The sequence below is a fragment of the Sebastes fasciatus genome, chromosome 16, assembly GCF_043250625.1.
Source record: "Sebastes fasciatus isolate fSebFas1 chromosome 16, fSebFas1.pri, whole genome shotgun sequence".
NCBI classification, from domain to species: Eukaryota; Metazoa; Chordata; class Actinopteri; order Perciformes; family Sebastidae; genus Sebastes; species Sebastes fasciatus.
The window spans coordinates 5,864,489-6,007,215 of NC_133810.1; the positions used below are offsets into that span (position 1 = coordinate 5,864,489).

Genomic DNA, 142,727 nt, shown 5'->3' on the forward strand with positions numbered 1-142,727 from the left:
ATCACTTTGGGATGAATTGTAAAACTGGTTGGTTTGCAAGTTTTAAACAATTATTGAACAAAGAAAACTGAGAAATTCCTGCTCTTACTCATATGTATTTAATTATCTCGGCCATGAGAAAAGACTCATACACCATAAATAATATGAATCTCTTGATGAAGACATTTCTAAAGAAGAATTGAGAATTAACAAAGAACCCATCACAGCAATTTTCTCAGCCTAAATATTACATTCCCATACAACAAAACTGCATTGTCAATTAAGTTTCAAGGGAAAGCATTTTCTCCCAAAACGTTTACTAAACCTAACCAAGTACAATTGTTACCAAACTTAAACCTAATTGGAAATGCCATTTCGAAACGGCAAAAGCACCGCAAGTGGTAAAAACACTAATGTTGATATACATGTATGAATAAATGTTGATATGAAACGTATTTCTGGTTCAAAAATGTCAAGATTCAGCGTATCTGTGGTTTGCGGAAACGTACAATGCAAACATATTATTCTGCCGACTGAGTTAAATTTGTCTACCACAATACCTTACATTTTTTAATGTCTAAAATTAAGTTATTCCATGCATGAAATAGTGTAAAATTGTTTTTGTTTGTTTTGTTTTTGATAGATTACCAGCTCTTATCTCTCATATAATGGTCTCAACAATGTGTCACAACAAACTGTAGAAGAGTAAAATTAAACAACTGTATATTCACATCCCCTACAAGATTTATTTTAATCTAAATATTTCACTAATACACGGTGTTATATGTCAGTCAATGAAAACTGGTGTATAACGTCTTCTGTGTTTGGAGAGGAGCTTTGTATTGAATCTAAGAAAATAACCCTGATAATATACAGACTGTTTTTTTATAGGGTGTGAATTCTGCAGCAACAACAAAAAAAGAAAACAATTTTATGCTTGACCTGTTTTTGAATAAATAACACAGATAACATTAGTGAGACTCAGGAGTCAAACACAGTTTTGAACCAGCAGATTTTTAAGAAGGACCTGTTGTGATTTAAACGGGGCCAGTGAACTGTCAACTACTGCAGTGTGAGCACCTGCAGCCTGATGAGTGTCTGTTTTACCCCCGCTACCTCTCCCCATCTCCTGCAGGTATGGGGGCCTTTTAAACTAGATTGCGATCCATCGGTCTCCATGCAAAGATAGTGCGATAATTGGCTCGAGAGCAAAGGCTTTTTAACCCGAGCAGCTGAAATGACTTGTGACACCGGTTGCTCATTTGTAGCACTGAGCCTCCATCTGTGAGCAGGTGGTGGTGCTGAATTATTTCCCCTTTAATGCACGCTGATATAGAGAAAACCCCGTCTCCACTGCAGGTTCGCTCTTTATCTATCTAACTAGCTGCTTCCATCACCCCAGTTAAAACCAGCAGCCTTTCACACAGGCACCATGTCATTTCAAGGACCTGAACCATTCAAGGTCTCAATGCAACGCTTTAATTAAATCCCTTTTGAGTCATAACTTCAGGTCAGCCCCGCTTCATTGTGATTTATTGACATCTCTGCCTACAAGTAACTGATTGCATTGTAATTCAATTGATCACTTCTTCTTCTTTTTGCTTTTTGTGCCAACAATCCACTTAGTAAATACCAAGCAGAGTGTTTTAAATAATCAAGGTGTCCCCAGTCAGAACACCTTGACCTTCATAGTGGATGGGATGTGATGAAGTAGCTGAATAGACATGTACAATATCACATAATGTATTTTTATTGGAACTTGCATTAAAAACAACATCTTTGTGCTACACTACACTAGGGCTGCCAAAGTTAACGCGATAATAATGCATTAACGCTAAGTACGATTTTTAGGTTTTAGCAAGCTCAGTTTTAAAGCTAGAGTGACGATACTGGTATCATATGAAACTAAAATAATAATCCATTGGTACCAACAATGCTATCATGCATGCATGCTACCTTGTCGAGGTTAAATAACGCTCCAAACTTGCGCTAAATTTTGGCGAGGAAAGACTGGCGTGGCCATTTTCAAAGGGGTCCCTTGACCTCTGACCTAAAGATATGTGAATGTAAATGGGTTCTATGGGTACCCACGAGTCTCATGATAATGATAATCACATGCAGTTTAGGGGCAAGTCATAGTTAAGTCAGCACACTGACACACTGACAGCTGTTGTTGACACTGACACTGACAGCTGGAAGAACTTGTAATTCAGACAGTGTAGAGGGGTATGACCATAGACTGTATATAAGAAGTGGACATAGTCACCGTGACGTCACCCGTTGGTTTTTGGACTATAGTTGTGAATGTTGATGCTTTTTCAAAAACGTCCTGAGTCTGTTAGAGGAGTGCAATCCTAAGAAAAAGTAACCCAATCTGAGACTAAAACAACCACATTTATCACATAACAGCAATTTGTGAGGCCTTTGGGTAAAGTGTTGGTAAAATATACATCCAGTTAGAGTCTCTAGATTATCAAGAATTGCGTCAATAGATATCCAAGTTGACTGTTACAAAGCGTTTCCACTGACTTAGTATGTCGGAGCTGCATCAGTTGCAATCAATCGAGGTGATAAAAATGACTGTGACAAGCGACACGGCTTTATTGGTGTAACGTTGTGCGGGGAAATCCTCCGAGGCCGCCGCTGAATGCCTGACAAAGTGAGGATGATGATGATGATACTGTGTTGTGAGTCATGGGTGAGGACATGTTATTCTGGGGAGTTTAATCAATTAGCTGGTGTGATTATTTGCAAGTCTGATGGCAGGGAGCCACGTAATAAGGCTCTCGCTGATTGTTTCTCCCTCAATCAGTGGTTGATTCCCGTAGGAAGGGTGTTGAACACACACACAAACACACACACACTCAGAGCATTCAAAATGATGTTTACCAGGCTGACCACATTTTGTATAAAAATGCAAATAACATTGGAGCGCCTTTGTTGAAGAGTGGTTATAGAGCATGATTGAATGGGCATTATCAGCCTTTATCGGCCTATAGATATGGGTCAGAAGGGGCCTGCTACACCTATTAGTAGGTTCAGAAGGCCATTGTCATCTTTTCACATGGTTGATCATCGTTATGAATACAAGAAGAGTTGACTGTGTTTTTGTATTAGAGCTTTAACCCTTTCAAAGTGTGTTTTCAGTTCATGAAAGTTAATTGTAATATTTCAACACAGTCTCATGGTAGCTCGTGAAATAGTCAAGAAATTTAATCTATTTGATTCGTGTACATAGACACGAATTTCCCTTTTTTCAAGATGCTTTCCTACAAGTGTCCAGCCTTTTCAAAATAAAACTACTTAGTTAGGTTTAGGAATAGATTGACTTGGTTAGGTTTAGGCAACAAAACTACTAAAATAGCTTTACGAAAAGATTGTGGTTTGGGTTAAAATAACTCAGGAAGTGCCGTAACTTAAGTACGGAAGTTACGTGACAAATAAATCAACTTTGACTTGTGGTTTCACATGGGATACCAACAGCGGTTTCTGTGAGCGGAAGTCACAGGCAACCAAAATTTTGTATTTTAGAATTAGAACAGGCTGTATTTGAACTTCTCTTATTGATAAATATTACTTATTTTGTATTTCATATTTTTATTATTCCATTTTTTGTACTTCTTAGCTTTCTATTCGCCTTCCATTTAATTCTATACATCTTAAGGTATGTCGCTTGTCTAATTGAATGTATGCATCATCAATTATCAATGACAAAAGGTATTAATTGTCTCAGCTGTGTGTTGTTAGGTGTTGTTCCTGGACAGTATTGTTGCCGCCTGTGGCTCAAGTACAAAGATGTGTTTTTCAAATTGTGAGTTTGATGCCTGATTAAAGGTCTATGACTGGAACATTGTAGTGCTGACAGAAACAGTAAGAGGCTGCGGATTAGCTGAGCCGTCGTAACTTATCTTTTACCTCCAGTGTATTCAACATCATTCACTTCCTGCATTGCTTTGATTACGCCCGTCACTTCATTTAAATGCAGTCTGCTGTTTATTCTTCATTCCCGACAGTGTTCAATATGCAGCGGTGAGCTCGTGTCTGAATGCGTGCCACCAGACGTCAATGCATTGACACATTTTCACCAGGGCGGAGAGGCTTTTTGTACATTTTCAGGGATGTTTATATAATTCTGGCAGCATTTCGATGAAACCTGACACCTGAGGGATGAGCTCTCTGGAGCCCAGCAGTTAATCAATAATGATGTTCAATCCTGTTAAATGACCAACGTCTTCCGTTTGTCTTTCAGGCCAACAAACTTAGAACCAAGACCCTGCACAACACACTCAACCCTGTCTGGAGCGAGACCCTGACCTACTACGGCATCACCGACGAGGATATGGTCCGCAAAACACTCAGGTACTCCCAACTTAACGTCCTGTGTCTGCAGAGACAAAGAGACAAAGAGACAGAGACATGGACAGCAGAAAGGAAAGAATGATGGGGAAGTTTGGAACGAAAGAAAGAAAAAGTAGGAATGAAAGGTGAATGTAAGGAAGGAGTGACAAGATGACAAGATAAAAGGAAAGGAGTGGAAGAAAAGAAGTGCCTGAAAAGGATAGAAAAAAAGGAAGGTAATGGAAGAGAGATGGAAGAAAGGAAGAACATGAGAGGGATGGAATGGAGAGAGGACATGAAAGGAACGAAAGGGGAGGAAAGGGAAGAAGGAAGAACGTGAGAAAATGTTGAGGAATGGAAGGGTCGAGGAATGGGAGGAAGAAAGAAAGGGAGGAAATGAGAATGGAAGAGGAGGAAAGGAAGGAAGGAAGAAAGGAAGGAAATGAGAGGAATGGAAAGGGAGGAAGGTAGAAAGGAAGGAAATGAGAGGAATGGAAAGGGAGGAAGGTAGAAAGGAAGGAAATGAGAGGAATGGAAAGGGAGGAAGGTAGAAAGAAAGGAAATGAGAGGATTGGAAGGAAAGGGAGGAAATGAGAGAAATGGAAGAGGAGGACAGGAAGGAATGAAGGGAAATAAAGGACCATTCATTTAATTCCCTTCCTTCCTTCCTTCCTTCCTTCCTTCCTTCCTTCCTTTGGGGAATGGAAGGGAAGGAAAGGGAGGAAGAAAGAATGAAAGGATATGAGAGAATCGGAAGTGGAGGAAAGGAAGAAAGGAATGAAATGAAAGGAACAAAAGGGGAGGAAAAGAAGAAAGGAAATGAGAGGAATGGAAGGGGAGGAAAGGGAGGAAAGAAGAAAGGAGAGAAAATTAGAGGAATGGAGGGGAATGAAAGAATGAAAGGGAAAGACATGGAAGAAATGACAGAAAAGAAAAAAGAAGGAAGCAAACAAACGAGAGGAAGTGACACAAAGGGAAAAAGATGGAAGGAAATAAAAAGAAAGAAATGAAAGGAATGGAAGAGAAAGACTGGTATATTTTAGCGTGAGCTGCTATAGATCTGTTTGGAAAGGCTTTAGAAAATAATTTTCAGAGGGCAGTGATGTTTGACAGCTCCTCTTCTTCATGGCTCTTGGAGGTAAATCACTGTATTACAGCCTGGAGTTGACAACAGAAATGTCTGGTGTCATTATTTATCCTGTGGATTCTTTTTTCACTACAATTCATGATGCGTGTCTCGATGCCAGGGCGAACCCGAACATGTGATACCCCCCCGATCAGGTTAACAGCAGGGAAACCCTTTGTGTATGTAATCTCCAAACGGCACGTTGTTTGGCTGAGATAACTTCCTGTTGTTGGTGGTTATTTGTATTTCACTACAACACCTGAGAATAGACTAAAGCCTGGAACAGAAACGTCTGCCTCCCAGGATGAATATGACACTGTTATGCAAGGGAAGTGTCACTTCACTGTTCTTTGCTCCTTTATTTTTACCAAAGTGTTAACACTGTAGTAGAAGTAGGTTGTGTAATCATATGCGTAATCATTTTGGTACAGAATATATCCCAATGATAGGTGGGCCGCATTGCAGTGGAGGTTTTTATTTTGCTTTAGTTTTCTGTTTCCCCTCCAATAATCTAAGTAACTACTGTGAATGTGGTCTTCTATCTCCTACCTGTAGTTGTGACTTCCTATTAGTGCCGGGGGCTCATTATATCACCCCACTGTCTCGTATGTTTGTTGTACTCTGAGAAAAACTAATTGGTGTAGTGGCCATGTAATGTCAGGAAGCAAAAATTGATAGTCCTGCAGCACCTCTCAGTAATGATGCTCACTAGTGTACAGTAAGCCACTCCGTGTCTTTACAGCATCAAGGAGCTGGTTGCGTTGCTGTTTCCAAAATTGGATGTTTATCCATTTATGCATGATAAGATTTATTGGATTAATGAATGAGGAATGCACAAGTACTCATCAGATCACCGTAATATGTTGTGATCATCGTGTAATTAAAATTTGATTGCATTATTTCGAATCAGTTCAAATGTAATTATTAATTCTTCAAACCACAAGTCAAGTCATTCTGAAGTCGTTGTCAAATTACTATTATTAAAATGTTCTTTTCCGGGGGGGGTTTCAAATGGAAACGCCCACTCAGCTGTTAGCAAAAAGCAGTGATGTAGGTTACCAAAAAAGGATAATCAATAAGGTTATGAATAATGTCAACGTCAAAGTTAGCTGTGCTACGTTTGGAAATAACTGAAAGGGTTAGTTCGGATTTTTTGAAGTGGGGTTGTGTGTATAAAATGACTGTTTTTGTGAATGTAGTCTGGTGGCTTTGAAGAAAGTAATATAACAGCTTTAGTTCCCCGTCAGAAAGAGTCTGATGGCGAGGTAAAGCAGCAGAGAAACATATTTTATCCACCTAAAAAAACATCAGACAGCCCTTTCTGACGGGGAACTAAACCGATTATATCGTTCTCTTCAAAGCCACCAGACTCCATTCACAAAAACAGTAATTTTCCCTCTCAGAACACAGGAGTTGCTGGTCTACCGCTGCATCGATCGGTTAGTTTGTTTGCGTTATTGTGTGACTTTCGGATCTGAACTAACGTGGCGCCCACAGCAGTACATTGCTGCCGGTACTTCTGTCTACTTCTCCAAACTGGGAGCACGCTGACCGCCATCTAAGTTACTGTATGTAACGTTAATACACTGGCTATAAGGATGTATACATACTGTACATGTAGCAGCGACATCATGCAGAAACCTACGTCAGGTCACGTGGGGAAACGTTTTTAGAGGGGTTTGGGAAAACAACATTTTGACGCTAAAACATACATACTGTTGATACCGATGATATAAAACCCGCCCTTTAACTGACAACCTTATCAACGCTTTGCAAATATATCATGGTTATTTTGTGTTGCAGAGCAGGAAAAATATGACTTGTATTGTTCCTGCAGAGTACCACAACAACAGTAATATCGGACAACTTCTCAGATGTGATCTGCTGGACTCCTGTACACAAGTCCAACAATCTATTCACATAACAGCGCCGTGATTAACCATTTTCCAGGAACAATACTGTGAGAAAAGCCTCCACATTCCCAAACAACACTGTTCATTTCTTTTTGTAAATTGAAATTTGAATTCAGCACCACCTGTCCATGTACTGCAGCAGATAAAGTACTTTTTATCCGTAGAATTTCATTGTGATTCCGATTGCGCCGCATCCCCAACAAGCTACAGTGCTAATACATATTACTCATTCCATTGGGTGCACAAAGGCTGCATGTTTTCCTCCACATGGCGGCTGATTATGCAGAGAAAAACACTTGAAACAAACAGTATTCCACAACGTGAGCGTGATGTAGTCATGAGAGTGAATCATGTCATGTCAAGGCTTATACAGGGACTCACCCTCTGCATTTATTAAAGACATAGATCTGCCAAGAGCAGCGTTGTCCCACACCAATAATTGACATTCATTATTTATGTAATGAAATGGTGGAGAGGCATATAGATCTCCAGACTGGAAAGTAAAAGTGTACTGCATACGTGTGCTTCTGTCCTCAGGTGTCTCAATTCACCATCAGTCATTGTCTTTTCTACGCATCCTGTAAGATAATGAATCTTCTTCCTTTAGTGATTGCAAACATACACTAATGTTTTCAAAAGGATGTTGTCATGCATTGAAAAGTGTATTGTGTTTATGTGTTTCGGTGGCAACGGATAGAAAATTGGCACATTATACAAAGAAGTAAACAGACTTGACTTGAATGCACCGTGCACCATGGCACAATTCAATTCAAGCTGCACTAATTGAGTAAATAAGATCCGCACACTGAGATACATTCAAGTTAAAGTCGTGATTTGGTTTTAAATGATTTTGACATGAAGAGAACAATGTCATATTTCTATGCAGTGTACTATACTATACTATACTATACTATACTATACTATACTATACTATACTATACTATACTATATTATACTTATACTCCAGGGTAAAGTATACTATACCCCAGTGGATACTATACTATACTCCAGTGGATACTATACTCTACTCTACTCTACTCTACTCTACTCTACTCTACTCTACTCTACTCTACTCTACTCTACTCTACTCTACTCCAGTGTACTGCATACTTTACTCCAGTGTATACTAAACTTTACTATACTCCAGTGTATACCATACCATACTATGCTTGTGCATTGTATTGTATACTATACTAAACTCCAACTATACTTTACTACACTCCAGTGTATACTATACTACACTATATGCATACTATACTCCAGTGTATAGTATAGTATAGTATAGTATACTATACTATAGTCCAGTTTACTATACTATACTCCAATGTACTGTATACAATACTATACTCCAGTGTATACTATAATCTACTATACCCCAGTGTACTGTATACTATACTTTACTATACTCCAATATATACCATACTATACTCCAGTGTATACTATACTACACTATACTCCAGTGTATACTATAATATACTATATTTCAGTGTATACTATACTATACTAAACTATACTACACTATACTCCAGTGTATACTATACTATACTAAACTATATATACTATAGTCCAGTGTATACTATACTATACTCCAGTGTATACTATACTATACTAAACTATATATACTATAGTCCAGTGTATACTATACTATACTCCAGTGTATACTATACTATACTAAACTATATATACTATAGTCCAGTGTATACTATACTATACTCCAGTGTATACTATACTATACTAAACTATATATACTATACTCCAGTGTATACTATACCATACTATACTATACTCCAGTGTATACTATACTATACTGTACCCAGTAATACTAAATTGAGATAGTTATATGTGCAGTTATATCTTGTATTGCAGCAGCACGATACATTCAGGTTAAAGTGGTGATTTGGTTTTGAATGATTCTGACATTAACAGAACAGAACAGTCATTTTTATCTATCATCTGAAATATCTGTCGACTTCTTCTCCCTCTCACTTCAGTATATTTGAGTCTTTTGATCCATACATGGCCGAATGCTTCCTAAAGCATAATTATCCCATCATCGTCTGTCATGCTGATCGAGTCTGACAAAAGTCTTATGAACTCCTTCACCGCAGAGCTACCAGGGTTTTGCTTCAGTGCTGTGGAGGCCTAGTGAGTCAGCGGGAGCAGCTTTATAGTGAAGTGAAGGTTTTTGGAGAGAATTGAATCCCTGTGATGGAGGATGATGGACTCCAGGTGGAAAATGACTGGTTTTATTGTTTAAAGCCTCCTCTCTGCAGCTTAACGTTAACCTGAGCCTCACTTCATTCTCATCTTCTGTTTTTCTCCTCTCAGGATTTCAGTGTGTGATGAGGACAAATTTCGCCACAACGAGTTCATCGGGGAAACGCGAATCCCCCTCAAGAAGCTGAAGCCCAACCAAATCAAAAACTTCAACAACTGCCTGGAGAAACAGTTACCTGTAAGTCCAACGTGCCACACGGATACGGATAGTACTGTGAACGTGATTTTGTGGTTGTTTTTAAAACAAAATCATTTAAAACGCTAAAGCTCAGGAACGGTGATCAGACAAAGTTGGATAATTATACAGTAATTCACTTTGCAACAGTTGTTACATTAAATCAAGTTTATATTGTCTTTGCTAAATATTCTGTACTCTCAACTCTTCTCTACACTTTTATTCATTAATATACATTGCAAAACAATACTATACTGTACAAATACTATACTATACTTTACTATACTCCAGTGTATACTATACTCCATTGTACTGTATATTATACTCCAGTGTACTGTATATTATACTCCAGTGTACTGTATACTATACTCCAGTGTATACTATACTTTACTCCAGTGTATACTATACTCCAGTGTATTGTATACTATACTATAGTGTATACTATACTTTACTATACTCCAGTGTATACTATACTCCAGTGTACTGTATACTATACTTTAGTGTATACTACACTTTACTATACTCCAGTGTATACTATACTATACTCAAGTGTACTGTATACTATACTATACTTCAGTGTACTGTATGCTATACTATACTATAGTGTATACTATACTTCACTACACTCCAGTGTATACTATAGTCCAGTGTACTGTATACTATACTCCAGTGTATACTAAACTTTACTGTACTCCAGTGTATATTATACTCCAGTGTATAGTACACTTTACTATACTCCAGTATATACTATACTTTATGATACGCCAGTGTACACTATACTATACTCCAAAGTACTGTATACTATATTATACTATACTACACTCCAGTGTATACTATACTATAATATACTATGTTATGCTATACTATACTGTTCTCCAGTGTATACTATACTATACTATACTACACTATACTATACTCCAGTGTATACTATATTATATCATACCCAGTGACTAAATCGAGATAATATGTGCAGTTATCTCTTGTATTGCAATAGTTTGGTTCCAACAAGAGCCCCAAAAAGACTGACTGCTCAGCACATGAAGCAGATTAAATCTTAAATCTGGCCTACGATGATGTACATCTCAACAACTACACGCTGGTAATTGCACGAAGAACATCAGTACAAACAACGGCATCCATAAGGATTCAGTTATGATATATTAGAGCATTGGGTTTTGAGCCCATGAGTGGAGTGCAGGAGTGGATTATGTGTTATGCGAGCATGGGAGTGGAGTGTCATTGAACTGTGATTGAATATCCTTTTCAAATGGCCTACACAGTTTATGGTTTAAAAAAAGGGATGCAGTCTGCATCCTCCATATTTGGAGTACAGAGCACTGCCTTGTGTTTGTAGAGACCAATTCCTGTTGCTTCTCTCATATGCTTTGTTGTCTATGTGGGAGTGTGAAATAGCATCCAAAAATACAAAATATGCTTGTATGAAACAGCCACGGTGCATTCACCCTTCTACGCCCTGATGATTTTAAATGTATATGGTGGTTATAATTTGTCGTATTACAGAGGAATAGTGCCAGCAGACGCAGTGTTGGTGTTCTTGTGTGTGAAATCACAAGCAGTGTTTACAATTTGCAACATTAGCTTTTTTACGCTTTTGTGGTATAAATAAGAATATCTGTAATGTGATGTGTGTAATGTGTATTTTCATAGCCTCCATCACAAAAAGCACATCCTGACATGTTGTTTCCGGCTGAATCCATACCTTCACCGTGACTAAATGTGAAAATTAACAAGAAAATTGGAGGTAGACCTGCTTGAAACCGTAGCTTTTCCACAGCTATCTACAGCAAAGAGTGGATGGATTTCTAATACAGTATGCACTTCCTTTCACTGACTATAACCTGGAGGAGGTTTCAGTAGACCAGCACAACATGCAGTGGCTTTTAGAGGAGCTGTAGAGCAGATGTTTGTGTCACACCGCATAACTGTTTTTTTTTGTCTGCTTTGCTATTTTGTACGACCTTGTCATATGTCTCACCCCAGCAACGGAGAGTATAAAGCACAGTTTGGCCATTTTCACACAGAAATGCTTCAAGGCAAAGTGACCGCTGCTGGTTACAGAGCTCAGGGAAAGAAGCTTTCTGCTCCGCTTGCTCTTGAAGTAGCAGATAAGGAGTTCTGTCTCAACAGTGGTAGATGCTGTGCTGCGGAGAATAGAGCACCGACCATTTAATCATCTCATCCAGCAGCTAGCAAAGTCTGTCCTATTGGTGTTTTTGGCCTGACAGTGGAGCATTTTGACTGTCCAGCTCATAAACAAGTCAGTCCTGTAAACTTGTGGATTGTACCTGTCACAAGTTGAATATATAGTTAAAGAAACGCAGAAAACAATGATTAGATGTAGGCTAAAAGTCTAAAAACCTTCCTACCAAATTTATAGCCCACCACTTTTATTAATTTATCTTCTCTGTGAACACTGGGACTTGCAGCCCGGTCTCCTAAAAAGTACGTTCCCGTATAACGAAACTGCATTGTGAATTACTTTGTTTTTGACATGTAAATACGTTTGCGATGAAACGACGGACGGATGGGTCCAAAAACACAGGATTTCCACCCAGGAGACCATTGTTTGTGTCCCGCGTGAAACTAAAAGTCAACGTCAATTACGTTTCGAGGGAAACTTATTTTCTCCCGGATTACAGCTGCAATTTTAAACACGTGGTTAACATTGTAAATTAAAACAACAAAAACAGAGACTGCTCTTTGTGTCCTATGTGAAACTAAAAGTCGACGTTCACTTATTTTAATTCACATCTGTAGCATAGACTGTATATAAGAAGTGGACATAGTCACCGTGATGTGACCGTGGTTTGTGGACTGCCATTTTAAAGCATCAAGGTCAGCATTTTGGCCATTGCCATCTTGTTTTTTTGCAACCAGAAATGACACAAGACGGTGGAGCTAAGTAAAACCGAGCACTGAACATTTCCATGCGACCAAAAAGGTTCAAATTAACTTTCATGAACTGAAAACACACTGTAAAAGGGTTAAAGCTCTAAGACGAAAAGACGGACAACGCCGTGGTAGCGACCTGTCAATCACAAGGTAGCCACGCCCTAAAGCATCCCCTGCTTTATGGTCTATTTGACTCTAAATGGGACCATAATTTACAAAATGAACATCATGCTGTATTGAAGAAGACTTGAAACTAGCGATTGAGACCATAAACTCATGTTTACCATGTTTACTGAGGTAATAAATCAAGTGAGAAGTAGGCTCATTTTCTCATAGACTTCTATACAATCTGACTTCTTTTTGCAACCAGAGGAGTCGCCCCCTGCTGGCTGTTAGAAAGAATGCAAGTTTAAGGTACTTCAGCATTGGCTTCACTTCTCAGACCCGGAGGTTGCCCACTGGTCCGTAGCTTAATAACGTAACAACCGTAGTCATTTTAAACCAAACCATGAGGTTTTACTAAACCTAACCAAGTACTTTTGTCGCGTTTGTTGGTTTGGTTTGGTTTAAAACGGTGACCGTAATGCGGGAGAAAATATGTTTCCCTCGAAACGTAATTGAAGGAGGAGAAAGGGTTGGAGAATTTATAGTGCTGCCAAAGTTTTTACATTAAAAGTTAAAGCACGAATGAGTAATGAATGAGCAACGAACATGTACCTGAGGGAACCAAACTATGCAAATGTACACTGAAGCAGGCTCAGACACATTCAGGATAGCGCCTCCACTGTCACCACCATAAAAAGAGGAAAAGCCTACACATGCTCACATTAAGGTCTTTGGGAGACAGAAGGGCTGTGTGTATGTTTTGGTAATCTCAAGGTAGCTGGGCAGCTGTGTCCTTGCAAACATTGTGACCATTCAGCCATTTCTATCTAATGAATGTGTCTGCCAGCCTCAACTCTGGATCTGCCCTTAGCATTGGCACCAGCAGACAACACGGAACAGTGTAAGAGCCAGCAGCCTAATCTGGCAATGAATCTTGGATCAGTGTCTCTGTGCAATACATTTTTCTATTCTCTGAGCTCAGCTGGACAATGAAAGGCTTAACTAAGAGATGGCCACACATTTGTAGCTCACCCTGTTGCCATTTTCCGATGAAGAAATGGCAGGTTTATTTGCTGTTTTTCGAAAAACAAAGCACTTTGTGTCATTACAGTGCATGTAAACCAGTGTTGTTGGAAGCTCAGCACCAGCAATAATGTTGCTACTGTGCTGAACTGTTGGAGAGGGCAGACTAATTATTATGGCCAATTAGTGTTGGGGTCCGAGAGTGAACTATGAAAGTACAACCCCGTCTCACGGGAAGGCGGATAGCTCGACATTACAAGGACATATTGCGTGTCATGATAACGCATTTTAGCCTTTTTGTGTTTTGTGTGTCAATTGTTACACCATTGTTAGACCATGCAACAAATCTAGCTTTAGAAAAATGGTCATGGTTGGGCTTAAAATAAGTAAAATATCTACAAAAACAACATAACAGAAGTGCGGAAAACACGTCACAAAGGTCACTAACGTAACTTAAAAATAACTCAACAACACTTTGGCACTCGAACAGCGGTCTCCTGGTTGTCCTGTGTTTGTTGGACCCATCTACCTCCCCTCCCTCTCACCATTAGTAGTCTTTCTTACTGAGCGTAGCATATTTACACAGATGTGTTTACATTGCAGTCAATACAGACTACATGGCATAACCCAAAAGCAAAAACAGCATTCTTATTGCATGCAACTTATCGTGTCATTCATACGCCATTTGTGCAACCGGGCTGGAAAGTAAGGACATTCTAACACCCCCATCAGGTCAAAATCTTCTCTTAACGTGGGTTCAGTCCCTGCAACCTGGTCGCCAGAATAAAATGTTGGCATTGAATGTTTCTGCAAACAACCGATACGTTGAATTTTGATGTTTCTGAACAATACGTTTCATATCAACATTTCTACATACGTGCATATCGACTATTACGTGTTTTAACCGCTCAAGGCGCTTCTGCGGTTTGGGATCATGGCTTGGGTTAAAATAAAGTACGTTACTTTGGGTTTCACATGGGACACAAACACCTGGGCAAAAGTCTTGTGTTTGACCGTCCATCCACCTCGCCACCCTCCCAAAACGGAGTTGCGTGGACTTTGATTATTTCAGATACGTCCAATACAATCATAATCCAAACACCCAATGACCCGATGAAGCAGACAGCTGAGTTAAACTCTTGATATATATAATGATTTAGAACGTTTTTGCAGAAATTTAAAATTTGATTTTTGCTTTTTTTTCAAAAATACCAAATACAAATACCCCATATTTGCATTTCATATTGCAGCAGCCATGTTTTAGTCTCGTTTCATTTCTCTTTAAAAGACAAGAAACTAGAGCTACATTCTTTCAGGGAGTCAATAATTCCCAGTTAAGCCTCTGAGCATCAGGTTCTCTTATCGGCTTTTACCTCCTCTGTTATCAGCGCTGCTTTCTCTGTCCTCTCTGTGTGGGATATGTTTGTCAGTGTGCAGACTGAATGCCAGTGACCTGTTAGCCAATGGTCTCTTCTCCTGCATCAGCATAATAGTCAGCGCGCCCCGCTGCTCTCTGAAAGGTGTTGATCTGAGGGATCCCACCAGGACATTGGCAGGAGACGCCTTTTGGCCCAGCTTCCTGCTACACACTTTCTTACCACCTCACATCCTGAACTACCCACGCATTGTTTCAGAGAGGTTTGCTAATGACATGTGGCACAGAAAACAGACCTGTGCTCCTCTGAGCATGTCAAGAGAAACGCAAAGAGGGAGAAACAAGTGGCAGTTAATTACAGGTTTTCCACTTCAACTGTATGTTAAGAAATTGGAATTGATTACTGGCTCAGTGAAAGGAAAACTCCCCTTTATCCTGGGATATCACCTGGCCTTTTTCCTGGTAATATCGCTGTTTCCCTGGTAACCCCTAAGGGGCCGAGTAATACCTGGAACACTTGGAATATTAGTGTGCTGTGCTGCTGCAGCCTGTGGAGCTCAGAATACAAAGAAGCAGAGTGATGTATATCTCACTCGATCATTTAGCTCTGCAGCTACGTTCATTTAGAACAATGTTCAGACAGTCACGTCGGAGGTGTCCGGTTATACTGTGCATTAAATTAAATTAATGGACATCCTCCAGCCAATCTTAATTGAGTTTTCCCCCAGGCAATGGAACAATTAGCTGGGAAATGTTAAGCAAACACTACTGCACAGCAGCGTGTTTGTTTATCTAAGTAGATGTTATGTTTGAGTAGATTGATGGGAAGAGGAAATCACAGAAGAAGGGAAAGAGAGCAGACGAAGTCCATGAAGAGCAGAGGCCCATGTAGATGCAGACAGTTGGTGTGCAGTGTTGCCAGATTGGGCTACTTTTGATCCTACACACTGGACCTTTAAGTTGGCTTGGTAGATGAAATTTGGGCTACTTTTGTGAACAATTGGCAGGGTTTGGTGTGAAAACAATATCACCAAACATGCCGTCAAAAACAAAGATACAAAATTCAGTAAACTTTGTTGTGTCCACTCACTCATATGATTGACTCATGAGTTGTATTAATCATCGTTAGGAATAAGGGAGGACCTACTTACCTTGACGTTATCATCGTAGAGTGCTGCAGGGAAGACGTCTTTTTGTAGGCCGACCGGGAAGTTAGCATCGCCCTGATTCCCTCATCAAAAAGCCAATGGGAGTTATCCATTGGGTTTTGGATTATTGCAAAAAAAAGGTCTGTGGAAAACACACACGTATGATACTTAGCAAGATAATCTCTCCACAAATGAACACCACTTTTATTATTCTTCGAGTGTGAATGCCATCGCCAGAAGTAAAAATCTTAGGCTATAAACGAACTTCACCACGGTTGCATGAGCGAGAGTATAAACAGGCGTGATGACGTTTCGTAGTCTCATTTAGCCACTTCTTAGCAACCACCTTTTTTAAGACACATAAAGGCTTTAAAATTCACTAGTGGGTATTTATTGATGTATTTTAGATCGTAGAATAAAGAGTTCTCTTCAGCTTGTGTTTACCAAAGACCTTATTTCAGGCAGCTAACTAAAAACCCATTCAAAAAACCCATTGACATCCAGATGAAGGGACAGGAAGTGCTAAAATGCTAACTCATTTCCGGGTTTTAGGACTCATTTCTGTAGCACTCTATTGACATGGGACGTTGTTTATTTGGTTGTCTGACTGCACTCTGTGTGGGTTGTGATATAATCTATTCATCTAACTTTATCTTTGTCATTTAATGCAGATATGAAGCTTTGTATGATGCGTTTTCTATTGTGCATGTAATGGTTTTACATGGGTTTCTGGCAAGGTTATGAATAGGGCTGGTTTTAAGTTGTGATTGGGCTGGAAACTGGCAATCTGTTGGTGTGTTTTGTTTCTTTGTGATTAATGATGTTGCAGGGTAATCTATTGAGTCTGTCAGTTTTAAATGTGTCCATTTGTTAGCAGTTGTTTATATATATCATCTTAAAAAAAATGTGCTAGAAGGAAGGCTATAGGCTAAATGGATGATCTGTGAGTGTGAACTAGAAAAGACGACACTGAGTGCTGTAAAGACGTCTGCACTTGTCAGGTTTGCCGACCTTGATACCATCCAGGGAGCCTGAGGTTTGCACTTCCTCCCTCGCTTTCTGTCTGATACTCTTGTATTCCTGTCAGCCTCTCAGTTTGTCACAGACTTCCCAAAGCACATCTTGTTAAAAGGAGACTGAGAGGCAGAGACAACAGTGGGTTGTCCTGAACGTGGATAAACAACAGAGGAAGAGACAGGGCTAAATGGATTTGACAGTAAACCGAGGCGGCGAACGAAACATGTCGGCATTGCCAGATGAAATGGACGAGTCCACAAGTCCGTGGAGATGTCTTGTAAAAGTCGTGTGTGATTCACATAGAGCGAGTTCTCTGGAGATATCTGATTAGTATCCTGCTGTGGACACTGCTGCACAGATTGTCTCTGTAAAAGACTGTGGCGGAGACAGAAGCCTGCGTCTGCAGAGACTTCTGGCCTGTTTTTCTTCCTCATTTTATTATTCTTATACTGTTCCTGAATGTTGAGGGTTGAAAGTGTTCAGCAGTGAATGTGTGAGCTCACAACGGTTCTAACAAAGACCGATGCTTGGAGCGTGTGAGGGTATGATTATTTAAAACAGCTGCTTTCAGTCAGTTAAATCATACAGTAGCTGTCCATTCAGACCTTTTGGCAGAATTATTCTACAGCTAGTAAAACCTATTATTGGCTTTTAAAAAAAGGATATATATTATTTTCATCTGGGCAGTACAAGCTGTTACAAGGTTGTAAAAGTTGCTACAATACCTTTTATTAACCTGCAATAACTTTTAACTAGAGCTGTCAAAGTTAATGCGTTAACACAAATTTGTTTTAACGCAACTCATTTCTTTAATGCATTAACACAACTTCCAATTTTTAGTATTTAACCATGTCATACTAGCTTGTCGTGAAGGAGGTTAAATAACGCTCCAAACATAAACTAAATTTTAATGAGAAAAAACTGTCATGGCCATTTTTAAAGGCAATTCTTTAGATGGCAGATGCCTGCTGTGTCTGTATTGACACTGACAGTGAACCAAAAAAGAAAATTAGTCGCCGGACGGCTAATGAGCGGAAAGTCTCAGATCGTCACTTCATACATCGATGTGACGACCCGGCTGCCATGTTGAGAGCTAAAACTGTCTTCCAGCTGGAGCAAACTTTCTCATTTCACAGCTAAACATTACACTACGAGATGTTTCTGAAAACATTTGAGGAGAGAAATAGGCATTAACGTAACATATTGATTCATGTTTGATCAGCGCTGCCTAGTTTGACCATTTCATCGGAGTTCACAAACTTCGCGAGCAATGACTGACAGCTACTGTTGTGAAATCTTGCAAATGCCATTATGAGCATTTCAGTTTACCTGTCTCGTTTTATAAAAATAACTTTTTTTATCATATTTGCTCAAAGTTACCAACTTTAGCTTTAAGCTTTAGCTTTAAGTTTAACTTTATAGCTTAGCTCCGGTGTGAAGTAATTTGCCATAAAGTCAATTTTATTCACAAATCATAAAGTCGCCTCAGGGGGTTTCATAATCTGGACATCATACGACACCGTCGGTCCTTAGACCTTCACTTCGGAGACAGCTGAAGGAGACGGAGCGGCAGAATGAGACAGAGAAAACTAATGAATATCAATTTGAAATGGCACAAACCAAATTGAAAGAACTCACAGTCCCATTTCCCACATTTCCACGAGTCCATGCACTTTCAAGTAGCTATTGATAAGCTTAAAGTTGTTAAGCCTCTGTGCATTTGCTCTGCTGATATAAATGGTCTTATACTGTATATGTAAAAACTAAATGCTGATGTACAGAAAAGCCCAGTGCATATTCACACAATCAGCAGCGGGAGTTTTGCTGGTAAATTGCATTTCTAAGTCATTGCGCATATCGGGGGAAAAAAACAAAGCTTAAATAGCTCTTTAGGGGCCAGGACTGTAAGAAGTCATACGCTCAAGTCAAGTATGTATTTTTCTCTCTGGGGAGCTTGAAGTGCTCCGTGGAGCAGTGGAAGAACGGGAAAAAAAGACTAAGTACTAACTATTAAGTAAGAACTTCCACTTGACTGACTGGTGGTTGAACAGATGGTAGAACTGCAAGCTTGAATATCTTGATAAATATCACTGAATGAGCAGCTATTCAATCGTTCAACCAACCAATCAGTTAGTTTTCAGTAGGCTACACTTTTGCATTAACTTGCAATTCACTAGTGTATAGAAACCACTATTAGTGTATATAAGAAGTGGACGTAGTCACCGTGACGTCAGCCATTGGTTTGTGGACTACTGTTTCGAAGCCTTGAGTTCGGCATTTTGGCAGTCGCATCTTGATTTTTTGCAACCAGAAGTGACACGAGAGGGTGGAGCTAAGTACAACCGAACCCTGAATAAGACATGTTTAGGTGACCAAAATGTTACAAGTTGTAAGACGAAAACACGGACAACTCCCAGACCTGTCAATCACAAGGTAGCCACGCCCTAAAGCATCCCCTGCTTTATGGTCTATTTGACTCTAAATGGGACCATAATTTACTAAATGAACATCATGCTGTATTGAAGACGACTTGAAACCAGTGATTGAGACAATAAACTCATGTTTACAATGTTTACTGAGGTGATAAATAAAGTAGGGTCATTTTCTCATTGACTTCTATACAATCAGACTTCTTTTAGCAACCAAAATATTGAACATGTTTAATAATTACGATTTGAAATCGGTGCAGCCAGGATGGACTTGGGAGCAGATCGGGGGATGTAAAAAAACACTGTTAACAAACCTCACACTACGGGAATATCTGGAAAGATAATCTTTAGAAACATCTAGGCTTTGCTGACGATTGTCGGGAGAAATCAGGCCCCGAATCAGCTTGATTCTCGTGTAGTTTGTACCCACCATTAAGATATTGGCGTAACGCCGTTTGGTGAGTCCAGGCTGCTCGGCCACATCACCTTTAATGTCAAATGGTCCAAACAATCCAAAAGTGTTTGAATTTATACGGCAGGAGGTGAAAGTTTGTCCTCTGGTTGAACTGTGTGCTCACCGGTGAGAAGGTGAGGTGAGGTGTTTGGAATGAAAGCAGACGTACAGTCGTCACTCCAGATGTTTGTCTTGTCTCTAAATAACATGGCAGATTAATTTTGATGAAGCTATTAACTCAACGGAGGTGACATCAATCAGCCAATCAGTCTTTAGCTGATTTTCAGGACACACAACTCGTCAAGAAGCTGCTGAAGACTTTTTTTTTAATATCGACTTACTTTCACAAAATGCTTAACATGGAAAAAAAATAACCTACTGGGATCTAAAAAATGAATTAAATCCACGAGTGAGTACATTTCCAGGTAATGATGTTGTTGTCTACATGGATTAATAGCATTTTGGAAATTAAAGCTTTGGCTTAATCAAATGATGACGACGCCAGAAATGAGACCCATCAGTTGCAAATTACACCGGGCATGAGGGGGACTCTGACTGACAGCCGCTCGGTAGTATAAATACCTGCATGTGTAACAAAAACTGGTTATTATTTCTAAATATTGTAATATATTTTTTACCACCGCAGGTCAACAAGACGGAAGACAAGTCCCTGGAGGAACGAGGACGCATCATGATTTCTCTAAAGTACAACACCCAGAAGTCCTGCCTGGTGGTGGGCATCATACGCTGCGCTCACCTCGCCGCCATGGACGCCAACGGCTTCTCCGACCCCTACGTCAAATTGTCAGTATGCCAAACACACCCAAAGCTGAAACTGGAGCGGTTACATCATAAGATATAAGAGCTTAAGCTCCATATGCTCCACAATTTCATCTGGTGTGCTTTCATACCACATTGTGGTATAACCGTAAAGGATAAATCCAGTTTATTTACAACTTGTTTACAATAACACTCTACTCTCCAAATGATGTTGCTTTGCAAAATCAATTTCATAGACTCATTGTCAATAAAGGGCAGGTCAATCTGAGGTCTGATCCATTTTTTTCAAATGGAAACGTCCACTCAGCCGTTGCAAAAAGCAGTGGTGTATAAGTTACCACAGTAAGCAAATCAATAAGGTTATGAATAATGTGAACGCTAGCACTAGCTGAGTCAACGCTAGCTGTGCTAAGTTTGGAAATAACTGAGAGGCTTAGTTCGGAGTGGGGTTGTATGTATACTCCTGTGTTCTGCAAGGTTAAATTACTGTTTTTGTGAATGGAGTCTGGTGGCTTTGAAGAGAGCGTCATAACGGCTTCAGTTCCCCGTCAGAAAGGGCTGTCTGGTGGCGAGGTAAGGCATACAAAAATCAACATCAGTTTTAGTGTACACTATATTAGAATATTTTCACAGCGTTACCTCTCCATCAGACAGCCCTTTCTTTACGTTGCTGTCTTCAAAGCCACCAGACTCCATTCACAAAAACAGTATTTTTACCTCTCAGAACACGGGAGTTGCTGGTCTACCGCTGCATCGATCGGTTAGTGTGTTTGTGGTATTGTGTGACTTTCTGATCCGAACTAAGCTAAGTGATCTAAGTTACTGTATGTAACGTTAATACACTGACTATAAGGATGTATATATACTGTACATGTAGCAGCGTCATCATGCAGAAACCTACGTCAGGTCACGTGGGGAAAAGTTTTTAGAAGAGCTTGAAGGGAAAATAGTACCAAAATGTTAATGTTTGATTCTGAATACAGGAACACCACTGGGAAAAAAACAAAACAAAATTAATACAATAATGGACCCACCCTTTAACCAAAAGTGTTGGTCACGGACCTTTTGTTTGCACCAGAGGAAAAAGTCAGGAGGTCACAAATACAATTAAGAATCGGCCTCCGGGCTTCATGAATATTGATTCTAATTTCATGGCAAATTGGCTTTCAGTTGTCAAGAGAAGTGTCAGAGTGTCAGACAAACTGCAATCACCATATTTGAGCCCTGAAATATTAATGTATAGACTATGAAACAAGGATTTGTGCATTTAAAAAAGCACTTTTTAGAGCATACATGATGGCTGCCTTCACATAAAGCCACCTGTCAGTGTCCATCGATTTCTTCGGTCGCTCCTCATAATACTGCTATTCTTAGCGGATGTGCAACGCACGGTAGAAGTGCTGAAATGGATTAGCAGAAAGAGAGGTAGACTACCTGTGATTATCAGCTGCATGAAAGACGTGCAGCACAAGAGGCCATCCGCAGGGCTGCAATTTGAAGGAGAGTCCTATTTATCACACCTGAACATTTCCCAAGTCTTTCATCTGGCTGAGCAATGAAAGTGCAATTAATTTCCGACTCTGCCGTGCACATCTCGGGAACAAAAGCGCGACTCGTATCGAAGGAGAGGAGGCTGGCAACAATTTTCCGACAGTTTTGAGGTTGAGAAAATCTCCCTGAAGCTTGAAGGACACGCGGGCAGATAATAGATTTACCGACGAGCTCATGTGAGAGGGAATAAAGGTACACTTGCAAGAGTCTATCTGATGCGTCGAGTCACAGCTGTCACCTGAACAGTAAATGTTTGCTCTGTTGTGTCGATATTCTCAGTATGAATGTTTACACACATACATGGTAGAAATCCTCCCTAATGGCTCTTCAGTTGACGACTTTCATCGAGCTTAAAGATGTATTTTACCAATAAGTGTTGCAACAGCTGCTGAACAAAAGCATACTAATGGCATTACTGCAAAATTGCGGCAATTTACAAAGAGAAAAAGCATTTAAAAAACATTATATGCTGCAACAGCATTGTTTGCATCCTAACTTTCCCTCTTAGCTTGTTTCGCCTGGGGGTCAGTAGTCCCATTACATGACAACAATTAGGTTCCCTGCGATATTCTCATCAACAACAGTTTCCGCGCCCGCTCCCCCTGGGGTAAGTTTGTGAGCAATAACCCACTTACCCTCCCTTTAAGTCTCGCTGTTACCTCGGGAAATTGAAAGTCTGTATGGGTCCAGTGAGCACGTAACAGAAAAGAGAGATGTGACGAGCTGCTGTAATTGCTCGCCGGATTGAAATATACCACCATGAGAATGAGCATTATATAGCACAAAAACTGCCAAATGGACACACAACATCCACCACGCAGGGTTTCATATAAGCTGCCTTTTGCATCATTTATGAAGGCAGAACAGGAGCAAAAGGTCCACACATTTATAAACACATATGGCTGCACCCAGACCCGCCGCAGCGCTAACGATCTGTTCTCACCACTGACTCATCGACTGCAAACTGAAACTGATAAATAACCGTTACATCTTTTGGGAACACCAGCAACACCTCAACAAATCAAGTCAACTTTTATTTATATTGCATATTTCACAACATGCACTCGGTTTATTGGGTTCCTTTAAATAAAGCACAGCCCTGCTTTATATGCTACCTTCATGGAGGTTATAATATTCAGGTTTAATTTGCTGTTGAATTGCATTTTCATTGGTCCTCGACCAAAGGAATTCTCGACAAATCGATAAGTTGATTTAATCAGCAGATCTGTAAAACTGAGTTTTTCCACAAAGAATCACACAAAAGCACCACTTTAAATCTGGTGTTTACCAGAGATGTGCTCAGAAGTTTCTTAGAAATAAGCAATTCAGCATGAAAAAATCATAAAAAATGACTAATCGACTAAAGAAATCTTAGTCGACTACGACCAAAACGACTGATTAATCAACTAATCGACTAAGAGGAGGCAGTATTATACTGGGAAATCTTTCTTATATTGTGTCCATCCTATTTATATGAATCAGTGTATAGACTAAATATCGGAAACCTCTCTCAGTATAACACAATATAATTCAACACCACCACAAACTGCAGCCTCCAAAATGACTAAAAATGAAACCAAAACCTCTCTGAAACAATTGAAATTGAAATTGAACATTATAAATTTGGTGAAAATAGGAAGGTTGCATTATTTTTAGCTAGTTGTACTTAATAAACTGGGGTGTCTTTCAGAGGCTGTAGCAGGCTCTGTACCCGTTTGGTACCAACCATGTCATACTAGTTGTCATTAAGAACGCTAAATAGCGCTCCAAACTTACGCTAAATTTTAGCGAGAAAAAACTGTCATGGCCATTTTTAAAGGGGTCCCTTGACCTCTGACCTCCAGATATGTGAATGTAAATGGGTTCTATGGGTACCCACGAGTCTCCCCTTTACAGACATGCCCACTTTATGATAATCACATGCAGTTTTTTTCATGCAGTATAAATGTTTAATTTTCTCCTATTCTAAAATGGTATATATGAATATTTCTGCATACTGGGGTCCCTAAACAGTCTTGAATTACATAAACTGGGTATCACTGTAAAGCTGAGACTCTTGTGGATCCAATGAGCCCAACTGTATTCATGTGTGATGATGTTAGTCCCTATAGTAGACATTTCATTGTAGTGAGACCATTTTTTTTTTCCTTTTTAAACGTGACCTCACTGTATAAAATGACCTGTGGTGACCTCTAGGATAATCACAGCCTCATGAAACCTTACAGCCACGAACTAGAGACCTAGATCATTCAGAGGATGGATGGCTTTCCTAGCTAGATTGACAATAAGGAGGTTTTTTGAGCAGTTTACACAACAGAAGTGCTCGCCATCCAATCACCGAAAAATACAATTCTTGCAGAAATCTCCAAATGTCAAAAGCTTTTGATCCCAAATCACAGCATGGCTTTTTTTTATGGTGTTCCTCAAGGTCTTGGTGTCTTAATGTGGTATTTTGGAGGGATTATTGATGATTTTTATCAATTCTTGAGTGGTAAAAAATGGTTAAAGTTAGCACTAAATCGCTGTAACAAATGGTATCAACGCAAAAATTGCTGCAACAACTTATGAGACATAATAGAGCATGGGAATGGACATCACATACTTATATCATTATGTTCTAAACCCTTATACACTCTCACGTTATTTTAATTAATTAACTAACAACTCAACATCCCCTACCTCTCTTAAAAAATGTCAATTTATACCAATCCTAAAGGAACAACATCCTTTGAAAGCTGTAAAGATTAAAACTCTACCAGAACAAACTCATAAAACCTCATATCGACAAGACTTCAGATTTATGGTTTTAAAGAAACTACATAATGGTGTGATGCGGCGGGAGTATCGACTGACTTTGGAAATGTGTTATTGTTATGAGGCGAGGTGTCTTCACCAGAGGGGCACTTAAATGAAAAGCAACCGTGTATCGGACATCAATCACAGCAGCATCTATGTATTAACTGGGAAAAATGTCTTTAATAAAAAGCAGGTGGAGTCTATTAAAGTCAGATAATGTAATGTAGTGTTTGATGTGAGGCAGCTGTGTGGTTGGATGTAGGGCAGTACCACAGCACCCTCTGCAGGACACAACACAATGATGCTTTTACAGTGTATTTATGAGGATTTACATACTTGATGAGCATCATGGAGGCATTTAATGAATTAATCAGAAGGGATTTGCAGTATTTTCTCCACAGTGAAAGCTTTGAGGTATTAATCCTCCCCTCCCTCTCCTACAGGTATCTGAAGCCTGACGAGAACAAAAAGTCAAAGCACAAGACTGCTGTGAAGAAGAAGACGCTCAATCCAGAGTTCAATGAGGTATAATCCGCCGCTACTGCGCTAAAACCGTACAGCTCCAATTTCCATTTCCTATTTTTCTTTTATACCTTAGTTGGAGTGTTTATCTGGCGCTTTTTTTTATGTGCTGAGAAACCTCCATAACCCCGGGACCTACAAAAAGCCATTCTGAGAGGCCACGGCTGTCAGATCCAAAGAGAAGCACATTTCTTCTCTAAATTCAACACAGGATGACTTTTTGAGAGAGCAGCAGAAGTAGAGAAGCTGATGGTAGAATATGTCACAAAAAGTCAATCTTTGTTTGATGTATTCCATCCGTACTTGGCAATTTTTCATCAACTAATATGTTTTTCTATCGCGAGGGATCGCCTCGCTTTCCAGCATTGGATACTTGATTGGCTGCCACTAGACACGAGGCACCTGTTTTGATGAACGCTTTCCCTCGTGGGCTGCTGCTCCCAGCTTTCAAACCAGAAACAACATGACGGCTCGTTTGGAAACTTTCTTCTCTTATATTACGAAAATAGTTCACCGAAATGTGTTTCTGAAAACATGTTATGCAAGAAATAAGCCACGCAGTTGTTGAATCTTTATTTCGGATCGACAAAGGTTAGTCTAAAAGTTTCTATGGAGTTTGCAGAGATGGCGACTTACACCGGACACCCCTGATTTGCATAAAGTAGCCTAGACCTCAAGGTTATGCAAATGAGGAGCGGCCAACGTGACGCCCTGTCTCTCGAACAGCGCCGCTACGCTACCAGAATGCATTGCACGGCTGCTTACATAGACAAGGAATGGGAAGCTGTGGACATTAGGGATGTGACGGTGAGGAAAGTTTCCCACCGGTTAATAAACTCGTGATAACATCGGTGTTACCGATTACACCGGACCTTTTACGAGAAAACATGACGTCAATATATGTAGCACGCTTACTTTGATCTTTACCGTCAGGTGGCTGTGTGTCTGGCCTCTCGGGTCGAGATTTCGCTGCAGGGCTGCAGGTGTTCCATCCAGCGCTCACGCCGGCTATGACCACTCCGTCCTCCTCATGGCAATTACCTCATTAACGTTATGGTTCTCTTATAGCATTGGGTTTAAATCTGAAATATTGCCAAATGGGCGCTTTTGCTTTTCGCTTTGACAACAAATCCTCCACCATCACGTATTTCACTTTCAGTTTATAGTGTCCGTCGTCCGACTATGTATTGATAACACAGAGCTAATACACAAAAATGAACTAAATGGGTTTTATTTCTGTACATAAAGCTAACGGCGGTGGGGGCGATGGATACGTAATATAATCGGTGTGTGGCCGACAACCGTGTAACACCGCTAACACTGACTACCGCGGCAAGTCTAGTGGACATGTACCATTAGTTAGCTTTAAGAAAACATCATGGTTGGGCTTAAAATACGTACATAAACTAAGTAAAATACATACGTAAACAATGTAACATAAGTATGGAAAACAACTTACAACTTACAAAACAAAACGCCGGTCTCCTGGTTGAAAGTCCTGTGTTTGTTGGACCCGTCCACCATGAGCAGTCTCTGTCTTACTTTTTATTCTATGTCACTATCTCTGAGCGTAGTATATTTATGCAGATTTACATTGCAATCAGAACAGGCTACATGGCGTGAAATGACACGCCAAAAGCAAGAACAGCGTTTTTATTGCATGCAAATTGACTTACAAATTGGAGTGCCATTATGGGGAGACCGAGCTGGGCCACAAAAATCAATTATAGCAGGTTTGAAATAGGGACCATAACATATTTTGAGTGTAATTTCAGAGCTGTGCTGTAACATCACTCTGATGAAGTCAGTGTGGAGGAAACAAGCCCAGTAATCAGCCCTTATTTTCATCAGTCAGCTCTTTTGAGACCATGAATGTAAAGACTGTTGAAATCAGTAATGCATTGCTGAACTCCCCCGAGGACTCGGCCGTGTTTTCAGGTTTTTAAGGCCCCCGTCGGTGCGTCGTCGTGGCACAGGGCAGCTCGCCTCTCAATTACCCGCCTGTATACGAGCGGACGGCTCTGTACAAACACTCACGCAGGCCAACGGCTTGACATTTCCTTTTGACATTTTTACCGTCCATATCCTTCCAATCGCCTCTTGGCCTTTCTGTCAGAGACGAGCTATGGGGTCTTCCTCCTCGCATCAGGGCATTGATTTTCTCTATAAGGGGGAGCAGCAACCCTGATTGAACCACATATTGAAATGCAGATTAAATGCTCAGACTTCACACGGTGCAAATTGATATCAGTAGATGTTTGTTTCGTTTACTGGACGGGGGACTTTATTGATTATTCTGCCATTCTGTTAAAGTACCCTAGTGGTGTATTTTACATTTAATTCCTCTGTGCTCAAATCAGGATTCTCCTGACACTTGTCGTATATTGAATGGGTCTATGTTAGTGTCATGAACTAATCGGACTGATTGACTGTTCATGAATCCTGAGAGTGAGAAAAGGCAACTACTGCACCGACACCCGCATATTATTTTATTATTATATTATTTTAGGCAAAAATGAAAACGCACTTCTGGTGAATATAATCCAATCAATCTTATTTCTATTTATGTATTTTGTATATACAGTTCCTTTGTTAACACCTTGTTTTGAAAACCGGACGTAGTCACATGTGTATACTTCCTCTAACTTCTCAAAGTCCATCTCTAGCTCTCCTGTCAGCTCCGTTCTCTTTATACATCCATGGTCAGCTCCATCGGGGCCGTTTGAATGCATTTAACATAAATGTCAGTATATGGGTGCTCTACAGTTGTAGCGTCGGCCCATTTGACCACGGAGATGAGAACGATGGCCGGCTTGACCGCACGTTACCACAATACGATAACGTTTCCTGACAATGTGTGAAACCCAAAGTGTTTCCATACTTTACTGGATGTGTAGTGTTTACCACTTTGGATTTAAAATGCGAGGGTGCAGGTCATATCCACGCAGACCCTCCGCCGTTTTCTACTTTCTCGCTTCGGCTCGCTGTGGTTTGTTTTGGTGACGGATACGGAACAAATATGATGTCACGTTACTCAGACTACAACAATTAAAGCGGCAACTTCCTTCTACCTCCGCATTGACTGAAATGAAGGAAATATATCGATTCTGGCATTAAAAAAAATCTATTTCAAAATCGTAAAACACATTTTAGTCTGTATACTTTGTGATGATCTGAAAATATGTGATGTGTAATTCACACTGGAGAGACGAGCTCTTATTTTCTGCTATTCTCTGCAGGAGTTCTGTTACGACATAAAATATGCAGACCTCACCAAAAAGACCTTGGAGGTGACCGTGTGGGACTACGACATCGGAAAGTCCAACGATTTCATAGGTAAGCACAAGAAGGACTGAGCCAGCTCTGCTTTCATCAGAGGTGACGGCGGGGTGGGAGGAGCTCAAATAGCTTGACAGATATTCATCAGCATCAGCAGCACCACTGGCCTCCTGTCCAGCTGAGTCTGCCATCTGCCCCGGCCTTCTCTGAAGGCTGGAGGCCGAGACACAAACAAGTACTGAGCCATGCTGGGAACCGGCTGGCCTGCCGTCACGTAGTCATGTCAATGTAGGCATGTAGCAGTAATAAAAAGCTCTTTACCTGATTCCAGCTGTTTTGTGCTGTTGCTAAGACAACGATCTGCTGTTATCCTTTCAATATGTTCTACTGTGACACATTTGTGAATTCAGCGTCTGACTGATACTCTCCTTGTGCCTTCTTTCAGGTGGCGTATCTCTGGGTATCAATGCAAACGGAGAGAGGCTCAAACACTGGTTTGACTGCCTTAAAAACAAGGACAAGAAAATTGAGCGCTGGCACACGTTGACCAATGAATTACCCGGTTCATTAAATGACTGAAGACCCGCATCCTGTCGTCCCGTCCCCCCCGCCGCCCCGCCTTCATTACCCTAACTCATCCTCCCAGCTCTTCTTCTCTGGATTTTCTTCATGTCGGCCACAGCGACCTGTGACACCTCTTTGGGAATATATATTCCCTCTCAACAGGGCTCAGTTAAAAATATCCTTATGTTTGTGTTCACATGTACAATAGGGGTTGCACGGCTGCTCATTTGTTTTCCTTTTTTCGAGAGAAATTCAATCAACAAAATCAAATCACGGGGATTGTAGTGTTGAATTTTTTGATCAGTGAAGGCAAACGGAGCAAATGCTTTCTGTTTGATGAGATCTTTTACTGCGGCTAAATGATTTACCGAGGATTCGCCAGTCCCCTGAAGCAGCACAAACAAAGATTGGAGAATCTAACAAAGGATGTAGCAACATTTTATACTAATGGGAGTATGCAGAGATGTTTAGTGGAATAGTTCTCATTTTGAAGATGTTGCACTTTAATATGATTGTAAAGCTGTTGGGTAGCAGAGGTCGGAAAGTGGCTCCCACACAACCGGCCGACTACAAGCAGTTTGTTTTCAAAATCTGGAGCTTTTATCCTTTAGTTTGACTCATTTGGCCAGGTGAAGACAATGTCAGAACATCCTTAAAATACTGTACAAGTTAAGGCCTCAGTATGCTTCAAACAAACCACATCGTGCATGAGACTGTCCTCCAAGAAAAACAACTCCACATACGACATGTTGGCTGTATTCAAAACCACATACTATACTAGTAGTACGTACTGATTTGTAGGGCTGGGACGATACACCTATCTCCTGATTCGATACTATCACGATACTTGGATTACTCGCAATTTTTAAGTGTTGCGATTCGATATTACGATTTATTGCAACTTCTTGTTTCGCTGCCTCAATGGAGTGACCTCCTTGCTGCTGTCTGTCTGAGCGCGGCTTTTACACACCAGGCGACGAATAAACAACACGAAAATGCTAAATACTCACCTGCGAATATTATATGTCTCTGGCTTTTATTGTGAAAGGTAAGAACAGAAGGAGTCGATCTGGTCTGCGCTGCCTTTGTCAAGGTTGAAAGGAGTAATAAAGTTTGCCGTCTTCTAACGGACTACGAAGCCTCCGTGTTGTTGTTGCATAAATATCGGCGCAACTCAGCTCGTTCCGCACAACGTGATCGGTTGATGTTTTTATTTGCGGTGCGAAAGCTCAGAAAAATCGACCTCATTACTTTGCGATGTGTGAAAGTATTCATGACAAAAACAACAGTTCCAAAAACTATATTGTCGTGTGAATTCCACACAAAAAAAACGCCCCGGTGTGTAAAGGGCCTTAAAGTAGGCCATCGTTGTGTAAGATTGTCTGAGTCACCATAAGTACTGTGTTTGAAGTATACTGAGGCCTTCAGTCCTCTTCCCATTACACTCCAGTGTGGTTTGTTGGAGAGGAGAAAGTACAATAACCATACCAACAACACAAAACAACCCCTAAATCCAATTCTTAGTGGTTATAAGGAGACGGATGTTGGCAGTCGATAGCCATAAATTCAGTTTAGAGGATTTTATCTGTAAACCGGTAAGAGGACAGGTCACCAAATGTCCGTCCAATAAGCAAACTGTTTGGCCAGTGTCATACAAACAACTTACTTACATCTTAAGTATTCATGACAAACACTGATCCCCTGTGTGTCTCTGTGTATGTAGACTAATCAATATGAGACAATGCTGGGTGTCCCGGCACCACCTACTTGGATTACTCACTGATTTTTCAGTGCAACCCCTAATCTATAGAGCTGCCTAGTTCTGTGGTAATCAAGTGTTTCGTCCATTCAGTCCTATCACACAGACTTCAAAATAGCTGCTTTCTTATTTAGAGGGCTAAAGCTACAACGCAGAATTTGGGCCACTGTAGGTAAAAAGAAAATTAATAATTACGGATCCAGGGGGGAGGGGTAATATTCTGAGAAAAAAATCCCAAATTAAAGTCATAAATATAAGAGAAAAATACTTGGATATTCTCTGAGATTAAAGTGGAAAATTTGCAAGAAAAAACTCACAAATTGGGAGATTATAAAGTCGTAAATTCACAAGAAAAAACTTGGATATTCTCTGAAATTAAAGTGGCAAATCTTCAAGAATAAACACAGATTTGCGCGATTATAAAGTCATAAATTCAAGAGAAAAAAACTCAAATATTCCCTGAAATTAAAGTGGCAAATTTAGAAGATAAAAACTCACAAATTTGCTAGATTATAAAGTCAAATTCAAGAGAAAGAAATTCAGATATTCTCTGAGATTTTTCGTAAATTTATGACTTTATAATTACGCAAATCTTTCAGTTTTTGTCTTGTAAATTTGCCACTTCAATCTCAGAGAATATACAAGTTTTTTTCTCTTAAATTTATGACTTTATAATCTCACAAATTTGTGAGTTTTTTCTTGTAAATTTGCCTCTTTAATCTCAAGGAATACACAATGTTTTTCCTTGGAATATAACCCCCTCTCCTGGATCCGTTCTTTTTTATTCCCTCTTTTTTTTACTTACAATGACCTTCATACACCGTCATATAACAGGTATCTAAATAACACATGCATTTAGAAATTCAAGTATATAACTGGAGATGAGTCATGGGTACAAGGCCACAGTGAATGCTTTATAGAACAGGCGTTCAGACTCCAAGGACAAGGTGTGTCAATGAGTGCAATAAGAGCATAATCGTCGCATTGAATGTGATTAGTCAGGAGCTGAGGAGGGTTATGAATATAAAAGTAGATCTCATATGCACCTGATGAGTCAGATGATGTGTGGATGATTTCAGCATAGAGGTGGAAACGCTACGATCACACAGCCTTACTTCACTGTGTGGAAGCTAGAGAGCCTTCAGCCGTAATCAACAACAGAGTGAAGTTCAGCCGCTGACCCGCCACCGCCTGGTCGAACCACAACAACACCACATGATTGGGCAGCTCTATGGTGTGTGTGTGTGCGTGTGTGTATGTGTGTGTGTGTGCCTGTGTGAGTGTGTGTGTGCAGCTTATTGTTTACACTACCGAAAAATGAGTTTCCACAAAAAAAAAACTCACTGGCAGCATTTTCAACTGTAATGTGGCTGAAAATGTTCCTGCTGTATGTGAAAAGGGCAGAATTTAAAAACGGAAAGTTTACGTCAAATATAAAAAAAAAAAAAAATGATATCAAAAGCATGCATTGTTTACAACAGCCTATTGTTGCTGAAGTTTGCTGCTGAAAGGGTGAACACACCCGTTGCTAAAGTCACTGCGATTGTTCAGTCGTGCGATGCAAGCTTTGCTAAAATGGACCGGAGTGAGAAGGGCAGACTTTTTAATGTACTAGCCGTGTATGTATATCGTTGCTATGTTGGTATGGGTTTTTTTTAATGTATCAAACAGAATGTACATGTTTAACCCCTTCTATTCCACAGTAAATCCTCTGAGAATGTGCAGCTTAGTGCTCTGTGTTGTTGATATTGTTCATATGTCAAATCTCAAGCTCTGTGTTTGGGCACACATATCTGGGAATAGAGATGGTTGAACTCACAGCCCAGGAGCAAACTACTGTACCAGGGGCTGAGCCGGTCAAGTCCACGACGGCGTATTAGGGCCGTTGTAGTTTTAAAAAAAAAAAGAGGGGGGGAATATTCAGAGAAAAAAATTTTATTTAAACATAAATGTAAATTTACGAGAAAAAAACTCACACATTTTCAAGATTATAAGGTCATAAATTTAACAGGAAAAAAAATCAGATAATCTCTGAGAATAAAGTGGCAAATTCACGAGAAAAAAAATCACAAATTTGCAGTATTATAAAGTAGCAAATTTACAAGAAAAGAAATCTAATTTGTAAGACTATAAAGTCGTAAATTTACTAGAAAACAAAACTCTGATATTCTGAGATTAAAGTGTCACATTTACGAGAAAAACTCAAACTTGCAAGTTTAGAAAGTCTTAAATTTACAAGACAAAAAATGATATTCTCTGAGATTAAAGTGGCGAATTTACAAGAAAAATAAATTACAAATATGCAAGATGATGAAGTCATGAATTTACGAGAAAAAAACTTGAATATTCTCTTGGATAACCAAAGTGGTTAATTTACGAGGAAAAAAATCCAAAATTTACAATATTATTAAATCATAAATTTACGAAAGAAATCTGATATTCTATGAGATTAATGTAACAAATTTCCAAGAAAAATTTACAAATTTGCAAGATTATAAAGTCGGAAATTTACGTGAAAAAAACTCACAAATTTGAATTTAGTTTGTTCTCTGAAGATTACCCCCCCCCCTCCCCCCCCCCGGCTCCGTAATTATTATTTTTTTTTACCTTACAATGGCCCTAATAAGCCGTTGTACAAGTCAGACACTAAGATAACACATTTTAATTTGACTCCTTCTAGCCTTTTGAATTATTCATGTTTTTTCTTTCTTTTAATATTAATATTTAATGTTATCATTTCATATCCCCCTGAGCAGCCCTGGAAACTTGCCAGAGCTGAAAACTCCCAATTTGAGTTTCCCCTCATGGACCAGTAGGCCGGGATGCATGCCATGTATTTGTGATTTTATGAGTTTGATCCCACAGTATGACCTTTATCTGCATGCTCCTACACCCACCTTTCTTGTAAATTTCCACCGTGCACTGACTGGTAACACGCCGACAGAATACGCCCTACAAACAGTCACGTAACGTTCAGGATTCCTGTCAGGCTTTGCAATTCAGCTAACAGCTTTTCGTCATTACCTCACGTCACTGTAAGTGATAGGCCGGGCATGTTTGTTTCTAGGAGCATGTCGATTCCTTCAGTGTTAACTCACTAATTCCAGCTGGTGGATGGTGACGAACAGCCCTACTGTCCATTTGTTATATCATTTGACCCTTTTAACCCCTACTTTCATTGTTGACATTAGAACTATTACATTTGCTTTCACACTACCTTCTATTCATCCTGAAGAAAATTTCATTTTGACAAATGGTATCACACCTTCAAAAGCTGGGGAGTGAAATGTTTAATGCATCACATTGGCCCTCGCCTCTCCGTTTTTTTTTTAACAGCCTCTTCATTCACATTGATTTGTGATGCACAAACCGGCTCTGAAACCTTGTTGGCATCTCAATATAATCCTTGACATCCACAACAGTGATCCCCCCTCTCTCCCTCCGATGAATATGTAATGAATACAACCGACATGTGATTTTGATTTTGTAATCCGTCTACCTTTGTATGCAAGCTCAATATTATGGAAAAAAACAAAAATGCATGCGTATGTTCTTGGTTTTGTCATGACATGACTTTGCCTAATGTTTGATACTGTTTTCTGTATAAAAAAAAAACTAAATACACGACTGTGGATGCTCTAAGATTATGCTATAAATCAGTCTTTCTTCTGGACAACATTTTGTACCTTTGAACACTATCGCATTGCCTGTTTGGCTGCTGTATTGACTATCTGGAAGCGTGACTTGATGTGAATTAAAATCTCTCCTTTGTTGTTTTGTTTCCACTCAGGTTTGTTGAACATACGACTATAAAATGCATTTTCTCTCATTATATTTTAGTCCGACGCCAAATGGACAGGTTATTGCTTGTTTCTATTTCTGCATTTTTGCTCCCATGCTTTTCAAACAATAACTACTGGATTATTTTAATAAATAGTTTATATACAGTCTGTTAATTAGTATGATTTTAAATGTAAGAAAACACACGCAAATAGATAAAACGGGAGCAAATTAAGGAAACATCTTCACCAATTTGACAACATGTGCACACTATTTAGGAAAATATTCTGCAGAGAAATAAAACAAAGCCAAATTTCTGTTTGACAACACATAACAAAAGATACATGCTTTTCTGTATTTGCAGCGCACATTGTTTTGCTTCATATGTGTGTTTTCTTCATTTGCTACTCTAAATAGGACCATCATTTTTCAACTTTATGCAGATATAGATCATCTCCAACTCGCACTGGGGCGACTGCTTCTCCTGCTTTCCATAGGAAATAAATGAATGAATGCAGCGAGGCGAAGGGTCGTGTCTAGAAGGGAGCCCGCAAATTGCAAAATAATAATATAGTAATATTATGAGTCAGAAGTTTACGAGAAAAAAAGTCGTAATATTATGAGAATAACAAAAAAAAATTAGTATTATGAAATTAAAGTCATAATATTCTAAAGTAGTAATTTTTATTTTTATTTTTTTTCATAAAGTTATGACTTTATTCTCGTAATATATCGACTTTTTTTCTCGTAAAGTTATGACTTTACTCTCAAATTGTTACTACTTTTTTCTTGTAATATTATGACTCTATTCTGGAAATCTTAGATGTTTTTTCCCTCAATGTGACCCTAATACTCCGTAGTACATTTGCACTTTGGCCCTCACTGCATTAAACTTATATTCTATATACTTAGACCATAAACTGTGTTACCTTCATCATTACCTTGATTATCACAATAATATATTTTTAGTTGATGCCGACAGACTTAGCGAAGAGGAAAACAGAACTGAACAGAGAGTTTTAGTTAGACAGCACGCCTCTCTGTTCCCACGTTTCATCATTGGAAAGAAGGATCATTGCTCATCCCTTCATTCATTTAATCACCTGGAAAGATCCAGAGCTCACCTCATCATAAAATGCACATTTATATCTCTATAACTAATGTATGACGAGACATCTGTCACTAAAATGACTGAAGAGAGCAAAGGTACACAATCATTCTTGGCACTTTGTTCACATTGGAAGGATATTTTTTTAGGGATGTATACAGAACTGTGGAGGATTCACATTTACTTTCCTGCCAAGAGGAAGATTTTAGGGATATTTTGAACTGGTGATTTATGTCTGTGAGCACAACAGAAATGAGAAAATTTGATCCATCTAACAAACGGGAGAATGCATGAAATGATGAACGAGACGCTCGTTGAATCATGCAGCTGAACTCTGACGACTGCAGGTATAAAGAGGACAAACACAACAGTGCAGAATCAAAATCAAGTGTGAAGGTTAAGACGTTCTTGATATTACCTTTAAAAGCAATGTGTGCAATAATTATGCTTTACTGAATGTGACATTAAATATTATCAGAGGCTGTTTTAAGAGTATTTAAGGGTCTTCACACCCATATTAAATGTTAGGTGAGCTATGTAGCCCACACTTTTATATCTCCCCCTAAAGACTCCCTTTAGACAACAAAGCAGACACTAAAACTAGTTCATTTACATGTTTGTAGACTTTATGAAAAGCTGATATTTGTTTCAATAACAGTGATTTCTGATTAATAGTTGCAGCCGATACTTATATAACGTGTCGGATTAGGTAACAGGCTTTCTTGTTCTTGAGGTACAAAGTCCATTCATCCATAGAGAAGGCTGTTTGCACAGATCACAGTGGTGTGTACTGGTGGAGGGAGGTACTACTAAGACGTAGGCTGAGCCCTGCCAACACCCTGGTTGTTCTCAGGATTTCATCTGGGTCACGGGGAAGAGATTAGAGCTTACCCCTGTCCTCCGTGCTACATGGCTCGGTCTCAGGCTCTGCTGCCTCGGACATGACACCAAGCAGCAGCAGCAGCAGGACAGAGACTCCTTAACATCTGTGAATGCATTCAGACGTCACTTTTAAAGTGCTGAAACCTTCTACTGAAAATCTCTCACACCCACAAATTAATTTCATTAAATCCAAGATTGCAACACATGGCTCTCATAATCCTTGTTTATATTATAAATTATTTATATCATGATTATATTATCTCTGGAAAATGTCTGATGAATCAGGCACCCAGGTAGACTTTCTATAAATGCACTCTAAAGACTCTTATTCTGAAAATAATACACAACACAAACACTCTGGGGACTCTTATTCTGAAAATAATACACAACACAAACACTCTGAGGACTCTTATTCTGAAAATAATACACAACACAAACCCTCTGGGGACTCTTATTCTGAAAATAATACACAACACAAACACTCTGGGGACTCCTATTCTGAAAATTATACACAACACAAACACTCTGAGGACTCTTATTCTGAAAAAATACACAACACAAACACTCTGAGGACTCTTATTTTGAAAACAACAGACCTCAAATACTCTCTAAAGACTCTTATTCTGAAAATAATACACAACACAAACACTGAGGACTCTTCTGAAAATAATACACAACACAAACACTCTGGGGACTCCTCTTCTGAAAATAATACACAACACAAACACTGTGACGACTCTTATTCTGAAAATAATACACAACACAAACACTCTGAGGACTCTTATTCTGAAAATAATACACAACACAAACACTCTGGGGACTCCTCTTCTGAAAATAATACACAACACAAACACTGTGACGACTCTTATTCTGAAAATAATACACAACACAAACACTCTGAGGACTCTTATTCTGAAAATAATACACAACACAAACACTCTGAGGACTCTTATTCTGAAAATAATACACAACACAAACACTATGACGACTCTTATTCTGAAAATAATACACAACACAAACACTGAGAAATCTGATTTTGAAAACAACAGACTTCAAACACTCTCTGAGGACTCTTATTCTGAAAACAACAGACTTCAAACACAATCTGAGGACTCCAACGCACCAGCGATGGAGTCCAGACTCACTAGACTGAACTAGAGGAGTCTGAAAAAGGACAGGAAAAGCAAAAAGAGAACATTTGAACAAAGTACAAAGCGACGAAGCAACAAACTGGAATACTATACTATTCTTCAGTGTAAAGCATCACATAATCCTCCTATCTCTCGCTGCCATTTGGGGCCACTGATGTGTGAAGTTGTTTAGTCAACTTTAAAAGGACAGCTGCATCTAAAAAAAAGTGCTGAGTGTGCTCGGAAACTACAGTGACTCAGAGTCTGGAAGCTGCAGGAAATCAGTCTGTTAGAAAGAAAAAAAAGCCTGAGACTGTCGGGAACCAATGTGAGAAAGTGTTTTTGACCAAGATATTACATCTCTGTGTTGGGCAGCACCTCATGCTCTAAAGCACTTAAAAATATACAGCACACCTGCGGTATTCTGAATGCTGCATAAGGTTTTTGACTTCATATATGATCGGCGTAACGTTAAACAAATGAGCGCCCAACTTTCTCTCTTAACCATGTGGTTGGTATCTACCACTAAATATTCCCAACTCCAGGTTCAAGTAGATTTTCCCACACTGTCAACTTCTCACACGGTCAGCTGTCATTTGCTGCTCCTACGATTTGCTTTTAAGACTTTTCAGTGAAGCGATCATCATGCTGCTGCCGCTGCAGCTGCCAGAATTTAAAGCGGTCCCTCGCTCAGCTGCCTTTGGCTGTCATTTCAGGGAGGTTTAATGCTCCACTCCACCTCCTCCTGAGTTTAATCTACTCCTCAGAGGGAGATCCAGCCCTGGGAATGAGCGTCCAACGGCAGGATTTGCATTTTGCTGGTTGGCTTTATAGTTTTTAATATTCAAAATATGAGTTAGTACGTGACAAAACAACAATAAAATATTTTTCAAAACACTGCAGTTACCATCAGCATCTTGGAATCAAAGAGGAGAGATGCATGTAACTCTTAAAGTTACCTGCATCCAAATAATGTTTGTCTTTCTCGGCACTTTCGCCCCACCGGCCCGTTCTCATTTCCAAAGCGTCAAATATCAACGCTTTGTCACAGCCATCGGCGTTCGGTACCGACGCACAACGCACCCTTTAGCACCGGTATGAAGCGAACTGGGCTCGCCATTAGTTACAATTCAACTTTTTCAGTCCTGATACCGATACCGAAACCTGAGCTTTGGGTATCGGCCGATACCGACTACCAATCCGATACCAGTGTTTAATTAATGACACTGAATCACGAATCACTGAATTTAGATCCAGTGTTTTTCACAGTTTCAACCTGTATCTGTTTAGCTCGCTGCATAGCTGTGCACCTTCACACTTACAGAGGGCAGAAGAAGAAGTACTTCTTTTCTTTTTTTTTAATTGGTACTTCTGGAGCTCTATATCAACTTCTCCCCCAGGTGTGACATTACAAGCTTGAGCTACACATTTTTTCCGGTAATGGCCTAAGTCAGCTCCTTCACCTCCTCTCTGCCCAGCAGCGACTCTACCTTCCTACCACTCTGCCTCTGGCTTGCAGGTCTGAAGTCCACAAACTAATGCCAGAGATTAAGCTTCAGAGCGAAGAAATCACTCTCATGTAATCATAAACTATGTGTGCAACTGGTCCCAACATGGACCACCACGAGTCCCGTCTATTAAACAGAAAAGCTCTGCAGTTTTCACCGTAGTCCTGTTGTGACACATTCATGGGATTTGGAAGTGTTTCCAGAAACAATATATTCTCAGGACCGGGAGTTTCATCGAGCCACCAGGGTTAATTCCTGACTGTTTGTGACGTATTTTCCATACTTCTGTTACGTTGTTTACGTACATATTTTACTTAGATTACGTACTTATTGTAATTCCAACCATGAAGTTTTTCCTTAAACCTAGCGAAAGTGGTTTCGTTGCCTAAACTTAAACTAAGGCTGTTACCGTAGTTTTGTTGCGTGGCGTACAAATGACACGCGAAAATGGCCGTCCCCATCTTGGTCTTTTGCAACCATTTCCTCATAGACTTCTATACAATCAGACTTCAGTTTGCAACCAGAGGAGTCGCCAGCTGCTGGCCATTAGAAAGAAAAGTAAACACTGACTTTACGCGTGTTACATAACGTTGTTACGCTTGTTATGCAACGTTACGTAAGAAAATCTGCTAAGGGTGGTTATAATTTATATATGTACACAATACAGTAATTAATACTGCATTTATACTGTATATTTCAAGAATCTAATTTATAATAATAACAATCTTATTCAATTCTTATTTAAACTATTCTTGCATTCGTATTCAACACACCTAATAGATCTCAATTCTCAGCATTTTTTATTTTTATTTACACTATATTGTATGTGTTTGATGCACATATTTGTACATATTTCTTCTTATTATTTATTTATATATAGTAGGACACAGTTTTGAATCCTCAAGTTTGCATTTTGGCTGTCAGCATCTTGGTTTTTGGCCGTCACTATATTGTTTTTTTGCAACCAGAAGTGGCAAGAGAGGGTGGAACTAAGTACCACTAGATGCTGAATAAGATATTTTTAGGCGACCAAAATGTTACAATTAACTCTGATGAACTAAAAACACACTGTGAAAGGGTTAAAGTTCTAAGACGAGAACACGGACAACTCCCAGACCGGACAACGCCGTGGTAGCGGCCTGTCAATAACAAGGTAGCCCCGCCCTAAAGCATCCCCTGCTTTATGGACTATTTGACTCTAAATGGGACCATAATTTACTAAATGAACATCATGCTGTATTGAAGAAGACTTGAAACTAGTGATTGAGACCATAAACTCATGTTTACAATGTTTACTGAGGTAATAAATCAAGTGAGAAGTAGGCTCATTTTCTCAAAGACTTCTATACAATCAGACTTCTTTTAGCAACCAGAGGAGTCGCCCCCTGCTGGCTGTTAGAAAGAACGCAAGTTTAAGGCACTTCTGCATTGGGTTCACTTTTCAGGACCGGAGGTAGCCCACTGTTAGAGCCTCATGCACACCATTTCAGCCGGTGGAGACATTCAAAACTTGATCTACCGTAGTTACAGTTACTCTCTTCAGTGCAACACTATGAATGCCAGCGAGAGTCAGTACAAAAAACACCCAAGTTCTTATAGATACTTCGGGGAAGCAGTAGCAAACATATAATGGAAAAAGCTCTGCGATCAATTGACCACAGCTAAAAAAAGCTGGAGAGGAAAAGACTGCTTGTTCTGTACACCGAGCTCTGTTAAGACCCCCTCCCCGCTCTAAGAGGGCAGGCTTTTCAACCTGCCTTCAAATGTGGCCATTTGGAAGAGGTATAAACACTTTCTCCTTTAGCTGTAATTGTACAGCTGAAGACTCAAGTGTTTATAGGCTACCTGTGGCTGCGAGACCTTCAAGGTGCCCGTGGAGAGGAAAGAAAGCCGTAAGTAACTCAGCGGGTAAAAGTGTCGACTTAATGACCGTCATGTGCGAGTGAAACATTTAAAAGCTCCACTAAGAGAACCTATTTCTTTTATCTAACCTTTCTTTTAGCCCCGTTGAGATGTAAAATATCTTATGCCAGGGAGTTCTGGCCGAGTTTCACACATAAAAGCACAAATAACAGACTTAAAAAAATTAAATAAAATAAACACCATTCGTAGTTAGTGTTTCTGCAACCGGAGTCACTTTTGACTTTCCCAAATTAAAAAAAATCAACCTCTGTGAATTTTAATTTTAACCATCAGAGTATGTAATACATATAAACAGGTAAACAAAATGACATCTAGTGCTTCAGATTTAAATCTGTAAAATGTTTATTTTTTATGGTTTTCATCACTTGTTCTTACTAGAGTCCTTACATTACAATAATGTTCATTTTTCTAAATTTTCCTTTTTTAAATTGAATTAAAATCAAGCTTTGTGCATCATCGTAAATATTGATATAATAACATTTTCTAAAAATACGGGAACAATTTAGACAAAAACCATAGATGACAGTTTTCAGTAGACAGTAAACATTGTAAACATGATGAGGCATGATGTTCATTTAGTAAATTATGGTCCTAGTTAGAGTCAAATAGACCATAAAGCAGGGGATGCTTTAGGGCGGGGCTACCTTGTGATTGACAGGTCGCTACCACGGCGTTATCCGGTCTGGGAGTTGTCCGTGTTTTCGTCTTAGAACTTTAACCCTTTCACAGTGTGTTTTTAGTTCATCAGAGTTAATTGTAACATTTTGGTCACCTGAAGACGTCTTATTCAGCGTTCGGTTGTACTTAGCTCCACCCTCTCGTGTCACTTCTGGTTGCAAAAAAACTAAATTGTGAACTTGAGGCTTCAAAAGCGTAGTCCACAAACCAATGTGGGATGTCACGGTGACTAAGTCCACTTCTTATTTACAGTCTATGGTAATAAATAACATAATAAACACATAAAATAGAAGTAGTAACAGACTGAAAACAAACTTGCAAATCGCATCAACCAATGAATTATCAGCATTGTTCAGTAAAAGGACATTCAGTGTTCAAATAGTCCTTTAAAGCCTGTTTTTAAAACCGTCCATGCTTATAAAATGAATGCTTTGATAGCACACTAGTGTCCAGATCAGGTCTATTTATTCATTTACAGGCACAATGCAATAAAAGATCCACTTCCAAGTAATCAATAAAGAACATTATCCATGAACAGTAAATGGAGATGCATTAAACAGGGTTCCATATACGCTGGTTCTGTAGGAATTGATCGCTGCATAATGGGCTGTTACATCAGTCTATTGTCTGCAAGAAATAATTAATAACTTATATTGTTTTAATATTTCCAGTCTCCCACAAAAGAAAATATCTTGTTTGCACTCGCAAAGGAATCTAAACAATGGCATGAGCTCATGAATAATAATAGGGGATAAATATTCATGAGGTGTCCGTCAAGAAAATATATTAAAATATATTATAATCCAACAGAGAATACCCCAAACAGGAAATCATCATAGAACCAACCATGTGTTGTAATATAATTTGTAAACATAAACCACAACGAAAAATGATTAAATCCCTTTAATGACTTTAAATGCCTAAGTGTAGTAAATGTCTTAATGTCCTTATATGCTATTGTTTGTGTATTTATTTGTACAGGGAGCTATTAGTACAATAGTTGCCCGTCACAGGGGAAACACTTTGTTCCAGTTCAGATAAGTTGACACACCACACTGTTGTGGTAGCAGAGCTGCCTTTGTTTGCTTAATTAATACTTTGTTGTGGGCGGTTACAGCTAATTGTTCTCGCAATTAGAGTGTTGGCTGGAAATACTACAGCGGCAGAGAGAGGCGATTAACACCACAGTGCTGCCTGGATTTATTAGACAAGAATACACTCAACAGTCAGAGAAGTGGTTTAAGACTTTCACATTAAATGGATAGGAGGGAAGGAGCCGGAGCTGGGCCTTCAAAATGTACCTTAAAGGGAGATTTGTCAAGTATTTAGTACTCTTATCAACATGGGAGTGGGCAAATAGGTTTGCTTTATGCAAATGTATGCATATAGTTATTATTGGCAATCAATTAACAGCATAAAACAATGACAAATATTGTCCAGAAACCCTCACAGGTACTGCATTTAGCATAAACAAATATGCTCAAATCATAACATGGCAAACTGCAGCCCAACAGGCAACAACAGCTGTCAGTGTGTCAGAGTGCTGACTTGACTATGACTTGCCCCAAACTGCATGTGATTATCATAAAGTGGGCATGTCTGTAAAGGGGAGACTCGTGGGTACCCATAGAACCCATTTACATTCACATATCTGGAGGTCAGAGGTCAAGGGACCCCTTTAAATATGGACATGCTAGTTTTCCTCGCCAAAATTTAGCGTAAGTTTGGAGCGTTATTTATTCTCCTTTCCGAAAAGCTAGTATGACATGGTTGGTACCGATGGATTCTTTGGGTTTTTCTAGTTTCATATGATACCAGTATCTTCACTCTAGCTTTAAAACTGAGCCCGCTACAACCGCTTTAATGCTTTATTATTGCGTTAACTTTGACAGCTCTAGTAGAAACATATTGTTCTTATTGTACTTTAAGTGAAAGTCATTACTTATAACTCTTAAAACTAGGGATGTTATAATTATCATTTCATTGTTTGTTAACAGTAAAATAACTATTGAGTAAATTTTAATTAACTATCAATTTACCATTTATAAATGATGGTTATTATAAAGATGTGAGCTCTGATTTATTCAGCAGTGTCTTTAACTAGCTGTTGCTCTTCCTTTGTTTTATAATAACATCTTTTACACGTTTTATTGTTCTTATGCCTTCCTTTGTTTTATTGCTTGTTGTTATCATGCTGGATTTCCATGTTTTGATTTATCTGTTTTTATTTACTCTCTTGTTTCTTCCCTTTGTCGTAAAGCACTTTGAACTACTCCCCCTGTATGCAAACGTGCAATATAAATAAAGTATATTATGTTTTTTATTACTGTCTACCACACATTTATATTACTTTATTTTATATTGTATTAATGTTTATATTTTAGCCCTATATTTCAACTTGCACCATTATTATATCTTTATGTCTTAGACTCTCATTTTGCTTTTACTTTTTCTTCTTTTTATACATATTTAATGAGCGTTGTTGCAGTCGGAAATCCAACATTGTCATTTCCAACTTCTCTGGAATTTGTGTGCATATGATGATAAATAAGAACTTCCAACTAAAGAACTTGCTTATGTGATAAAACTGAAGAAAAAAATACATTTTAAGCATCTGTTTGTGAGAGAAAACGCTGTGGTACTTATGAGAAGACAGAATTTTGGTGATATTCGTAACAAGGCAGTCAAAATTCAAATCAGGATTAAAAAGCCCTCCATGATTGCTCGCTTGGGGTTTTGAGATTCAGAGACGGGGATTAAAGTTTGGTGCACAGCTTCTTCCTCTGGGCCAAAATACTCAACACACGATGGACAGAAAGCAACCTGAAGCCTTTTAACTGAATTATATTATAATAATGAGGAATTATTATTATTATTACACTTTTTTTTTTACTTTCTTATTTATTTATTTATTTATTTTTATCTATTATTATTATTTTACTTTCTTGTTTAATTATTTGTATTTATTATTATTATTATTATTATTATTCTTTAAATTTATCCATCATTATTTTTATTTATTTTTTCTGTGATTTGTGTGACCCTGGCGAGAGGATATGGGATATTATATATATATATATAAATATGTGATATTATATATAAATATATATATATATATAATGTATTATCTATTATCCATGTCTTTACTTATACACCTATATTTATAAGGAACAAATCATTTATGTAGTTTAAGGAAATATAATGTATATAACATTTTCATATTCTTTATTTTTATTTTTATTTCACTCAGCCTCTCTGGCGTTGCTAAAACATGTGTAAAGACAATATCTTATATGTTATCTTATCTAATCGTCCTTCCTCCTTTCTATCTACCTGTCTGTGTAGATCTACCTGTGCAGACAGAATCACTTAGAGAACTACATATCCCATGATGCCCCGCTCCACTGCAGACCAGCCCCCTTCGTTTGAATGGCAAGTTGTTTGTTTCAGAGCGACCAGCTGCTAACTATTCCAGTCGGAGAGCAAACATGGTCCTCTCTCTCTGACAAGACACCTGAGGCTAGTCAGCAGGGCACTTCCGCTTTCAGTGTTCTTCTAGAAAATAAAAGCACCACAATAGAAACAGTATAAAAACATTAATTTCCTGTCTTTTTTTTAATGATTATTATCTGCAATTATTTATTTTGATTTTACTTTTTCAGTTAGTTTTATTATATTTTATTATTTAATTATTTATTATTATTATATTATTATTATTATTATTATTATTATTATTATCATTATTATATTATTTATATAAGTTGTATTTAAATTGTGCAGTTCTTTCAAGTAAATTCCTCTGGAAATCCATATAAACTCTGAAATAAGCTAACTTAATTTCCTAGGAAATTACAAGGTAATAATTACTGACCCACGAAATAAAGTGTTACCATTTGATTTCCCAAAATATAAAAGTTTTCAATTTGTTTCTTTATTTATTGTATTGTTTAATATTTTGATTCAAACAAAAAAATCCACCTACCAGCACTAATTAACATGGTGGCGTATCTTTCTTTCATTTGTTTAGTCTGTACAAAAACTGAAGTGTATTATTATTACCATCATTATTATTATTAGCTACAGAAATTCTAATCGTGTCTATTGGGGTGGGGCAGATTACTTTGAAAAATGATGTGGTAATTGTTCTAATTAGTAACATAATTGATTGGATTACAAAATAAATGTGATCTAACAGGAATAAACATTTCACCGTATTTAAAAATAATAATAATAATAATAATAATAATAATAATAATAATAGAGTCCCAAAAATATAAATCAAATCATAACAGAAGTAATATCAAGATGCTTATTATATTATATTATATTGTATTATAATTATTATACATTTTTCAAATATGGGTTGATTATAATATTTTTTTTATAATCTCCCAATTAAATGTAATCCATTACAGGAAACACAAATAAGATTTAAAAAATATATATTAAAAAAAAAGTGGTACTATTCCTTTAACTTCAGTTCATTCTTCCTCCATCGACTATTATTGTGAAAACCTCTGACAGGAAGTGAGCCTGGTTGTGTTTCAGGTGTTGACAGCAGGTCCGTTCTTCACCTCTCTTTGCTTTCTTTATTCCACCCTGCCTCGCTCTCCTTTCTTTCTCTATTTAATCCACCTTTCTTAACCTGCCTGTTGTGTGTCTATCTATTTATTTTATTTATGTATTTATTCATGCATCTTATCATTTGAAAGGTTTTATTCTAAACATCTTCTCCAATGAGAATAAAAGATGGAGCTTCATATTTTAGAGCACAGCCTGAAAGTGGCGAGTATAGAGAAAGAGGGGATCCAGATCTGCACTCATGGATTAATAAAACTCGCTTTCTTGGCCTCCAAAACAAGGTAGGTAGAAGTTCAGCTACACAGTCATTCATGTTGTTTTTATCAGCTGTTTACTGGAGAGCTGCTGCAGCAACTCAAGCTGCAGAGCTGCAGGATCTCCTCTACTTCATGTTAATGCATCAGCTTTATATCTGTGTTATTGAGTCTGTGTGCCACCAGTTTGCAGGCCTCCTATCCTTGTTCTGTAGTGTCATTTTGTAGCTTTGTAGCCATCTGTAGCTGGGTGGATGCCAGCTGGGGGTGTGTGTGTCTCTCTACTGTATATATGTGTGTGTGTAGGGAAATTATTATGACATGTTTTTCAACCAACTTGAGCAAACAGCAGCAGAGTGCATTGGCTGCCTGTCATATAAAGTGGATATTCACTGTAAACTTTAATTAAACAGCCCTTTGCAGTGACATGCATGATAAAGAGGCAATTTATACACTTGTAATTGCTCTGTTGTGCAGCTTTTATTACCACCATAATAATATTAATATAAGCAATTAGTTCATTTTACAACAGGTAAAACTCTAGGGCTGGGACGATACACCCATCTCCCCATTCAATATTATCACGATACTTGGATGCCGATTCGATATGTATTGTGATTTTTGTTAAAGGGACTGTTTGTAACTTCTTACACGTATAAATCATCACGTGTGGCTACGCTGTTCAGACTCAGACTCCAACACAAACTACACGGAAGCACCACAACCGCAAAGTTCTATCTAGTGAAGCCCGTCTGTTAAACAGTGTTGGCTGCAGTCGGAGGACGCGGGGGAGACCGTAGCTTTGGTGTCCAGGGCCGGAGTCTCTGCTGTACTCTGCTCCTCTGCCTGCCTGTCTGCCTTCACTCAGCTCGCTTCACCTCACGTGCATGCGTGCACACTACACACTGCAGAAGAGTTAGTTTAGCTCTGAGAATATCTAGTGAATGTACAGTGGACGTTTGTGCAGAAATAACTGCTGCAGCTCCTCCAGACCAACAGAGGTTTCCCGTGTCTTGTGAAGTGACGGGGCTCCGCAGAGAGAAACGTTATTGTCTCCGACCAAAACTCCGGTGTCTCCCCTTGTCCCTCCGACCGCGGTCGGGAGGCTGAAGCAGGAAAAGCCAACACTAGGATCAGCAGTGATTCATGGAGAGACCTTCGTCTGGTCAGCTAACATTACTGCCAAGCAGCTGAAATATAGAGTGATGTTGTGGTTTTAGCTGACGTGTGTCGCCTCACTGTTTTGACGAATGCTCGCTCATATTCACGTAGCACGTGCACACGGGCGAGCGCGAGCAACAGGACACTGACTTTCGTTGACTTAACGGCCACAGGTGTCGCTGTTAACAAGCAATTTCTGATTCTTACAAACAGTCCCTTTAACAACAGCCACTCAATAATTACTGTATATGGCATTCACTGTGTAAAACAGCACGTCTGCTGCTTTTTTTCCTTTAGATTAATTCTATATTTCATAATTTCATAAAAGTGTGGAGTCTTTATTTCAGGTTTACTGCCTCCAACATAAAAACACTGCAGACCAACACTTAAAATAGTAAAAAAATCGATCTCCCTCTCACCCTCGTGGGGTGGTACCTGTGTCTTCCTCGAGCTCGGGTCCTCTACCAGAGAGGCCTGGGAGTCTGAGGGTTCTGCGCAGTACCTTAGCTGTTCCAGGGACTGCGCTCCTCTGGACTGAGGCTTCAGATGTCGTTCCTGGAATCTGGTGGAGCCGCTCTCCAAGTTTGGGGGGTCACAGCCTCGAGTGCTCCTACTACTGTACTACGTCGGCTTTGACCTTCCACAGTTTGTTCCAGCTGTTCTGATACCTCTCAACCTTTTCATGTTCCTTCTTCCTGATGTTGCTGTCAGCTGGTACCGCCACATCTATCACCACTGCCCTCTTCTGCTGTTTGTCAACCACCACTATGTCTGGTTGGTTAGCCAGCAGCTGCTCGTCAGTCTGGAATCTGAAGTCCCACAGGACCTTAGCCCTTCGGTGGTATGCCCATTGGGATTTGGGTACTTCTAGTCCATACTGTGTACAGATGTTCCTGTACACTATCACAGCCACTTGGTTGTGCCTCTCCATGTACGCTGATCCAGCTTGCATCTTAAACCCTGCTACTATGTGCTGGACCGTCTCAGGAGCATCTTTGCACAGCCCGCACATTGGGTCTGATCTACTGTAGTAGATCCTGGCCTCTATGGCCTTTGTGCTTATAGGGCCTGTTCTAGTGCTGCCAAGATTAGTGCGTCTGTGCTGTCCGTCAGTCCAGCGTTTTCCAGCCATTGGTAGGTCTTCTTGATATCAGCCACTTCCTCTATCTGACGGTGGTACATGCCATGTAAGAGCTTGTCCTTCCATGTTGTCTGCTCCTCTTCCTCTTCACTATCATCAGGTTTCTGCTGTCTGAGGTATTCACTTAGCAGCTCATCATTTGGGGCCATCTTCTTGATATATATATATAAAAAATATAGGATGGTATGGGATGACATAACTGCATAACACTAAAATTGGATGCCATGTTTATTATCTTAATTCTGTAGAGAGTGTAGCTCGACCGATACTGGATTTTCGAGGCTGATCCCAATATTGATATTTAAAGGTCCCATATTGTAAAAAGTGAGATTTCCATGTCTTTTACATTATAAAGCAGGTTTAAGTGCTATATAGATACTGGTAAACGATCATAACGCTCAATATACAGAGAAATAAACACATCCCGTATTCAGAAATTGTGCGTTTGAAACAAACTGTCAGGATTTCTGTCCATTTGTGATGTCACAAATCTACAATATTAAGACCAATTTCAGTTTTTAAACGTAAACCTTCTAAATGTGTCCCAGTTTATTTCCTGTTGCAGTGTATGTGAATGACATCAGAGGACAGGACGTAAACATGGACCCCAGCTGTTGCCTAGCAACGCAATTCTGTTGCAATTTCGTTGAATGTGCTAAAACAGAGCGTTTCAGACAGAGGGTAAATACAGGTATATTCAAGCAGACAGTATGAGGAAAATAAAGTTGTTTTTTTAACATTACAGTATGTAAACATGTTCTAGTAGAAACACAAAATACAAGTATGAACCTGAAAATGAGCACGATATGGGACCTTTAAGCATTTCTGTTCGGCAATTTCTTGTTATTTATTGGCTGACAGATGCTGATACCAACATAGATGCTGATACTAACATAGATGCTGATATCAACATATCTGCGATAAACTAAAGTCGATATATCAATCAGGCCAGTTTCCCTGTCAGGCTCTAATAGAGAGATTTAATATTCATTTTTTCAGTAATTTCATATTTGTTGCAACCATATGTTTAGTGTCTGAAGTGTGTTGAGATCATTGAGGAAGTAAACAACACATGATCAGTGTGGTTTTGCCTTTAAACCAACTTGTTTGTCACTGCGTGTTACTGTAACTTTGACACTGTCAATAATAATCTAAATGTACAAAACAACTCTTGGTCTCCTCACTCTGCTAGTACAGGCTCGTCATCACAGAACTCAGGTATCAACTGTGAATACTTTGATAAAAATCAATGAGAATGCCAAAGATATAGTTTTTTAAGCTTATCAGACATTGAAATATCTATTTGACCTGCATGTCAGGAGTCCGATAACAGTTGATTTACATTTAAAGAACTGGTTTCAGACTTGGTAACACCCCAGGTGGTGTTAGAAGTACTCAGATCGTTTAAGTAAAGTCAAAGTAACAAAACTACAGTGTTAAAATATTATGTTACAAGTAAAAATCCTGCATTTGAAATCTTACTCAAGTAAAAGTACACAGCACAGGTAGCATCAAAATATACTTAAAGTATTAAAAGTATACTCAATATATAGACAGGCCCATTTCAGAATAATATATAATATTACTGGATTATTAATTTAATTAATCATCAATGTGTATACGTTGCAGCTGATAGAGGTGGGGCTAATGTGGATTACTTTAATACTGCTGGGTAGCGTAAGCTAATAATATAGTTATTTATTAGATGATTTAAATTTTTGTATTAATACTTTAAATCTGCAAAGTAACTAAAGTACTAAACTTTATTCTCATAATATTACGACTTTATTCTCGTAATATTACGACTTTTTTCCTCGTAACATTACGACTTTTTTCTCGTAAAGCTATGACTTTATTCTCGTAACATTATGACTTTTTTCTCGTAATATCACAACTTTTTTCTCATAATATTATGACTTTATTCTCGTAATATTACGACTTTATTCTCGTTATATTACGACTTTTTTTTCATAATATTATGACTTTATTCTCGTAATATCACAACTTTTTTCTCGTAATATTATGACTTTATTCTGTGAATCTCAGATGTTTTTTCCCTCAATGTGGCCCTATTACTCCGTAGTACATTGTCTCTTTGGCCCTCACTGCATTAGACTTATATACTATATACTTAGACTATAAACTGTGTTACCTTCATCACAATACTCAAATGTTTTGCAGCTCCAGACAGATTTTTTTTTATTATTATTTTTGCCTAAAATGTCTCTTTTGATAGTAAAGGTTGCTGACCCCTGGTCCAAACCAACGATAAAGTCCTTCTCTATAGACGTAGCTCTGCAGCCTGAACACACAACTGATTATACAACTCAGACAATTAAACAACAAATTAACAGACAACAACTGAACACTGCAGCAGGTGCATTTGCATTATAACCCACCACTTCATATAGAACCAACAGCAGAACAAAACTACACCAAAGCAGCGCAAAACACACATGTAAACACAAACACAGCGCGCTTTATTTGCGCACTGAGCGCTACTTTACGCGCTCCTCTGGTAACACAGTTTGTCTTAATGACTCACCTGTGTCTCTCTCTGGTCCCACTGCGCTCCTCAAAGTCTCCAAACATGATGAGCAGAAAGTCCTCACTGAAGGTAAAACTGTAAAAGTCCTCTAGAGCATCCACAGTTGTTAACAGCATGTTGGGTTAGTTAGAAGATCCAGAATGCACCTGTTCAGGTAAACAACGTGGGTGCGTTTGATTTGGGTCATGTAGAGTGCGCGCCTGGTGGGGCAATTTAAACCAGTTCATTAAGGTAGATGCAACCAAATACCTGAGATAATACAACAAATACTAAAGCAGGGGTCAGCAACCTTTACTATCAAGAGACATTTTAGGCAAAAATAATAAATAAAAAAAAAATTGTCTGGAGCCGCAAAACATGTGATCATTGTGATGAAGGTTTATAGTCTAAGTATATAGTATATAAGTATAATGCAGTGAGGGCCAAAGAGACAATGTACTACGGAGTATTAGGGCCACATTGAGGGAAAAAACATCTGAGATTTACAGAATAAAGTCATAATATTACGAGAAAAAAGTCTTTCTGTTATTCACAATTATCTTTTATTATTTTAAAGAACTACTGGTTTTATTATTTGAAACTAGTCTTTTATTATCTTTTATTATTTTAAAGAACTATTGGTTTTAGTATTTGAAACTAGTCTTTCATTACCATTTATTATTTAAAATAACTACTGTTTCACGAAAAATTAAGCATGCATGAGTGTATGTATGATCTACAGTAAGGAATGAGATATAAGGAGATATAAATATCTTAATAGCATTTGATTCCAACTTCCGGCACTTTTTAATACTCGATGCCACAAACACATTTGGGTCGCTACCAGAAAAGTACCGAGGTTCGATACCGAGCCCTAAATATAAACAGTGATATCTTTCATATATTTGATGGATTCAACTCATTAACTGACGTCAAAATAAATGAATCGGTGTTTGTTTCATTTTAATGTGTTCACAAAGGTAGTCTTTATAAGCACATCTGTTGTCAGTGCTTTGCAATGCTTTGCATAAACTAATTTAAAGACTCCCTGTGAAGTTCCTTGCATGCACACAGAATGTGAGTAACGCAGGCTAATAGTTCAGTGATTTGCCTTCAGGGTACGGCTAATAGACTGAATCTCTGCAGTGATCTGCTATTTAACCGTTGATCTGGATGGAAAAATGTCATAGAACAGAGTAAGTCATTAAGTAGTGCTCATAATGACATGATCGTGATAAAAGGAGTATTGTTAACCCAGACACAAGACAAAACCTCCTGTGCTCATCATCCTAATGTCTCTGCAAAGAAAAACACCCTGCAAACCAAAGTGACACTCGACAGCTCATTTAATTCCAAGAGGAAATGCTGCCGTTCCCACAGAAAGCATTGTTGAGTCTCTTCTTCTGTTGTTTTTCACACCTTTCAGCCAAGTATGACGTGGGAGCGTTCAGTAGCCGGCCAGTAAAGATGTGATTATCACAGTAGTGTTATGGTGCATGGTGTTTTTCCAGTGAACTGCTCTCACTTGTGCTTAAAGACAGTCTGCTGGACACAATTACAAGCTGATTTTTAACAATATCCTTCATTATGATAGAACAGTTTTGGTTAATGAATTGAACCTTGACAGTTTGATTTCAGATAGATAAACATAATACACAAACAGGTTGGTTTTAACGAAATTAACATTTAATAAGATGACACAAAAGGGTGTGTTGGCAAATAAATACAGACTAAAATAGGCAAAATGTTGATTTAAATCAGGAACTAACTGATCACTGATTAAGTAAACATATTAATAAAACAGATTATGAGTCTGACCAGACATTACATCATTTCTGTCAGTGCCAAAACTAAAGATATAAAAAGGTTTTATATGTTCATGATATATGAGACACATCAACATCATAAAAACACTCGTAACATTGGTACCAAATGTCATGGCGAACCATCAAACATTTGTTGAGATATTTCAGTGTCAAAGTGACCGGACAGACCGACATTGCCGCCTACTACATAGTTGAAGAATATATTTTTAGTTTGCGTTTTTAAAAACAAGAGATTCCTCTCGTCATCGGGGAGGTTTATATGCAGCCCTGTGCTTTATTGATAGCTCGGTTATCAGCCTCATAATCAATATAATTAGATAAAGAAGACATTTACAGGCGTAGTTGAGGTCCCTGCACATCTCATTGATGCATCTTTTCATATGACACTGTCTCCTTAATTCTGCAAACACACTATTTGATGTTATGAATGCTTCAGGGAGCAGCAGAGTAATAGTTGGACAGACTGAAGCTTAATCTTTTCTTCTCACACACTGTTTGATCTCTCCTCTTTTTCTTTTTTTCTACATTCAGATGCAAGTTTTTCAGTTTGACAGAGACTCCGGAGGACTACACCATCATCGTGGACGAGGAAGGCTTTAAAGGTGGGCCTCTCTCTCTCTCTCTCTCTCTCTTTGTGGATCTTTGAGGTCGCTGTGGCAACCATAGATCGGGGCAGGAAAAGATCACATTGTGTAATCTGTGATTCTGTCCGGCACCGCGTAGCTTCGGCCGCCAGTGTTTGAGCACACTTTGTCATTATTGGATGTGAGGCCGAGCTGCCAGTCGCCGTGTTTTGTTGGTCGGCTGATTGAGTGAATTCATGTCATTACACACCCTTTTCCAGGGTGACCCTCCTCGGTTACCCTGGAGACTACAGGCTATTTGTTGCATAACCGGCGCAGGTATTTTTTCTACTGGCGACTGGCTCCGAGTGTGGAGGTGCTCTCTTTTCTGTTGAACTAGACTGTATAACTAAACCATGCAATGTCAGACACATTTTTGACTATTTAAACTTCCAGTAGAGGCTAAAAAGATATTTTTCTGACCTTTTATATGGGCAGAATATCTCCACGTGCAGTTTAATACAGTAAGGGATGATTAGCACTGACGTGAACATTATAATGTCTGAGAATTATTACACAATCCAGTAACTTATTAAGGTGAACATGCAGCAAATGTTAATCTAGAGTTAATATTATTGAATATCCTGCTTAATCTACTGCATGTTACAGGTTGTTGATTAACTAAACTAGACTGAAGTTGAGTTTTTGTTTTTTCTGTTTTCACTTTCTGGACTTTTCTCTAATCTTTGATTATTTTTATTTATTTATTCTTATTTTTGATTTATTTTATATATTATTATTGTTATTATTATTTTTACTTTTTATATTATTATTATTATTATTATTATTATTAACAAAACATGACACCAATATACAAATAAAACATTAAACAATCGTAAAAAAATCACACTAAAACAGACCAGAATACAAAATCGAACCGATGCAAATGTGATAAACACAAAACACACAACTTATAACAGCCGTAAATAAACAACAAAAAATTAAAGATATAATTAAACAAAATATTAAAAAAATATTCAAATTGTAAATTCAGATAAAAAATGTATATTACAAATAATTTAAAAAATGAATAAATAAACCCTAAAAAAAAAAGCAAAACAAAACATGTAAAAAAAAAATTTAATTTAATATAGCACCTTTCATAGAACAAGATCACAAAGTGCTTCACAAGAATAAAAATCATTCAAACTCAGACCATAAAAACAGTAAATGAAACAAACAACAACCAGTGGACAGCACAAGGCGACACAGAGGTCATGTGTATAAAAGATTAAAAACAGGAACTAGAACACATAAAGAATAAGGAACAACCATCAGTCGGCCTCGTTGCTCACCACAACTTCCCAGTTTATTTTCTATTTATTCCAAACTGGTGTTGAAAAAGTGTATCATTCCTTGTGCATTTTTTTCCAAGAGCTATAAAAAGTATAAAAGTTTTATGCAGGTTGTACATTATGAATACAGCTCAGTGGTACAACTACTATTAGTGAAAGAAATATGTCAAAAGCCTCTTAGCTGGTCCTAAATCAGTGTCTTCTACTGGTTTTACTGGTTCGTTGTGTGACAGAACTCTGTGTTTATTCCCAGAACTGCCCCAGTCGGAGCACATCAGTGTTGCCGACGCCACGTGGTTGGCCCTCAACGTGGTGTCGGGGGGCGGCAACGCCTCCAACTCGCAACCCATCGGAGTCACTAAAATCGCCAAATCGGTCATCGCGCCGCTGGCTGACCACAACATCTCTGTTTTCATGCTGTCGACGTATCAGACCGACTTCATCCTGGTGAGTAACGTCCCGATGCTGCTGCAATTGCAGAATGTGAATACACTGAAAGGCTATTGCAGTTTAAATCCTCTTCACAAAGTCCGCTATGCTGCACTGCCATGTTTCTACAGTAGCCCAGAACGAACGTCACGGTCGGCCACCGTAGTTCTCCTTCACGCTTGGCACACAGGAGAAGTTTCAGTTGGCTGCAATCTGCAACCTGACCACTAGATGCCGCCAAATCCTACACACTGCACCTTTAAAAACAAAATAAATCAAAGTTAATCAGCAAATATAGAATAAGAAGAAACACAGACGTTGGCGGTCAGGTTTTCTTGTTTTGTGTCATTGAATAATATGTTTAATACGTGCTTAAGAGTCGATTATTGATCAGGTTCACATCTTCAAGAGTTGTATTATTTGTCTATTATGCAACACGATTGTCTTCGTCCACGGTGCCCGACATGAAAAAGCAATAACCTTGGATATAGCGTCCCTCTCACAGCCCCACTTCCTATTGATTCAGGCAGAAATCCTCTCTCTCATACCGAAGCCTCTCTGGCCACAGGGAGTGTGTTTTTATTGCCTTGCTTTAGTGGAAAAACAAGGTCTGCTGAGCAGCTCTGGCATGTTTATGAAAATGAAAGAAAAAAAACCTGCGTCGATGTTGATAATCTGTTACATAAAGGGGATCAGCGGCTCAGCCTCAAGCTGGAATTCCAGGTATCATACTCGGGGCCCGTTTCCTGTCTCCTACCCACAATCCTAATAATTGGTATATCAGATCAAAAGAGGCACCCTGTCGCCCACACCCACCACCCATCTCCTCGTTCTGTCCTTGTCTCACGCTGTGTCGGATTGCATTACTGAGTCTCTGAGCAGACCAAAAGACAGACCGGCTTAAGATGTGTGTTGTTTTTTTCACTGTTCGGATCTTTTGTGTTACATAAAGCAGTAAAAACCTGACCCAAATGTTGAATATTAGACGGAGCCATGAGTATCCTGACTAAGTCAAGCTGCTACACACCAGCTTCTCAGCTTCACACACACACACACACAAATTCAATTGACGTAATAGCTGTCACCCTCAGTAAGGAAACACTCTGTTACTCTCTTTCACCGGCTCAAGAGTTCACCTTTGTATCAGACACAACAAAGAAGAGGAGGCGGGGAGTCACATTTACTCCATTACTTGTACTCAAGCAACATTTTTGAGTAAATTGTACTCATCAGAGTAGTTTTAATGCAGTATACTTTTTACTTTTACTTAGTTTTTTAGAGAAAAAAAACATTTTCTCCATTACATTTGGATATAATAATCGTGTTACTTTTATTTTTTATTATTTTATGCATTCATGATGCGTTAAAGCTGAAGTAGGCGAGATTGGAGCAAATATGATAAAAACAACGGTCGCTATATCGTGACAGTAATACATGAAACAGGTAACCTGAATAAATCATGTTCCTCTGTGTCCTCCGGTGCTCCTAACGGCATCTGCAAGATTTCACAGACCGGAGGAAAACAAGCAGTAAGAGCTGATCTGAGGTCTGCTGTCCAGCTGCCGTCTATGAGAGCTGGCTGTCAATCACTCGCGAACACCGACCAAACGGTCAAACTAGGCAGCGCTGATCAAATATGAATCAATATTCTGTTACCTTAATGCCTATTTCTCTCCTCAGATGTTCTCAGAATCATCTTGTAGTGAACGGTTTAGCTGTAAAATGAGAAAGTTTGTGCCTGAATTAAAATACGCTGAAAGGTTATTATGGATTTTTTGCCCATTGATGCCAAAAAATGGTTGCCTACAGAAGCTTTAAGAAAACACACTCAGCTCCGTAGATATTCTCAGACACAGAAGCAACATTTCATTTGTTCTCAGCTCACTTTCGTTGGTTTCTTTCGTCCTCAGGTGCGAGAGCGAGACCTGCCGATGGTCATGCACACGCTGTCTTCCGAATTCACTTTGCTTCGGGTGGTCAACGGAGAGACTGTTGCTGCTCACGATCTGGGAGTCACCAACGGCTTCGTGAAGCCTAAACTTGGTAGGCCTGGGAAAAAAAAAAAAATGTATATGTTTATTTTTGTTTAGAAGCAAAGTTTTGAAGAGCATAAACATATTCATAAAATAACAGTATACTCATTTTGCTCTTCGCATATCTACAGTTTTCAAAACCATCATCTGTTTAACATCAAAAAGCTTGCTGAGGTTTTACTGCACGTAGTTCACAAATATGAACACACTTCATCACTTATATGAGGATGATGTTTCCTGGAGTCCCTCGAAGGAAATCAAGTGGAAATGCATTCATCATGCAGTACCGTCACTGCTACTTGGACTGGCTTTTAAGTTTTACCGTACCATAGTACTCGCATAGTTAACAGTGGTGGGAGAAGTACTCAATACTACAGTGTAGAAATACTCTGTTACAAGTAAAAGTCATGCATTCAAAATGTTACTTAAAGGTGTTTTGAAGTGAGGTTGTATGAGGTACGTACTTCTCCACAGTCAGTGTATTACCTACAGTAGATGGAGTTTGGAGAAACAGACAGGAGAGCAAAGCAACGTACTGCTGTGGACGGGGGCAGCAGCAACACGTAGTTTAGACACCTAAAAAAATCTTTATCAGCTTAAGTGTACGCTATATTTAGAATATTTTCACCAGTTTACCTTCCCGTCAGACAGACGTATCCGACGGGGAACTGAAACTGTTATCTATGCCCTCTTCAAAGCCACCAGACTCGGTGGTTATTTTACCATTACCTTTCAGAGCACAGGAGTTGCTGGTCTACCTACCGCTGCCTCGATCGGGTAGTTTGTTTGTGTTATTGTGTGACTTCGGTGAATCTGAACTAACCCTTTAAAACACCAAAGTCACACAATAACACAAACAAACTACCCGATCGAGGCAGCGGTAGACCAGCAACTCCTGTGTTCTGAGAGGTAAAATTACAAGTTTTTGAAGTGTGGTGTCTTTGAAGAGAGCATAGAGAACGGTTTCAGTTCCTCGTTGGCAAGGTCTGTCTCGCGGCAAGGTAAAGCGGCAAAAATATTCTAAATATAACGTACCCGTCCACAGCAGTATATTGCTTTACTCCCATGCGGTAACTCCCCTTCTGTCCCCTTTGAAGTTTAGCTTGAAAGTTCATTCTTGACCTTGAACACGGCAGTTTGAAAGCTCGTTATTATCAAACAGACCTTTTTAATTAATGAAATTAATAATTAAATGAATAATTCTTGGCTTTATTGCTGCCCTCATGTATTTAATCATTTATGTTTTTCAGTGCCCCGTCCCATCATTCACCCGTTATCTAGTCCCAGCAACATGTTCTGTGTGACCAGCCTGGACCCAGACACACTGCCTTCTGTAGCCACCCTGCTCATGGACGTCATGTTTTACTCTGGAGGGTAAGAACCATTTAGTGTTGGGTGTCATTAGGTTGAGAGATTACCAGAATGTGACCAGTTGGACCACAGTGAGTGTTGTGCCTTTCTGTCTCCAGGTCAAAGGAGCCCGGAGCGTCCAGCGAGGACTCCAACCACATCCGCTTCTTCTCCTTCTCCCTTATCGAGGGCTACATCTCTCTGGTCATGGACGAACAGACAACTCAAAGGTTCAAAAACACCTGTGACACAAACAACAACGTCTTTATATTGCTGCTGTGTAATTAACCACACACACAAGTTGTTTTCTTTTAGTCGGTTAACACTGGGACATTATGTTCATGCAGGGGGAACACATTTCTGATTGTTGTTTGAGGGGGCGATTAGTTTGTTGCTAAGCGATAGCAGAGCGATTGGGCATATACAATGCACTTAAGTCACAGCGGGGTTCAGTGTGACTCATTTATTCTCCGCTGGGTCTCACAGTATACTCTCTAATTAAGCAGAAAGGCCGTAAAGAAACCTGAGCAGCTGCAGATCTCTATGAGCATCCCATCATAGATGGTCCATTCACAAAAGAGGTATATGGGTCAGTGATGTCTTAAAGCCATGTGTGGAGGTAAAATAATAATTGGACCAAAACTTTCATTGTGTTTTTTTAAAGTTCATATTTTGCTACTGCAGCATGTAGGTCAGCCTCGTCCCCAAGTTTATGTAAGACCTAACGTGTTGCCTTAAAGGAATAGGTCACCCATTTTACTCCACGTTACAATGGCTCTCTTATTCGGGTTGAACAGCGGTGACAGAATTCACCTGCTGATGTTCGTCTGAAAGGTTAATAGTTAGCTGCTTCTCCTGCAGCGCCGCACAGTATCTGGTAACCGTGCCAGGTGTCTGACATTTGTTAACTAGAGCAAAACAAAGAAGTGCTTTAAAGTAGAGCGAGGCAAATATTTGAATGTGAGAAACTCCGCAAAACAATCTATGTAAAACATCAGATTTTTTTTTTTTTTTTCTGCTGCAGATCTGCTCTGTTTCTTACATTTCCTGTGTTCTCCTTTTTAAAAAAACCCATCATGGTTACATGATGGCGCCCCCTGTCTGTGCATTAATCAGTCAGAATACAACCCTTATCCATCTACATAGACAGAGAAAGTATTTGCACATAACCAATGGAACCATTTTGTTTTGAAGTGTATTTGTAAAGCAGTAACGTCACTTCTTGTTGAACGAACTACCGAACATCCACAAGTGAAAGGTGCACAGTTTGCAGGCCAGATAGCAAACTAGCTAAACAGTTGCAGTGGTGGAAGAAGTACTCCGATATTTTACTTACTAACAGTACTTGTAGCGCAGAATGATCCCTTTCATACAGTTATATTATTATATATATCATATTATTGGAATATTACTACTGATGCTTTAACGCGTAAGCAGCATTTTAATGTAAACTATATATATTAAATAAATTGAAATTAATGTTTTATATAATGTTGGATAGTATAATCTATAGCACTGCATCGTATTTTATAAATTGATCACGTTTTGTTATTATTATTATTATTATTATTTATTGTAGTTAGTTATTATTACTAATTCTTATATAATTATTTTTATTTATTTTTAATTTTATTTGTAAAGTAACTAAAGCTGTCAGACAAATGTAGTGAAGTATAAAGTACAATATTCCCCTCTGAAATGTAGTGAAGTAGCATAAAATTGAAATACATAAGTAAAGTACAAGTACCTCAAAGCTGTATTGAAGTGCAGTACTTAGTTACTTTCCGTCATTGGTCAGCATTGACCTTTCTTCTGATCATTTCTTTGCACTTTGTTCTCTTCAAGGTTCCCAAACAATGTCCTCTTCACCAGCGCTTCTGGTGAGCTTTGGAAAATGGTTCGCATCGGGGGACAACCTTTAGGGTTCGGTGAGTTTTATTTGTCAAAAGGCTAATCTGGCGTTGCTACTGCCAGGCCATATGATGGTCAAATTAACAGTTACAGTATCAGATTAACCCATCTTTAAACACTGTGTATGCTGCAGTATCAGCACAATAAATATACTCAAATCATGGATGAGCACTGTAATACAGATCCCACAACACAACCTACTTTCAGAGAATTTCACACCCTGCAATGACTTCATCTCTCAGCAACACATTTAACAACTTTCTTCATCTTAAAGCATCAGGCGACTTCTCTGTTTGTCAGGTGTTGATTGGTGCTGCCTGCTTGTGTGATCCAAACAAGCTGCTAACACAGTAAATACATACAGATAATTAGTGGAAACTGTTGTAGCCAATACTTGTTTTCCCTAAAAGAAAGTTGGTATTAATACTCTGTTTAATCACCAATTCATGAGCAGAATTTACCACAGACAGTCAGTAATATTGCAAATGATTTGTTTTGCAGATGAGTGCGGCATCGTGGCTCAGATATCAGAACCCCTGGCAACGGCTGACATTCCAGCTTACTACATTAGTACCTTCAAGTTTGACCACGCCCTGGTAAGACGATGATTCAATACTGTATATTTGCCGTAGAGCTGCAACAATTAGTCGATTAATCGATTAGTCGATCGACAGAAAATAACTCTTTTGATAAATGATGAATTGTTTTCAAGCAGAAATGCCAAACAGCTGATGGTTCCGGTTCTCAAATGTGAGAATTTGCTGCTTTTCATTTTCTTTCGTTATAATAAATGTCATATTTTTAATTTTTTGGTAGTGGTGAAAGAAGTATTCAGGTATTTTACTTGAATAAAAGTAACAATACCACAGTGTAAAAATACTCTGTTACAAGTCCTGCATTCAAAAAGTACAAAAGTATTAGCATCAAAATACATTTAAAGTACCAAAACTAAAAGTATTATTATGTAGAATGGCCCATTTCAGAATAACATATATTATATTATAGGATTATAATTATTGATGCATTAATGTGTTCATAAATATGTCATTATATATAGCAGAAATAATATTAAAAAATAAATGTAGCCACTAATTAATTGATAAAATGTGACATAAATTGATATTTTAATTTTCTGTTAAATAAATAAAAAAATAAATAAAAAAATGTAATAAAAATAAATACATTAATTAATAAAAGGGAAAAATTAAACAGAAGAGTAAATTAATAAAGGAAATAATACAAAGATAAATAAATAAAGAAGCAAATTAAAACAGAAATATCCATTTATATAAATTTGATCAATTAATTAATGGTTAAATTTATTTTTAATATTATTTTTGCTATATTTAACAGCAGATTTATGTATTCATTGAGTCATTTATTTTTTTATTTTTTTATTTTCCATAGGACTGTTGGTCAGACAATACAAGACCTTTAATTTAATTAAATTGTGATGGAAATGTTTCATTGTTTTCTGATGTTTTATGGACCAAACGATAAATCGATTACCGGAATAGAATAAGAATAAGGGTTAGTTAATTTTCTGTTAAATAAATACAAAATAAATATATAAAAAATAAATGCAAAAATAAATAACCCAAAAAATTTAATAAAAAATAAATATAAATGAATAAATAAAAGGGAAAAATTAAACTGAAGAGTTAATAAATAAACAAAATAATACAAAGATAAATAAATAAAGAAGAAAATTAAAACAGAAATATCCATTTAGTAAATTTGATCAATTAATTAATGGCCTTGATGACCTTTAATTTAATTAAATTGTGATGGAAATGTTTCATTGTTTTCTGATGTTTTATGGACCAAACGATTAATCGGTTAACTGAAAGAATGATCGTTAGTCACAGCTGCTGTCAGATTGTCATAAAGCCTCGTCTCGTCTCCAGGTTCCCGAAGAAAACATCCAAAGTGTGATCAGCGCTCTGCGGACCAAGAGCACGGCCCAGTGAAGGGAGCCGGAGGAAAAAACGATGACCGCTTTCAAAGTCATTTCGTTCAAACGTTTATCATGTCCAAAAAGTGCCAAGAGCTTATTAGCGGACTACTGTGGATCGGCTCTGAAAGGAAGTGATGTAACCACGAAGCGTGGGTTGGCGTACGGGGGCGGGCGGGTGGGGGAGTGTGACGGTGTGTTAGCGATGCCTTTGTTCGGACATTTTCTTTCCCCCCTACCCATCCTTCCTTCCTTCCCCGGCGCTGGAGGCCGTCCGCCGCCTGCTCTGCTTTAGTTTACCAGACTGAATATGTTTCTTTTCCTCTCTAAAGCTGCTCCTTCCCACTCCCTGACCCTCCTGAGCACCATACTGTATTAGTTACATAATCCCTCTCACGGAAGGATGACGAATGTACTCTCAAAAAAACAAAAGAAATTATATATATCACGCTCTCCATATTATTTTTTTGTTTTCCAACAGGTCATTTCTCAGTGCCAAGATGTCTGAATGCCTAAACCGATGCCTTTTCTCAAAATACTATACGTGTGTGTGCAATTGTAGGAGACAATTCTTGAGACCGCCGGCGATGACGCAGCGCCCGGTCGGGTAATACGGTGTGTTTTTGTGTTTCTTTTGCTTTTAGTAGCTGTTGAACATCGTTTCATTTACAGCAATGATCTTACTGTAAGAGTCCATTGTTTAAATTCAGATGCTTGATCCATGACCGAGATGACGAAATTATAATTTTAGTGTTTTAAAAAAGTAATATGCATTCACGCTGTGAGCAGCCTGGTTGATGGGTCACTCACAATTAGCAGATTTAGTTTTTTATAATTTTAAAGAATTATTCGGCCAGCAGCACAATTTATGGAGCATTGATTAATGAACGCCTTCAGAGTCAGACTAGTTTATTAATTGATTACTTGATCTAGAGAAATTAATCAATGACCCTTTTGATATTTGATTAATAATTCAAATACTTTTTCAAGAAGTATTCTCGACATTTGTACATTATTTAGACATTTCGACTTTATTATTCTCGACATTTCGACTTAGTTTTTTTCTTAGTAGTTTTCCCTTATGCCCGGCCCTAATACCAAAAACTATTCCGTACATTTGTACCTTATTCTCGAAATTTCAACATTATTTTCTACATTTTGACCTTATTCTTGACATTTTGACCTTATTCTCGACATTATTTTCTACATTTTGACCTTATTCTTGACATTTCGACCCTATTTTCTACATTTTTACCTTATTTTCGACATTATTTTCTACATTTTGACCTTATTCTCGACATTATTTTCTACATTTTGACCTTATTCTTGACATTTCGACCCTATTTTCTAGATTTTGACCTTATTCTCGACATTATTTTCTACATTTTGACCGTATTTTCGACATTTGTACATTATTTCCTAAATTTCAACCTTATTCTCGACAATTTTTTCTACATTTTGACATTATTTTCTACATTTTGACCTTTTTCTTGACATTTCGACATTATTTTCTACATTTCAACCTTATTCTCAAAATTTCTACCTTATTCGACCTTATTCTCGAAATTTCGACTTCATTCTCAACAATTCGACTTAGTTCTCGAAATGGAAAATAATAAAAAAAAATCCTCTAATTTTTCCCTTATGCCTGGCCCTAATACTAAAAACGATTCTGTACATTTGTTTAATCCGGAGATAATAGAGGATTAACTCCCCATAGTTTTATGGGGAGTTAAATGCTCAAACTATTCCTCTATTAATAACTGCATATCTGATGGAAGGATGTTGTGTTTTGTGGTCACTTCATGGATCACGTTGCTCACAGTGTGAACCCGCAATAAGACCTGATGATAGCGTGCAATGATGGAAATCATCTACAATAGTAATAAATTACTGAGACACTTTTGACAATGTACTAGAATAATAATGACATAAACATAAGCTATGGATCACACGGTGGTGTCCATGTGTAGGTGTTGAAGTTGCCCCTCTCCTGCCCCCCAGTCTGCACTTTAATGCAGGTCCACACCCCCACAGGCCTGCTGTACTGATGTGAAACCAGGGGAGGGCTATTTACTGTAGAAGGATCATGTCCAGATGAGGACGTTTCTGTTGGTCTTAAGCATTTGGTGATAATGTTTTCTTTCTTTTTTTTATTTCACACCACCTAACAACAACCTTTCTTCTGATCAGACTTGATTAGTAGAAAACCCTGTATTTATCAGTGTTAAAACAGGAGGAAGGTGACATTTCTTCTGATTCCATCTCAAAGAAAACAAAGTTGAAAGCTTTTCATTTTGGAGCTTTTTGTGTGGGAAAAAAAAAATAAACAAGTTTTTTTTTTTTTTTTGGAGCTTGTTGCGTGTTCAGTTTTCACCAATGTGTCATTCTTTACTTAACAACGGGGATTGTCCTCTCACTGTTATTTGCTCCCAATGTGTACTTTAAATCAATAAACTGGTGACATCTCTGCCCAATGTGGTCGTCAGCGCCTCAAGATTAACTGTTAATCAGTATGTTTGACATAAAAATTGGAAGATTATATGCTACAGATAGTAGCAGTAGTAATAGAATGCAATTTGATTTATTTAATTTTAATATTAATATCATGAGCTATTGAGGAATACTGAATATGTGGTAAGGGAACAGAATAGTACATGCAGCAGGGACACAAACTGTAAAAGTGAAGGATGTCATCTTGTGATTATAATAACCTGCCGAGCACAAACGGCAGCAGTGATGTTGACTGTTACATCAGTACTTCATCAATTCAACAGGGACTTGTTTTCCACAAGTGAAAAAGACACTTTAAAAACCCTCGGAGCTGCGAGCATGACAATAAGCATTTACAAAACGGCACTGGTCTTTTCTTTCAGGGGAAATACTGCTTAAAAATATAGGTATATTTTGGAAAACTTACTAGAGATGTTATCATCCTTAAATGTGATTTTTCTTTTTAATACTGCAACTTGATATGCATGGTCCCCTGAGGATGAATCACAGATTTAGGAGACCACTAACTGTTCAAAAGGTCATGTCTGGACCTTTTCTATAATGCATATAAGACCAAATCTATCAAAATCTCCATCATATTGTGAGGTGTAACTGAAGCTTCTAGGGGGGCGCTAGTGGGGTTGTACACCTGTAGTTATTATAATGTAAATTTTAATGTGAAGACACATTTAGTACACACACCTGCCCTTCTGTCGCTGTCTTCCCCACAGTGACTCCCATCCTCCACTCAGCCTGCAGCACATGGACGACAGCAGGGAGGACTGCAGGTATATCAGTTGTCTGTATTATTTGAGCTGAGTAAACAAAGAAGAGAACAGCCAGGTCCTTGTAGCCTCCACACGCCACCTTTTTCTCTGCTTCAGCTCACTTCAGCACACAGATGGATGAGGAGGAGGAGGATGAGGAGGAGGAGGAGGAGGAGGGCTGGTCCAGCTGCAGAAGCCCTCTCTGCAGAGCAGGGTTAAAGGAGAGGACATGGTCTGTTAGTGTTTTCCCTCATCATGATCATCTTTCTTCTTACATAATCCCTTACAGTTCAACTCTGCAGCTCACTGACTTGTGCTCTACCTGCAGGGATGGAAGTAACTAATTACATTTACTCTCATTACTGTAACAAAGTTGTTTTTGAGTACCTGTAAAAATGTGTAAAATCTCAATCTCAAAACTCCATCATAACTCCATTTGTCATATAAATGTAGTGGAGATGAAAGTATTAAGTAACATAAAATTAAAATACTCAAGTAAAGTTGCACTTAAAGGGATAGTTCGGGTGTTTTGAAGTGGAGTTGTAACTTATCGATACTCAGTGTATTACCTAAAGTATATACTAGACTACAGTTTATGTTTCCGGCGGGGAACTGAAGCTGTGCTCTCGCCAAAGCCACCAGACTCCATTGACAAAAACAGTAATTTTACCTTGCAGAACACGGGAGTCGCTGGTCTACCGCTGCCTCGATCGGTTAGTTTGTTTGTGTTATTGTGTGACTTTGGTGTTTTAAAGGGTTAGTTTGGATTCACCAAAGTCACACAATAACACAAATATACTAACCGATCAAGGCAGTGTACTTTTATTCGTGCAAAACATTCTCGTACTCTTTCCACCCCTGCTTACCTCTCAGTTCCCACTCACTGCAATTAAAGTAACAAGTCAAAACTCAAGTAGAGCTGCAAACAGAAGAACATCTCATCACTGCTAATTGAAATGCACCACTTTCTGTTGTTGAGCTGCAAGGTCGCTGGTAGGAAATCTCCACCCACAGACACGACAAATCAAAACTTCACCGGCGAGATATAAACCGCAGTGAGTCAGCAGCACTTCACCCAGACAAAGCTGGATATCAACAACAACACATTTCCCTCTATCGCACACGGTTTACTGGCGTCACCTTACAGGATTTGTGGGTGTTAAAGCTTATTTTATTTCCCTGAAATATGGAACCAAAAGTGCAGCCGTTTGTAACGTCCACATTCATTAACCTTGACAGTTCAAATAACAAAAGTCCCTTTACTAAAACTTTAACTCACAGCAGCTATAATTAATATTTTTTATAATAACAATGTGAAAGTGGCCAAAAACTTTAATGTTTTGGCTCACTCACCGAATTTACAAGAAAAAAACACAAATTTGAGAGATTCTAAAGTCATACATTTATGAGGAAAAAACTCGTAACACCAGCCACCGTCTGAGGACGGCCTCTGAGCGAGGCGACGGTCCTGAAAGATAAGTTTTTATGAAAATAATGCTGACATTGGTATGCACTGTACTTTAACCCCATGTTAGACCTGTTGTACGTTTTATTTTATTACCTTAACAAAAAATATTTTTTAATTTGTTTCTCGTAAATTTCTGACTTTATAATCTCACAAATTTGTGAGTTTTTTCTCGTAAATTATGCTTTTAATCTCACAAATGTGTTTTTTGTTTTAAATTTATGACTTTATAATCTCACAAATTTGTTTTTTTCTCATAAATTTATGAGTTATAATTTCACAAATTTGTTTTTCCACTTAAATTGACTTTATAATCTCACAAATTTGTGTTTTTTCTCGTAAATTTACAATTTTATAATCTTGCATATTTGTGAGTTTTTTCTCATAAATTTATGAGTTTTATAGTCTCACAAATTTGTGTTTTTTCTCTTAAATTTATGGCTTTATAATCTTGAAAATTTGTGAGTTTTTTTCTTGGAAATTTGCCACTTAAATCTCAGAGTATATCAGAATTTTTTTTCTCATAAATTTACGATATTAATCTCAGAGTTTTTTCTCGGAATATGATCCCCTTCCCCCGGCTCCTTAATTGTCTTCTATTTTTTATTTTTTTTTACCTACAACAGCCCTAATACCATCGTACTTTACTTCTTCCGATGGTAAATCATTAATGACTGAGCGGATTTTGTAAACTCAGAATAAGTTTTTAAAGATGTTTAAAAACCAGGAATATTTGTCATTTTTGTCTACACATCTGACACATCTGTGAGATAAGTATGACCCTGAAGCATATGTTTGCCAAAAATGTCTAACATGTGACCTCACATTCTCAAATGTGACAGAACAGCTGGTGAAAACTGTAAATACATGAAGCCAGGTTTCGTATTACAAATCGTCCCTGTGTGATCTCACATAGCGCCTCACAGATTGATCACAGATTGTACGTTTTATGCTCACTCAGTAGTTTTGTCATAAATACATTTCCAAACTCTCCGAGGGCCTTCGGGGTGTCACAATGATGAACGGCTCCAGAATGCAGGAACTCAGCGGGGAGCGCTCTGCAACAACAGACTACAGCCAAACACTCACTGTACTGTAAGAATGAACCATCCTTCAGCTACTACAGTCAGCAGGTTAATATCCCTTAATTATTACTCAAGGTTACAGTCAATATCAGCTTCAGATGGCTGCAATTTTCAATCTAAAGAGATAACCGGTTATACTCTAATAATCTCTTGAAAGTTACAGTGAAGAAGTTTGTTGATTTCCAGATCTGCTCCATTTAAATCCAAGTAAATATTCATTCATCATTCATGTATTATTGTTGAATTGTATGCTTGTCTGCAGACAAATTGCACATTTTTGCATGATCAACAGACCGGGTGTGCGCTGATTAAAAGACTCCATGTTGCAGCATTAATAATTAATAATAATAATAATAATTGGTATTAGTTAGTGTTTTAGAATTGCTTTGGAAGTTTTTAATATGCAGAACTCTTGCATGCAAAGAGCCAAATTCCTAAATTTAATCAGTCCGTGCATAGAGCGTGCAAAACACAAGATCACATGCTCAGCCCTCACCACATATTAGCAGCTCTTTAATGCTCATTACTAAGTGTACTGATCACAGAATCAATGCAAAGTGGGTTTTCAAATGAATCCATATTTTCACATATTTATTAAGTTATTGTCTCCATTGCATGTTGTGTATTTAATGCCATCAAACTAACTTACTGTGAGAAAAGTGTGTTTATCCTCTAAAACATCCAGACTGGGAGAACATTGTATGCACAACATGCACGCACAGTTGTAAAAATTGATTCCTGAACATGTTTTCTCCCTGGCAGAGTGCCTTTACCTCTATTTGCAGTTGGCAACAAGATAATAATTTTTTTGCGGATTGTTTTGCCGTCACTGGCTTTTACAATGTTTTACAAACGTTTCATTGGCCTGCAGAGTGCCACAACAAATCATTTTAGACAATCCTAAAACCACAAGAGTGAATGACTTCATTCACTGAACACATTTCTCTCAGTTATTTTTTCTTGTGTAGTGGCAAATGAAAACATGACATTTTATAGCACCTGAAAGCTGACTGTGTTTTCTTGTGGGAAGCTTGTCTGGTTTATTACAACTTGGGTCTTATCCTATAGAAACTATACGATTGAAATGGCAAAAACACTGGAAATAAAACCCAAGTTGTAATCAGAGCTGCAGCTACAACTCTCATTATTAATTCATCTTTTCAATTCATCATTTAGTCCATAAAATGTCAGAAAATAGTGTCTCAGGTTCCTTCAAAGGTCTTGTTTTCTCCAACCAAACCATAGATATTCAAGTTACATTCAAGTTAAACAGAGAAAAGCAGAACATCTTCACGTTGGAGAAGCTGCAACCAGAGAATTATTCACATTTTTCTACTGTTTTGCTCGTCTTAAATCGATTAATTGTCTGGTTGTAACAAAACAAAACTATCCTTTGACATCAGTCCCAGATGACCTTCATGTAGGGTACAGTGAGCTGTGTCAGTGACAGTTTGCTGCAGAATCTACCGCTCTGCTCTCGGCTTGACGTCACCGCCGGGCGGAGAGACGCGAGGGTCCGCGTCTCCTGTGGAGAGCAGCTGGCTTCAAGACTCCAGCGCGGCCCCCGATCGGCTCCCTGAGGCGCCCGCGGGGGGGTCAGCCAAACATCCAAACCTTTTCATCCACTGCTGGAGGAACACAGGAGCTCACAGGAGGGACTTCGCCAGCGCCACCATGTGGTCGACGCCACACGCTACGTCCACCACTTGACCAGGCACGGTCACCTGAGGGAAAAATCACACAGAGACACACACGGCTTAGAGGGGAAGAATAGATTGTTCTCATCACTAATTGGTTTAGCTCAGTTTTATTAATCAAGTTAATTAACATCAGGGGTCAGTTGCATAAAAATAGACCTTGTCTTTTTCTTAAATATAACTTACTTTATTTAACTTTTACCTGTTGCAAAAAGCTCCCAAGGAAATACTTAACTAAAAGTAATGGGTGAACAGTTGACATAGTTAGCTAAAAGTAGTTAAAAGTCATGGATAAACAGCTGACTGGCCTTCTAACAGATTGTTGCCATAGCTACAAAGCTCTCACCTCAACCAGGTGGAGAGGTGGCTGACTTTCCTACCTCAAATTAAGTCAGTCTTAATATTTATGCAACAGACAGGCTTACTGTAATTAGATTAGTTTATAACCTGACAATCCAAGACCAGTCTAAGGCCTAAAGACTAGTCTCAAACTAAGTTTATACAACTTGGAAAACTAGAAAACTTTCTGGACTTTCTGCATCATGTATTTTCTTTCTAACTCTTGACAGTGGAAAAAGGTTATCTATCAGTGACCCAGGGATCGCAGACTGTGCAACATCGATAAGCAGTCCTTCAAATCCTGTTAAAATGTTTTCAGTTGACGTGTTAATGTAAGTCTGTGAGACTTATATCAGAGGTCTCATGCAGGTTAGTACAGATTTGTACACCCTTCACACACATTTTACCAAGAAAATGTTCTTTTTGATACAGAAACACGTAAGTAAATTAACAAATACCGCTGTTTTTCAAACAACATTTTGTTCAGATGACAAGCTTTCAAGGACTTTTGGGCTTGGGATGATAAGAATCTGCTGGAAAAAAAGTCTTTAGTATGAAGAAACCATGATATTCCGTCCTGTGCAGTGTGTGCATTGTATTTTGATTTAAAGAACGAATAAGTCAGACAATTTGGTGTGCTTCTTCTTCCTCTACTACACAGTACGACAGCTGCATGGTGGACTCTTTTGTTTGCATGACTAATATTGAATCAGTGTAGTCTTACTCTCCACGGGAAGTACTGGTCGTCTTTCTTCCCGATGCCCAAACAACCTCTGACATTCTTCCCCCAAACGAAGAGCTCGCCTCGATCTGCAATGCAACCATCAAACATCAGCATGCTGTGAGGCTAAGCGCCTGCTGAGCCTCAACAGAGGGGCAGCTGCAGTCTGGAACAAGTCAGAGCTTTTAGCGGGATGATCTTTGAGACATGCATGAATATAATAAAAAATAATAATATTCCAGTATATCTATGTCTAAAAAAAGCCACGCTGTCTAAACAAGAGCTGATGTTGAGACTCCTTGTCTTTGTTTTAACACAATAATCCCACATATAGTAGATTTAAACAATACAATCTCTTTAAGTAACAATAGGAAAGTAAGTGTGTCACACACAAAAAGACAATCAGATGTGTATTAATACAATCTCTTCACTCATCTCACAACTTTAAAAGGTCCAATCTGTAATTAACTAATAACTTATTTTTTTTTCCCTCTATGGAGTCATATGAAGTGCCATAAAAAGAATAAATCTGTAAAAGAAATAAGAAAATAAATTTGGAAATATTAAGACAAATAATGAAATATAAAAGAATAATTATAAGCCTTTTCATTAATTTTCACATGTTTTTATTCATCTATTTCTGTATATATTTTTTTTATTTATCTATTTTCACATATATTTATAATTATACTTTTGTATATATTTTAAAAATATTTATTTATTTTCCATTGTATTTATTCATTTATTTCTGTATATATGTATTATATATTTTTAAAAGATGTATTTATTTTCACAAGTATTTATTCATTTATTTCTGTATATGTTTATTTATAATATTTTTTAATATATTTATTCTTCTATTTCTTATTTAAAATAGAGTATATGTCTGCAGGAATTGACGATTCAACCTGGGCAGGAAGGCCCGCCCAAAGCCAGTTGATTGACAGCTTTGCCCTTCAAGGAATAGCAAAAGCAAAAGGGAAAAGAATAATGAAAAGTAAAGGGATAAAACTTAATAAATTACATTATATAAAATAAAATAAAATATTTTTTGTGAATAAAAATATAAAAAAATATTTATTTACATGCAAAATAAATAATAAATCATGTGCCAGACTATTTAAATGTAGTGCAAAAAGTACAATTAATTGTACTTATTATTAATTACTTTCTAATCACTGATTTTAGGAGACGGCAGTTCAAGGGTACAAATACTTCCTATCTTAAATTTTACTCGTTTAAAAGTTTGAGTCTGACTAATAAAAACTGGCCACAAGGTTTTTCCTTCAATGTTTTCGTCGTCGAGGAGACAAGAAACGCTGCAGACTTTTCTATTCAGTGCTATAAACAGACTAAAGTACCTGACTCAACAGTAAACTGCTTCCCCAGACGTTTGTGTTTCACTTTTAGCACTTCAGACTGGATGACACAGAGTGACTCTTTGCCGTTTATGAGTTTTATCTTTCGATCTTTTCACATTGTCGGAAACAAAAAATGGGCTCCGGAGAATAAAGCCGATATCTCAAAGTAGCATCAGTAAATCCTGTATTTCACGGTGTGATGCTGACTCGACGTGGAGATCTGACCTCTAAAAGTGATAAAACAAACTTACCTGTCACTGCAGCAAAATGGTTGAGGCCACACCTGATCCTGGTGACGGCGACTGAAGGGTTGAACTCGGAGCGTCCAAACAGCGTGTGGGGAATCATCTCCGGGGTCGAGGATTCTGAGAGTTTGGGGCCTTTTCCCAGAATGCCATAGCCCCACACAAACACCTCTCCTTTATCTGAAAAGATCCAGACACAAATAGATATTTAAAAAGGGTCAGATGCAATTATTATAGTATAGAGTATTTATTTATTGAATTACCATACAATAAGATATACTGTGATATATATTGTTATCGAGATATGAAATGACCTATATTGTGATAGAAGACTCTCCAGTGGTAAAAATGGTTAAATTTAGCACCAAATCTGTGTAACAAATGGTATCAACCCAAAAAATGCTGCAAGTTGATAAAATGCCTTTACTTCTTAGTCTAAAAGTAGGACCAAAAATGTGTAAATCTGAGAATATTTGTCCAGTTAGGACTGATTTTCATCTCTGAGACACTTCAAAAAATACAAGCCCTGTTTTTTTTTAATAAGAATAACCCTTAAAAATAGTTAATTAAAAGACTGCAGAGATGGAAATTAGCCTGCTGGTTGACTCACACCATCAAGTCTGAATGGCTAAAAGCTGCAGCTCGTATCTTAAGCAGACTTTTACCACAAACAGCTGGTGGTAGTCCTGTCATAGTGTCTAACAAACAGGCCACTTTCCCAAGAGTCTGTCAAAGCCAGGCACCCAAAAACGGTGATCTGCGATGCCACCAAGAGGCCGTGTATGGAGACACTCCTCTGACACCAAACTGAAGAGTTTTGTAGCTAAAACTGTAAAACTATAAAAACTGTTAACTAAGCTATCAAGTCAGAAAAGTGTTTTTATTTCTAAGATCTCCTTGATGCAGCCGATAACTTTAAAAACAATCTGTCTTTTCATTTGCAGCTCTGACATTTGAATCATGTTTTTAAGGTGTGTATTTGTGTGAACTGACCGTTGAGAACGGCGACCTGCGTGCCTCCACACGCTGCCTGGACCACCTTTCCACAGCCGTTCAGAGGAAGACGTCGAGGAGAGCTGATCTGAAGAACGAAGATAAACAAGAGTTCAGTGACGGTGAATAACTGTTGCTTTTGGAGAACTTTGCTGCTGGTCTCTCTTGCATTTCTAAATACAATTATTCATCTAGTATATGGCTGTTTTCTCATATTTAAAATGTTTCTTTGGTACGAACATGTGACACCACTGATTTTTTTCTCGGCCTGTCTTTGAGCTTATGGCTCAAAATGTTCAAACATCATATCTTGTGTGTTTGACTAGTGGCTGCTGAGAGCAGAGCAGCATGGGTAAGACCTTTTGACAGCCCTGACAGGTGACTGACGGGTGGAAACAGAACCCAACAGAGCCGTCAAGCAACTCTTTGTGCCGCATGAGCAGTCACACAGAGGCCCGGTACAGATACCAACACACGTCAGAGGGTATGAAGCCGTTCTACTGTAGTATTCCTGTCTTTGTGTAGTTGTATCCTCCTCACCTGTGTGGCCTCAGTGACCGAGGCCAGCTGCAGGTATTCGGAGTTGCCCCATCCGTACAGCTGTCCGTCTGTGGACACAGCCAGGCTGCAGTCTCCATACGTGCTGATCTGCTGCACCTCCACCCCGGCCAGATCCCCTCCCACCTCCACCGGTCTGGAGCTGACGTTGTGGTGTCCCAGACCTGGAAGACAAGGACGAATGATACATATTTTAAAAACTAGGGCTGTCAATGGATTGAAATATTTAAATCGTGATTAATCGCATGATTGTCTATAGTTAATCCGCGCGTTATCGCGTTAACTTTGACAGCCTTAGATATAATAATCCAAGACATAGATTATACTGCACAAGTAGTTTGAGGTGGTTTTACAACGTTTTGATATAATGTAGTTATTTTATTTAACTGTTCAACGTCACTGTAGCGAAAACAAAAGCTGCTGTGGAGATGAAAACACATTTTTCATCTGTCTCTCAAGGTTAAGAGGGCTGACAGGAAGAGCACTGACCCGTCTGTCCATCTGCACCCCATCCACATGCCAACACTTTCCCTGTCTCGGTGAGGAAAAGGCTGTGATCCTGTCCACACGCCAGCTGGAAACCATAAAGAAAGAGATGAATCTACAGTGATAACATGGTGTTAAAAGACTTTACAGCTACAAGCAACCCCAACCCTAAACCAGAGTTAGGTACATCTAAAAGGACGGAGGAGATGAGGAGGCACAAAACAGAGATATGAGAGGAGCTGAAAGGCTGCACTCACCTGGGTGACCCTGCTGCTGAAGCCTTCCATCTTGTGAATGGTGTGACTGCCGCTGTTTGAACATGAGACAGAGAAATAAGTGATCCATCACTCAAGGACACCGGCATCCTTCTCTCTCAGACTTTCTTTCGCCTTTCCGCTTGTTCTTATTCTTTTTAACAGGTAAAGTACGGCGTCTTATTTTCGTAGTTTTTGTCATCATTTCTAATCAGTAATAATAACATTGGAAATGTGTTTACCTCAAACATATCTAATTATTAAAGCATTTCTGTCCAGCAATTTCTTAAATATACAGGACACCGATACCTATACAGTATATGAATATATATCTGTGATAAGGCAGGCTGGGTCCAATGTATCTGACTTGGTGCTAAAGTATACTGAAGTGTCTAAAAAGAGCAAACAAACAGCAGCCAAAATCCATCATTAAGGTAATGAAATGCTAAACGAAATGGATGTAGTGCTCTACTGAGCACAGGATGAGTCACCTTAACCCGTACCTTTCCAAGCCGACTTAGCCAAAATAGATCTTGAAATATTTGCAGCTGTGTTTGTGCGTGCAACAACGTGCTTCAGGACTCACCTGTAAACTTCATCTTCAACTATCCTCCTTCCACACTGGCCGTACGCATTGTTGCCCATACTGAAAACTATTAGAGAAAACAGAGAGAAACGGGACGAGAGACTGAGCACCATATTTAATGTATCAATATCTAACCAACTTTTATCTATTTATGTGAAATGCAAAAGTTTTTATTCTCATATGCGAGCTGCCAAGCCTGCAAAATCTCATCATTCTAGCTCTAGATCACAATGTGGGTGAGTCACTGCACGTCATCCTCTTGTCAGGCCAAACTACAGTCAGAAATCTGGTAATTAAATGCCTAACAGCAAAGTACATATCAGATAAATCATGATAAGACCTCAAACACTCAGGAATGAGCCAATCTTTGATTTGGCAAATATCCAAAACATGATGAAAACTCACTTTAATAGAATTCATAAAATAAAAAGAATGTTATACATTGTGTAGGGCAGCAAACCAGTCTACAAACTGTGATTTCTTCAACTTAAAATGATGCATATTACCACATCTGTATGCTAATTTACTGAATGTAAAGGGTGGAGGAGGTAAAAGGACACACAGTGTGACAAGCTGCCACGTCTCCTCTAAAAAGCCTTTAGTGACTTAGTTTAGCCTGATGTTGAACAGTGTCTGGTAGTTAACTGTGGGTTTGGCTTCATGCTGGTGCAGAAGTGTGAGTTCCTTACCTCCCTCCTGGTCGGTGAGGATCAGAGAGTGAGCGCGGCCACATGCAACCTGAACCACTTTGGTCTTTAGAGGCTCGAGGAGAGGCAGAGCCACCGGGGAGGGCTCCAACACGTAGTCATAGCTCTTATCTACAGAGAAAGGGCATCAGAAAAGGTAGAGATGTAAGACCGAGTACATATTACACTCATATTATTCATGTTGTAATGTGGTTGAACTTGTAAAACATTCTTATTTGATTTTCTGCAGTCATTTAATTTAAACCTCTAATAGGATGTCTCCATCTTCCTGACTTAAAGAGACATTTTATATTACAGTATTACAGTATATATATTTAAGTAGTGTACGGAGGGTTTGTAGAGCTATTTTGCTGGACCGTAAAGCACAAAATAGCGTGTTAAAAGACACTCAAACGCTCCACAGAGCTAGTGATCATTCTTTGTGGACGTAAGTTAAGCAGCAGTGTTTCTGGTTTTGTCTTACGGCGGCTGTGTTGCGTGCGTTGGAAGCCCAGCTGGGAGTCCTTGTTCAGGCCCATGCCCCACAGCTTGATCACATCTTTGGTCCGTGAGGCGATGAGAGTGAAGCCGTAACCACAAGCAGCAGAAGAGATCTACCACAGAAGAAGAACAGCTAGTCAGTTCAGTCTTAAAAAATATAAAACTCTAATATGCATCAAACGTTTAACAATAATCACTGACATGTATGGATATTAAGAGCCGAACCCGTGAGGCTCCACATGAAGCTCAATAAAGCTGATTTCACCTGGTCAGCGGTCTCCAGTCGATAAGGAGTCAGCTGGTATTTGCGGGGACTCTTCCTGCCGCTGTCCGGCACCACGAAGCTGGGGATACCCAGAGCACCGGTGAAGCTGAAGCCCCACACAAACACTTTGTGGTTGGGCTTTTTGTGCTGGCCGACATACTGAAAAACTGGACCGGTGCTGGTTTTCTCCTGGGGTCTGGATGCTTTACTGAGTGTCGCATAACCACAGACCTGAAGCCCCGTGCTCATGTGTCGAGTGCCCAGTCGTTGCACACATGAGAGAGCCATCCTGTAGAAAGAGACAGGTGGAATTTCATTCATTCTCACTGTGCAATATCATTTTCCACTTGTGCAATTTTGTTAATAGTCTGTTTATTGTCAATACTGTATAAACTGCTCCTATTTTTTATACTTCCTTCTATTTAAATGGTTCATATTTTGTTACACTTTGTTTAGCTAATTTTTTACTGTGTTAGCTGATGCATCTTGTTTTTTGCACTATCCTCTTTGCTGCTGTACACTGCAAATTTCCCCACTGCGGGACTAATAAAGGAATGTCTGATCTTATCTTATCTTAAGACAAGACTACATAACTGTAATGAACAACAGGTAATAGTTTAACAATGTGTGGGGTCTTGGTTTGGTAGTAACGACATGAGAAGCCCACTTTAAACATTTAATTTTATGGAGGGAGGTTATTTTCATGATTTAAGTTAAAATATATCAGAATTTTATTTTTATTTATTTTATTTTATTTTATTTTTTACTATTTACTAATAATTGTCATTATACACTATTACAGTTGTTTTTCATTAGATAAAGTTGCAGTCTTTATAGATATTTAAATCAATATCCTCCTCACAAACACTAACCATACACTTCCACGCAACACACACACACTTGTCTTTTTTTTATATATTTACTGTATTGTTATTGTTATTATATATATATATATATATATATCTTGTTCTAATTATTTGTTATCACTATTATGTAGTCATATTATTTATTTATATTAATCCTGTCTCTAGGTGGAGGCTTCAGATAAGCTGTATATTATTCATTTATATTTTTGTTATGTTGTGTAGTCTTAAATTGTGCAAAACAAATAAACAAATCAATGTGAAACAAATTGAAAACATCTACATCTCTCTGCATCTTGCAGAAAACATTACATATAATATAACATTGAAAAAATAGTGGCACTTAAAAACCTGCATACATTAAGCAGCGTCAATGAGCTGCAACCGTTCAAGACAAAAATGTAACTGCGCCAAACTTCGTTCACTTATTCACACAAATAACGCTACCATGGTCTTTTTTGAAAATTAAACATGATACTGGAGACTTTTATGACTTTAAAGAACGATCAGGGTCTACTGACAAATTCGGCTTGATGCTTGTCTATTGAGCAGCTCTGTATTTTAATTAAATGTCCCCTTTTAGCCACCTCACCACCAGCGACACCCGTTAACGTTAAGCTTAAATTGACACCTACGAACTGCTTAAACGACCAATACAGGTTCAAATTATCCTAAAATAAGTAAAATTTGGCGTATATGATTAATGCCGAATGAGAAAGCAGCTCATAAACATTCATTTTAAATAATAATCCATGTTTTAATACAAATAGAAGTTGCACAATATTCACGAGAGGATTAAATTAGTAGTAATGTGAACGGAGTTTCGCCTCGTGTTTTCTCTCCGCTTTTGCAGCTAACTGAGCTAGAGTGAACTTACCTTGTCTTCCGGTGAACACCGGGGGATTAAAAGGTGTTTAACTGGCTGAAGAACTAACTAGTAATGTACAGAAAGTGAGTTTAACCAGCTGAAACAGTCATTATATGTTTCAATGTCATTATCGCGTGTTTGTTTACCTTTAGCCAACCCGGAGGTGGAAACAGCTTTTCTTCTTCTATGGTTTCCGTTTTGTTTTACTGCCTGTGAAATTGCGCCACCTACTGAGCTGGAAGTGTGTAACATAGTAATTTGTAAAGTATTCAGATTGAAAATACTAATACCACTGTAAAAATAGTCTTATGAAATTGGCAAACAGTTAATTCGGGCACTGATTCTGATTTTTTTTTTTTAATTTTAAAGTTTGTTTGTAACTTTTTAAGCTTGCATATGCGCGCTCGCATGTGGCCGGAGTCTCTGCTCCTCTGCCTGCTTGCCTTCACTAACACAACGCGCGCGTTCTTGCTGTGTCGCTCCACCTCTAGACGTGCATGCACGCTCACTACACACTGCAGAAGAGTTAGTTTAACTCTGAGAATATCTGACGATTGTACAGTGGACATTTGTGCAGAAATAAATGCTGCAGTCTTGTGAAGTGACAGGGCTCCGCAGAGAGAAACGGCCACAGGTGTCGCTGTTAAAAAGCATTTCTGAAAATTACAAATAGTCCCTTTAAATGGGTTTTTTTTTTAATGCTGTGAACATCAAAAATTAAATCATCTACAAGCCTACAAAACCTAAAAGCTAAACTATCTGGATGGATAAAAACAACAAGAAAACAACTTACAAAAAAAAACGTTGATAGTAATTTGGGTGAACTGACCCTTTAAATAAATAGGGAGAAGAGAAGTCCCACAATACAATAATACCACAAATAATTAATATTCATCTCCCCAAATATGCTGTCTGTGTTGTTAACATTTATTTTTATATTTTAATTAGTTGAATGTTTACATTTCTAAACACTGAAAATCACGTACAGAAAGAGTCGGAATTAAACTGTCCACAGTGAGGTCTGTTGAAATTTGCATCTCTGTTACATTGGAAGAAATCTCTGAGGTTAATTGATCTTCTCATCTAAATGTTGAACTATTCCTAAAATGGCTCTTTTGATAGTAAAGGTTGCTGACCCCTGCCTTAAAGGCAAAAAAAGATTTAAAATAATCTGTTTGGAGCCACAAAACATTTGAGCATTGTGATGCAGGTAACACAGTTTATAGTCTAAGTATATAGTATATAAGTCTAATGCAGTGAGGGCCAATGAGACAGTGTACTATGGAGTATAAGGACCACATTGAGGGGGAAAAAATCAGAGATTTCCAGAATAAAGTCATAACTTTACGGGAAAAAAGTCATAATATTACGAGAATAAAGTCATAACTTTGAGAGAAAAAATAAAATAACACGTAAAATTACTACTTTAAAAACTTCTGACTTTATTCTCTTAATTTTATGACTTTTTTTCTCATAAACCTATAACCTTATTCTTACAATATTATTATATATAATATTATAATATTACTTTATTCTTGAAATCTCAGATTTATTTTTTTTCCCTCAATGTGGCCCTAATATTCCGTCGTACCATAGACCTACAACAATGATAAATAAAAATGAAAATGTAAAAAAAAAACAGTTATTCATTTCCATTTTTTATAAATCCACAGGGAGCTACTGGAGAGGAGCTAAAGAGCTGCATGTGGCTCCGAGCCGCAGGTTGCTGACCCCTGCTTTAAGGGGTTACAAGTCAAAAAGGTGGAGAACTACAGCCAAAATGTAGATGTACAAATACTGCTGTGGAAGTAAACTTCCCTATTTGGAGGACTCTAACCAAGAGTTGGAAGTAGAGTTGCTTTAAATGTCCATGACTGACCAATAATCTACCCTGGTGTCAGATTAGAGCGACTCTGGAAGTGGGTTAATGCTGCAGCTGACCATCAGGTGAGCAGCTGACCATCAGGTGAGCAGCTGACACTCAGGTGAGCAGCTGACCATCAGGTGAGCAGCTGACCTTCGCTTCACAGGTTATTTATCTTGCACTTCTCACCTGTATGTACACTGACCTACTCCATACAGGGATCTGTCTGTCTGATAGTAGGTCTGTGTAACATTCACTACGAATGATCCTGCAGAGGAGACAGAGAGAGAAGGTGAGGAGCAGGACTAATTCGGATTGTTTTTTAAACCTGATTAAATTATGGTTTAACTTAAAATCATGTTGCATCAACTTTAAAACTGGCTTGAAATTAAGAAAGATCACATTTAAACCTAAACACTACTGCCCCCTTTTTTGTAAACAAAAAAACAGTTATTCATTTCCATTTTTATAAATCCACAGGGAGCCACTAGAGAGGAGCTAAAGAGACGCATGTGGCTCCGAAGCCGCAGGTTGCTGACCCCTGGGTTAACTGAAGACCCTTCAGATCTGCTTGTTCTGATGTGTTGACATGAAACTGTAGTGTCACTGTAGTCAATGCAAACGCATCAGAACAGGTGTTATATGATCAAACTTGAGTTTAGTTTGACTTTATTGTGAAACAGCTGCAGCCTCGTATCAGCCGTCCCGTCTAAAAGCAGGTATCCGCAGAGAAGTAGAGCCTGTAATCCTTTAAGAGGATCAGGTCTGAGATCCAGGGGGAAGGGATAAAGGACCCACTAACTGTCTATAGTAGCCTGCGCAGCACATGGCATCATCGCTGTCATCTTGACACAGTGAAATATGCTGAGCACTTTGGGCACTTTAGTGGAGTATTTATGTCTTTTTATAGAACATTAAACAGCGATGGAGGCCGAGGCTGCGTACCAGTGTTGTTGGAGTCATTTCCTACATGGATCCTGAATATTACTGATACAGCTGAGAGGAGGAGGAGTTAAGGTAAGTATGCACACATCACAGTTATGCCTTTTAAAATAGTGTTACATGAGTTAAAAATGATGCCCTTCGTTGCTTTTAAAAATAATTAAACACACATGACACGAGTGTGTGTATTTATGATGGTGAAATGAATCCACTCGTCCCATACAGACAGCCATGCCAGTACTGGAGGTGATCTGCAGCCTGTTTGGCTGGTTCTGTCTCTACCTGGTGTTCCGCTGTACCTTCATTCAGCGGGGACCCGAGTGGAACTGCCGGCTGGTCACGTTGTCCCACGGCGTCCTCATCTCGCTGCTGACGGCGTACGTCCTCTTCGTGGACGGACCCTGGCTTTTCACACATGCAGGTCAGTGGTATATAAAGTATACCTGGAATATGTTGCTGCTATATTAGAAATGTAGACACAAAATGACATTACATTAAAGGTCCCATATTGTAAAAAGTGAGATTTTCATGTATTTTATATTATAATGCTGATTTAAGTGCTATATAAATACTGTTGAACTATCAAAACGCTCAATATATGGAGAAATACGCACCGCCCGTATTCAGAAATTGTGCGTTTGAAACAAGCCGTTAGGATTTTTGTCCATTTGTGATGTCACAAATCTACAATATATAGACCATCACACGGTTTTAAACATAAACATTCTAAATGTGTCCCAGTTTATTTCCTGTTGCAGTGTATGTACATAACATCAGCTGACAGGAAGTAAACATGAACCCAAACTGTTGCCTAGCAACGCAATTCCTTGCAAATTCCACTGAAATGCACTAAAACGAAGCGTTTCAGACAGAGGGTAAATACAGGTATATTCAGGCTGACAGTACGAGGAAAACAATGTGTTTTTTGAACATTACAGCATGTAAACATGTTCTAGTAGAAACCCAAAATACAAGTATGAACCTGAAAATGAGCACGATATGGGACCTTTAAACCCTCTTACCTGACCCCGGTCCTATCCACCTCCCAGGTACAGACAACACTGTGCTCCAGACCTTCGCCATGGCCGTCTGCCTCGGCTACTTCCTCTTCGACATGGGCTGGTGTGTGCGCTACCACACCGAGGGTCCCATCATGCTGGCCCACCACACCGCCAGCATCGTGGGCATCCTGCTGGCTCTGTTCATGGGAGTGTCAGGCTGCGAGACCTGCGGGGTCATCTTCGGCAGCGAGCTCACCAACCCCCTGCTGCAGACCCGCTGGTTCCTCCGGCAGCTGGGCCTGTACAACAGCCTGCTGGGCGACGCCGTGGACCTGCTCTTTATCCTACTGTTCGCCACCGTGCGCGTGGGAGTGGGCTCGGTCATGTTTTACTGCGAGCTCACTTCTCCCAGGACCACGCTGATAATGAAGCTCGGCGGTGTGGCCATGTACGGACTGGCCTGGGTGTTCATGGTGGACATTGCCAGGTTTGGCTACAAGAAAAGTAGGGCAAAGTATAGAAGGTGGCGAGAAAACCACAAGCTCAAAGAAATCAAAGCACAAAAACTGGATGGACTCTCAGACAAGAGTGACTGAAACGCATCTTAAAGATAGTTAAACTCACAGTTCTTGCAGGGACAAAGGCTTACAAAGCTTCTACAGTTTTAAAGGTGCTACTGTTAATACTCTGTCATCAATAAATTAACTTTTGCAGCAGTAATATTAATCCAAAAGCATCATATATAATAGTAATAATAATATAATTGGAAATAACTGAAAGGGTTAGTTCTGATTTTTTGAAGTGGGGGTTGTATGTATACTCTTACTGTTTTTGTGAATGGAGTCTGGTGGCTTTGAAGACCACAATATAACTGCTTCAGTTCCCCGTCAGAAAGGGCTGTCTGACAGTGAGGTAAAGCGGCTTTTAGACACCTAAAAAAAATCATCAGTTTATGTGTACGCTATATTTTCACCACTTTACCTCGCCGTCAGACAGCCATCTCTAACGGGGAACTGAAGCCGCTATATCGCTGTCTTCAAAGCCACCAGACTCCATTCACAAAAACAGTAATTTTACCTCTCAGAACACGGGAGTTGCTGGTCTACCGCTGCATTGACCAGTTCGTTTGTTTGTGTTATTGTGTGACTTTCTGATCTGAACTAACGTGGCGTTCACAGCGGTACATTGCTCAGCTTCTTGCTGGTACTTCTGTCTGCTTCTCCAAACTGGGAGCACGCCGACCGCCATCTAAGTTACTGTATGTAATGTTAATACACTGACTATAAGCAAAGCGTAAAAACGTGTTTGCAGCATGATGAGTTTTTCACATGTTTTTTTAATGCCCATACAAACATTTTTTCACTATGACAAGCTGAAATGCCTGCTGTCCAATAAGTCTTTTTTTTACTACTGCAGTGAAGGCACCAATCAAACCAGTCTTGGTCTAGATTTTATTTATGGTAATTACACTAAATTCTGTGATGTTCGATCGCATCATTTGATAGGACCCCTAAAACGCTTTGCATCTAGAAAAAAAGATGATGTGTCAAACTGCTTTACTGTTTTTTTTTACTCCAGTCTACCAAGTGTGCTTTTTAAACTGATCTGGGTTTCTAATAGAAATAGCTCAGAACCAGGACGCAGAGATCAGCTAAAGGTCACTTATTTTGTGGTTTAAATACATAAGCAGATGGTAATGAGTGAAACAGTGTTGAGATATGATGTTCGATGTTCAGTGTGTCAACCTTCATACGAGGTTTTAATAACGCTGCCATAATGTAAACAGGCCAGAATCATCTTTTCATGTAGCTATCAGACTTACTTTCACTTATTTACAATAACATATTATCAGCTGCAACAAACTGAATTCTATCAAAGCAGAAAGTGAGATAGTTTATATGTCAAAATAAAGCTTTTGTGGAAAAACGTTTTGTATTAAAAAACTAGAAGTAACCAAATGTTGTGGTCTGTTACTTAATTTAGTTCTTGACTTTCATTCTATACCTGATAAACACCGTCTTTTTGCTGTAAATCCTCACTAGTAAATGTATGACTTTATAATCTCAAAGAATATTACATTTTTTGGGGTGGACATTTTTTAGTTTTTTCTCATAAATGTACCACTTTAATCTCAGAGAATATCCACGTTTTTTTTCTCAGAAATTTATGACATTATAATCTCAGAGAATATTTGTTTTTTTTGTTATTTTTGAGCTCTTTCTCGTAAATTTACACCTTTAATCTCAGAGAATATCCCAATTTTTTCTTGGAACTATTTGAGTTGTTTCTCATAATTTACCACTTTAATCTCAAAGAATATCTAAAATATTCTCTCGGAAAATTTAGAATTTTTTCTCTTAAATTTACTACTTAAATCTCATAGAATATCTAAGTTTTTTTCACAGAAAATTTACAACTTTAATCTTCTTTTTTCTCGGAATATTACCCCCCTTCCCACGGCTCTGTAATTATTATTATTTTTTATTTACGATGGCCCTAATACGCCGTCATACAATAAAACTGACGAAACATTTTACTGTCGAAACAATCCCATTTTTAGTTAATAAATGTGTAACGTCTCCGGGCAGCCATCAATGGGATACAAAAACATTTTATAACGAACATCACCGTCTACGGAAGGCAGACTTTTCTTAATTAAATTTAAGACTTTTAAGACCTTTTTGTGGAAACTTGATGCTTTTCAAGACTTTTAAAAACCCGCAGAATGACCTTTTAAAGGAACAGACGTTTACTGTTAGACTCAGAGTGGATTGTTCCTTTAAAAGCCACTCGTGTCCCAGCTACAGATGGAGCTCACAAACAGCTTTAAAGATAATTAAGATGCTGACTAAAAATAAAATGACACCTTTTCTTCCCCTTCATTTTTTAACAACAGATCAGCTTTAAATCTCCTCGCTAAAAGGAGCTATTTGTGCTCTCAACAAACATGTTAATAACACGGTTAATAGCAATGTAATAAAAATAGAACATTTTGAATAGAACATTTATAAAACAGATTAATGGATACTTTACCCTCTTTTTAAGTAGTTTGTGTTAAAACATTACATGATTGCATGGTGTAAAAAAACAACACAAAACCTTTGATATACATAATTGTACATTATATTCCTTTACATTGAAAACAGTCCATAACAATATTTTTTCAGGTTTGTTTTTTTCTTTTTCTTTTTTTTCGTATATTTTGTCCAACAAATCAAAGTAATGTCGTGTGCAGTCTTGTGGCGGGTGAATATTTTCAACAGTCTTTTCAGTCCAACCATTAAAGTGAAGTGCAGAGGTTTGATGAGTGACTCTTTGTACCTAAAAGGGGATAACGGGCCGGTCGGTGTTGAAGAAGCTGAGGAAGGAGAAAAACCTCCTCGCAATATTTCAGTTTTTAGTGTTTGATGACAAACAAAATAAAAGGTCTAGAATACAAATGGAAAATAAACTCTACAATAAAGTTCAATTCAATAAATTCACATGTGCACACACTCTGAAAAAGCTTGTATCTATTATATTGTGCTCCAGGAAAAACACCAGAACACACAATAGTTCTTTTTATAGCTGCAGTTTTCTGCAGTTCTACTAACTGAGGGCAAAATGAGATTTTTGATAAAGATTGCACTGTATTTCTATGTGCATTCATTCATTAGTAAGTGCTCCTGATAAAAAACAAATATGAAATGAAGAAGACGTATTTGCCAAATCTGCTCTCTTACTGCATATGTTTGTTTATAAGTCATTATGAACAGGCAGTGATCTGGATCTTTGTTAGCTATATCATGCTAAGTTCAAGTGCTATAGGAAATTTAAAGTCTATTTGCTCAGACTTTCAAACCAAGAGGCCAATGCGTAGCCTATAACGCCAGTTTCTGACCAACAAGCCGAGTTTATTCGCTCTAAACCAGTTGATGGAAATGCGCCTAATTCACATTTCATTTAAATTGAATGGAAACACGACTAATGTTACATTTTTGTTTGTGTACGAATAAAACAAACAAGATATGACATGTTAATTAATGAACTTCAGAGGTGCTGGTATAGGTTGTTTTTTATCAACATAAGCCAGCGATGCCTCCTCAATTCCGATTTGGGGATGGATTTTACAGAATGAATGTTGCCAAATTAAAAAAAACATAATCAGTGTGATGAGAGGAGATTTCGGCATTTAACGGTTTAAACAAAATAAGGAAGTCTTTCTTCAAGCATGTTCAACTATGTGGCGTGCTGGACTGAATATGTACAGTAGAGGTTGTCTCTTATTGCAGACTTTTATATATCAAGCTTACAGCAGTGAGTCCTGAATAAGACCATCGACCTTCTTGATCCTCAGAGAATCTTCATGTCTCTTTTAATCTCTGCTGTGCATCCATGTGACGTCACACGCTCCTCTTTTTCCATTTCATATCTCCAGTGTTTACGATAATTTATGCAGTTGGTTATTATTGCAAAAAAGTGGCTGAATTGTCTCTCCTCTTTATAGTGAAACCTTCATAATAATGATGATAACGTCTTCCACTGACACATGAAGTCTTCATAACACCAGTGTTAAATAGTCAAGGATTCATCCAGAAGTGGTAGAGTGAGTATGGTAGTGGTATGAAACTCACACGACCCGAGAGAGAAGGAAGTCTGTCATCACTGAACCCCGTCTGAAAAATCACAAACAAAAGTGTTTTTTAGATTCACTGTAAACATACAAAAGATTGATATTGGATGAAACTCAGTGAAACACACCGTTGTTGTTGTCATCGGAGTCAGTAGCCGCGTCGCTGTGTGTTTGTCGCAGCTCGTTGTACTTCATCTCCACCTCCTGGAAACACAAAGAATGAGGCAAAAAGAGTAAAAGTACTATGGTACACGATTAGTTATAATACTATAATAATAACAGCAATTTAGCTTTCACAGTTTTGACAGTAGCGTGTAGCCTTTATGAGATCATGCATGCTGAAAAATCCCAGGATTCTGCAGGTATTTTTCACAGGAAACCGGACGGGATTATATTTTTAAAGATAATTTTTGGGGCTTTTATGCCTTTAATGGTAGTGAGAGTGATGGTTATGACAGAGGGAGAGAGAGAGAGAGAGAGAGAGAGAGAGAGAGAGAGAGAGAGAGAGAGAGAGAGAGGATGACATGCAGCAAAGGACCTCAGGTCGGATTGGAACCCAGGGCCGCTGCAATAAGGACTCAGCCTTGATACATGACAATTTCCCATAAACTCTCAGGTTTCTCAATTTCCCGACATTCAACTCTGATCAACCAGCGAAAAACCAAGAAAACACAAAATAAAAACCAACAATTTTGTGCCTTTTTGTGCATGAAATATGCTCATTGTGCTCATCTTGTCGGGTCTACAAGCATCACTGATCTCATCCATCATCACACTACCTGTGTCTACTACAAGGTCGACTACTTCCAGTGAGGATTACCCTCCACTTGTTGCACTGTGTGTGTGTGTGTGTGTAAAAGCAGCTAAATCAGGCTGTCAGTTAGGTGTGCGGTACCTTCAGATACTGCAGGTCGGCCTGAAGGAGACGCATGTGGGTCATGAGCTGCCTGCTGAGGTTGGGGCCGCCGCCGCCGCCTCCTGCCTGCGAGGAGGAGGAGAGCAGTTTCCTCATGTCGATCCCCACGTCGCCTCCTACTACCCCGTCATCGTCAGTGCTGCTCTCCTCGAGGCCCCCACCGAAATCCAGAACCATAAAACCACCTGGGTGGAGAAGCAGAGCAGAGCAATAAGCTTAATTCCGGAAATGTCGAACTGCGTTCTGTGCTGGGTTTTTGCAAAAAGCAGTGATGTAGGTTACCGCAGTAACCTAATAAATAAGGTTATGAATAATGTGAACGCTAGCACTAGCTGAGTCAACGTTAGCTGTGTTAAGTTTGGAAATAACTTACTGTAATAACTAACTATATACTCCCAGTTTCTGTGAGGTAAAATGACTGTTTTTGTGAATGGAGTCTGGTGGCTTTGAGGACAGCAATTTAACAGTTACAGTGAGGTCAGGCAGCTGTGGACAGGAACAGCAGAACAACGTATTTTAGCCACCTAAAAAAGCTGTAATATCAGTATCAATATCAGTTCAAGTGTACACTATATTTAGAATATTTTCACCGCTTTACCTCGCCGTCAGGCAGCCCTTTCTGACGGGGAAATTAAGCTGTTGTTGCTGTCTTCAAAGCCACCAGACTCCATTCACAAAAACAGTAATTTTTTTTTTTTAAACTTTTTATTTATTTATTTTTCAGTTGTTATTACACTGAACAAATTTCACATCAAACATAAAAACAAAGATAAACTCAAAAAACAAAAACAAAAAAAAGGAAACGAAAAGGGGGGGGCACTACTCTGACATTACAAACTTTGATCTGTTCTTTTCAGATCATCTGTGAACATGAGCCATCGTTTCTCTTGTTTGCTTTGGTCCTTAGATAATGACTCAGCTTTTCCATAGAGTGTATTCCCTCTACAATGTCCAGCCACTGACCTGGTCTTGGAGGATCACATTTCAACCAGCTCTTTTTTACATGCAAGTATCAGGATTTTAAAGAGATAGATGTCCTTCTTTTGAATTATGTCACTGGGTATCAATCCCAGGTACACTATCCGGGGGTCCCTATGGATCTTGTAACAAAAAACTCCTCAAGGGTTTGAATAACCCCTCAAAAGCAGTAATTTTACCTCTCAGAACACAGGAGTTGCTGGTCTACCGCTGCATCGATCAGTTATTTTGTTTGTGTTATTGTGTGACTTTCTGATCTGAACTAACTGGCGTCCACAGCAGTACACCGCTTAGCTTCGTACTCCTGTCTGCTTCTCAAACCTGGGAGCACGCCGACCGCCATCTAAGTTACTGTATGTAACGTTGATACACTGACTATAAGGATGTATATATACTGTACATGTAGCAGCGTCATCATGCAGAAACCTACGTCAGGTCACCAGGGGGAAACGTTTTTAAAAGAGCTTGAAGGGAAAATAGTATTTTGACGCAAAAACATGCAAACTTTCAACAAAATTTTAATGGTCATATTTTAATACATAAGAAACACCACTGAATGATATAGAAACCTCAAAATGATAATGGACCAGCCCTTTAATCCTTCAGTATAACGGGCCAAGATCCCTCACCGTTGCGTTCAGTCGTCTCAGACAGCTCTGTGTTTTCTTTCTGTGAACTTGCTCGGCTCTCAGCGGGCCCTTCAGGACTCCCGGGCAAAGAAGCACTCAGCAGACACCCAGGGGCCCCACTCTGCTTGCTCTCCTGCGTCTCCTCTTTCTCCTCCTCAGACTCTCTGCTCATCATGTGGTTGAAAAGAGCCTGCTTCAGTATCGACACTAGGACACAGAAAAATTATGTAAATGTCATCTCATAATCTTTTTTATACACTCAAAACGTAGGCAGATGAAACCAACACTATCTAACAAAGTGAGTAAATATGTTTTTGTAATGTGTAACTTACATGTCCTGAGAGCATCTTCTCCTTTAGAGGAGGACATGCTGAATGCGTTGTGCTCTTGGTTTTCAACGGCGATTCCCTGACATGAGCATTCTTCCTGTGGGAAGGGCAGTCCGTCTGCCAGCTGCCCGTCCAAGAAAGCCTCTAGTTCTGCTTCATCCACCTCTTCATCCTCCTCCTCTTCCTCCCGTCTGTCTGCCGCGACCAGCTCCTCTTCCTCGTCTTCTGATTTCATGCATCCATCAAATGGGTTGATACTCGGTGGAGCTTGAATGTCTGGCGAAGAGGCGTCTTCTTTATCTGGGATGCATGGAGATGTTGATTCAGAGGGTGAGAGTGTAACATTGGAAACAAAAAATATGAAAAATATATATTTAAACTATAGTTTTTAATGTAGTGTAAAATACTAAATACTTCAAGCTATGAGGTATGTTCAAATTAAAGAAATCTGCAGAGGAAACTGATGAAGATAAAGTTAGTTTGTGTTGATGTCTTGATGGAAAATGAACATTTTAATTATCATTTTCATAAATTTTACATTATATTTTTCAATTAATGGACAATTAAGTGTATAAACAGATAGTTTGTTGGTTTGTGTTTGTCAGAAAATAGTAAAATAAATGCTTGTTTGTCCGATCAACAGTCCAAAAAAGATAAATAAAATAAAATAAGAATAATAAAAGAGATATTCAGTTTCAGAATGATGTAAAACAGAGACATTGTGAAGCTTGAACAAGAGAATAATGGGCATTTATGCTTGATAAATTATTATCAAATTATTGTCAATTAATTTCCTGTCAATCTGACTCATTAATTAATATATAAAAAACCTCCACTGCTGCTGTACCTGAAGTAGCTGAGGTGTCGTTAGGATCTTTGCTGGCCTTGGGCATCCCATGTTTGATGATCTCAATGGCGTCAGCACTGAAACACACTCACATTAGAAACAATGATAAAAACAAACATCAGTGTGTGAGTGGCTGCAGTTGGTGACTCACTCAGACTGAGCTGGAGGTGTGTTGTCTCTGTGGTGAGGTTTGGCCTTCACGGCGTCAGCACATTGTGTGATCAGACACTGCCACCTGGATGAACGCAGGCGATACAGCAGGATGAGACATGCAGGAAACAGGTGACTTGTGAGTTTGTGTTCGTGGTGCGAGACTTACGCTCTCTGATCGGACACCGTCTGAGCCATCAACTCGTAGATCTGAGCCCCATTCTCCGACATGGACAGCACAAAGAAAGACTTGTTGTCTGATGAGGACAAAAATGAACAGTGATATATAAAGACATATTACTTAATATACACTGTATACACAGGAATTAATGAACACAAAGTGTGGTTCTTACCTGTCGCCACTGGACGAACCAGGACAGTGTTGAGCTTGATGATGGGGCTGAAGATGTGCTTGGCGTCTGCGGCGCTTGCCGGATTCTTGCCGTGGAATTTGAGGACCAGACGCTCGTCCTGTTTCTGCAGTAAAACCAGGATGTCCTCCAGAAGGATTGTGTACAGCTCTGAAAGGAAGACACTGCTGATATTAAACTGTATGTGTGTGTGTATAAATACATGGGAGTGTACTGCTGTAAATACTGTTTGTTAATCTATGCATTCTCCCCTTTATTCATAAACTGGTGGAAAGTTAATGTATTTTATTTAATGTTATTCTCATATACAGGTGTATGGTATGTACCAATTGTCTTTTCTTTATTGACTTTCCAGGACAGAGGTCCTTCATGCACCATTTTCCTCTTCGTCAGGTCCAGATTCTACAACAAATACAAAATACAACAATAATACAACAATACATACAACAATAATGCATCAGACATACACTTTGATGCACCGGTGGAACACTTTACATTGAGCTCATATGTTCAGAGATGATAACTAGATTCGTACCTTCAGCTCCAGGATCATGGGGTTTTCACTCTGTTTGAGTGACGACAGGTCTAGCCTTCTCTGATACTCCTCCAGCCTCTGTCGACAAACAACACAACTCGTTAAACGCTTTTCAAACCCTGGAAATTAGCAAAACAAACAACAAGTTTTTAGCGGTTATGGCTCCGCAGCAGGAGAAATCAGCTTTCTCAGATAACATCAACTACATTTACAGCACTGATTGGACATCCACATAAAAGGTGGGGAATTCTCCCTTTAAATATCACTTTAACCCTAACTGATATATATATTATAATGACTCTGATGTGCGTACTTGTTTGTTCTCAGCCTCTTTGACCGCCTGGTTGACGTGGTTCAGGATCTTTTTGCAACATTCGCCAGCTTTCTTCACCTTTTCCCTCTCGTCACCATCTCCTGCGTGGAGTTTAACAAACATCTGCTCCGTTACCAATATCATGAGCTTTAAAAGGGCCTGCAGTCACTTTGACACCTGAGCAGTTTATACCTGTGTACTTGGCGATGTTGTCCAGTAGGAGAGGGTACTTGGTGACTCTCTGCATTTCTACAGGAATGATGTCTTTAAGCTGCAGCCGGCGACACAGACGGTTGCTCTCAGCTTCCTGAGAGAAAGACAATAAGGAGGGTCAACATCCATAAAAAAGGAATTCAGGAATTTCTCATCACAAATCAGTAGACTATGGTTTCCTGTATCACTGTTGTTGCTGACCTGCATGAATAAAGTGAAGCGCTGGTCTTTCTTCTGCCTGCTCTTGATGAGCTCCAGCGCCGACGGCTGATTGCTACAGAAAGTTCCCACGGCTCGTTTTATCTTCTCCTCTTCCTCCCCGCTGAACTGGAATCAAAACACTTTTACATTCATTCAAGGTATTTACTGTAGCTAATGTTTTCACTCAGAGCAACTTAAACGCACATTAGGTCATTTTCTAATGCTGTCTCAATCAAAACAATAACAGAAGACAGAGTTTGGTGCAGCAGCGTGGGATCATGGGAGTTGTTGTCTTCATTGCAGTCAGCATTTTTCCCGAAGCGATCTAGACAGCTTTTTCAAGTCACTCATGTGAGGGTATTCACGATTATCCAGATAATGGAAATTCACCACAATCAACTTGTTGTGAGTGTTTTTTAATTGCAATCTGTGATAAAATCCTAACACTTCACCCTGTGCTGAAGCTTTTAATCTTCCTCCTGAAAGAAAAGAAACTGGTCTTACCCAGGCCAAGAGGTCATCTGCGATCTGACCGATCACCGACGTCTCACTCCTCTTCCTGATGGCCGTCATCTGCTCCGTTACAGAAACTGTGGAGCAAACAGAGAAGAAGTTCTGAAATACAAACATCCAGCAGCTTGTCGATGTTGTTGATAATTCAGATAATGGCTCTTCATGTTTTCTGGTGCTTATGTCTTGACATATTTTATCTTTTCTCATTACTAAAAAATCATTTATTTATTGACAAAAAAATTACAAATAACATTTAAAATTATATGCTTTAACATATAAAAAAACAAAATTTCAACATTGCAACTACAAAACATTTTGTGTTACCATGCAGCTGAATGATTTCCTCCAGGTTAATGAAGATGTGTCTGATGTCCTCTGGCGGGAGGACGCCGTCTCTGTTCAACCTCTGGTGGAACACACAGTCCAGCACCTTCAGCATCCTCAAGTGAGCACGCTCAGTGTAGAACAGCTCTGAAGGAGGACAGATATATATAAGATATACTGTACTTTTTTATTTAATCATTTTGACATCATGCTGTGAAGTGTCGGTGACTCACCGTTGATGACTTCCTGCCGTTTGATCTCCTGTGGCGTTAAGCTCGCCAGGACGCCTCGACTCACCAGACTCTGCCAGTTCTGAGGGTTTTCTTCACACTCCATCTCCCCTCCCTGGTCGTCTTCGCTCTGGATGTCGGCTGAATTCACCGGACACTGCACCTCCATCCTGCTGACAGTCAGAGACACAGAAACTTTATTTATTGTACTAAACCGTCTGAAAAATGTGGTAGAATATTAATTATATATGTTTTATCAACACTTAATTTGACATAATTCATGCCACATTTTCTCCTACTGTGACAACCATTAATGTAGAGTTGACAAGAGTAATTCATCTCAAAATTGACAAGTGCAAGAGAAAATGGAAACTGTGTAAATACCTGAAAGCCTCCTGATCTTCCTCCTGTAACTGCTCCAGGTTGGTGGGGCTGAAGTCAAACTGAGTGCTGGTCGGACTGGAGACGCCGTCCTGGTGGTCCCCAGGCTGCAGACCCTCGCCCAGTCTGGGCTGGATGCAGAATGGAGACACATCTGGAGATTAAGGAGGAGAAAGGAAAGAAAAAGTCAGGTCTCACTAACCAGAGTCCAAACCAAACCAAACCCCCCATAATCCCTGAATCAGGTGACGAATAAAACCAGGTGTGTATATCTTACTGGAGTCTGAGTCTTGTCCACTGGTATCTGAGGCCTGACCGCTGGGCGAGCTGTGTGTAGGGGAGGTGGTGGTGGAGGCGGTGGTGGTGGAAGGCGTAGATTGCATACTGGTGTCCGATCCCTCACTGAGCTGATTTCCACGGATACGTCCAGAACTCGAGGAAGAAGAGTCCGACTGCTCAGGGATGCCGAAGGCCGGCTGAGGGAGCTGCTTCGGTGACCGCTGCTTGTTAATCTCCACGGCCTTACCGACTGCACACAAACACACACGTTAACATCTATGTATGGTCACACTCAGATGTACACAAATACTTTCCTACCGCTAGTGAAAACGTATAGAATCATTTTTATAGCATTTGTTGCTTAAACTGGATTTCTCATGCCTCCACAGTGAACTGGGAATCAAAAAATGTTGCTGAAAACCTTTAGTAGCTATACTATATAAAGCAAATCTTTTCTGGGATGGTGGAGTGAGCGAAATATACATTTCAGTCTTAAGAAGTGTCTAATCCGTTTGTAAATGTTGCCTATATTATCATAATAGATAACACAATATAGTCTAATATATGATAAATGGGTACTGTAGATAGACAGAGGAAAAAAGGTTAATGAGTGTTGATTGATAGATACTGTAAATCTGTATGTTGTCTGTATGTTTTTGCAAACATTACAGCTCCATACATACAACATAGTTAAACATTTTATAAATCTAAAAACGCTGTATGTACTATATTTACACTGTATCTCAAAAACATGCATCATTCTGTGACATTTTACGTTTTGCACACATTGATGAGGCCACTATCATCTCCTCTCTCTGTAATCCTCCAGAGGTGTAACCACCCTGCAGGTCCTTATCTATCACCTTGAGCTAACTGGTATGTATTGCTCCCGGGTTGTGACCCAGGTGGTATCTGATGGTTGAGTCCTCGGTGTGAAAGGTTAGTATTAGTATTTTTGCTTGTAATGCACATCCCTACTACAGATGATGAAGGGAATGTGAAGGGAAGCGATGTGATACAGTGATATGTGGACAGACAGAAAATAAGGACGAGTAAAATAAGTAACACCATTGTTTTGTTTTCTATGACATTAATCTGATGTGAATTTAATAGTGTGAGCTTGACGAAATGCATACAGGAAAAAAACATGCACATGCTGCTGAATTTAAGATGTTGAGGATGTCAAAATGTGAGTGTTGGATATCAACATTTTCAGCCACTTTCATTTTGTCAAAGTAGCTCTCAGAGGACAAAAGGTTGGAGACCCCTGCCCTGGTAACAACCCTGGTCTTTGGTGTGAAAGGGGCATATTTGACATACAAATGGTCATTTTGTGGGAGAAGTATTCCTTTAAACTGTAGTTTCCTCTTCACCTGAAGTGGAGTCCACTCTGCTCAGACGGCGAGGCGGGCCGAGGATGTTGGGAAACCGAGGCTTTTTCACCTTCTCCTCACCCTCCTTCTCCGGCTTGATGCTCTTCTGCTTGTAAAAAAACCCAAATTGAAATATGTACTTAAAGTGGGCCTACATTTCAAACAGATTGTAAGATCATTAAAAGCATGTGTGCTAATGCTTCTACATGAAAACGATAAAGCAGATCGAGGGATCGGACCTTCATCTTGGGCAGGAAGTTGATGCGCGCTCGTTTCTGTTCGAGGCCTCGAGGCTCCTTCACTTTCACCCCGAGGTGCTTCATATAGGTGAGAAGCACATACTGCATTGTTTGGCTGCAACATGACAGAACACACAGTCAAAACACTTCTCCAAAATCAGATATAGATAGCTCATAGATGACGTAACATCCCATAACTCCCTCCTCTCACCACTTCTCCTCTTCTGTGGGCTGTGACGTCAACCTGCAACAGGCAGCTCAGGGTTAGTGCACACACACAAACATAATCATACGAGGAAAATATGAGTTGAATATCCTCGTGTGTGTGTGTGTGTGTGTGTGTGTGTGCTCACAGGATATCCTCTATCTTGGAGAGGATGTGTTCAGCACAGGAGCATTCCTTCTCCAGAGCCTGCTGGTCTTTTCCTCCCTCTGAGTCCAGCTTGGAGAGCTCGTCTTCAGCCAGAGTCATACCCATGCTGCGCTTCTGTCTGCACACAAACACATAAAAAACATCATTCATGTAGAGATATTATATTCTTACAACTAACCTATAACACAGGAAACAGTTGTGTGCGTCGTACCTGAAGTCCTCCAGGTTCTTGTGCAGGTCTGGTAGCAGTGCGTCCTGTAACGCCTGTGTGAACTGTTTGCAGAGCTCCTCTGGGATTAACTCCAGCCTCCGCTTCTCTGTGCACAGACACAACAAGGAAGATCATCTTATCACAACTCTTAACTCTAAGTTAACTGAAATAAATGCATGCATCTACAATAACATATATGAATGGATAGTTCACCCATCTATTCGTGTTGGAGGATAATATATTTATCAAGATCGAAAAAATATAATCTTATTTTGGTAAGAGTGCTCTCAACCACTCTTGAATTTTCTTACCTTAGAGAAAAGAAAAATAAGAAAACATTGGTAACAAAATAAGAAGAAATCGTGAATACGAACAAAAATAAGAGGAAATTTGTTCTTATATTTCTTCCTGCATGAAGCCCATTGTGTCTTTTAAAATGTGCAGTAATAATGTCAGATTAGCTACATCATGAGATCAATGCTCAACGTCCAAATTATGCTTCTTTAGCAAACTGATCTGTATGTTGAGGGTAATGTTACCCTGCTTGTGATTCTCACTGTTGGAAGCATGACAAAGCTGTGTACAACAACATACGGTCTGACAATCAAATTTGTTAATGAAAGCCACTCAATGTGAAGGATTTCTGGATTTAAGAGTCTAATTTAAAATGATCAAATGTGATATTTTCGTGGCATTTCAAAGAAATCTGAGATACATTTTAGTGTCTTTCCATCCCTTACCTAATTCAGCTGCGACTGCCTCCGGCAATGGTACTTTAAGATTCTGGGAAAGACAACCGGAGTTACAACAAATATACAAACTATTCAGAAATGTGGTGTGAAGAGAAAAGAAACTACAACTTACTGCTGTTTTATCCATGAAGAGCGAGTGGAACTCCATGAAGAAGCGCCGGCTTTCTTTGGAGTTGGTTTGCTTGTGCATGTCAGCGTAGAGATAACAGAGCTGACGGAGGGAAGAGGACAGAATAGAGTATAAACCCACAGAATGCTGTCAGATTAACAGCATGGGTATTATTATACTTTAGTCTGTACTGTGTGTGTGTGTGTTTGCATATATACCAGAGGTGTAGGGTCATACTGAGAGACAACATAATGGAGGAAGACTGCGAGGTGAGCCGGCCGAGACTTCAGCGAGTCTAAACTCTGGAAACAGCTACACAGTCCGTTAATCTGACACACAGAGAGAGAGAGAGAGGGATCGATACTGAAATTCCTCATCAGCTGTCTGAATTTAATGAAAACACGGAGCCCTCGGACGCCTGACGTGACTGCATCATTCATTCAGGGCAACATGCTTATTGTGTCACATTTAAATGTTCATATAGATTTAATTAGATACCTGCTCTTGCTGAGAGTCAAAGTAGTCGTCTTCTGCTCCAATGATCTGGAGGTTGAGGAGGTAGGGAGGGCTACCCACAATGCACTGAGCACTGGAGTCCTGAGTGATATATATTGGCATGGTTATGGACAAACACACACACTTTGGCCCTGTCTACACGTATACAGATATTTAAAAAAAGGATATTTTCCTTTACGTTTTGGGGTCACAAAGACTGACATTTTTTGAAAACGCCTTCTAAGGTGCAGATTTTTAAAAACTCTGGTTACTTTGCGTCAGTGTGGACGTGTAAAACGGAGTGTGTGGGAAACGATGACGTCCTCTACTCATTTCGTACATGCCCGTTGTTGCTTGGAGACAATAACAAGAGTACAACAGCAGAGTGATGACAGAAATCCCAGCTCCCCACCAACAATAACTAGTTATCGATATGAAGCCGAAGGAAAGGTGGTAACAAAATTCCCTGACCCTTAACTTGTGATCTCACTTGTGGTGATATGTAAATATTACGGCGTGCGTTTGGAGTTGTTTTTGCGTTCGAGTGTCTACGTACGTGTGGACAGATTTTTATTTTTTTTATATATACGTTTTTTAAAATGTGTGCGTATATATTACTGTGTCAGGAACATCCTCAGAGTCAGGCGATGAGCAGAAGTTGATGCCGTCCCGCCGGCTGACGTCCGGGCTCTGACAGGGCGTCTCTCTTTTGCCAGGACCCTCTGTGAGCGGGCTGCTGTGCACCTAACAAACACACACACAGATAGAAACACACACACACATTAATACACACAGAACAACACAACACTTAAGCCAAATTGATTGTTTAGTCTGGTGCTAAATGCTGGGAAATCCCCGGAGATTGAATGTAGAACCATTTCATCCCTATTTATAGAAGTCGTGATAAAAGAAAGAGGGAAGTTATTACAAAGGAGTCTGAGTAAGCAGTATTTTCAGATTCGCTTCCTGTTGTAGTATCAGACCATGGGATCTCTTACAATATATTATTATTAACAACATTCCCTGTGCTCTACAGCAGCACCTGATCATCCTAAAAACTCCATCAGGTTTTCACTGAAATCACAACAAATCATGTTGAGAGCTATTTATGAAATGGAGCATCAATCTAAGGCTTCTACCAAGAAATTACTGACTAACATCGTCATTATTTTTATGATAAATCAACTGAAAATTGTCATAAAATAGTTCCCAAAGCCCAAGGACACATTTTCAAATTGTTTGCTTTGTCTGACTGACAGTCCAAAACCCAAAGATATGAAATTTGCAATGATATAAAACAGAGAAAATAAGCTTCTTTTCATTATACCCACAGAGTTATTGTTGGTTGAGGACCCGTCGTTGGCGCTGTCACCCCGTGAGGACGGCGTCTGCTCCCTCAGAGGAGGCCCACCGTCCTCGTCCTCAGCCTCACCGTTCCTAGACCCTGTGGCTCCATCCTGAAACACACACCCAGTCCACCCAGTTCACCCTCTCATCAGTTACCAGTAACACAGATCCTGTTGACTAAAGAGGCTGCAGTGACCTGTGTTAATGTGAAGTCTGTGGACACGACGGAGGACTTGAAGCTTAATTTACATATCAGAAGAAAAATGACGTCCATATATTGTCACAGATGGAGAGTTTTGACACGTTATTTATGTAAAATTGCAGTTTAGGTTTAGTTTTCTACCTGTAATGCTGCCGCTGCTGCTTTGCTGACCTGCTCCTGCAGCAGTGAAATGTGCTTCTTGGCCTCCTGGAGCTCCTTCAGTAGTTTAGGCCGAGGGTTTCTGCTGTACTCCTCCTCCTTCGCCTTAACACAAACCCAAAGTGTAGTCACACAAAAAAAGATATTTCAAGATGTAGCGCCTACTATCAATCAAAAAGTCGCTAGAGGCGTTCTTTACTGTGTGACTCGTAAAACAAAACCACAGCCCTGTGCCCATTACCAGAAGTGTTTCTAACCAAAACAACGTGTGCAGCCTAAACAAATAATAACAATACAGGCTATTTGATGATCTCCTGACTCATGTGTAACTGGTGGAAACACGATAAGAGACAGACAAACTATACTCAACATAAACTGTATAGATCATTTTCATCATAATCAGTGTGTCTAAGAAAACAAACAAACAATCTCACTGCATCATACCTGGAGGTCCTGCTGCTCCTTGTTTAGCATCTTTAGCAGGACGTCGGTCTTCTGGCGGTGCGTTGTTTTGTTCTCATCCTAAAAGAAGAAATAAAGAGGAAACATTAAGTCTGTGAAATGTTTTTCTGTGAAAAACACATCATTACATCATTATCACAATGTGATTGAAAGTAGTTTGAGGTCCAAACGGAGAAAACAGAGAAGTGATATTAATCAGACTGAAAGTGAAAATGAAAAAAGGGGAATGAGGACACTCATGATAAAACCAGTTAGTACATCCTGCATGTCTTCAAATTCAAGTATTAGAACTGAATAAAAGTCAAATACATTTTTTCCCAAAGATGGTTTCTGTCATTTTAGATAGTTCTTATCTCGCTGATGTTTGTTCAAGTGTTCATCTGCTATAAAAAGGGGGTGTGAAGTGATGATTGACAGATGAAGTAGTCATCGCAGAGCACGTTGTGTGTGTCCCTATCAGTGTCAGCAGAAACGCAGATGACAGTTCTGAATCACGAGTCTGTGTAATAAAACAAGTGTCAGTTTGATTATCGCGATTGCGACACTACTGCGCAGACTCTGTTTCCAAATGACGTCAAAATCTCAATACGGCAGCTATCTGAGATAATTTGGCATCACTTCTCTACAGTGGGAGGAAGCGGAGATGCGTCGTCCATCTATATATATATACAGTCTACGTGACAAATTGTTGACACAGTGCAGCAGTTTCTGGCAGAAATGGACTGAAACGACGGGGTTAATTAAAAATAATGAGCTGCGCGGGTTGTACCAGCCAGATAAGGTATCAGCAGCTTATCACAGTTAAAAATGACATCATTTCAGAACATTGAAGTTTCAGTTCACCACTGACATTGAGCAGACTCCACATAAAGCAAATCACACACTAACAACAGGTCCAATATAATTTTAAAAATAATATAAAATCTGTGTCCCGTCCTTTAATGAAGAGATGGAGCTCTGACATTCATTCTTACCCCGTCAGGCAGAGAGGTGATGTGCTCCTGATGGCTGCATCGCTCCCCACCTGGCAGTGCAGGTGAATGGGGCGCTGAGAGAGAAGAGGGTAGGCTGACCTCTGCCCCTTCCTCCTCCGCCTTCTTCTCCTCATCGTCTTCCTCCAGGGGCATGTGAGGAAGCCCAGGAGGCCTCCCCAGCACCGTCAGCGCTACATAGGAGCCCGCTGCCAGAGAGGAGTCATGGGAAAGGAATGAAGTGAAAGAAAAATGCTGATTCATGTTTAAAAAAAGCATCCAAGCCACCGTGAAGTCCAGCTGAGAGAAAGAGAAACATTTGACCACATAAAAAGAACAAAATAATGCTGATACATTATGTCGTGATTATATGTCTTGTACAAGCCAGCTGTGCACACAAGTGAACAGGAAAACCCCCTAAACTCTCTCTCTATATGAAATCTCATATTTATTTCCACAAGACATGAAGCTCTTAATAGCTGAGACTCGGAGAGTCGGCACAAATGTGGATTTTATGGCTCCAGTAACTAAATATATGGACGTATGAGTGACGTCATAGATGCCATGTCCATGTTTTTCTACAAAAAAAATTGCAATCACATGTGATGCAGCAATCTGAAGCTGTAATTAGAAGTGCATACTTACATTTTATCAGCTTCACAACCTCGATGTGGTTCGAATGTGTAACTAAGGTCCCATTAACCTGTCAGAAAACAAAACACATGGGGGAGAGAATCAGTTGACCGTGGTGATAAGGTTGTTAGTTAAGGTTATCACCTTTCAGAACTGGACGTAGCCCACTGGTATCGGGAGAGAGAAAAGTCATATCGGTGTGCATCTCTACACAAAAGATCAGTTTCATCCTTTAACTCACTTTCAGAACCAGAGATGTCTCACCTTAATGATCCTGTCTCCTGTCTGAACACCAGCTCGCATCGCAGCTCCATCTATAACACAACAGACAGAACAGAGTCAGAGATGGTGCTTCTACCAGTGTGTTGTGGTCAGATGTGTGTGTTTCCTCACTTCTTGAAAGGGTTGATTGAAGGTTAAGACTTGACTTTAAGGTTCAGGTTAGATTTAGTTTAGGTTAGGGTTAAAGCTATAGGGTGTGCATTATGTCAATGAGGGTCCTCACAAGTATAGAAAGACAATTGTGTGAGTGTGTGTGAGTGTGAGAGAGCTTTACCTTCCTTTACCAGCTGCACAAACACAGGGTTGTCTCCACTTACGGTCAGCCCGAAGCCATTCTCATCTCTCTGGATTATCACACAGCGCTGCACAAGACCTGTCATTTAAACACACACATTGCATTACATTACATTAGATGCTACCGACGGTGTCATGAGATAAGATAAAACTAATGTTGGATGTGACGCAGATGATCCAACTTCATGGTATGATATTTATGGTCTGGTAAGATCTTCGTCTTGTGGGAAACATTCTCCACACAGGAAGTGACAAATCAAGAAACAGAAACAGAAAAGGGTTTTAAATAGAAGCTCTGGACTCACCAGCAAGAGATGTGTTTTCTCTCTCTTTCATATCCTTTGTACAGTAATTAGGGCTGTCAAAGATAACACGATAATAACTCGTTAACGCAAATTTGCCCAGTTGTAGCGGGCTCAGTTTTAAAGCTACTGGTATCATATGAAAATACAAAACCTAAGGAATCCATTGGTACCAACCATGTCATACTAGGTTGTTGCGAAGGAGGTTAAATAATGCTCCACACTTTCGCTAAATTTTGGCGAGGAAAAACGGCCATGGCCATTTTCAAAGGGGTCCCTTGACCTCTGACCTCAAGATATGTGAATGAAAATAGGTTCTATGGGTACTCACGAGTCTCCCCTTTACAGACATGCATGCATGTTGATAAGAGTATTAAATACTTTTAATTAATTTAATTTAATTAAAAGTTTAATTTCATTTGATTAATTTGCAATTACGGACAATCATGCAATTAATTGAGATTAAATATTTTAATCGATTGACAGCCCTAATATAAACATGTTGTGAATTTTGGAAGTTATTACATCTCTCTTTTTTTCAATATCTGCTGACTTTTGGACTTGGAAATGTTGGGATCACACAAATCTGAAACAATCCTACACAGACGCTGTGCGCAGTACAGAGATACATTCTGGGTCGGGCTCGTTTGGGCATGTTTCAAACTCGTGGTGTGAGCGGTACCGGAGTGAAATTAGAGCGAGATGGAGCGGGAGCTTTTTGATTTTTCAAAATATTTTTAAATTGCCTCTATGTGCACATTATTACCCCGTTTGGTACATTACCGCCACCGACTGTCAATCAGCGGAAAAGCGTGGAACAATATGCAGGACTAATTATTACGTTGTAAAAACACATTGCTCTGCAGCGCTATTGGTCAAAACCTCCACAGGATGCCTAAACCTGCCTGATTAAACCACCCTTTGTTCTGTTCTACTGACAATTTGGGGAATACCATGATCACATGCACAGCTAATAATACCCATTTGAATCTGCCAAGTCCTCCCGACCCAGTGAAACCAGCGCCTCGTTCATATTCCTGCACTCTAACTCCACCAACACCCTGAAATCTGCAACGTCCATCTGCCAGATCAAGAAACTTCCATCAACGATGTTCTTCCTGTAGCCGCTGAGGAAGTTCAGAGACTCACAATCTGGTTTTCCTTTTTCCTTCTCCCACTTCAAAGAACTATCTGAGCGAGCTGAGTGGATAATTGGTTGTCTTCTGGCCTCCTTGAAGGAGCCTCCAGGGTGAGGAAAAGGGCAGAAAGGATTAATGTCAACCCAGCAACCCGGGCAACCACCTTTACAACTTGTTTCTGCCTCCACACCATCTCTGTTCACCCCACCACCAGCGTCATGTAGTAAAAACTAACGGACAATTCATACTTTAATGTTTAAATGGCAAAAAGATAAACCTTTGACAGAAAACTTAATTCATGAGTACAGAACTAAATGACAGAAATGAATAAATGTGTGTTTGTGTCTCTTTACCTGTCGGGTCAAACTCATGTTTGAGGGAGACGGAGGATTTCTCATTCTTGGGCTTCTTGTCTGTGGGGTCCTTGTTGAGAATGCTTGGGGTCCTAGAGAGACATAAAGCAAAGTGAGAACACAACTCAAGAACTTCAAAATACATTAATACCTTTAAAATGTATATCTGAATTAAAACTAGTAAGGATACACAACCTGATTTTGATATAGCTTTCTGAAAAATCACAAATTTCCTTCCTGGCTCTCTCTTGATGTTTTGAAATTCAGCTGTGAATGTCATCGAATTTCAAAAGAAGCTGATAATCTAGGGCCACTTTTGGGTTCTATAACAACATCAGGGAGTGATTTTTAATATAAAAAAAGGAGAATTAAACTTACAGTATTTGTAAACAATATCAATATGCACATAATTATGTCGACAGTCGAGTGTCTGGTATAGTGAAAGAAAGAAAGAAAGAAAACATGTATTCAGATCTTTTCTCATATAGACAACAGCCACTCATACAGCGTACCATTAAAACCACACCTTCCCATCTACCCTTTTTCCCCCAAATTAGTAACTATATGCAGGTTTTTTACACACGGGAAAACCCGCTAAAAACAGGCGACAGACTTCTTTCCCATTGCCAGTATGCCGTTCCGTTGCACTGGACTCTCTGTGTCAGACTCGACGTCGTGGACGCGCCGGCCGGCACAGAAAGCAGGTTAGTAAACAGTGAAAATGTTACGGTGGTTATGTTTTTTTTTATATCTGTTACTCATTCAGTCTTTCTTTCAAACTCTCAAACCAGAGTTGGTGATTGTTGGAACAGTGGAAAGACTTCACTAAAACAGTTTGATGAGTTTTATTTTGTTTCTGTCCAGTTTGAATGAAGTTTTTTTTACGACAATCAGCGAGGTAAAATTACTGTTTCTGTAAATGCAGTCTGGTGGCTGTGAGGAGAGCATATAACAGGTGTTTCTTTTCACATCTTACTCTGTGAATTAAGGGTTTATTTCGACCAAACCAGAGTTGGTGATTGTTGGAACAGTGGAAAGACTGATAGACGAGTTTGATGAGTTTTATTTTATTTCTGTCGTGTTTGAATAAAGTTTGTTTTACGACAATCAGCGAGGTAAAATCACTGTTTCTGTCAATGGAGTCTGGTGGCTTTGAGGAGAGCATATTAATTGTATGTTTTGCACATTAAGAAATTTTAATAACTGTCCAAATCCCTGTTGATTTTATTTATTATATATTCACTTCAAAGCACGTCACATAGCATCACACCGGAAAAGGAGTTCAAATTAGCGTGTCCACCCGGGCGTCATGTTTCCATCACTGCTGATCAGAGCTGGAGCTGATAAACACCCGTCACTACTGCAGAGTTGTTTGTCCTGGGAATTAATGCTGATTATAATCTTTCTCATTGAAGGCAAAAGCCAGATGTTAGTAGGGAACTATAGACAACCATTCTCCAATCATGTCCATACTATCAAAGTGTAAAGTTTGTTTTTTTGGTTAAATGACATTAAAAAGACGTCCATCTCTCCTGTGATTATGCATATCCCTCGTGGGACCACTATAAATATATTAATAGCAGAGGTTCCCCCGGTCTTGTTGCCCCCTACAGCTCCTCCTACTCGTTCCGCTAGAGGGGGTTTTGTTTGTGCTGCTGTTCCTCCCTCGGACAATGGGGGCCCTGGGCTTTTAACAATGGCTCCCACGTCAGAGCCAACTTACTATGCTGTGGCTTTGTGGGACAGATTCCCGGAAACGGAGACTAGGGTTCTTGGCTCTGCTCCAGTTTCCTGAATGTGGGAGAAGGCTGGGAAAGAAAAGGAGGAGGGGGACGGGGAAGGAGGAGGAGGTGCACAAGTGTCTTTGAGGGAAGACAGAAGACGAGGGCTGAGGAAACTTCCAACTTAGCTCCCAGAGTGTGAGAACAATCCTGTCTAAACTAACCTCATGCTGCAGAGAAAAGAGGACTATCAGATTCAGACGAATATGTGTAAAATGACTGATTCCACTCCTTTCCTAGACACAACAAAACTGTCACAATTACAGACTAAAAAAACGGTGAAATTATGTCGAATAGGAGAGTATTACAGTGGTAATCATGTCCTTTTCTCTGAGATTGGAGGGCCCATTTAGGGAGCCTCCTTGCTGTGTGTTGAAGGAGATTAGCGCTTGATAAGACATGGCGAGACAAGGACAGATTACATCCTGCTCAGTGGGTGGCAGCTAAGAACAAACTGGTGGACAAGAGGGAGGAATTCAGCTTTCAGCTTCAGATATTTAATGAAGCAGTTTATTAAAACTTGAGAGGGTTTACTTCTTTGGTTCGGGTCAGGTGCTAACTTTGAACTACTGTACAGACACCTGAAAACATAGCTAATAAGGGCTGGGACAATACGCCTATCTCCCAATTCTATCACGATACTTGGGTGCCGATTCAATTTGTATTACAATTTTACAGACTTTTTAATTTGGAAAATCTCTAAATTGATACAGTAAACCTCGCCAAGTGCGTCTCTAGCTCTCACATCAGCTTCATTCTCTTTATACATCCATGGTCAGCTCCATCGGGGCCGTTTCAATGCGTTTAACATAAATGTCAGTATATGGGTGCTCTGTAGCACAGGCCAATTTCACGTAACGTTTCCTGTCCATGACAGAGTTAGCATGCAGCGTTAGCCATGATGTCTAGCTCTAAAAAAGAAAATTGCGATAAATAGGTGAATCAATTTTTTTCCAGGGCTATCCCGAATACTATTTCTTGGGATTTGAAGCTTCGGTCCATCTCCCCCGTTTAAGCTAATTTTGGCCGAAAATGATTGATAAATCTTCCAGGCTATACTCCGAATCCAACAGTTACCAATCGTGCAGCGATATATCCTGCCTCTGTAGAGGTCATTAAAGTCTAATGCATTTTTCTGTTGTTCTGTACAGAACATTTGAAGCACCAAAAGTTCACCAATCCACGATTACGAAAGGCAAAGTGTTCACGTCCATGTGAAAAGTTTACTGGCACCACGATAAGAGGCAATCATTAATTTACTTATTGTATCAGCGTCACCCGGCTGGGGTACATGTCTGCCGGCTAATTTGTTCAGACGTTCTTTACTTTCTCACTGCACAGTTACCAAAGGAGGAACAACAACAAAACATGCAGCAATCTACTTGTGCCTCAAATGCCAAAAATACCAGACAATTCCTCCGGGATGATAACAGCAAAGCACTCAGCTCCAGAGGGTTGGAAACGAAAGCCCACTGAGGACGAAGCTAAAGCTCCACATACACAGTAGATCTCGATGTTTATTATATGAACGCAGTGAAATATTACATGATTTATGACTCAATAATAATTGATTGAAGATGATTCAGCTTTCTGAAATGATATCGCACAACCATTGTTTTCTCTATTCACTTTCAAATCCACATAAAAGCTAAATACATTGAATATGACGTTTCCCAACATCTTGCTGAAAACATGACTCAACATTAATAACATAACTGAAGTTTTGCTATACAATTTTAGCTATAACACAGTAATTGACTATTCTTGATTCTGACTGTTAAATGAATGCAACACTATTAAACTGTAAGAAATAATTGCAACAGCGCCGTGAGGCTTCAGCGGTTTAGTTAAAGACCTTTAAAAATGGGTTGCTACGCACATGGAGCTTATGTAACTAATAAAATAAATTGGACAAATAAGCTAATGAGAGCCATGCAAAATTAATTTGATACGTCTTTTTATCGAATCAACTAACAGGAGGAAAGGCGAACACTTAATTAAAATGTCATTTAATTAATTAATTTAATTATTGTTTAAAACACATACAACTTGTCCCTTTATTTAATTAACTTTTTAATCTTTCATTTCCTGCAAGTTATACCCTAAATTACTTAAAGGTAGGGCTGTCAATCGATTAAAATATTTAATTGTGATTAATCGCATGATTGTCCATGATTAATTGTGATTAATCACAAATTAATCGCACAGTTTTTATGTGTTCAAAATGTACCTTAAAGGGAGATTTCTCAAGTATTTAATCCTCTTATCAACATGGGAGTGGACAAATATGCTGCTTTATGCAAATGTATGTATATATTTATTATTGTAAATCAATTAACAACACAAAACAATGACACATATTGTCCAGAAACCCTCACAGGTACTGCATTGACATAGTTGGTTCCAATAGATTCATTAGGTTTTTCTAGTTTCACATGACGCCAGTATCTTCACTCTAGCTTTAAAACTGAGCCCGCTACAACCTAAAAATCGCAAGTTGCGTTAATGTATTAAATAAATTAGTGGAGTTAAAATGAATTTGTGTTAATGTGATATTATCGCTTTAAATAATGAAAAGACCAAAGACAACAATCTGTTAGTCCGTCTGTCACTTTCTGACTCTCTGTTCCTACTGAAGACGTAAATCTTTAAAAACAGGCCATGAATATATACTATAGACTGTATATAGAAGTGAACGTAGTCATCATGACGTCACCCATTGGTTTGTGGACTACAGTTTTGAAGCCTCAAGTTCTACATTTTGGCTGTCGCCATCTTGGTTTCTTTGCAACCAGAAGTGACACGAGAGGTTGGAGCTAAATAAGACATTTTTAGTTGACCAAAATGTTACAAATAACTCTGATGAACTGAAAACACACTGTGAAAGGGTTAAAGTTGAAAGACGAAAACACAGACAACTCCCAGACCGGACAACTCCCAGACTGGTAGCGACCTGTCAATCACAAGGTAGCCACACCCCTAAAGCATCCCCTGCTTTATGGTCTATTTGACTCTAAATGGGACCATAATTTACTAAATGAACATCATGCTGTATTGAAGAAGACTTGAAACTAGTGATTGAGACAATAAACTCATGTTTACAATGTTTACTGAGGTAATAAATCAAGTGAGAAGTAGGCTCATTTTCTCAAAGACTTCTATACAATCAGACTTCTCTCTGCAACCAGAGGAGTCGCCCCCTGCTGGCTGTTAGAGAGAATGCAAGTTTAAGGCACTTCAGCATCGACTTCACTTCTCAGACCCGGAGATTGCCGCCTGATACAGTGCTTTCATTTTCTTTGGGTTGGTCACTGTAGCATTTGTTGGGGACTATTTTCAGCGGTGGATTAATACACATTTGATGTGTTTTTAATAGTTTTGGGGCAACAATGAAGCTCCATGGCACACAGGAAGAAGATATATGAGGCTTTGGATAAACAGACATCATATTTGCTTTTAGGATCAATTCACCAGACTTGTCCTTTAACTAAACAATAACTTCACTGGTTTATTATTTGAGCTTTCAAAGGGGAATATTTTCCATGTCTCATCCATTAATGAATCATTGCGCATTTGCATCTGACATCACTTGGCTCCCTGCGCTGCATCATCACCACAAACATCCAAATTTAATATAAGCTTGTGAACTCCCAGCAATGATCTAATCAAGTAGCTTAATAATGTAAGCGGCAAAACATTCAACACTGAACAACAGAGTATGAAAGTCCTTACACAAGATTGATGAGGATCGTATCGCTGCCATACAGAACAGTTTGTAATAGGAATAAAGCTTTAATTGCCAATATTTTCTCATATCAGATGACGTGTTGGATAAAATCCTCGGGCTCATAAATCATGATTATATTGATAACTTTGGGGGCTTTATCCCATTGGAGCACGTTCTGTTGTGAGCTGATTTATCTCAGAATGATGTAATGTAAATATTGTATGTTCATTAACCAGCAGTGTACAGATAAGATAAGAACTGTATTCATCCCAAGGGAAATTGCTGCGGGGAAAGCTTTACAACAAGACACAGTTTAAAGTCTGAATTATTCATCTGTAAATAAATAACTGGTATTAATTATTACAGACTTCTCACTGCTCAACGTGTGTGTTCTTTGACCTTCCTGCTCTTTGGTCCTCCGTCATGATGAAGCTTTGTTTGTCTTTAGTGATGAATATACAAAAGTATAAATCAATCTATAACAAATGGGCCCAACAACTCTCCTACCAAACACACACATACTTTATAGTTGTTTAGCCTGTTATTGTAGTCGTTTTCTGTCTCTTTGTAGTTTATTATGTCTCTTTGTAGTTGTTTTAGCCTCTTTTTGTAGTTTTTTTTAGTGCCTTTTTGTAGTTTATTATGTTTATTTGTAGTTGTTTTGTGTGTTTATAGTTGTTTTGTGCCACTTTGTAGTTGTTTTGTGTCTCTTTGTGGTCATTTTGTGTCTCTTTGTAGTTGCTTTAGCCTCTTTTTGTAGTTGTTTTGTGCCTCTCTTGTGCCGCATGCAAATGCAGCAGAGCACTGTCAGGAACTGTGTACTCTATTACATGTCAATTCAAATATAAATTGGATTTTTAGCATGAAAATGTTTATTTTAACCCAAATAATTCATCTGAAAGTGGAACATTTGCATTACATTTACATTAGTGGTGCAACAGTTCAACAAGCCGACAGTTCGGTTTGTATTGCAGTTTTTGGGTCACGGTTTGCGTTTTGTTTTTTTTGCACATTAGGGATAAGAAACATAACCAATGAAGGAATTATATCTCTAACACTGATTTTATACGTGGAATAAAGCAAGCTACTTAATGGTCAAGGAGGACTTTGTTCTGATAATTGCCTCCTCTATGTCTCTGGCACCTCATCAAATAATTTAATCGTGATGCAACGGTTCAACAAGCCTACGGTCGGTTTGTACGTCATTAGTTGGCTTTGGTTTTGCATCCCGAGTTTACATGATGTTTGGAGGCTTACAAGTCATTTGCTAACTGTGCTGCTTTGACAAACAGTAATCCATTGTTTTTAATTATATAACTTTCCTGACTTGACTTTTAATGGGAGTGTTTTTACTTTTGTTTTTATGAGAGCGCACCGTTACTGTGCAGAGTTTGGGTGGCGGTGAGGAGGCTGCAGCAATAAAAATAAAATAGAAATGAAATAAAGTACCACCAATTATTATAAACTACGCAAACTATAGACGCTGTGAGTGTTATATTGTAACTGCTGTCTGGTTGGTACTGTAGCCATCCTGTACTGATGTGTCGCCAGCAGCAGTGTCAGTTAGGAAGGGCCAGTGGTCTGGTGGGCCTGACAGACATTGTTTAACAGTGATGTCACCACTTCCCGTCAGAGGGTAGGGTGGAGGCGGTGGAGGGGGTGTAGGGCGGCTGGCGGGAAAACACAGAGATCAGCAAAACTGTGTGACAAAGAACAGAAGAGCTGGTCCGCAGCCTGCTGGCATTCAGCTTGATCACACACCCTCGATCTAAGCTTCGCCCTCTGGGTCACAAAACAAACAAATAAATAAACTAATTAATGAGTCTGGGAGGTTTAAACCGAAGACGACAGCGGAACAAAACGTGTCACGCCCCAACAAGAGGAGGCAGAAGTCATTATTTAGATTGCTTGATGGTTTGAACATGTACAAGGGGTCAAACGAATCATACATGCATCATCTGACCACGTCTACAGAGCAAAAAACACCTGTCCTGAAAGGCCACACTCAAAAAGCCTCCTCCTGGCTGCATCCCCACTTCCTCCCTAATTTCCCTACAAGAACTCTGGCGGGCCAGATTTGGACATGTGTTTGTGTCTGCATGTATTTAGCTCCGGATTTACTACGGCAGCCGCTCATTACACTGTCAGCTCCTGGGCTGATCCTGGGTCTGACACTTTCTGCAGGTGGAAGGAAAGCCTAGTGGGTGAAGCTCCGCAGAGGAATTCATAATTGCTATTAATCGCAAATTAATCACACATTTATCTGTTCAAAATGTCCCTTAAAAGGGAGATTTGTCAAGTATCTAATACTCGTATCAACATGGGAGTGGACAAATATGCTGCTTTATGTAAATGTATGTATATATTTATTATTGGAAATCAATTAACAACACAAAACAATGACAGATATTGTCCAGAAACCCTCACAGGTACTACATTTAGCATAAAAAATATGATAAAATCATAACATGGCAAACTGCAGCCCAACAGGCAACAACAGCTGTCAGTGTGTCAGTGTGCTAACTTGACTATGACTTACCCCAAACTGCATGTGATTATCATAAAGTGGGCATGTCTGTAAAGGGGAGACTCATGGGTACCCATAGAACCCATTTTCATTTACATATCTTGCGGTCAGAGGACAAGGGACCCCTTTGAAAATGGCCATGCCAGTTCTTCCTCGCCTAAATTTAGCGCAAGTCTGAGGCACTATTTGGTATCCTTCCTGACGAGCTAGTATGACATGGTTGTTACCAATGGATTCATTAGGTTTTTTCTAGTTTCTTTACTAACCTGTTGGGCTGCTTAAAACTTGCCTGATTGTCTCAGTGTTTGCTGAACCATTGTACCTATTTTTAGCACTGTTGACATGTTTCCAGATCTCAGCAATTACGTTGGTGAGTACAAAACTGATAAAAGCAGAGCTGCTAAAGTAAAACCCAAGTTGTATTAAACTGTCGTTTTCCTTTAAAGGCCTAAATGCCGACTGCTTCTCCTCAACCTCCAGGGAACTGAGCCGTGCCTTAAGTTACTTCTGCTAGTGAAAGTACTGCGAGCCCAACGAGCCCTGCACAGTGACCTACAGGAGAGAGGCTTGTTTCAGTCCATCCCTGGAGGCGAGGTAGACAGGAGAACATGTCCCATGCTGGGGGTTGTCACACCCAGACAGTAAAATATCACAAATGTTAGGAGAAACCTAGCAGGCTGCTCACACTGAATTCTTCTCACTGAGAAACCCTTGAACAACGTCCAGGAAGTGACCCAACCACTGCTGGAGTTGGCACAAATGTTGCCGAGCAACACAACCCTTTTTTTATGTAACAGGCTTCAGCAGTGGTGGAAAGTAACTAGTAAGTACTGTACTTAAGTACACATTTGAGGTACTTCTATTTTACTTGAGTATTTCGATTTTATGCTACTTTATACTTTATGCAAATATTGTACTTTTTACTACATTAATCTGACAGCTGGAGTTACTTTACAGATTACGATTTTACAAAAAAAACATGCGATCAATTTCTAAAATATGACACTGTGCTACAGATTAAACTATCCAACCAGCTGTAACACTAAAACGCTGCTTACATGTTAAAGCATTAGTGAATATATTCCAATAATATGATAATAATAGAACTGTCTGAAATTATCATTCTGCCCAGTACTTTTATTTTGATACGTTAAGTACATTTTGCTAATACTTTTGTACTTGAATGTAAGACTTTTACTTGTGACAAAGTCTTTTTAGAGAGCGGTTTTGCAACTTTTACTTAAAGGTGCTAAATGAGAGACTGGGAGCATTTCTATTGCCTCTGCACGGCTCTCAATATGGCGACGGCTGAGCCCATGGCTCGCAACTAACGGTGATCACAGCACTAACAATGAAAACAACGGCAACAGTTCTGACAGAGCTAACAGTGTTAACCTGGGGGGGAAATGGAGGGTGGGCGCTATGCTTCTGCAACGCTGCCGTCGGTCGGGATGGCGTTATCAGCTGTAACCGCTGCATTAGTATAGTGTAGAGCGATGGCCATGAGCTAGCCAGTGGGGCACGCTCACATGCACTAACATCCACTTAAAACATGCGCAGCCAGCCCGGCTACGTCAACAAAGCACAGAAAAGCTCTGATTACAACACACACAGAGGGAGAGTGACTTCATTCTCTGCTCAGGTAGACATTACTCCTCTATATCTTTACATAGACAGTAGTTGCTTGCTGCTACGTATATTAATGCTTTGGATATCATATAGAGAAACTAAAATATATGATAATTTCTTCCACCATTGTGCTTCAGTAACAACCATCAAAAGCCACAAACAAGTGTGTTGTTTAGATAATGAAACAAAATCACCCCGTCGGAATAAGAGCAAAGCCTTAGTATGAGCCTGAGAAATGTGCTGTCATTACAGGAGAGATGCAGCAAAGACCAGTATGAAAAGATCAGGTGGCAGCAATCACATTCAAAGTCAACTCATTTGCAAGTAAAACGATGGTACTGAAATGCGTCTCAGTGAAAACTTACACAGATGCAACAAAGACGGCAGGACAGTGCAATATGTTATATGTACACTAGTACACTGAATATATCCTTCCACAGCTGTGCACAATTGGCATACGGTGTGATCAATATTTCCCCATGTTTCATGTGATTTGCCTGTATGGTTAGCGCAGGAAGAAAGTGCACAGTACAGTGGTGAAAGAAGTACTCAGATCTTTCACTTAAAGTGGCGGTAGACGGTATATGTTTGGCATCATTGGTCAAAAAATTCCATAATAACCTTCCAGCATATTGTAATTCAAGTGTTCTGAGAGAAAACTAAACTTCTGCGCCTCCTCAAAAATGTCCACATCTTGTGATAATCCCATTTCTGTTAAATGCTTATTTCAGTCACATGTCATAATACATCTAGCACATCTAACCTGAGCTGTACAACACTGCAGATAAATCTGTGAAATCCATTTCAAAATACGTTTTCCCCTTTAGGTCCGTCCTCTTTGGTGTGTGTCATGCTTTCCACTTCCACAGACTCTGTTTTAACTGTATATGGTCTTTTTATGTGGAATTTGTGATGAAAACATTACATAGATACAGAACTAACACATAAAGAGACCCAGTTTTGTTATAAAGCAGGCGAACGCCTCAGTCCTCTCTGCAGGCTGAAGGTCAAGAAATCAAATGACTTTATGTTTGACTTTCAGAGGCAGTCATGTGTGCCTTTGTTTTGGCATTTCCTTCAGAGGAAACTCCTGATTACTCAGTTTAAAAATACACAAGTGACTTATAAAGGGTGGAATCTGAAAAGCTCAAAGTCAACCATTAACGTTTCGAAAACAATTCACCTCATATGGGTCTTACAGAAATGATTCAGGCTCATACCAACAAAACTTTCTCACTTCTCTGCCAAGAACAAGGCTAAAAATAAATGTTATTTTTCCTCTCGTCAGCCGGTGTTTTTTGCTGTGATCAGTAAAGGGAGAAGTCATATGATCATATAATCAATTTGTAATGTCGTGCACAATGCTGCAGCTTGTTGCAAACACATGCTGTCAGTGGATTAACCATGTTGACAATCACAGATAACATCATGTGTCTGCTGAACCCCCATAGGACACTCTGCGGGACTGTTACTCAGGACGGGACGATTTAGAATTTTATCACAGATCGCAATAAAAAAAACACAATAAGTTGATTGTGGTGAATTTACGTTATCGGGATAATCGTGAATATTGTCACGAGTGACTTTAAAAAGCTGTCTAGCTCGTTATCATAGTAGAGAAGTGAAAAATACAGCTTGATTTAAAGGTCCAATATCGTGCTCATTTTCAGGTTTACAATTGTATTTTGTGTTTCTACTAGAACATGTTTACATGCTGTAATGTTAAAAAAAAAAACATTATTTTCCTCATACTGTCTGCCTGAATATACCTGTATTCACCCTTTGTCTGAAACGCTCCGTTTTAGTGCATTTCAATGGAATTGCAACGGAATTGCGTTGCTAGGCAACAGTTTGGGTCCATGTTTACTTCCTGTCAGCTGATGTTATTTACATACACTGCAACAGGAAATAAACTGGGACACATTTAGAATGTTACGTTTAAAACCGTGTCATGATTTATATAATTGTATATTTGTGACATCACAAATGGACAGAAATCCTAACGGCTTGTTTCAAATGCACAATTTCTGAATATGGGCTGTGTGTATTTCTCTGTATATTGAGCGTTTTGATAGTTTAACAGTATTTATATAGCACTTAAACCTGCTTTATACTATAAAAGACCTGAAAATCTCAAGTTTTGCAATATGGGACCTTTAACAAATACAGGATTTATCATGTAAGAAAGGCAACATTGCATACATTAACAGTACAAAGCTGTAAATTTCAAGCAACAGTATAATAATGTTAATTTTACAGTAACATAAAGGCAACCCTGCTGCCAGTTCTTTACTGTTATTTTACTGGGAAATTCTTAACGGTGCAGGCGACAAGGAAATTGTCTCTGCTTGTGTGTGCACTTGTCCTGGAGGTTATATGAACAGAAAAAATGTGCAGGAACCTCTCATATTAGGTAACCTTTTAGGGGCCACGAGTCAAGAATGAATCACTCCAGGAAAATGCCCCCTGCTGGCTGTGAAGAGGAGTCATGAATAGGAGGAAAGGGGGGGAAACTGAGCCCCATTCTGTTCCATTCTGCACCCTGTTACGAACTCCATTGAGAAATCTGCAAATTTTAACTTTAACTAAGTTTCCCCACATAAAACATTAAAGTTAGAAGAAAACTTCAGAGCTCACATTAATTAATAAATGCTTGTGTCCAATTCGGCTTGCATCCAGTAGATCAAGCACCTTTAGATTTACTAAAACTACCATTCCCAGTTGCCATCCTCTCCCACCACAATGTGACCTGAAGGGGGCTTTCTGTGTTTAATTTGATTGCCGAATTTACCAAAAATACCTAAGTAAATGGTCAAATATCATATATTAAGTTCTGCTATTATGTATGTTTCCCAATTATAAGATAACCTTAAATTGGGAGTTTTTCAAATGGAGTCTGGCGTGATGCACTAAGTTGTGTTTCCATTCATAAACCTATTCAGAAAACCATTTAAACTTGATAAATCGTGCAGAAAATGTGCAACAGTGCAATTTGTGCAATAGTAAAGAGGAAAATAAAGAATATAAGGAATAAAACAGAGCATTTAGCCTACCTGTCAGTGAGTGTTGACTGTGTGCCACTCATTGGGGCTTCCCTTGAGAGTTTCCAACGACTTCACCCAAATAACATTTTTATTATAACATCTGATTCTTATTTATTAAATCGGCTCCTTTATTTTGTCTCCTCAGTGTATATCCATATCCAGAAACGTCGACGAAGTTTGCAGTATACAAAGTTTTTTAAATTCTTCTAATGGGAGTGCTGGAGAGAATAAAGTCATGAGAAATAAAGAAAAAGTGCTTCTTTTCTTCTTTGGGGTGTGAATGTGTTTCATTAGACAACAGCTGTTTGCAGCAGCAGAAACATCTGGAAAAACTCCTGCAAACAACTTTGCTTTAAATGTTTTCCCCAACTTTCTTCTCCTCCAAGTCCAAACTGAGGATATATCTCTTATCTTTCCTTGGGAAATACTTCCATGATGACACTCACAGTCTATTCCTGATGATCCTGATGAAGAATTACGTCAAACTTTGGCTGCTAGAATCCAAAATGAGCGTCCAGAGTGCTGAGTTTCTGTGAAGCATCCTCCTCCTCCTGCAGGTCTGTTCACTTTAAATCCTCTAAACTAGATCTGAACGACAGTCTGGGTGTTTTTTTGCTACACAGTGATGATGCAAATGGAAAAAAGGAAATGCTTTTGTCAAACCCCCCCCCTCCTCTCCAAAAGAGTCAAAAAGAGGAGAAAAACCCACCTTCCATCCTGGTGCGTTCAAGGGCTCCTCGTAATTAACTAGACTTTCAGACTTCACAGCTATAATGTGGTGTTATTTGACTCACAATTAAAGAGTGGAGGAAAAGTAATCAGGTACATTTACTCAAGTACAAGTACTTCAGTATCTCCATTTTACTTTATACTTTACTTATACTTATACTTATTAGGGCCACATTGAGGAAAAAAAAAAATCTGAGATTTCGATAATAAAATCGTAATTTTACGAGAAAAAAAGTTGTAATATTACGAGAATAAAGTCATAACTGTACGAGAAAAAAGTCGTAATATTACGAGAATAAAGTCATAACTGTACGAGAAAAAAGTCGTAAAATTACGAGATTAAAGTTGTAATTTAACGGGAGAAAAAGTCGTAATATTAGGAGAATAAAGTCATAACTTTACGAGAAAAAAGTCGTAAAATTACGAATTTATTCTCGTAATTTGATATCGTAATATAATTGATATCGTAATTTTACATATAAGAAATTGTAATACTTGATGCCTTGATTTACATATTCGAAAATGAGTGAGAAGTACAAACTTATTTAATCCCACCCCTTCTCCATAAGTAATTTATTAATAATCAGTTAATTATTAATAGTTAGTTAATAGTTCAAATGCTCCACTTTTACCAGCTGCAACATTAAAGTAATGTACACATGAATGCATCATTAATTATAATCCAATAATATATTTGATTCTGAAAAGTACTACGGATTACGAGAATAAAGTCGTAATATTACGAGAATAAAGTCGTAACTGTATGAGAAAAAAAGTCATAATATTACGAGAATAAAGTCGTAACTTTACGAGAAAAAAGTAGTAACTTTACAAGAAAAAAGTCGTAAAATCACAAGAATAAAGTCGTAACTTTACGAGAAAAAAGTCGTAAAATTAAGAGAATAAAGTCGTAACTTTACGAGAAAAAAGTCGTAATATTACGAGAATAAAGTCGTAACTTTACAAGAAAAAAAGTCGTAATATTACAAGAATAAAGTCATAACTTTACGAGAAAAAAAGTCATATTACGAGAATAAAGTCAGAATATTACGAGAAAAAAGTCGTAATATTACGAGAATAAAGTCATAACTTTACGAGAAAAAGTCGTAAAATTAAGAGAATAGTCGTAACTTTACGAGAAAAAAGTCGTAATATTACGAGAATAAAGTCATAACTTTACGAGAAAAAAAGTCGTAATATTAGGAAAACATATTACAAGCAACGTATATATATATATACACACATATATATATATATATATACACACACATATACACACATATATATCTATATATATATACACATATATATATAGATATATATAATTTTTTTTCTAAAATACTATTACATTATTACATGTTTTATTTGTTTGTTTTGTGATTCTCATGTGTGATTTGGCTGCATTAATAAAGTTGTCCATCTCTCCATCTACCTATAGGTGGCAGCACTGCACCGACAGAGAAGAAGAAGCATCCGGTGTCCTAATTAATCCCACGAAGAAGAAGCTATCCGCTGCTAGCTGCAGACAACGTAAACACTGAAACATCTCTGATCAGATTGAGCCTTTATTATAGTTTAACTTCTGTTTTCTCTACCGCAGTTTAATGCAGAACAACTACACGATGCTATAGTTTATCCAAACCTCTTCTAGTGAGCCATGTTTGTTTGGATGTGGGAATAAACCAAAGGCCTTGAAGTTGTCCTGCTAACGAATGGTAAGATTATCATCACTGCAAAGGTCTTTTAATACGAGTTAAACATAAATACAATGCCACTCTTTAAGAGGTTCTCTGTGCAAAGTCTGCACCCATTACTGTGGATATTGTATGCATGTATTTTAACATTATTGCACATGTTTTTGTGGTGTAATTTGATGAAAGCGTAGACACAGTTTCCCCCTTTTGTGTTGACAGAGTTCAACACAGAAAAACAGCTTTTCTCTTCACACTAATATTTCTTTATGTGTCATTAAATGTGGATCCTGGTTAAAACAAACATACAGGTTTGTTTCATTAGGTTATTCTCTTAAATTCGGCTTATAAATGGTTCCTTAAGAAGCATTTGATTTAAAGATAATCTCCATTTCTGTGTGTGTGTTTGGCCTTGTACGCCCACAGTGTTTCTGTAGTTACTGAGGTGAACCAGTGGTGGGCGCTGCTGCTCACTGGAAACAGTTAAAGTTAAAGGTCCCATATTATAAAAAAAAGTGAGATTTTCATGTCTTTTTTATTATAAAGCAAGTTTAAGTGCTATATAAATACTGTTAAACTATCAAAACGCTCAATATACGGAGAAATTCACACAGCCCGAATTCAGAAATTGCGCGTTTGAAACAAGCCGTTAGGATTTCTGTCCATTTGTGATGTCACAAATATACAACATGTAGACCATTACACGGTTTTAAAGGTAAACATTCTAAGTGTGTCCCAGTTTATTTCCTGTTGCAGTGTGTGTGAATGACATCAGGGACCTTTTAAACAAGCTGGAATTAAACTGCTGGAATTGTAAATGGAGTTTTGCATCATCTCTTTAAAGGTCCCATATTGTAAAAAAAAAAGGTGAGATTTTCATGTCTTTTACATTATAAAGCAGGTTTAAGTGCTATATAAATACTGTTAAACTATCAAAACCCTCAATATACGGAGAAATACATGTTTTTCTACAACATTTGAAACAAGCCGTTTGGGTTTCTGTCCATTTGTGATGTCACAAATATACAAAATTTAGACCGTTACAGTTTTAAACGTAAACATTCAAAATGTGTCCCAGTTTTTTTTTCCTGTTGCAGTGTATGTGAATTACATCAGCTGACAGGAAGTAAGCATGGACCCAAACTGTTGACTAGCAACGCAATTCCATTGAAATGTACTAAAACGGAGCGTTTCAGACAGAGTGTAAATACAGGTATATTCAAGCAGACAGCATAAGAAAAATAATATGTTTTTTAAACATTAAAGAATGTAAACATGTTCTAGTAGAAACCCAAAATACAATTATGAACCTGGAAATTAACATATGTCCCCTTTAAAGTCTGCTGACATTCTATATTTTTTTCATCAAATTCCATGTTAAGCCCAAAACCAACAGTTTTGTTGACAGTAGAGCTGTCCCGAATACCTTTTTTTTTCGGCTTCGAAAGCTTCAGTGAGAAATATTCGAAGGTATTTGAAGCTTCGGGACGGCGCAGCTGCCGCTCTACAGCCCACACACGCACCTCTACACATAACAAACAGCGATATCAGTCTGAGAATAACTAATAATAATTAATGTGGAACATGAATAATGGCTAATGATTCCTTATTTCATGGGCTATTTTGGGATTTATACATTATTACATACTTATATATATATTTAAAAAAAAGAAAAAAACGTAGCATTCAAATAGTGCTTTGGAGGTTGATTACCATGGCAACGGTCGAAGCATTTGGGTCAGCCCTAGTTGACAGTATGAAAATATAGAAGAGCACCAACTTTAACTACACTCTGGTTGTTGTGGCACTATTGATGCTTTCAAAGTATCTTTTTGAGCTCCTATTTCTCTCATTTTTAACATTTACTTCTTATTCTAATATAGATAAATATAAATACTATAAACACCATTTCCAATGTTTTATGAGCAACATAAACCTTTTGGTCTATTCAAGTACGTTTGGAAACAAATTACCAGAGAGACACAGGGACAGTTAGTTTTTGTCGACTGTCGTTCAATTTAAAGGCCGTGTAGAGAGCATAAACACACGTTGTAATTGAGTCATGCAGCTGATTTGTTCATCGGTAACAGTTTATCAAAATCACCTCAACTCTGACATTTCAAAGATGACATAATCCCACAATAGTATGTGGCAGCGGTACTAAAACATTCATTGTTTTGCACCCTCCTCTGCTCTTCACTTCCCACACATAACATCTCAACACGCCACCTTTTGTCCTCTATCCGTGTTTTGCATAAAAGCTGCATGATTGCAGAGGGTTGCTAATTAGCGGAGTAATTACTCCCAACAGTTCCTCTGTGAGAAAAGCTTCTTTATAGGGAATATTTCATTCAATTAAACTTGATTACACTTAATTAAAATGCGTCAAGGAACTCTCTTTAGACAACAAAATTTAGCTCACATTGTTTATTCCACTCTTGAAGCTCTTTAAAAGAAACAGCGCCCAGTAGGAGCATCTACTAAAATATCGTCTAATCTTGCATTATTTTGTTTACTCTCCACTCAGCCCATGATTCAGCTGGAGAAACCAGTGCTGACTGGTACCATGCCCGTGGTATGGCCCACCATCCTTGACCTGGGCAGGGATGAGTGCAAAAGAATTCTCCGTAAACTTGGTAAGGTCATGAGATGCAAAATAAATATTGGATGACCATCGCTATAAACAGCATTTTTCAGTTCATATTTAAGGTTATCTGATTGAACTCACATCATTTCTGTTTAATTTTCCCAGAGCTGGAGGCTTATGCTGGGGTTATCAGTGCCCTGCGAGCCCAAGGAGACCTGACGAAGGACAAGAAGGATCTGCTGGGAGAACTCACTAAAATCCTTGGGTAACTCTTTCCTACGTATTCTAAACCAACTTTTGCACACAAACTTTGCTTCATTTTAAACGTGCTGTACCATTTTGTCCACCCACCCTTCCCCTCGTCCTCCCAGTATCTCAACAGAACGCCATCGGGCAGAAGTCCGCAGGGCTGTCAATGATGAACGCCTCACCACTATTGCATATCAGTAAGTGTATGACCGGCCATGTAGGAGTGTCACTCGTCATGTGCATGGCTAGGAGAAGGGAATCATGTGCACAGTAGATCAGTGACGAGTCAAAGTGAAAAAACTTTGACAGCAATATATCAAAGTCCACGATTCCCTCAATAGAAGTGGCAGATCTCGAGACGAAAAAGATAAATTCACTCCTTCATACACGCCCCTCAGCAACATAGTTTTATACTTGGTCCGCTTTAATTTGTGCACTGTGAAACTGAACAAAACTAAATAGAAAACCAACCAAAAGTATCAATTTCACTCTGATTCGGACTAGACAAACGGACTATGACTTGTGAAAGTGCCCTTAAAAACTAATGTCAAATTACTGAATGATAATTGACATCTTTTTCAGTATGTCCGGTCCTAACAGCTCGTCCGAATGGTCCATTGAAGGACGTCGGCTTGTCCCCTTGATGCCGAGGCTGGTCCCTCAAACAGCCTTTACTGTGACTGCTAATGCGGTGGCCAGCGCCACAGCCAATCAGAATGCCTCTCTTCTGTTGCCAGCTGAAACAGGAAACAAAGAAGGTGGGCCAGCCCAGGATCACTTAGTATTCGACTAAGGTTGTTGTGAAACAGATTAGACGTTGAATGACATGTTTAATTTCCTCCCTACAGTGGTTGTATGTTACTCCTACACAAGCACCACCGGCACCCCTACCAGCGCCACGGCGACCAGCGGCACCATAGGAGCAACTGTGAAATCACCACGACCACCCAGTCCTTCATCCAACGTGGTGGTTCTGCCCAGCGGGAGCACCGTCTATGTGAAAAGTGAGTCATCAAATCAATTTAGACTTCTGCTCTGCTCAGGCATTTTAACAAATGTACTGATCAGCCTACAGGGGGCGCTACAAGACTTGTTTATAAATCATTAACATCATTCTTGTGTCAAGCAAATACAGAACAAATGGCTCAGGTTTTGCCGCAGGACAAATGATTCAGAAATTCTCCTCACAACGCAGACGTTATACTGGCTGGGATTTAAATTTCCTAAACACGTCGTCTCGTTGGATCTGTTGGATTCAATTTGACAATTCCACAAGCATCTGCTGCCAATATGTGCATGCACGTTTAACAGCTGGTATGAGCAGAGTCCAACAGGCTGAGTCAGGAAGGGAATGAGAAATGTGTCTGCATATTATTAACACTGAAGAGAATTATATTTTATTTTCATCTTACAGTTGCATTTATGAGATTTCCTGATTGATGGAGCTGAGTAGGAACTTGCAAATCAGGATTTTACAGTGGAGATGTTTAAAAATATTCAGTGTTTACCTTTGATTTTACTCTATAGACTTATATATCTATAGACTTTGCCACTATTAGTTATTCTCAGTTTGAATTTCACAAACAACCAAATACGATATCCTGAATTTCCGTCCTCCATTTCCCTCGCAGGCGTGAGCTGTTCCGACGAGGACGAGAAGCCTCGCAAGCGAAGGCGGACAAACTCGTCCAGCTCGTCGCCGGTGATGCTGAAGGAGATTACCAAGGTGTCCCCACCGATATCCAAGAGCATCACGGTGCCGGTGAGCGGCAGCCCCAAGATGAGCAACATCATGCAGAGCATCGCCAACTCGCTGCCGCCCCACCTGTCCCCCGTCAAGATCACCTTCACCAAGCCCACCATCCAGACCACCAACACCACCACGCAGAAGGTGAGCGATGCTTGTTCCACACGACTCTCTACACAATACTCGAGTTTTAAATGTCTCGTCTTCTCTTCAGGTGATCATCGTGACGACTTCGCCCAGCTCCAACTTTGTGCCCAACATCCTGTCCAAGTCTCACGCTCACAACGCCGCTCTGTCCAAGCTGGTCTCCACCTCCATGCTGACGGCGTCCAGCCAGAAACAGACGGTGGTCTTCCCAGCCAGCGCCAGCCCCGCCAACACCGTCGCAGTGACCACGGTGGTCCCCTCGGCTCCTTCAGTGGTCATGTCAACAACATGTAGGTCCTTCTTCCTCTGCACCAACACAAGCAACGTGAACCTTATATGGAACGTTTTAACATCGCCGGAATAGCCTCAGACTCCAATCAGCCGTTTGTTATTGCGTCTCACATTGAAAGCTGTATTAATGGTACTAAACTGTCTGAGCAGCTAGCTGTGTTAACGTAACAGTACGGTGTTCACTGCTGCAGGTGCTACTTCAGCTGGAGTGAAGGTGGCTTCAGCCAGACTTCCTTCACCTAAGACCATGGTGGGGTCTCCAGCTCAGATCATGGCCCAGTTCCCCAAACAGCAGTCCCCCAAACAGCTGCAGCAGAGCTCCTCTATGGGAGTCTGTAGTGTGAGCCAGACCCAGACCACCAGCACCTCGCCGGGCTCCAAGCCCACCATCCAGATCAAACAAGAGTCCGGTAAGATGCTTTCTTTCTTCATCTTTTTCTTTTGTTGTGTCTCTCTTTTTCTTTATTTCTTTCTCTGTCTTTATCTCCTTCTATCTTTTTTTTCTTCATTTTGGTCTTTCTTTGTATTTATTTATTTCTTTTTGGTCTTTCTTTACTTTTTTTTATCACTTTTTTCTCCTTTATCTTTCTTTATCTCTTTCTTTCTTTCTTTTTTTTTACTATTTTTTATATTTCTATTTTTTTTAATATCATTTTACTTCTCTGGGAGTTTTGGCTTTATATTTATAGATTTAAAATAATAGTTAAAAATGAGAGAATTTGTGAATTTGCTAAGGAGTAAGCAGAAATATGTTGGGATTCGGAGGCTTTTTGGCAAAGTGAGTTTGTTTTATATTATTTTTTTGTTTTAAAAAATCATTTTCATAAACCATTTCTTGAACATTAAGACCACCAGGGACCCTCAACGGTCTTTTTTAAAACACCTTTCTTTCTAAACGGAGTTGTTCCAGGAAATAACTTTATGTGATTATGTTGCAGCCTTAGAAATAACTTGCTGCCACCATAACAACTAAACGCAATCGCTTTTTGTTTCTTTAGTATGAGTCAAATGACCATGGAATACAGTCCAACGTCCATTCTACTCCTATTCTGTTTCTATGGTTGCAGAATATATTTTTTTTCTTTGTACTGAGTCAATATATTCTTTGTGTGCGTTACCAGGGGTGAAGATAATCACTCAGCAGGTTCAGCCCAGCAAAATCCTGCCCAAACCTTCACAAGTGGGTTTGTCCAGCAGCACCTCGTCCCCCATCATGGTCGTCAGTAGCAACGGAGCCATCATGACCACCAAACTGGTCACTCAGTCCACAGGTGAGTGGTGCAAAATCACCTGTACTCCACACAAGTACTGATGTTTGTTAGCCAGGCATAGTTACTGAATAGCAACACTATATTTTTGCATGCAGCTACCCAGTCCACCTATACCAGACCGACTGTCAGCCCCAGCCTCGGCGCCAGAATATCAGCCTCCAGTGGGACCACCTACGTCAAGACCACCAGCGGCAGCATCATCACCGTGGTGCCCAAGTCTCTGGCCACTCTGGGTGGGAAGATCATCAGCAGTAACATCGTCTCCGGTGAGTCAACGAGTCGAGATCAATACTGCTGTGATTTGTGCAGTTTTCGTAAAATACTGTCTTCTCTCTGCAACAGGCACAACGACCAAGATCACCACCATCCCCATGACCTCCAAGCCAAACGTCATAGTGGTTCAGAAGACCACAGGAAAAGGAGCGACCATCCAAGGACTACCTGGGAAGAATGTGGTCACCACTCTTTTAAATGCTGGGGTGAGTGAAACACCACTCTATGGTTTAAGCACCATGCACCATGGGGACTTTACAGACCAAACGATTAATCAATTAATTGAGAAAATAATCAGATTAATAGTGAAAATTGTCATTAATAAACTAAATAACCTTTCAAATAATTCTGATGGCATAAATGTTTGTTTGACCCTGTCTTTTTTGATACAACCAATAGGTGTCTCCAAAGTTAGAAACCTTCACATCCTACATAAAGGTTCTTTAAACATTCTATTATATTAAATCTACTGAATTCAAGGTTTTAAAATGTGTTAAATACAGTAAAAAGTTGCATTTGTGTTTTTAAAAGGAATAGTTTGTCATTTTTGGAAATATTCTTATGAGTTTTGTAGTGGAGATTTAATATGTTCAGATTGATATCACTCATATTTGTTTGCGAAATATTAGCTTAGCTGGAAACGGCGGGGGGAAACAGCTATCATGGCTCTGTCAAAATGTAAAACTTTTGCTTTAAATTATGTTTCTTATGTCTTAAATGATATAGTGACTTTGTTGCACATGAGTATATTAAGTTGACAGTGTCTACAGTACATTACTGGGGTTTCCTCCCGTGCTGCTGCTGTTTGTAGTCGGATATGTTGTAATAAATAATGTGTTGTTGTGTATGCTTCAGGGGGAGAAAGGCCTGCAGGCTGTTCAGGGGACCAAACCGGCGATCATCACCGCCTCCAGACCCATCACCAAGATGATCGTCACCCAGCCCAAAGGCATGAGCTCTGTATCCCAGGCCACCGCCACCAAGATCATCCCAACCAAGATCGTCTACGGCCAGCAGGGCAAGACCCAGGTGAGGCACCGCCAGCTTATCAAACGGTTCTCTTTCTTTGTACACTTCTTTATAAAAACAGTCCCTGACAACCTTTGAATTGTTAGTGTTTCCCAACAATCTACAGCTCTGGAATATTCCATTTACCACTGAGGGAATTTTCTACTCATGAGGTTTGAACTTAAAATCATCATTAGATCCTGGTTAACCACAGGCCCATGAGGTTATCATATGACTAACATCAAGTGGATATTCATATTCATATGACCTACTGACTGACCTCAAGTCACCACATCTGTATGGAGGACGGAATCTACCAAAAATATATGAATAAATAAATAAATGACTAGATAAATTAATAGATATGTCATTAAACATAGCAAAAATATTAAAAATAAATAAATAATAATTAAATAATTATAATTATTATTTGATCAAATGTGACATAAATCAATATTTCTGTTTTAATTTGCTTCTTTATTTATTTATTTGTATTAATCCCCTTATTTATTTACTTTTGTTTAATTTTCCCTTTTATTTTTTATGTATTTACTTTTTATTATTTTTTAAATGTATTTATTTATGATTTTTTCGTTATTATATATAAATTTTTAATTTATAATATATCTTATTTTTAATTTATTTAATATCTTATTTTTAAATGTATGTATTTATGCATTTATTTATTTATTTATGCACGATTTTCCCTTTGCATTTCACCCCTTACTTATTTCCCCGAACTTATTTATTTATGCATTCTTCTCGTTATACATTTCTTTATACGTTTCTTTTTATATTTCTTTATGCATTTCTGCCTCATTATGCAAATGAGGGATCTAGGTAGGGTATCATATGACTGACATCAAGTGGATATTCTTATGACCTACTGACTGACATCATGTAACCACAAGTGTAATGTCTGCTGTACATGTTTACGTCATTTGTAGGAAAAATGCCAAAATAAGACAAAAGGTTTCTTTGTCTTTGCTCATTTTGGTCTTCTCAAGAAGCATCAGTTTAAACAGAAGAGAAAAAATCCCCTCGTATTTTAGGCTGACAGATGTATACCGGGGCTTTGACACTGACCTTTCCTCTTCCTCCATTTACTTCCCCCGTTCAGGGAAAGAAATGAGACGTGAACTAAATGTTATCAATGAGCCTGGCTGGCAGACTGACAACTAGTCTGCTGCTCTTTCAGGTCAAACAGCTGCAGGCTAAAGCGTTTGTCTCCTGTAACAGGATCATGTTTCTGACCCATTACATTAAACCTGCATTAATTGATTTTCTTTGACCACTTGCGAGCAGTGGAACAAGGGCTAGTGTACAGTGGGTTTATCAGAGCTTTTTGGATTAAAACAACACCGATGAGAACGGCTGAGCCAAAACGGGAAAAACCAAATCAATAGTACAGCTCACTGGTTCCCAACCTGGGGATCCAGACCCCCACTAGGGGTCGCCAAAGCTTTACATGGAGTCATGAGGCCATCTAGATTTGAAGGGGTCTAAAGGCCCAGACACACCAAACCGACATCAAGAACTAGCAGCGATGAAGGCCGACTGTCACGTCGCCTTTGTCTTGGCCAACAAGTTGTACTTGAACACACCACAAAGACTCAAGCCGACGGCCAGTTAACACGTACGTTCTGCGCCTACGTGAGAGGAAATAACTCTCCACACCAGCAGGCGGCGGTAGTCTGTATTCCTCATTCAAAAAAGGGAAACCGGCAGACCGAGGACTGCGGATATACAAGCCGTTGTTTTGATGCGTACATGAAACAGAGCGGCGTTTGCTGACCATTTTCACACGACTCTCACTCACCACTTAGCTTCATTCCAGATGTCGCTGTGAAAATATCCATGTGTTGGAACGATCAGATGAGATGAAGATGAAAAATGAGAAGAGCCTTCTGTGTGTGTGTCCTCTTGACTTTACTCGTTGGCTTGCTTTCCTCACGTCCGTTTCTCTTCTCGTGCACTGATTCGTTTAAGCTGAACCGCCAATCAGGGTGATCTCTCTCACCAACGGCCAGCGCAGCCGATTCAACATCCTGAATTGGGCAAAAAACCTCTGACACGGGCAGACTAGAGCCGACGGTGCAGGACACACCGCAAAAACTAGGCCGACCGAGGCTCACCAACGGCCACAAACTGTCCGACGGCCAACCGTCAGCTTGGTGTGTCAGGGCCTTAAGGCCTTATTTTTGGCCTATATCTCAGCATTTCATTCATTTCTGTGAAGAAAACTAAATTAAATTGTTAAAGTTTGGATTATTATTTAATATATAAACAAATAATACAGAGAATTGTATTAAAAGTTCCTAAAAATATCAGGAAAAGTCATTGTTGATGCAATAATCACAGGAAATAATCGGCTCAAAATTCATCCAAATGGCTCGTTTTACACAAAGTTCCCTCAGTCATTGTGTTCATTATTTAGGTTAAATGTACAGTTTATCAGTTGTTCTGTACTGTTATTGTTAGGCATTCAATATAATATGAAATATCCATAAAATATGTCACTTATTCAGGGGTCGTCAGTTTACTCAATGATAGAAAAGGGTTGGGAACCAGTGCTGCAGTGTGTCTCTGTGTGTCCAGTTGTAATAACTGTGATGGCTTTGTTACTTTAAGAGGCAGCGATGAGAGAATGGATTGCTTGGACATGTTCACATGAGAGTTGTTAATCAGCCTGTACAATGAAACTGTAAATGTAGGTGTGTTTTTTCAGTTCCTGGGGATTTTTCATTTAAAAAGTTTTAAGACAAAACAGGATTAGTTCTGTAAAGTCATATATTTCTGACGAGTACCAAGAATGCCTAATTTGGGATTTGAAAGTTTATCAAGTGACTTAGAAAGAAGTCCAGTGAGAAGTGAGAAGTGAGAACTAACGGGACGATTAACTGCCCTAATATTACTTTCTAAGTCTTTTGGGGGTATTTGATTTTAACACACAGGTGTCAGAATATATTCTGAGAGGGTAAATCCCATCATGCTAGTTTCCAGGTGTTTTTAAATACTTTCATACACATGAAGGAAAATAGTATCTATAAAAATGTATTTTCGTATCTTATCATAAAGAAATATATTTAATTACTGCAACAAGATTCTGCTGATTTTAGTATGTCATACTTTCAATATCAAACTCATAAGTCTAAATATAGCCCGGAGTCACTTTCTGTTTTTAGTCATCATGGGGAAATTGAGGTCAGTGAGTCAGCCGGCTCTGCGGTACAGTATACATATATGGTACGTACTGTATTCAACACCCACAGTGACGGTCCGCTGTGCAGTTTCAGCGGAACCACAAGCTACATCTGCCAAAACGGCAACAACAAACCAGAAAATCACGTCACATTTTTCAGTGTTAAAAGATATAAAACACTTTCCAGTGACGACAATGGCACCAAAACTTTTTTGACTGAAGATATAGCAAAGCAGACGGAAACATGACTTAAGTTATCGACATTCACGATCACGAAAAGGAAACCTGTATTAATATCATATATGTAAACTCTACCATCTACTTTGTCACAGTAATTTCCAACCAGGGGTATTTGTACCACAGGGGGGTATTTCTGTAGTCTCCACAGGATATGTCGAAAGATTGTGGAGTTGCTCAGCTAATTTAAATACAGCTGTGAAGCTGCATCTAACGATTATTTTCATTGTCGATTAATCTGTTGATCATTTTCTCGATTAATCGATTAGTTGTTTGGTTTATAAAATGTCGATCAGTGTTTCTCAAAGCCAAAGATGACGTCCTCAAATGTCTTGTTTCGTCCACAACTCAAAGATAATTCAGTTTACTGTCACGAGACGCCTCGCAAGCGAAGGCGGACAAACTCGTCCAGCCGGTGATGCTGAAGTAATCGATTAATCATTGCAGCTGTAGTTACAACCGAACTCTTCTTCACTGCCCTGGAGTCAACGAGCACCGAGCAATTACTGACACTGATGCAAGCAGCACTTCCTTGGGGCAAAACAATCAGACCTCTATGAACGGGCACGAGCCCCCGACAACGCTGCAAGCAGCCATAACGGGAGGCTGCTGGGAGCCAAGCAATCAGCCCGTTCCAATTGGACACACCACAAACGGGCACTACACTAGTACCCAATAAATTACCAGCTACGACAAGCAGATCGCACAAGACTTGCCTCCCACCAACCTGAGTCATCTGTAAAACCGCCTGCTGCGATGTGTGAAAACTAGTTAGCAAGAGAGCAGAGAAGTGACGGAGTGGTGGAAGTGAGAATGCAAAACCAAACATCAGCAATAATATTTTACCGCTGCTTTACAGAACAACTCTGTTTGTTTCCTTTGGTTTCCTTCCAGGTTCTCATCAAACCTAAGCCAGTATTCCAGACGGCGGTGGTGAGCGAGCACACCAGGCAGCTGGTCACCGAGGCGCTGCAGCAGGTGACCCGCTCTGCGGAAATCATGCAGGGTCAAGCCTCGGGACAGGACGGGTCCACGAAGGAAGACGAGTCCTCCCATAGCAGCGCTCAAGGTATACTTCCCTTTTCCATAGAGACAAGAGATAAGGTCAGATGAATCTAACATGGGAACATTAGGCAGGAGTTTAATGTGAAAATAACCCGATGCATTTGTCGTTAAAAGTTTAAACTTGTCCCACATTGTTTCCGTTCGTCCTCAGAGCCTCACCCTGTAGTGCACCTGGTGTCCTCCAGAGAGCAGGATTGGACAGAGCAGGAAGTATCCATAGAGTCCAGCCCCACTATTATCTACCAGGAGGTGTCTGGTGGGGAATCCCAGTCTGCCACCTCCACCATCAAAGCCCTGCTGGAGCTACAACAGACAACAGGTGAGCCTTTATGTCACGGAAAGGCTGTAGACGTAAGCTGGAAAATATGGGACGGAGGGGAGGGGGGGGTGTATCAACTGTACACATGCTGACTACAGAAGTGAAACAATCACCACCTTTTGCTCTGACAGTTTTAGCAACGCAGGTTTAATCTTTTATTGAAAGCCTACCAACAAACGAATGTTAGTGACCTTTCGGGAGCTTCCAATAAAGAAAAAAAAGTCCAAAATGCCAGCGGCCCGGACTAGTTATGTTTTTCGCCTGAGGCTTTGCTCTCACAATAAGCGCATTGGGCTACAAACCTGTGGAACTGGGTTGATGAGTAGACGGGAAAGATACAGATTCCCACGGAAGATTTGACGTATGGGAACAACTTTTATGCAGAGTCGTACACAAGAACTTCCCGTGACACTCCCAAAACATTCCTAAAAGATCCACTTATTGACAGATTTACTGCCTAGTGTCTATTACCTTAAAAACACCTTGTGATTTCTAGGTGACGCTTAAAGGGCGGGTCCATTCTTTCTTTTTTTGTTGAGGTTTCTATATCATTCTGTATCTTCCCAGGGGTGTTTCTTATGTATTCAAATCGAAACATTCAAATTTTCCCTTCAAGCCCTTCTAAAAACTTTTTCAACGTGACCTGACGTAGGTTTCTGCATGATGACGCTGCTACATGTGCAGTATATATACATCCTAATAGTCAGTGTATTAACGTTACATACAGTAACTTTAGATTGGTTAGCTTAGTTCGGATCCGAAAGTCTCACAATAACACAAACTAACTAACCGATCGATGCAGCGGTAGATCAGCAACTCCTGTGTGCTGAGAGGTAAAATTACTGTTTTTGTGAATGGAGTCTGGTGGCTTTGAAGACGGCAATATAACAGCTTCAATTCGTTGTCAGAAAGGGCTGTCTGATGGCGAGGTAAAGCGGTGAAAATATTCTAAATATAGCGTACACTTAAATTGGATTTTTTAAAATACGTTTTTCTGCTACTCCCGTCCACAGCCGCTTTGCCTCGCCCTTTCTGACGGGTTACTGAAGCCGTTATATCGCTCTCTTCACCAGACTCCATTCACAAAAAATACTAATTTGACCTCACAGAACATGCGAGTAGTCTTTCAGTTATTTCCAAACTTAGAACAGCTCACGTTGACTCAGCTAGTGCTAGTGTTTCCATTAATCATAACCTTATTGATTAGCTTACTTTGGTAACCCAACGGAAAAGAACGAAGATGGACCCGCCCTTTAAAACAACCTTAACATTTCCTTCATGTTAACATGTTCAATTCAATAATCTGTTATGTTTCCACAACACTAATTCCATCAGTACAACAACAGTCATGTCATTCTTACCGCTCTGCTGCTCTGATCTAACACTACTATTGTTGTCACTCACTTATTAAGCCTTTGCTAAAGCCCTCTCGGCAGTGAAGGAGAAGGCCGAGTCCAAACCCAGACAGCACACCATCGACCTGAGCCAGATGGCCGTGCCCATCCAGCTGGCCCAGGAGAAGAAGCCCAGCCCGGAGTCCCCCAGGCCCTCCACCTCAGAGGCTGAACCCAGCACCGAGTACGTCACAGCAGGTACGCCTCCGCTTCGTGACGTATTGTATGAAATATATCAGTAGTGACAGAAAGCAATACCACAGTGTAGAAATACTCTGTTACAAGTTTCAAAATTGTTCCCTAGGTAAAAGTACTTAAGTATAAGCATCAAATATATTTAAAGTACCAAATGTACTCATTGTGAACGACTGCGATTCCCCCTGCCAGGTAAAGTCATCAGCAGAGTGGTCGTGCCCTCGGAGGACGATAACGTGGTCATGTCCTCCAGCCAGCAGCTGGGGAAGCCTTACAAAATCAGCCAGGTTACCGTGGTAACCAAACCGGCCGCTACCGTGTCCTCAGCGGGCGCAGCTTCACACGTCATCCACATGGTGAGGACGCTGGTCTGATACTCTTGTATATACAGAAACTAAAGTGGATTTGAAGTGGACAGACGCATTGGCCAATAAGTGAAGAAATACAGTAGAATACATGACATAACAAATATTCTGGTTTAAGTGGCCAGTTCACCCAAGTATAAAACGTTTTATGACTTATCATTAGTGGTATTTAACCAGGCAAATAGTTTTTGGATTCATGTTCCCGGACGTCAATACAATGGAGGTGACTGGAGTTTTGTTTGTGGTGATCACAACCTTGAAAAATGACTTTTAAAAATTCTGTGAGCACCACAAACCACTCTGGATAACCCAGAGCACGCTGTAAATAGTTTTAGGAACTATTTCCTTGCAGAAAGTACTGCAGTTTCAATGTGAACATGTGAGTGGAAATGTCTGTGGACTACAGCTAAAGCAAGACATTTGGGTGAAATAGATGGACGGAATGAAAATGAATAAATAAATGACTCGATAAATAAAAAAAATATTAAAAATAAATGTAGCCATTAATCAATTGATAAAATGTGACATCAATTTATATTTCTGTTTTAATTATTCTTTATTTATTTACCCTTGTATTACTTCCCTTATCTAGTCTTCTATTTAATTTCCCTTTTTATTTATTTATTTTTTACATTTATTTTTTATTTATTTGGAACTTGAATTCTTTTATTTATTATTATTATTATTATAATATTATCAAATTGTATGTATTTATTTATTTATGCACGATTTCCCCCCCTATTTATTACCTCAAACTTATACATTTTCTGTAAATGACCCTTTAAAAAAAAAAACAGAAGTTGGGTGAAATGACCTTTTAACATAATTTAGTGCTATATATGAATGTGATACCATCGTTTCTGTTTTTCTCCAATCTAATTAATTGGCATTTCAGAAAAGAAACCTGCAGCATTTCACCAAAACATATAATGTTATCACTCTTATTCATATTGCATATTAAAAGATGGATATAAATATTAAACTGCAACATTAAGCATCGGTAATACTGGCCCCCTAGGACAGGAAATGTACCTCAACATTGACTACTTTAACTGCTTGTGTATCATCTTAATACCATTTCATGTTGTATTGCTGCCTCTGCACTGGCCCCTGTTAGCTCCATGGGGATAAGTAAAGTGTCATTCTCTTGATATCATCCCTCAGTAACCTTCTTTGTGTCTGTGTTTCAGCCCTCTGACAGCCATGGTAAAACGGAGACCGTGTTAGAGGTGGGCGAGCTGGAAGGCGACACCTTGGACCCCCAAACAGGCTTGTTTTACCGCTCCAGCCAAACAGCTACAGACGCCATGAAGCAAACCGTCCACTCTGCAGCCGCTCAGCCGCCTCCATCGAGCCAGGCAGAGGCCGAGCAGAGCCGGCACACCTCCACCACCATCTCCACCTCCTCCTCCATCCAGCTACCGCCACAACTGCACAGCAAACCTCAAATCAGCCAGCCTTCCTCTTCCTCAGCTGCCTTCCCCTCCACCCTTCTTCTGACTAAGAAACTCCCAAAACTACGAGAGCAGACTCAGCCCAAACCCCAGGCCTTAACCCAGATCCCCAAAGACAGACCACTGACTGCACCAGCCCAAGCCGGGCCAAAGGTCACGACCCCGGTTACGCCAACAAAGCCCCTGTTGACGCCGCAGCTCCCGAAGCTCCAGCAAGCACCCACATCCCACCACAGACCCCTGCACACACCCATGTCCCACCCTCCTCCACTGCAGGCGCACCACCCTGTCAGCACTGAAAAGACGGCCTCCAGCCAGGTGAGCGCTTTCACACGTGTTTGTTTGATTTTTAGCACAAAGACACATTAAGTCACGCCCTTCAATGCCTCGTTGGATTTGAAAATAAAATGCCCAGAGGTAGAAATTCCTGGCCCAACTTCTGTCACTCGTCTTAGCGGGTTTGTCTTGAGGCGGGAGTTTTCCTACCTTCTTTGTCAAATACAACAAAACATTTGTCAGGCTTACCTTGAACAGTTCACAGATAAACTGATTTATAGTTGTATTAACGCCGGCTGCAGCTGCTGCTCTTCTCTGATTTGTGATTGAAGTTGTGACAGTTGGTCGGACAAAATATCAAACACATAACTTTCAGCCTCACTAATTATTAAAAATGACGGTATTATAGCTGTGTTTTTCTCATTCATGTATCTTCCACCACAGCAGCCAATCATCACACAGAGCGCCACCGTCACCAAGATCACCTTCGGCAGCTCCCACCATTCATCGCAGGTCTTCAGCAGCGGCGAGGCCACCGCCAAACTGATCCCCGAGTCCAGCTCCAGGCCCTCGGGAGACAAGCCCTCGGTGTCGGACATCCTGAAGATCTCCATGATGGAGGCGGAGATCGATCCGAGCACGGAGCCCATGGTGGTGGATTCCTCCAGCGACTGCGGCCCTCTGGGGAAAGCCATGGAGGTCCAGGCCGTGTCAGGCACACTGGACTCGGGCCAGTTCATCAGCAGCTCTGGGGCCTCCATGCACCACTCCCACACAAAGCCCCAGTTCAGCTGCATGCAGGGCCTCACAGCACAGAGGAGCAAAGAGGACCTGGAGGTCATTGAGGTGAGATATTTATCACATAACGATGTATGTAATGAATCACCACAGAGCTCGCAAAACAGACAGTATGTCTGTCACATATTAACCTCTTTATTAAAACATTTTATAAGTCAGTCGCGAAGGAGGCAAAACAATGCTCCAAATTTGGCTAGGAAAAACTGTCATGGCCATTTTCAAAGGGGTCCCTTGACCTCTGACCTCAAGATCAGTGAATGTAAATGGGTTCTATGGGTACCAACGAGTCTCCCCTTTACAGACATGCCCACTTTATGATAATCACATGCAGTTTGGGGCAAGTCATAGTCAAGTCAGCACACTGACAGCTGTTGTTGCCTGTTGGGCTGCAGTTTGCCATGTTATGATTGGAGCATGTTTTTTATGCTAAATGCAGTACCTGTGAGGGTTTCTGGATCAATATCTGTCATTGTTTTGTGTTGTTAATTGATTTCCAATAATAAATATATACATATATTTGCATAAAGCAGCATATTTGTCCACTTCCATGTTGATAATAGTATTAAATACTTGACAAATCTCCCTTTTAAAGGAACATTTTGAACAGATAAAAAATGTGTGATTCATTTGCGATTAGTCGCGATCAACTATAGACAATCGTGAATAAAATGTATTAGTTTATTTTTTACATTTTGTTACTGGAAATTGACTGAAACCCAAATGTGACTAACGCATGCAGGTGATTCCTCAGTACTCCATCCTGCCGGACTCCAGCCAGTCCAACGTGGTGGTGGAGCCCAGCGGCTTCCTGGAGATCACCAACTACACCAGCCAGCAGCTGGAGGAGGACAGCCCCATGGAGCAGGAGGTGGACAGCAGCAACGACGAGGCCACGGCAGCCAGTCCTCCTGACCAACCATAGACACAGACCAAGTGGACAAAGACTTTCTGGCTGTTTTTTTTATAGTGAAAGAGCAAAAATGCTTTCTGTTTTTGTGTCAAATATTAGTTTGTTCATAATAACTTCTTTTTTTTTCCTCACCACAACTAAAGGCACATGTGTTTTTTATTGGCAGTGAGGCACGCTGGATGTAAAATGTGGGAGCGAGGTGAAAGGATTCGTTTTAGTGCGGCCCCAGACAGTTGGAAAGCAGCCTCTCCAAACAAACTCCAGGACAGCTACACGTCCATGAAATTGATTATTTGGAAGTTTTTGGCACCGTGCCTTGTGCCATTGGACGTCATTTCAGAAACATACAGCCGGATCAAACCACTGCAGTGTCCAGAGTATTTCAAATATGTTCCTCGATGTTTGTACAAAGCGACTCTGCCGTTGATGGACATCTTCTTTTGATGACCTCGACGGTTTTACCACCAGATGAGCAGTATTTTTTTTTGACTGAGGTGCAGCTTTTTAGCAGTAAAATCTCTTATAACACTTATGGGATTCAAGTTTTCAGGAGAGAGAACAAAGCTGGAGCGGATTGAAATTGCTGCGTGGAAGGAACATAAACCAGAAGAGTCCTGGAGGAATGATAACATATGTGTTACTCTTCATTGTAAAAAAGAAAAAAAGCATTAAGCAATGTACCTTTTTTTTTGTAAAATATATTCTGGAGTCTAAAAGGTTGCAGTGAGAGTTTCACCAAGTATGCATTTGCTTCTGCATAGTGTGTTTTAAACTATGCATTTCTTTTATACCTTTTCAAACCAGATGACTAGTTGAGGAAAAAATCATTTAATCTGCACAATAAATCCGCTGAGTAGAACACGTCCGTTTATACAGTTTTATTGGTTGCAAACAAAATTAGATTACGGATGTAGAAAGACAAAATGAGGGATAAACAGTGTTAATGCTGTGTTCATCACAACAATACATTTTTGTGTTTATAAAAACTGCTTTGAATAATAATTTGTCTGATATTTTTCCACCAAAAAAGTTAAATTACGTAGTTAAAATATCTTAAAAATACGTTTACTCCCTTTCCATCCAAATCCAGAATTTATGAATATACAAATATTGTAGAATTGCAACAATTAATTAATTTAATTATTAGTTTATGAGTCATTTTTAAAGAAAAAAAGTATAAATTCTCTGATTGCAGCTTCTTAAATGTGAATATTTTCTGGTTTCTTTACTCCTCTATGACAGTAAACTGAATGTCTTTGAGTTGTGGACAAAAGTTGGATGTCGTCTCGGGCTGTGGGAAACACTGATCGACATTTTTCACCATTTTCTGGAGCAAACAACTAATCGATTAATCGAGAAAATAATCAACAGATTAATCGACAATGCAAATAATCATTATTTGCATCACTGGAATATTGATCATTTTAAAAGTTTAACTGCTGGACACAAGATGGATTCAATATTTGTGCACTGGAAGCTTCAAGTTTCAAGCATTAGTTGCATATTGGACTACGATTAGCTTCTAATCTAGTTGTGATTTCACTTAAAAGGTGCTAAATTCCTAATTCAGAGCATATTTATGATTGAAGGATTGTCTCCCCACAGCTCTCAACATGGTGACGGCTGAGCCGGCGACTAGCAGCCAACGTGCAAACAACGGCAAACAAACGGCAGCAGTGCTCGTTTGGTGTTCCTTTGTCGCCGAGAGTTGAAATATGTTCAAATCACAATGGAGGAGGGCGGGACAAATACCACAAACACCAACTGTCAAATCCTACATGTAGGCTACAAGTGCTGAATAACAACAACAATGGAGAAGAAATGAATACACATAGACCGGCAGGTCCGTCCTTTCGCCCTATGTTCTTCGACCTTCCCTTATTTCTGCGGATGTTTCGTATCATAGCAACCAGACGCAATTAAAGTGCCTCAGCTGAAAACAATGCTGCCCCTCGTTGGCCTTCTTTGTTCTACATTTAACAATAAATACAATATAGTAATGAATCAGTTTTAAAACTATCATCTTTGTCATTTAAAAAGCAACAATATACTTAATAATAGCATAACAATAATACTTTATACAGCACTAAAATCAAAATAAAGAAAAGGCAACACTGCATATTGCGCTGTTGAGCCAATCATCACCGCAGAGGAAATTCATTCACCCCGACAGCCCTAGTTATTAATAAATATGTTACACAGATTTTAATATTTGACAATATCACAAGTGTCAGTCTGGCAGGAGTCTTTGCTGTTGTTGGTATCAAACTTGTGATTTTTTCCTTTTTACAAGTTACATTGCTGCCCAACTCTTGATCTACAACACATTCAGATTTTTAAATGAGGTTTTATGAGGCATTTTTGGCCATATACAAGCATTATATATCTACTTACACTTGGTCTGAAATTGGCTCAGGCAGCCAGAAAACTTTACTGGAATTTATAGTGGCTTCTACTGGCGATTATAAAATCATATTTATTGCATTATAACGACCATCGGAGCCAAGTTCTAATGTTTATTGGACGCTGTGCGGTGGTGTTAGAGGTTTTTCTGTTGGCTCTGCACTCTTGTAAAAGTCTTAAAGCACGCTGCCTGGTAGAGTCCAGCTCCACACTGGCGCTTTTTCTTCCTCACGTTGAAAGTGATCCATTGGGCTCCTGGGGGCTCATATCTAGCCCGCACAGTCTGATTGGTTGGCCTCCACCTGAAGACATGTGGCTCTGTTTAGGAGCATGCTGAGTTACCGTCCCTCCACCTTCCACCCTGCACCCCTGCTTGGATAATGTTGCCAAAATCCCACAGGATAACACAGTTTACTCTGCTCTGCTGACTCACCTGAAACAACCACAATGAACCGTATATATCACCCCTGATTCCTCAGGAAGAAAAACTACAGTATAGGTTCAACCCTTGTTTTCGGTGTGAAATAAATATCCCTGGATTGCAATGAAATTTTGAATCCTAATACCTTCCGATGTTTTATTTAGTGCCATCAAACACAGGTCAAAATTTCAACTTTTGCCAGCACTTACAGCCATACCTATATGTGGAGATCAATGTGGAGCTAAGATGTTAACATGTAACACTAAAGGTGTCAGTATGCAAGTTGTCGCATCATCAAACAGCATCTAAAACACCCCCAGATGTCTGAAACAGGGAAGTCACGTTACCAGAAATTTAGTAATCAATACCAATACTTGTGAAATTCCACAATTCTCAATATCAATTCGATACCACGGTAAAAAGTAAAACAGTAAATCCCATGTACTTCAACATAGACTCCTTTATTACCATTTGCATACTGTTTTCTGTTAGGAAGTTAAACAGGTCATATTTCTCTCTCTATTATCTATTTTATATTGCTGTGAAAACGACTGGATTTATAAAAGTTTCTCGCCAAAAACTACATTTTACAAGATTACATTTGAACACATCATGATAACCTCAGAATTTACCTTTGCCCAATACAGTTTTTTACTGAATAGAGCATCATAACGTAAATCAATGGCACCTCCCTTGTTGAAATCGGCAGGACGAGAGCTAGTTAACGTCAGCTGTTAGCTCCGTGCACGACTGTGCTGGTAGACTTTTTTTTCAGACTTTTTCAGACTTTTTTTTCAGACTTTTTTTTCAGACTTTTTTTCAGACTTTTTTTCGGACATTTTTTCAGATATATTTTTTCAGACTTTTTTTTCAGACTTTTTTTTAGACATTTTTCAGACTTTTTTTTCCAGACTTTTTTCGGATCTTTTTTTTCAGACATTTTTTTCAGACTTCTTTTGTCCGACATTTTTCAGATATTTTTTTTCAGACTATTTTTTCGGATATTTTTCAGATATTTTTTTTCAGAAATCTTTTTAAATCTTTTTTTTCTGACAATTTTTCTGACATTTTTTTCAGACATTTTTTTCTGACATTTTTTCAGACTTTTTTTCGGACATTTTTTCAGATCTTTCTTTTCGCACATTTTTTTCAGACTTCTTTTGTCCGACATTTTTCAGATATTTTTTTTCAGACTTTTTTTTCAGACTTTTTTTTCAAACAATTCAAAGCGGTAAACACCCACAGCATAAATCCAGCTATCCTTCCTGCATTTATCAGTTTGATCTGTGTTGTTTTTAGCCTGGATTATGACTTAAACTTCTTCGTATTTGTGTAATGTTACCATACACGCACCATATACGCGCACCGAGCTGTGATTGGTCAGTAGGCGGTGCTTTTATACGAGTTGATCTCTTATCTGGAAAATATATATATGCTCCGGAGCAGGTTAGCCGTTTAGCATCAGTTACCATGGTGATCTACCCCGGTAAGAAGTAAACCAGCTTCATAGGACGGAAAACCCTGAAGGGTTAACCCTGAAGTTACCTCGCTAACGCCAAATCCTGCTTCGTAGTACAGGCCTCTGGTTGGCCTACAGAAATACGTCATCCCTGGAGCACTCTACTACTTCACTTTATATATGAACTACTTGGCGTGCAGTGTGCGAACAATCCATACATGCAGGATATATTCATATAAAAGATGTGATCATGGGCTAAACTGTTAAAGGTGTCTTTTGTCATTCATGCTCTCATCCGAGAGACTCATCAGTTCTTCATCGGTTCTGTGGAGCTGATGAAATCTTTTGGATAAG

At 39.2% G+C, this 142,727-nt stretch overlaps 7 protein-coding genes and 1 long non-coding RNA gene across 34 annotated transcripts in view; 4 read left to right on the forward strand and 4 right to left on the reverse strand.

The window, feature by feature from the left end:
• lig3 (ligase III, DNA, ATP-dependent) overlaps positions 1 to 16,520 on the reverse strand; it is a 159,136-nt gene extending 142,616 nt beyond the window's left edge. Inside the window, exon 1 of the mRNA XM_074609994.1 lies at positions 16,376 to 16,520. The gene's annotated coding sequence lies outside the window, so the exon portion shown is untranslated. The remainder of the gene's footprint in view (positions 1 to 16,375) is intronic.
• Positions 1 to 32,287, forward strand: part of doc2b (double C2-like domains, beta) — a 129,360-nt gene extending 97,073 nt beyond the window's left edge. For both annotated transcript variants that reach the window (XM_074610000.1, XM_074610003.1), the window contains 6 exons: positions 4,229 to 4,338; positions 9,685 to 9,811; positions 20,919 to 21,076; positions 25,843 to 25,924; positions 29,161 to 29,257; positions 29,646 to 32,287. In XM_074610000.1, the coding sequence (XP_074466101.1) occupies positions 4,229 to 4,338; positions 9,685 to 9,811; positions 20,919 to 21,076; positions 25,843 to 25,924; positions 29,161 to 29,257; positions 29,646 to 29,779 (708 nt within the window). In that variant the 3' untranslated portion in view covers positions 29,780 to 32,287. The remainder of the gene's footprint in view (positions 1 to 4,228; positions 4,339 to 9,684; positions 9,812 to 20,918; positions 21,077 to 25,842; positions 25,925 to 29,160; positions 29,258 to 29,645) is intronic.
• A 14,823-nt stretch (positions 32,288 to 47,110) lies between these two features.
• Positions 47,111 to 63,954, forward strand: castor2 (cytosolic arginine sensor for mTORC1 subunit 2). The gene is made up of 9 exons (XM_074610008.1): positions 47,111 to 47,394; positions 54,554 to 54,624; positions 56,194 to 56,387; positions 58,280 to 58,412; positions 59,653 to 59,776; positions 59,872 to 59,982; positions 61,598 to 61,680; positions 62,165 to 62,259; positions 63,571 to 63,954. Exons 1-9 carry the CDS (start codon positions 47,282 to 47,284, stop codon positions 63,631 to 63,633), a joined length of 987 nt encoding a protein of 328 aa, XP_074466109.1. The 5' UTR covers positions 47,111 to 47,281; the 3' UTR covers positions 63,634 to 63,954.
• Positions 63,955 to 64,579: 625 nt separating this feature from the next.
• On the reverse strand, positions 64,580 to 65,481 carry LOC141752249 (uncharacterized). Of its 7 annotated transcripts, XR_012590193.1 has the most exons (5): positions 65,171 to 65,481; positions 64,977 to 65,140; positions 64,873 to 64,936; positions 64,801 to 64,832; positions 64,634 to 64,708 (listed from the first exon to the last, which is right to left on the reverse strand). It is a non-coding gene; the product is annotated as an uncharacterized LOC141752249 (long non-coding RNA). The 7 variants fall into 7 exon arrangements; XR_012590194.1 differs by lacking the exon at positions 64,801 to 64,832 and having other exon boundaries at positions 64,580 to 64,708; positions 65,049 to 65,140; XR_012590190.1 differs by lacking the exon at positions 64,801 to 64,832 and having other exon boundaries at positions 64,580 to 64,708.
• Positions 65,482 to 69,923: 4,442 nt separating this feature from the next.
• On the reverse strand, positions 69,924 to 80,111 carry rcc1l (RCC1 like). Of its 2 annotated transcripts, none has more exons than XM_074609998.1 (12): positions 79,997 to 80,111; positions 78,120 to 78,408; positions 77,838 to 77,967; positions 77,357 to 77,485; positions 76,668 to 76,734; positions 76,085 to 76,136; positions 75,831 to 75,915; positions 75,324 to 75,505; positions 74,784 to 74,871; positions 73,797 to 73,970; positions 72,188 to 72,273; positions 69,924 to 71,151 (listed from the first exon to the last, which is right to left on the reverse strand). In XM_074609998.1, exons 2-12 carry the CDS (start codon positions 78,405 to 78,407, stop codon positions 71,074 to 71,076), a joined length of 1,359 nt encoding a protein of 452 aa, XP_074466099.1. In that variant the 5' UTR covers position 78,408; positions 79,997 to 80,111; the 3' UTR covers positions 69,924 to 71,073. The 2 variants fall into 2 exon arrangements, with proteins under 2 accessions (XP_074466099.1, XP_074466100.1); XM_074609999.1 differs by having other exon boundaries at positions 79,860 to 80,018.
• A 1,478-nt stretch (positions 80,112 to 81,589) lies between these two features.
• Positions 81,590 to 84,436, forward strand: tlcd5b (TLC domain containing 5b). 2 transcript variants are annotated; one of them, XM_074610011.1, is made up of 4 exons: positions 81,590 to 82,006; positions 82,625 to 82,731; positions 82,882 to 83,077; positions 83,706 to 84,436. In XM_074610011.1, exons 3-4 carry the CDS (start codon positions 82,888 to 82,890, stop codon positions 84,251 to 84,253), a joined length of 738 nt encoding a protein of 245 aa, XP_074466112.1. In that variant the 5' UTR covers positions 81,590 to 82,006; positions 82,625 to 82,731; positions 82,882 to 82,887; the 3' UTR covers positions 84,254 to 84,436. The 2 variants fall into 2 exon arrangements, with proteins under 2 accessions (XP_074466112.1, XP_074466110.1); XM_074610009.1 differs by lacking the exon at positions 81,590 to 82,006 and having other exon boundaries at positions 82,363 to 82,731.
• Positions 84,437 to 86,188: 1,752 nt separating this feature from the next.
• Positions 86,189 to 118,523, reverse strand: arhgef12b (Rho guanine nucleotide exchange factor (GEF) 12b). Of its 3 annotated transcripts, none has more exons than XM_074609979.1 (38): positions 117,892 to 118,523; positions 105,175 to 105,266; positions 103,361 to 103,459; positions 103,069 to 103,118; positions 102,817 to 102,874; positions 102,175 to 102,380; positions 101,183 to 101,260; positions 100,721 to 100,843; positions 100,362 to 100,487; positions 99,661 to 99,774; positions 99,034 to 99,132; positions 98,754 to 98,864; positions 98,539 to 98,637; positions 98,415 to 98,457; positions 97,675 to 97,780; positions 97,444 to 97,581; positions 97,302 to 97,334; positions 97,091 to 97,205; positions 96,852 to 96,957; positions 95,477 to 95,728; positions 95,203 to 95,353; positions 94,822 to 94,991; positions 94,589 to 94,735; positions 94,256 to 94,341; positions 93,752 to 93,877; positions 93,530 to 93,644; positions 93,338 to 93,438; positions 93,025 to 93,102; positions 92,816 to 92,891; positions 92,472 to 92,639; positions 92,288 to 92,375; positions 92,120 to 92,203; positions 91,969 to 92,045; positions 91,125 to 91,421; positions 90,793 to 90,999; positions 89,165 to 89,370; positions 88,398 to 88,473; positions 86,189 to 88,312 (listed from the first exon to the last, which is right to left on the reverse strand). In XM_074609979.1, exons 1-38 carry the CDS (start codon positions 117,921 to 117,923, stop codon positions 88,299 to 88,301), a joined length of 4,347 nt encoding a protein of 1,448 aa, XP_074466080.1. In that variant the 5' UTR covers positions 117,924 to 118,523; the 3' UTR covers positions 86,189 to 88,298. The 3 variants fall into 3 exon arrangements, with proteins under 3 accessions (XP_074466080.1, XP_074466078.1, XP_074466079.1); XM_074609977.1 differs by having other exon boundaries at positions 99,649 to 99,774; XM_074609978.1 differs by having other exon boundaries at positions 94,822 to 94,988; positions 99,649 to 99,774; positions 117,892 to 118,522.
• A 1,574-nt stretch (positions 118,524 to 120,097) lies between these two features.
• emsy (EMSY transcriptional repressor, BRCA2 interacting) lies at positions 120,098 to 138,949 on the forward strand. 16 transcript variants are annotated; one of them, XM_074610735.1, is made up of 21 exons: positions 120,098 to 120,326; positions 122,830 to 122,938; positions 123,055 to 123,154; positions 123,261 to 123,335; positions 123,721 to 123,896; positions 123,987 to 124,142; positions 124,770 to 125,029; positions 125,100 to 125,322; positions 125,515 to 125,733; positions 126,445 to 126,594; positions 126,690 to 126,860; positions 126,937 to 127,073; positions 127,267 to 127,305; positions 127,723 to 127,896; positions 132,209 to 132,383; positions 132,531 to 132,698; positions 134,111 to 134,290; positions 134,480 to 134,643; positions 135,843 to 136,424; positions 136,827 to 137,228; positions 137,920 to 138,949. In XM_074610735.1, exons 1-21 carry the CDS (start codon positions 120,324 to 120,326, stop codon positions 138,100 to 138,102), a joined length of 3,846 nt encoding a protein of 1,281 aa, XP_074466836.1. In that variant the 5' UTR covers positions 120,098 to 120,323; the 3' UTR covers positions 138,103 to 138,949. The 16 variants fall into 16 exon arrangements, with proteins under 16 accessions (XP_074466836.1, XP_074466841.1, XP_074466840.1 ...); XM_074610740.1 differs by having other exon boundaries at positions 137,932 to 138,949; XM_074610739.1 differs by having other exon boundaries at positions 134,123 to 134,290.
• The last annotated feature ends 3,778 nt before the right edge of the window (positions 138,950 to 142,727 follow it).

Coding starts and splice junctions, on each gene's coding strand:
- castor2 (XM_074610008.1), top strand. CDS start 47,282: ATGGAGCTTCATATTTTAGAGCACAGCCTGAAAGTGGCGAGTATAGAG. Junction 59,777..59,871: donor GTCATGTTTTACTCTGGAGG/GTAAGAACCATT, acceptor TTCTGTCTCCAG/GTCAAAGGAGCCCGGAGCGT. Junction 59,983..61,597: donor GACGAACAGACAACTCAAAG/GTTCAAAAACAC, acceptor GTTCTCTTCAAG/GTTCCCAAACAATGTCCTCT.
- rcc1l (XM_074609998.1), bottom strand. CDS start 78,407: ATGGCTCTCTCATGTGTGCAACGACTGGGCACTCGACACATGAGCACG. Junction 77,968..78,119: donor GACTGGAGACCGCTGACCAG/GTGAAATCAGCT, acceptor CTTCTGTGGTAG/ATCTCTTCTGCTGCTTGTGG. Junction 77,486..77,837: donor ACGCACGCAACACAGCCGCC/GTAAGACAAAAC, acceptor CTTTCTCTGTAG/ATAAGAGCTATGACTACGTG.
- tlcd5b (XM_074610011.1), top strand. CDS start 82,888: ATGCCAGTACTGGAGGTGATCTGCAGCCTGTTTGGCTGGTTCTGTCTC. Junction 83,078..83,705: donor CTGGCTTTTCACACATGCAG/GTCAGTGGTATA, acceptor TCCACCTCCCAG/GTACAGACAACACTGTGCTC.
- arhgef12b (XM_074609977.1), bottom strand. CDS start 117,923: ATGAGTGGCACACAGTCAACACTCACTGACAG. Junction 97,781..98,414: donor GGCAGTCGCAGCTGAATTAG/GTAAGGGATGGA, acceptor GTCTGTGCACAG/AGAAGCGGAGGCTGGAGTTA. Junction 92,376..92,471: donor GGTTCGTCCAGTGGCGACAG/GTAAGAACCACA, acceptor TGTCCTCATCAG/ACAACAAGTCTTTCTTTGTG.
- emsy (XM_074610732.1), top strand. Junction 122,939..123,054: donor AAGAATTCTCCGTAAACTTG/GTAAGGTCATGA, acceptor TAATTTTCCCAG/AGCTGGAGGCTTATGCTGGG. Junction 132,384..132,530: donor CTCCCATAGCAGCGCTCAAG/GTATACTTCCCT, acceptor GTTCGTCCTCAG/AGCCTCACCCTGTAGTGCAC.